Here is a 121,886-nt window from a genome sequence, read left to right on the forward strand (position 1 = left end):
TCTCTAAAAGTTAACTTTTTGGCCCCAAAAGACATTTCTTCAGGAATCTTTAGAATGCAACTTTTAATCTTTAAACCATTTCGAGGGCAGCAAAAAAATGTTTTGATCAGCAATCTCAAGTTTTTTTTGATCCGCCAAAACAAAAGAGTGACCATATTTAATGTTTGACAAATTGTTTGCCATAGAATTGGATTCAAGTAAAAATAAAAGTAAAAACTTTGGGTCTCAAAACATCCATTTTAGAAGAAAAATCTGTTTTTTTTTTCCAGGCTGATATATCCTAAATTGGAGAAAGAAACTTACAAATTGATAGTGTTTTCAAGCCAATATTTAAAAGCGAAGTAGATGAACATTTTTTTTGACCACGTGACATTTGAACAACCGAATTGCCTTCATATGATTTCGACCAACACAAAGAATTTTGATTAATTGCCTTACATGATAAGACCTAACCGCACTCAGTAAAAAGAGACAAAATATCGTACTTTTAGCAAAATTATAACTAATTATAAGAGCCAATTTTTGATGTTTGAGCGATTTATAATCCATTATAATGATATTATTTTTGTTGACATTTCAATAAATTATAATCAATAGTAATTGATTACAATTTTTCCGAAAATCTCTTATCATCTATTATAATAGATTATAATCCTATTTACTATCAAAATATTATCTCATACAAAAAATCAATTCAATTGGACTATAGTTTAGCTATTCTGCATGAAAACACAGTAAAAATCAAATTTAATGTAAGTTTAAGCTATAAACAGGGGCGGATCTAGGACTTTCTCGGGGGTTTTCAAAAAAATTTCGATAATTTTGTCGACCTTTTTTTTAAGTTGACCAAATTGATTTTATGAGCACTTCTAACTCCCTATAGAGACCCCATTTTGATCAAACTTTCTGCGCCGCAGGCAAAATTATGAAAAAACAGGCCAAAAAAGGCGTTTTTAGACAATTATGAAAAAACAGGCCAAAAAAGGCGTTTTTAGATAAAAAAGGCGTTTTTAGCACCGTCACCAAAAATATATATATCTCAAGATAATTCAAAGGGGGAAACCCCAGCCCCCGCCTCTATGACCACCCCTGGCTTTAAGCGCAAGTATATAGTATCATTTAGTTCGGTAACCAACTGAAAAGCACACAAAACAAAACAAAAATAAAACGAAATGAAGCGATGACACAATTAATGAATAATAAATGGATTATAATTCAATAAAATTTGAAAAAATCTTGTTCAAAAAAAATCGATTATAATCGATTATAAACGATTATAATGATTTATATTCTTTCGAAAAATGGTAACTTTATAATTCATTTTTAATCATCTATAGTCAATTCTTTTTGAAATTTCCGGAGACTGACGATAAAAACCCATTATAATCTTTTATTTTCTTTTTTTACTGAGTGCGGGTACCCGTGTAGTCAGTCAGAGCTCATTCGAAAAAATGAAATGAAATAAATTCTCAAAAAAAGAAATTTTCGATGAACTGAATACATCTGGGAGGGGGCTGGGTTGGTTTATGATTGCTTAAGTAATAAAACTTTAGAAAGTTTTTTAAATAATTTACACAGGTCAAAACAGATTTAGAAGAGCAAGTTGTCTGGCTGATCGAACTTGATCTATCTTAAACTGTTGTCCAGGCAAGAAATGTCAATTTTATTTGACTTTAAATTGTTTTCAGCAATTTTGCTGAAATTTTCAAAAAACAAGAGGGGTAGAAAAATTTTGGAATTCATTTAAAAGTTTCAGAACAAACGTTTTGAGATAAAAAGGTGATTTAAGAAGTGCAGCAAAAGACAAAAGTAAAGTAGCAAATTTTACTTGAGAATTCGTCCCATGGAAACCATCTCTCCCCCATAAATAGACTAATTCCACAACATCCTCCCTTAAAATAAATGACAAATTCCAGCAGTCAAGCCTGCATGATCTATGCTCAAATGTGATTGGCTGCAATTTATGGCTGTTCACCAAGTAGAATTTCTCCCTTTTTTATTTAGGGCGAGATATTATTTTGGGTCCAAGAGTTCGAGTTTAGAAATTCTTTTATTATTCTGTTTTTCAATAGAGTCTAAATACAGGTTTAAAAACTGTAACCAGGATAACACCAATCGAATTCAATATTTTCTGTTTGTCATCCATATAATTTTCATCTCAATCATGCTTTACGTTATACATGGTTCTACAGTAGCCATGTTTTTTTTTCGTTTTGTATATTAAGAGATTTCTGTGCTTATAAGTAGACTGATTCATGAGACGGTAACAAAGCACATGCTCGATTACATGTTATCTCAAATATTTGTTGCGGAATTCGTGATCAAATTTCGGCCATGGCGGCATGCCGTTTCAAAAATACGACAAACCGGAATCCAAAACATCCTAATTTGCGACAAAGTCTCCGAAACCCATGATTTTTAGAAAAAAAAATTGTGAAACGTTTGTGCATCGAATCCGCAATGGCGTTTCACAGAATCCGTGGATTATAACAACGATTGTAAAATAAATGCAAATGTAAAATAAATCAACTTTTGTGGTGCACTGTTTTTTTTATAATCACTGAATGTCACCAAAAATTACCCCAAATCTTCTAGTGCAAAATGCAGTTATTGGTTAGAATGAAGCCAATAACTGTACGTCAGTTCATTTTTGATTAAAATTAACCAAAGCATTTGTCGTCACTTGCTTTGGCTAATTTTACTGAATCAATCATGATTTAACGCATTGTTATGCCTATTTTACTTTTTTCAATTGTTAAGCAAAAACGGGAAGTTCAGTAAGCACTTCAATCATATAATACTTACACTGATTATGTCTGTTTTTACTTCAATTTTTTTTCCAAAAGTACATGAGAATTTGTTTTTTCAGAAACTAATGTTCAGGTAAAATCAGACGTTATCAATTTTTGCTGAAATTAGATTTTGATGGCGAATTGACAAAAAATATTACATGCCAAGTTGCTGATTTTACTGTTGATTTTCAAATGTTTTGTCCAATGAAAAGAAAGAACTATAAACTTCAGATATTTTTTAATTCTATCATATTTTTAAGTTGTGCAAAATATTTTAGTTTGGTTTGCATAAACATTTTCATTATAAAGTTTGATCTAAATTCCAGGCGTTATCTGAATTGATTGAAAATTAGTTGAAATTTTTTATGTAATTGTTCCGACTTTCGATGCGAAAGTAACGGAATATTTGTGTTCTGGGTGGGTTTTTTTTTCTTCAGACAAATTTCGACTTGTTAACTAGCCATTTTTGACGGATTTTTTTTATATCATTCAAAAGTTATTGTTGTCCTGAGCTCAAATTTGAAAAGATATTTCACCTGTGATCGTTTTTCGTAAAGTTTTGGGGGTTTAAAGATTGCCATTTTGGCCAATTTGAGACAATTAACGCGCAATATACTTCGCGCTATTAACGCGTAAGCGGAGAGTTAATCTGTCTTAAAATTGTTCCAAATTGGTAGAAAGAAGCTTAGCTTATTTGTCATAATTGATTTGTTAAAAGGAGCTCAATCTATCTTTTTGTACTTTATAGGGAAGATTTTGATAAAAATTACTCAAATTTATTGATATCCATTTCTTTGTATTGATATCATTTTCATATCTCAAAGAAAAATAATCGCAGTTGTCAGGCAGACTTTAGTTTGTACAAAGCAAGGATTGCTTAAACATGTTTTGGTTTGATATTTTGGGCTTTTTTCAATCAAAAAAGATTTTCATCTTCACTTTAACTATTGTTCAAAAATTTGTTTGAAAGATTGTTTGACTAGAAAAATGTTTACAAAATTTGAACTTCAGGAAATGTTTTTTTTTAAAATCATTTTGTCGATTTTCATGTCAGTAAGAACTTTGAGTTTGAATAGATCCAGTAGGGGACGGGGTTGGCTTATGATTGCCTGAGTTTTCAGAGTAGAAACTTTCTAAAATAATTAACAGAAGTCAAAACAGATTTAGTAGAGCAAGTTTTCCGGCTGACCAAAGTAATCACTTAATGTCACCAAAAATTACCCCAAATTTTCTAGTGCAAAATGCAGTAATTGGTTAGAATAAAACCAATAACTTTACGTCAGTTCATTTTTGATTAAAATGAGTCAAAGCATTTGTCATCACTTGCTTTGGCTAATTTTACTGAATCAATCATGATTTAACCCATGGTTATGCCTATTTCACTTTTTCTATTGTTGAGCAAAAACGGGAAGTTCATAATACTTACACTGAGTATGCCTGTTTTTACTTCAATTTTTTTTCCAAAAGTACATGAGAATTTGTTTTTTCAGAAACTAATGTTCAGGTAAAATCAGACGTTATCAATTTTTGCTGAAATTAGATTTTGATGGCGAATTGACAAAAAATATTACATGCCAAATTGCTGATTTTACTGTTGATTTTCAAATGTTTTGTCCAATGAAAAGAAAGAACTATAAACTTCAGATATTTTTTAATTCTATCATATTTTTAAGTTGTGCAAAATATTTTAGTTTGGTTTGCATAAACATTTTCATTATAAAGTTTGATCTAAATTCCAGGCGTTATCTGAATTGATTGAAAATTAGTTGAAATTTTTTATGTAATTGTTCCGACTTTCGATGCGAAAGTAACGGAATATTTGTGTTCTGGGTGGGTTTTTTTTTCTTCAGATAAATTTCGACTTGTTAACTAGCCATTTTTGACGGATTTTTTTTATATCATTCAAAAGTTATTGTTGTCCTGAGCTCAAATTTGAAAAGATATTTCACCTGTGATTGTTTTTCGTAAAGTTTTGGGGGTTTAAAGATTGCCATTTTGGCCAATTTGAGACAATTAACGCGCAATATACTTCGCGCTATTAACGCGTAAGCGGAGAGTTAATCTGTCTTAAAATTGTTCCAAATTGGTAGAAAGAAGCTTAGCTTATTTGTCATAATTGATTTGTTAAAAGGAGCTCAATCTATCTTTTTGTACTTTATAGGGAAGATTTTGATAAAAATTACTCAAATTTATTGATATCCATTTCTTTGTATTGATATCATTTTCATAGCTCAAAGAAAAATAATCGCAGTGGTCAGGCAGACTTTAGTTTGTACAAAGCAAGGATTGCTTAAACATGTTTTGGTTTGATATTTTGGGCTTTTTTCAATCAAAAAAGATCTTCATCTTCATTTTAACTATTGTTCAAAAATTTGTTTGAAAGGTTGTTTGACTAGAAAAATGTTTACAAAATTTGAACTTCAGGAAATGTTTTTTTTTTAAATCGTTTTGTCGATTTTCATGTCAGTAAGAACTTTGAGTTTGAATAGATCCAGTAGGGGACGGGGTTGGCTTATGATTGCCTGAGTTTTTAGAGTAGAAACTTTCTAAAATAATTAACAGAAGTCAAAACAGATTTAGTAGAGCAAGTTTTCCGGCTGACCAAAGTAATCACTGAATGTCACCAAAAATTACCCCAAATTTTCTAGTGCAAAATGCAGTAATTGGTTAGAATAAAACCAATAACTTTACGTCAGTTCATTTTTGATTAAAATGAGTCAAAGCATTTGTCGTCACTTGCTTTGGCTAATTTTACTGAATCAATCATGATTTAACCCATGGTTATGCCTATTTCACTTTTTCTATTGTTGAGCAAAAACGGGAAGTTCACTAAGCGCTTCAATCGAATAATACTTACACTGATTATGCCTGTTTTTACTTCAATTTTTTTTCCTAATGTGCAAGAGAATTTGTTTTTTCAGAAACTAATGTTCAGGTAATCAGAAGTTATCAACTTTTGCCGAAATTAGGTTTTGGTGCCGAATTGACAAAAAATATTACATGCCAAATTGCTGGTTTTACTGCTGATTTACAAATCTTTTGTCCAATGAAATGAAAGAACTATAAACTGCAGATTTTTTAAAATTCTATCATTTTTTGAGCTGTGCAAAAAGTTTTAGTTTGGTTTGCGCAAACATTTTCATTAAAAAGTTTGATCTGAATTCCAGGCGTTATCTGAATTGATTGAAAATTAGTTGAAATATTTGATATAATTGTTCCGACTTTCGATACGAAAGTAACGGAATATTTGTGATCGGGTGGGTTTTTTTTCCTTCAGACAATTTTCGACTTTTTAACTAGCCATTTTTGACGGAATTTTTAAATATCATTCAAAAAGTATTGTTGTCCTGAGCTTAAATTTGAAAAGATATTTCACCTGTGATCATTTTTTGTAAAGTTATGGGGGTTTGAAGATTGTCATTTTGGCTAAATTGGGTCTATTAACGCGCGATATATTTCGCGCTATTAACGCGTAAGCGGAGATTTAATTGGTCTTTAAAATCGTTTTTATATTTTAAATAATTAAATAAGTTATTATATTTTATTATATCATTCCAATTTTAAAAGAGGAAAACTGACTCATGCAAATAAAATTTGTGCTCGGGTTGGGTTTTTTTTCTTCAGACAAATTTTGACTTTTTAACTAGGCATTTTTGACGGAAGTTTTATATATTTGTAAAGATATTTTATCTGTGATCATTTTTCGTAAAGTTATGGGGGTTTGAAGATTGCCATTTTGGCCAATTTGAGACAATTAACGCGCGATATATTTCGCGCTATTAACGCGTAAGCGGAGAGTTAATCCGTCTTAAAATCAATCCAAATTGGTTGAAAGAAGCTTAATTGCCATAATTGATGTGTTAGAAGGAGCTAAATCTATCTCTTTGTACTTTATATGACGTGTGAGGGGATAATTTTGATAAAAATATTCAAATTTAAAAAGAAATTATTTTATTTTTTTATTTTTAATTTTTTAATGTCATTACTGCTTCATAAAATTTTAAAAGGCAGTCAAAACATTCAGGTTTTTGCCCTGATGCGACCAGTCTTGTTTCTTTATCGGTTTTATAGATTGCTTTTTTGTAAGAATAAACGTTGAAGTATGTAAGAAGATTCGTCCTTTTTAACTCTAAACAACTTAAAACCCTACAATTTCACTCCCTACTTTTTGTTGCCTTAGCAATTTAACATCACTACGTTTTAAAACAATTTCTATGACTTAACACCGTTTTAATCCAATATGAAAAGAAAACTTACTTCAAAGGGGTTTTCGGTAACCATCAAAGAATTAAACGAGAGAATTTTTTGCCATTTAAAGCCAGACAAATGCGCGCTACCTAGTTCGCGTAAGTTTTGAACAGAAATGACCTTGCAAATGATTTTAATGAAATGTTTCAAACAAAAATGAAATGACCTTGTCAATATTTTCAATGTATCATTCCAAAATGAACCAAAAACAAGCAATAATTCAATGACCTTCAAACGCACGCAAATATTTAGACGTCCTTTGACTAATATGGCCTAATTTTTTAGACATTTTCAGACGGTATAGAAATTTTAAAAAGGTTTGACCAATGCCAAAAGCCTAAAAATTATTATTTTTTTAGAATCATTCTCGAACTTAAACTTATGACCTGATCGCTTTGTCAGCTTTTTTTGAACTGTTGGCACATAAACGCAAAGCTAAAGGACTTGTCAGCCCGTAGTCCCAACCTAGCATCCCGAAAATAAAGGCGATTGGCCTGGGATTAAATTGCTAAGGCACGAGTCATGTTTTTGCGTTTAGTTACGTTTCTGGGAGTCAGCAAGGTAATTTCTCAATTGAACGTTTATAAAACGCGCGCAGCCGTTTTAAAAAGCCAGTAGAGCAAAAGTACAGACACAACTCGTCATTTTTCTCAATTATCTTGGGTTCTAAAAAATTTCTGTCGCATACATTCTGAATTTCCTGAACGATCATGTTGGAAATAACTTTCACTGTTTGGCACCAAACTTTTTAAATAAGTAGAGCCAAAGTACAGACACAACTCGTCAATTTTCTCAAATTTCTTAATTTTCTCGGGTTCTGAAGAATTTCTGTCGCATACATTCTGAATTTCCTGAATGATCATGTCATAGGAATCGCCGATCTTTTCTTTTGTTTCGAATGCAAGGGATGGCAGCATTTTTAAAGCCAGTGTTAAATCGTGATTCGTTTCCTAGGTCATTTTCATACCAAATTCATTAATTTTTTTCATGTAACTTTGGGATAGATGGAAAAAACAACTCAAAAAATGTGCTTCGGGGAATGATTTTTGGAAGGACTGAAGAGAAGCTTGCTCAAAATCTAAAACAATGTTTTCAGGCCGGCAGTTGGGTGCTTAATCATTTAAGGCCTGCATGAAGCGATTGTAGGTATTTTCGGTTTTGTTAGGAAGGAAGGCGTAAATGCAAGCTGGCGTAATGCCAGGTTGCTGAAACAAAATTTTTAATGATTTAACACAAACTAGCTAACACTCTAAAAAACTACAAATCAGTTTTGTCTTCGTAAACGGACATTATGTTTTGTACTCTTTCATTTAATACTCGATACTTTTTTTTTCTTTTTTGTGAATGAACTTATGGCCACTCGAGGCATCAAAAAGTTGAGTTTTTTATGGAAGCGTCTTTTTGCATGGCTGCTCACTACTTTCCACATATTTGGGTGAGATCCGCTGAAATTTGATTGAATCCCGTAATGCCATCCCTCGACAGCATTTGTTGTTCGAGCAATCCCCATCACGGCCGCATCTCGCTGGATCCAAAGGGAGGGTGGGAATGAAACTTCACGGTTTGGCACCAAGCTTTTTATATAAGTAGAGCCAAATTACAGACACAACTTGTAAATTTTCTCAATTTTCTCGGAATCTAAAGAAAGTCTGTCGCATGCATTCTGAATTTCCTGAACGACCATGTCATAGGAATCGCCGATCTTTTCTCTTTTTTTCGAATGCAAGGGATGGCAGCATTTTTAAAGCCAGCGCTAAATCGTGATTCACTTCGTAGGTCAATTGCAGACCCGATTCATTAACTTTTCTCATGTAACTCTGGGAGAGATGGAAAAAACAACTCGATAAAAGTGCTTCGGGGAATGTTTTTGGAAGGACTGAAGAGCAGCTTGCTCAAAATCAAACAAAATTTTTTCAGGCCGGCAGTTGGGTGCTAAATTATTTAACGCCTGCAAGAAGCGATTGTAGGTATTTTCGGTTTTGTTAGGAAGGAAGGCGTAAATGCAAGCTGGCGCAATGCCAGATAGACTCACATGAAGTGAATATAGCTGATAGAACATTTTTTGAGTAATTTTAAAAGTTCCATCAGCTTACCAGAAAGTTGACTTCTCCAGAACTCTCAGCATTTTGGGATCGCAAAATGATTCGCTCATGATCATTTGATCAACTGTCATACCGGATAAAATTTTCAAAAATTTCAGGGATCTCGGAATTTCGCGCAACGGCGATGGGCGGCATATTTACATCCAGCTGCTTACGAGCGCGCGCAGCCGTTCTGATCAGTTTCTTTTTACTTGGTAGGACAAACTGAGTGGCCAAATCGTTTGTAATTGGCAAAACCGCACTGGCATTGCAACAGTCTGGGTAAATCTCTCGCTGAGATCTTTTATATGCACTATGACATTTCGGGCCTCCAATTTTCCAGCTGAAATGTCGTTGTTATGCTCTCCACGCGTCTCGATTAATTCGTTATTTTCAGTAATGGCAGTTGCTCGACATTTATGTGTTTGATATTTTGAGCAAATCCAATTTTCTGTGAACTTATTTTTTCGCTTGAAAAAAAATTCATGGCCGGACGCTATAAGAGTTGGCTTGTTTTTAGATGAAACTATGAACTTGAAAGAAGACTCAATCATAATTTGTTTATTGTGTTTATCACTTGAGTAAAGTATAAAGTGGCTGCCATAATTTAATTTTTGTCAGAACTTTTACGTCAAATTGTTATGAATTAGCACAAGCAGTTTTTTTTAGTAATCATAATGGTTTAGCGAAAAGTCTAAATTGAAAATAAATTACAAACTTGTAGATAAGAGTCTTAAGTAAATTAGAAAGCCTCCTTTTAGTATGTATAACTAAGATAAACCGAATTTCTTATTGTGGTGCGCGTGTTAATTGCAGGATTAACTTTGGTGTGATAAGAGTTAAGATTTTCATAAGGAATTCATAAGTTAAGGAATTCGTAAGCATTAATTTTAATAGTGAAATGACTAGGTAATAAAATCCACTGTGTTAAACTGGAAAATAGGAGTTATATTGTTGTCGATTTAAATTGTTTAGTAGTGAAATGACTAATTGTTAAAATGTACGGTGTTAAATTGTATGTCATTAAATTGTAGGACACCATTTAGGAAATAATTGACCAAAAAAATGAACCAGGTTTCCCTTTGCTCTCTTAAGTTTTGTAATTGTTTCGCAAAGAATTATGAATTTGATCAAAACTAAAACTAAATGATCAAAGTGCAATAGCCTAATTGATTAGTTGCTAGGAATACTTGACAGAAAAAAATGAACCAGGTTTACTTTTGCTTTCCTAAGTTTTGTAATTGTTTGGAAAAAAATTATCAAATTGGTCAAACTTAAAACTAAATAATCAAAGTGCAAAAGTCTAATTGATTAGTTGCTAGGTGATTTTATCAGATAATTTACCTCCTTCATAAAATTAATATGCAAAAAAAAATGTGGAACTCCAGTAACGTATCGGTCGCTGGTCGGAGCATTTTTTTCTTTGATCAGAGAAGAGAGTAAGTAATTTTCTATTGCAGAATAAGGATAATGCCGAATCATTGCTGAGCCATCAACAGTTCAACGCTTTATCAGATATAAGTATTACAAAATAAAATGAAAAATTCCAACTGCCCACTGGGTCACAAAACCAGAAATGTTTCTCTCAGATCTCAGTTTCTAGTTTCGCCCAACAACCTACAATTATTGTTTGCGACTAGTACATGCTGACATCTCAGCGAGGCTTGAAAGAAGAGAGAATAAAAATTTTCGACAAGTTTTTATGGCTTTAATTTTGATCAATGAAATGTTTCTACATGCATTTATAAATTTTTATCTGACGTTGGCCTATATTTCGTAACATTTGGTAATGTAATTAATTATATTACTCAGCAAAATCTATGTACGTTTCTGTAAAAACTCGTCGTGAGTAAAACTGCTTTAAATGCTGGAGCAATGCTCCTATTAACAAATCAATCATGGCATATAAGCTTCTTCCTTAAACCAATTTGGAACGATTTTAAGACGGATTAAGTCTCCGCTTACGCGTTAAAAGCGCGAAATATATCGCGCGTTAATTGTCCCTAATTGGCCAAAATGACAATCTTTAAACCCTCATAACTTTACAAAAAATGATCACAGGTGAAATATCTTTTCAAATTAAAGATCAGGACAACAATACCTTTCAAATGATAGGAGAAAGAATACTCCGTCAAAAATGACTGGTTAAAAAGTCGAAATTTGTCTGAAAAAAACGCACCCTGAGAACAAATATTCTGTTACTTCGTTACGAGAGTCGGAACAATAAACTACGCTTTTTGTGTGAAATAAATTTTTCATAACATTTTTCAGTATTTTAAAAGGCCTATAATTTTTTTGATTTTACTTACTACGACTAGTTTTCCATGTAAAATTATAATATAACCTTTCTTTTTGCATAAGTAACCCATTATCTGAAACAAAAGTTTAAAAGACAATTTCTCACAAAGATCCAGCGGTAATTGAAAAAGAATTCATTATCAAACTGAATCACGTTGCTTACATTTTGATGGGCAAATTACTAAACCTGTGCTTCATAATTAATTTAAAATAGATGTCAATAAGCAGTATATTTTAATACTTTTGAAAATTTCTAAACCGGTTTGCCACGCTTTCGAATTGGTTCAAATATTTTTGAAAACAAAGAATTAATAATCATTTATCATTGATTAAATTTTAATGGCTTTGCAAAATTTTTCATAAAAAGGGAGATTAAATTTGTTTTATAAAAAATGAAAGATTTTTTCCCCTCTATTTTAGAAATAATGGCTTCGAAATGATAACATAATTGATTTTCAACGCTTAAAATGGTATATGAAATAGCAGTTGCTTAGAAATATTTTGATTCCTGGAGGCACTTTTTAAAAAGTCAGTTGCCACAATTTCGAGTTTCTTTGGAAAGAGTGATTTGAAGGTACTATATCAGCAAAAGATATCAGACAATTAATTTATCAGACCCATTTCCATAAACAATGATTTTTTTGTAAAGGTGAAAGGTTTGAACAAAATTGAAGACTGAACGAACACGTTAATCTCCATGGATTACGTCTCAAATGGCCTAAGCCCCATTTGGCATAAAAATGAAAAATTTCCCAAATGGCATACATTTCATGCAACAGTTGCATTCAAAAATCGAGAAACACTTTTTCGTGAACCATGTGAAAAAAAATTAGTCAAAGGGGGAAGTTACCATCTCCGTGTACATCACTCAACTTTCATCATCTGCCCCCACTCCACAACCCCTCTTACCACTCCACAACCTCCCACCCCTCTCAACCCACAGCCCCATCTCCTACGCCACGTTCTCCCCCTGTTCAACCCCTATTGAACCCACCCCTAGCTGATCCCATTTTTAGAGTGGGTAAAAGAGTGGCCGGGGTAATGTGTCGGGGTGGGGGCGGGTTGGGCGGGGGGTTTTAATAAAAGCGAGGAAGGGGTCATAGGCTGGAGAGAGGAAAAAAGGGACGCAAATTAGATTAAGGAGGGTGAAGAGAGGTCAGCAAAAAAAGGAGGGCAAATAAGAAGGTCAGCAAAATATGCATACAAAGAATTGCGAAGAGAAAAATTGAAAAACAAAATTAACAGTTTATTCAGCTAAATAAAACCATTTTATCTAATGCAACGTGTGTAAAGCAAAAAGCAACTGTCAATTTCTAAAAAAAATTAAGCTGATTTTGGAAAAGGTGATCAAAATCCATTATAATTGTTTATAAACTATTAAAACGGACTTTATTGATTTGACAAAAAAAATTCTAATCCTATTCTAATCAATTCCATATCACTGTTTTTGAATTAACAAGAGACTGGTGATGAAAAACAATTATAATAGTTTAAAATCTAAAAAACTCCTGTGCGGGTAAAATACATTTTTTATCACGTGCTAAGCGACACGTTTAGTATCAAATTTTTTGAGTCAGCAAAATCACAAATTATATCTCGTCATCAAAAACAAGTGGAGTTGAAAATTTGAATTGAAAGGATAAAATTAGAGCCGCAAGGTGATTGCGCAAGAAAACTTGCATGTCATGATAGTAAAACGCAATAAAAATTCGCTGAAAGAGTGTTGCACACTAATTGTCAAATAGAAGACCATATTAGCTTAGATATTCAAAAACTGCCAAAACTGAACTAAAAACATAGGCAATGCTGAGAACCAGGGGCGGATCTACGATTTTCTCGAGGAAGTGGCGGATTTTCAAAAAATTTCGAAAATTTTGTTGATCTTAATTTTAGGTCGATGATATTGATTTTCTGAGTTCTCATAAATCTCTATAAATACTCTTAAGTCACTATAATCACTATGAATACTTCGCCGCAGGCAAAATTTTGAAAAAAAAACAGGCCAAAAAAGGCGTTTTTAGAATTTTTTTTTAAGGAAAATTTTGACCAAAAAGTCGAAAATCGCGTTTTTTTTTGGCGCGCACTCCCCTCTTCTCAAAATTAGTATATTTTGGCGCCTATGGCGCCTTTAGGAAAATTTTAGGGCCCGTCACCAAAATTTGATATCTCAAAGTAGTACAAAGGGAGAAATATACTTCGCGCTATTAACGCGTAAGCGGAGAGTTAATCTGTCTTAAAATTGTTCCAAATTGGTAGAAAGAAGCTTAGCTTATTTGTCATAATTGATTTGTTAAAAGGAGCTCAATCTATCTTTTTGTACTTTATAGGGAAGATTTTGATAAAAATTACTCAAATTTATTGATATCCATTTCTTTGTATTGATATCATTTTCATAGCTCAAAGAAAAATAATCGCAGTGGTCAGGCAGACTTTAGTTTGTACAAAGCAAGGATTGCTTAAACATGTTTTGGTTTGATATTTTGGGCTTTTTTCAATCAAAAAAGATCTTCATCTTCACTATAACTATTGTTCAAAAATTTGTTTGAAAGGTTGTTTGACTAGAAAAATGTTTACAAAATTTGAACTTCAGGAAAAGTTTTTTTTTAAATCGTTTTGTCGATTTTCATGTCAGTAAGAACTTTGAGTTTGAATAGATCCAGTAGGGGACGGGGTTGGCTTATGATTGCCTGAGTTTTTAGAGTAGAAACTTTCTAAAATAATTAACAGAAGTCAAAACAGATTTAGTAGAGCAAGTTTTCCGGCTGACCAAAGTAATCACTGAATGTCACCAAAAATTACCCCAAATTTTCTAGTGCAAAATGCAGTAATTGGTTAGAATAAAACCAATAACTTTACGTCAGTTCATTTTTGATTAAAATGAGTCAAAGCATTTGTCGTCACTTGCTTTGGCTAATTTTACTGAAACAATCATGATTTAACCCATGGTTATGCCTATTTCACTTTTTCTATTGTTGAGCAAAAACGGGAAGTTCACTAAGCGCTTCAATCGAATAATACTTACACTGATTATGCCTGTTTTTACTTCAATTTTTTTTCCTAATGTGCAAGAGAATTTGTTTTTTCAGAAACTAATGTTCAGGTAATCAGAAGTTATCAACTTTTGCCGAAATTAGGTTTTGGTGCCGAATTGACAAAAAATATTACATGCCAAATTGCTGATTTTACTGCTGATTTACAAATCTTTTGTCCAATGAAATGAAAGAACTATAAACTGCAGATTTTTTAAAATTCTATCATTTTTTGAGCTGTGCAAAAAGTTTTAGTTTGGTTTGCGCAAACATTTTCATTAAAAAGTTTGATCTGAATTCCAGGCGTTATCTGAATTGATTGAAAATTAGTTGAAATATTTGATATAATTGTTCCGACTTTCGATACGAAAGTAACGGAATATTTGTGATCGGGTGGGTTTTTTTTTCCTTCAGACAATTTTCGACTTTTTAACTAGCCATTTTTGACGGAATTTTTAAATATCATTCAAAAAGTATTGTTGTCCTGAGCTTAAATTTGAAAAGATATTTCACCTGTGATCATTTTTTGTAAAGTTATGGGGGTTTGAAGATTGTCATTTTGGCTAAATTGGGTCTATTAACGCGCGATATATTTCGCGCTATTAACGCGTAAGCGGAGATTTAATTCGTCTTTAAAATCGTTTTTATATTTTAAATAATTAAATAAGTTATTATATTTTATTATATCATTCCAATTTTAAAAGAGGAAAACTGACTCATGCAAATAAAATTTGTGCTCGGGTTGGGTTTTTTTTCTTCAGACAAATTTTGACTTTTTAACTAGGCATTTTTGACGGAAGTTTTATATATTTGTAAAGATATTTTATCTGTGATCATTTTTCGTAAAGTTATGGGGGTTTGAAGATTGCCATTTTGGCCAATTTGAGACAATTAACGCGCGATATATTTCGCGCTATTAACGCGTAAGCGGAGAGTTAATCCGTCTTAAAATCAATCCAAATTGGTTGAAAGAAGCTTAATTGCCATAATTGATGTGTTAGAAGGAGCTAAATCTATCTCTTTGTACTTTATATGACGTGTGAGGGGATAATTTTGATAAAAATATTCAAATTTAAAAAGAAATTATTTTATTTTTTTATTTTTAATTTTTTAATGTCATTACTGCTTCATAAAATTTTAAAAGGCAGTCAAAACATTCAGGTTTTTGCCCTGATGCGACCAGTCTTGTTTCTTTATCGGTTTTATAGATTGCTTTTTTGTAAGAATAAACGTTGAAGTATGTAAGAAGATTCGTCCTTTTTAACTCTAAACAACTTAAAACTTACTACAATTTCACTCCCTACTTTTTGTTGCCTTAGCAATTTAACATCACTACGTTTTAAAACAATTTCTATGACTTAACACCGTTTTAATCCAATATGAAAAGAAAACTTACTTCAAAGGGGTTTTCGGTAACCATCAAAGAATTAAACGAGAGAATTTTTTGCCATTTAAAGCCAGACAAATGCGCGCTACCTAGTTCGCGTAAGTTTTGAACAGAAATGACCTTGCAAATGATTTTAATGAAACGTTTCAAACAAAAATGAAATGACCTTGTCAATATTTTCAATGTATCATTCCAAAATGAACCAAAAACAAGCAATAATTCAATGACCTTCAAACGCACGCAAATATTTAGACGTCCTTTGACTAATATGGCCTAATTTTTTAGACATTTTCAGACGGTATAGAAATTTTAAAAAGGTTTAACCAATGCCAAAAGCCTAAAAATTATTATTTTTTTAGAATCATTCTCGAACTTAAACTTATGACCTGATCGCTTTGTCAGCTTTTTTTGAACTGTTGGCACATAAACGCAAAGCTAAAGGACTTGTCAGCCCGTAGTCCCAACCTAGCATCCCGAAAATAAAGGCGATTGGCCTGGGATTAAATTGCTAAGGCACGAGTCATGTTTTTGCGTTTAGTTACGTTTCTGGGAGTCAGCAAGGTAATTTCTCAATTGAACGTTTATAAAACGCGCGCAGCCGTTTTAAAAAGCCAGTAGAGCAAAAGTACAGACACAACTCGTCGTTTTTCTCAATTATCTTGGGTTCTAAAAAATTTCTGTCGCATACATTTGTGAATTTCCTGAACGATCATGTTGGAAATAACTTTCACTGTTTGGCACCAAACTTTTTAAATAAGTAGAGCCAAAGTACAGACACAACTCGTTAATTTTCTCAAATTTCTTAATTTTCTCGGGTTCTGAAGAATTTCTGTCGCATACATTTTGAATTTCCTGAATGATCATGTCATAGGAATCGCCGATCTTTTCTTTTGTTTCGAATGCAAGGGATGGCAGCATTTTTAAAGCCAGTGTTAAATCGTGATTCGTTTCCTAGGTCATTTTCATACCAAATTCATTAATTTTTTTCATGTAACTCTGGGATAGATGGAAAAAAACAACTCAAAAAATGTGCTTCGGGGAATGATTTTTGGAAGGACTGAAGAGAAGCTTGCTCAAAATCTAAAACAATGTTTTCAGGCCGGCAGTTGGGTGCTTAATCATTTAAGGCCTGCATGAAGCGATTGTAGGTATTTTCGGTTTTGTTAGGAAGGAAGGCGTAAATGCAAGCTGGCGTAATGCCAGGTTGCTGAAACAAAATTTTTAATGATTTAACACAAACTAGCTAACGCTCTAAAAAACTACAAATCAGTTTTGTCTTCGTAAACGGACATTATGTTTTGTACTCTTTCATTTAATACTCGATACTTTTTTTTTCTTTTTTGTGAACTTAAGGCCACTCGAGGCATCAAAAAGTTGAGTTTTTTATGGAAGCGTCTTTTTGCATGGCTGCTCACTACTTTCCACATATTTGGGTGAGATCCGCTGAAATTTGATTGAATCCCGTAATGCCATCCCTCGACAGCATTTGTTGTTCGAGCAATCCCCATCACGGCCGCATCTCGCTGGATCCAAAGGGAGGGTGGGAATGAAACTTCACGGTTTGGCACCAAGCTTTTTATATAAGTAGAGCCAAATTACAGACACAACTTGTAAATTTTCTCAATTTTCTCGGAATCTAAAGAAATTCTGTCGCATGCATTCTGAATTTCCTGAACGACCATGTCATAGGAATCGCCGATCTTTTCTCTTTTTTTCGAATGCAAGGGATGGCAGCATTTTTAAAGCCAGCGCTAAATCGTGATTCACTTCGTAGGTCAATTGCAGACCCGATTCATTAACTTTTCTCATGTAACTCTGGGAGAGATGGAAAAAACAACTCGATAAAAGTGCTTCGGGGAATGTTTTTGGAAGGACTGAAGAGCAGCTTGCTCAAAATCAAACAAAATTTTTTCAGGCCGGCAGTTGGGTGCTAAATTATTTAACGCCTGCAAGAAGCGATTGTAGGTATTTTCGGTTTTGTTAGGAAGGAAGGCGTAAATGCAAGCTGGCGCAATGCCAGATAGACTCACATGAAGTGAATATAGCTGATAGAACATTTTTTGAGTAATTTTAAATGTTCCATCAGCTTACCAGAAAGTTGACTTCTCCAGAACTCTCAGCATTTTGGGATCGCAAAATGATTCGCTCATGATCATTTGATCAACTGTCATACCGGATAAAATTTTCAAAAATTTCAGGGATCTCGGAATTTCGCGCAACGGCGATGGGCGGCATATTTACATCCAGCTGCTTACGAGCGCGCGCAGCCGTTCTGATCAGTTTCTTTTTACTTGGTAGGACAAACTGAGTGGCCAAATCGTTTGTAATTGGCAAAACCGCACTGGCATTGCAACAGTCTGGGTAAATCTCTCGCTGAGATCTTTTATATGCACTATGACATTTCGGGCCTCCAATTTTCCAGCTGAAATGTCGTTGTTATGCTCTCCACGCGTCTCGATTAATTCGTTATTTTCAGTAATGGCAGTTGCTCGACATTTATGTGTTTGATATTTTGAGCAAATCCAATTTTCTGTGAACTTATTTTTTCGCTTGAAAAAAAATTCATGGCCGGACGCTATAAGAGTTGGCTTGTTTTTAGATGAAACTATGAACTTGAAAGAAGACTCAATCATAATTTGTTTATTGTGTTTATCACTTGAGTAAAGTATAAAGTGGCTGCCATAATTTAATTTTTGTCAGAACTTTTACGTCAAATTGTTATGAATTAGCACAAGCAGTTTTTTTTAGTAATCATAATGGTTTAGCGAAAAGTCTAAATTGAAAATAAATTACAAACTTGTAGATAAGAGTCTTAAGTAAATTAGAAAGCCTCCTTTTAGTATGTATAACTAAGATAAACCGAATTTCTTATTGTGGTGCGCGTGTTAATTGCAGGATTAACTTTGGTGTGATAAGAGTTAAGATTTTCATAAGGAATTCATAAGTTAAGGAATTCGTAAGCATTAATTTTAATAGTGAAATGACTAGGTAATAAAATCCACTGTGTTAAACTGGAAAATAGGAGTTATATTGTTGTCGATTTAAATTGTTTAGTAGTGAAATGACTAATTGTTAAAATGTACGGTGTTAAATTGTATGTCATTAAATTGTAGGACACCATTTAGGAAATAATTGACCAAAAAAATGAACCAGGTTTCCCTTTGCTCTCTTAAGTTTTGTAATTGTTTCGCAAAGAATTATGAATTTGATCAAAACTAAAACTAAATGATCAAAGTGCAATAGCCTAATTGATTAGTTGCTAGGAATACTTGACCGAAAAAAATGAACCAGGTTTACTTTTGCTTTCCTAAGTTTTGTAATTGTTTGGAAAAAAATTATCAAATTGGTCAAACTTAAAACTAAATAATCAAAGTGCAAAAGTCTAATTGATTAGTTGCTAGGTGATTTTATCAGATAATTTACCTCCTTCATAAAATTAATATGCAAAAAAAAATGTGGAACTCCAGTAACGTATCGGTCGCTGGTCGGAGCATTTTTTTCTTTGATCAGAGAAGAGAGTAAGTAATTTTCTATTGCAGAATAAGGATAATGCCGAATCATTGCTGAGCCATCAACAGTTCAACGCTTTATCAGATATAAGTATTACAAAATAAAATGAAAAATTCCAACTGCCCACTGGGTCACAAAACCAGAAATGTTTCTCTCAGATCTCAGTTTCTAGTTTCGCCCAACAACCTACAATTATTGTTTGCGACTAGTACATGCTGACATCTCAGCGAGGCTTGAAAGAAGAGAGAATAAAAAATTTCGACAAGTTTTTATGGCTTTAATTTTGATCAATGAAATGTTTCTACATGCATTTATAAATTTTTATCTGACGTTGGCCTATATTTCGTAACATTTGGTAATGTAATTAATTATATTACTCAGCAAAATCTATGTACGTTTCTGTAAAAACTCGTCGTGAGTAAAACTGCTTTAAATGCTGGAGCAATGCTCCTATTAACAAATCAATCATGGCATATAAGCTTCTTCCTTAAACCAATTTGGAACGATTTTAAGACGGATTAAGTCTCCGCTTACGCGTTAAAAGCGCGAAATATATCGCGCGTTAATTGTCCCTAATTGGCCAAAATGACAATCTTTAAACCCTCATAACTTTACAAAAAATGATCACAGGTGAAATATCTTTTCAAATTAAAGATCAGGACAACAATACCTTTCAAATGATAGGAGAAAGAATACTCCGTCAAAAATGACTGGTTAAAAAGTCGAAATTTGTCTGAAAAAAACGCACCCTGAGAACAAATATTCTGTTACTTCGTTACGAGAGTCGGAACAATAAACTACGCTTTTTGTGTGAAATAAATTTTTCATAACATTTTTCAGTATTTTAAAAGGCCTATAATTTTTTTGATTTTATTTACTACGACTAGTTTTCCATGTAAAATTATAATATAACCTTTCTTTTTGCATAAGTAACCCATTATCTGAAACAAAAGTTTAAAAGACAATTTCTCACAAAGATCCAGCGGTAATTGAAAAAGAATTCATTATCAAACTGAATCACGTTGCTTACATTTTGATGGGCAAATTACTAAACCTGTGCTTCATAATTAATTTAAAATAGATGTCAATAAGCAGTATATTTTAATACTTTTGAAAATTTCTAAACCGGTTTGCCACGCTTTCGAATTGGTTCAAATATTTTTGAAAACAAAGAAGTAATAATCATTTATCATTGATTAAATTTTAATGGCTTTGCAAAATTTTTCATAAAAAGGGAGATTAAATTTGTTTTATAAAAAATGAAAGATTTTTTCCCCTCTATTTTAGAAATAATGGCTTCGAAATGATAACATAATTGATTTTCAACGCTTAAAATGGTATATGAAATAGCAGTTGCTTAGAAATATTTTGATTCTAGGAGGCACTTTTTAAAAAGTCAGTTGCCACAATTTCGAGTTTCTTTGGAAAGAGTGATTTGAAGGTACTATATCAGCAAAAGATATCAGACAATTAATTTATCAGACCCATTTCCATAAACAATGATTTTTTTGTAAAGGTGAAAGGTTTGAACAAAAATGAAGACTGAACGAACACGTTAATCTCCATGGATTACGTCTCAAATGGCCTAAGCCCCAATTGGCATAAAAATAAAAAATTTCCCAAATGGCATACATTTCATGCAACAGTTGCACTCAAAAATCGAGAAACACTTTTTCGTGAGCCATGTGAAAAAAATTAGTCAAAGGGGGAAGTTACCATCTCCGTGTACATCACTCAACTTTCACCATCTGCCCCCACTCCACAAGTCCTCTTACCACACCACAACCTCCCACCCCTCTCAACCCACAGCCCCATCCCCTACCCCACGTTCTCCCCCTGTTCAACCCCTATTGAACCCACCCCTAGCTGATCCCATTTTTAGAGTGGGTAAAAGAGTGGCCGGGGTAATGTGTCGGGGTGGGGGCGGGTTGAGCGGGGGGTTTTAATAAAAGCGAGGAAGGGGTCATAGGCTGGAGAGAGGAAGGGACGCAAATTAGATTAAGGAGGGTGAAGAGAGGTCAGCAAAAAAAGGAGGGCAAATAAGAAGGTCAGCAAAATATGCATACAAAGAATTGCGAAGAGAAAAATTGAAAAACAAAGGTAACAGTTTATTCAGCTAAATAAAACCATTTTATCTAATGCAACGTGTGTAAAGCAAAAACCAACTGTCAATTTCTAAAAAAAAAATTAAGCTGATTTTGGAAAAGGTGATCAAAATCCATTATAATTGTTTATAAACTATTAAAACGGACTTTATTGATTTGACAAAAAAAATTCTAATCCTATTCTAATCAATTCCATATCACTGTTTTTGAATTAACAAGAGACTGGTGATGAAAAACAATTATAATAGTTTAAAATCTAAAAAACTCCTGTGCGGGTAAAATACATTTTTTATCACGTGCTAAGCGACACGTTTAGTATCAAATTTTTTGAGTCAGCAAAATCACAAATTATACCTCGTCATCAAAAACAAGTGGAGTTGAAAATTTGAATTGAAAGGATAAAATTAGAGCCGCAAGGTGATTGCGCAAGAAAACTTGCATGTCATGATAGTAAAACGCAATAAAAATTCGCTGAAAGAGTGTTGCACACTAATTGTCAAATAGAAGACCATATTAGCTTAGATATTCAAAAACTGCCAAAACTGAACTAAAAACATAGGCAATGCTGAGAACCAGAGTCGGATCTAGGATTTTCTCGAGGAAGTGGCGGATTTTCAAAAAATTTCGAAAATTTTGTTGATCTTAATTTTAGGTCGATTATATTGATTTTCTGAGTTCTCTTAAATCTCTATAAATACTCTTAAGTCACTATAATCACTATAAATACTTCGCCGCAGGCAAAATTTTGAAAAAAAACAGGCCAAAAAAAGGCGTTTTTAGAAATTTTTTTAAGGAAAATTTTGACCAAAAAGTCGAAAATCGCGTTTTTTTTTGGCGCGCACTCCCCTCTTCTCAAAATTAGTATATGTTGGCGCCCATGGCGCCTTTAGGAAAATTTTAGGGCCCGTCACCAAAATTTGATATCTCAAAGTAGTACAAAGGGAAACCCTTTGGGTCGGCAGGGGGTCGAAATCCTGAGAAAAAGAAGCGTCCGCCCACTCCCCCCTTAATCCGCTGGTGCTGAGAACTCTTTTTTTTTTTTTTTGGCCGATGTGTTCGACTTATGTTTTGACTTTAAAAGTCTAGCAGGGGGCGTTTTGCGAATTAAATTCAGCGGTCGAGAGGCAATTTTAAAGCCAGCACAAATTAAAAACATACCCAATTTCGGTCAAAAAAATCAAAAACCTGGCCCGGGTTTCTAATTTTTCTATGTTAAAATTCATGGATCCAATAAATATCTGATCTCGGAGGGATAGGTAAAAAACGCAAATAGCTACACATGTTGAAATAAGAAAAAATAAGGCAGATGAAACTTTTTGAATAACTTTAAATATAGCGCTTCTTTCGCCAAGATGTTTATGTGATTTCCAGGAACATGGCTTTTGAGAGAGGCCAAATATTTGCGTGGCAATAACTACAATGGCACTTTTTTAAAAAAAATAGCTGCTTGTAGCGCAAACCAAAGCCAATTAATGATGCAATCACAGAAAACCAAAAGGCCGCGTGAACTAATAAGCTCAATGTTATCGCTCCAGCTGTTTCCGGGTTATCTTGGCCGCGGGCAGTTTGTCCGGTTCATATTTTCCTTTCAAGCGAAGGGCGAATCCGTTGCGGAACTTACACAGTAAGCTGTATCGAAATGGTCAGAATCTGAAAACAAAAAGCAATGATTTTCCCATTTTCCCATTTTCCAAGTTTTCCCATTTTTCCCAACGAAATACTCGTTCCTCCCCATTTTCAATGGTCGGAACGATAATCCGATCACCATAAATACCACACTGAACCGAGCCTTTCCAGGACTCTGTTTGTTATAAGTTTCAACCAGGTCAAAATTCTTAACCTAACTGTGTCAAAAGGAAAAAAAGATAAAATCTGAGATTAGAAGAGCTTTAAGAAATGGTGGCAAAGTCTGTTTATCATAACTTACAGAAATTGTTTCCAATTGAGTCTGCGACGGTATAGAGATTGTAGGAAGAGTCGTCTGCATTGATTACTGCCACTGTGTCTAAAATTATGTCTTTTGAAACAAATAAAGAAAAAGAAAAACTTTTGACTGCATTAGTGGTCAAATAAAACTCCTGGATTTTGGATGAAAATTTTTGCAATGCGACAACTCGAATTGAAAGACAACTCACAACATACTCACCGCCTCAGTCGCGCCAACGCGACATTTAGGTGCTATATTGTAAAATTCACGGCGGAGTAGGATTTTTTCTTCAGTTGGGGTCTTTTTAGTATTTCGGGTTGTTTTGAATACCATTTTGATCAACCGAAAGAAAAACTGCAAATAATCTAAAGTCTTTCAGAAAATATCCGCCACTATCCCTCGCCCCTCCCCTTTTTCCTTCCACCATTAAGGCATATCCTAGATCCACCGTTTAGATGAATACCTCAAGTTAACAAGTTAACTAGAACTACAAACCATCTCCAGGACCAGATATCTTAACCAGCGACCAGTCACAAGTCGGGCTGTTCTCGCGAGAAAATTTAGTTGTCAGCCATTGGTTGAGGTCGCCTTCCGAGACGAGAAAACCCGAGTGAAACGAGCAGTATGACTCAGCGTCCGAGAGGCGAACCAGCTGGTCACTGGTGAAAATTGATGTGCTGCAGAGGTGAAACAGGTCGAATCCAGACTCGCGTAGCTTATTACAATCCTCATTTGATCCAGTGTATGGCTAAATATTATTGTATGGCTAAATATTATGGCTACGTAAGCTGCGATTGATGAGTAATTCATAAATCGTCAAATGTTTGCTATGAAAAAATATCGAAAATGAGCTGCATCAAAATTTCAAATCATGAGAATTCTTTTCTCTCTAAAACTACCAAAATAAAAAAAAATTTTAAAGCCCTATTTTTTAAAACCTTCTTTACTAGACAAACTGCTTGTGATTCTCAAAGTAATTGGGACGCTGTAACATACACTTAAATAAAAATAATGCCTAAGTTTGAGATGTTTTTGCAATTGCTTATAATATATTTTGCGTTCAGTTATGCCAGATTTCTCGATGGTGACTTCATTCCTTGTGATTTGACACAATTGTCTAAAGCAAGTAGAAAACAGATGAATTCAAGTGAAAAACAGACTCTCTCTTTCAATGACCTTCTAGAAAAATTCTGTCTGCAAATAAAGGCCAAAAATTGAAACATTTTCTTGCCGTTTATCGTGTGATTGTCAGTTAAGTTACAAACATTGCTTATTGTGAGTATGAGCGTGGATATCGTGGATATAATGGATTGTTTGGACACCTTCAAGGATCAAGCATGATGGTAGGCCCAATGAAAAACTTGCAAAGTGAGATCGATTCTTTACACTCCAAATTAATTGAAAACGAAAAAAGACTTGCGTATCTTGAAAATTATGTTTCGCAAATGGATAAAATTCATAATCAAAACTTGGTCTATTTTTGTAAAGAAATTGAGTCTTTGAAAAACTTTTTGTGTTAAAAACAGAAATGTGCAATAGCAAAGAAACAACCGTTGTAAAAAATCCTCCAGAAATGAAAGGCGAAAACCTTTAGTCGGATCTCAACCCTACCGATATTAAAGCCTGTCATTATCTGGGTAAAGCGAACTATTCCTCGATAGTCGTTAACTTTGTTTCCTCCCATCAAAAATTTCACGTGGAGATCCAAGAGATAGTTATTCAACCTGAAAAACAACGAAGAAATATTTTCACTGAACGTCTCCATCCCCACAACCGTGATTTACTCAATCTAGCTAGAAAAATGGGTATCAAACTGTGACTAAGAATTGCGAAGCGCAGCTTATAGTGCCGAATGAAAATGGTGGGGTTACATTTTGGTCTGTTTATTCATAAAAAAAATATTGAGCAGCTTCAAAAGGTTGCTGTTAAAATGCAGAATCGGCAATCAAGCGTACCTGGTGTCAATTCAGCAATTAATGGAGCATGTGTATCCAGCACTAATGATGAAATTTCTCAACGCTTTAACACTGATAGAAAACGTGGTCATTGTAATTCGTCTACGTGCTACACTCCTGAAGGAAAATCAGTAAACTGTAAAGAATATCTAACATGGACAATAATAAACTTTTTCAAGGTAACATCGCGGCTTTTTGCAGACGGTTTATTTTTCTAATAAAAAGTGAGAAAAAATCATTGAACGTTAAAAATAAGTTTGAAATTTTCTCTCTTAACATCAGATTTCTTTCCAAAAATGTTGACGCTCTTTCTTTTTTTTGCAATCAAATAATCTTAACCCGACAGTAATTGTTTTGATTGAAATTTGACAAACAAATTAAGCTGAATATTTTGAAGTTGTTAGCTATCATTAATTCTTTGCATCACCATTCAAAAACACAGTATGCGGTGTAGCAATTGTTGTCAAAATTTACGTAGATGTAATTGAAATCAACTTAGACTTTGATGTGTGTTTTGAAATTATCTTCCCGAACATTAGACAAAAAGACATAAATGCCTCGGTTGCTGCAATTTATAAGTCTCCGATCAAAGCACTAATCTTATGCATGATTATGATAACGTTCCTAAAAAAGTATCCTACAAAAGAAGACGCCATTATATTGTGGGAGATTTCAATATCGACACAAAAATTGAAAACAAATCAACGGGCAGTTTCATCCAACTTATTTGAGCCAACCACATGGGTTTTCTTAACTAAGACAAATGTTTCGACAGGAATGAAGGAAACTGGAGAGAATTGCATTGACCATGTTAAAACTAATCGTATTTTGACCATTGAAAACAATCATATATTACTTTGTGATATAACTGATCAGCAACTGCTTTCACATGTCACCAGTTTAGTTCCAGTGCCTTCAAAAACATACCTTCTTTTTCTGGCGTAGGGATCTTCAGAAAATTTCGGATCATGATACAGTCTGCAAATTTTTCTACAAAATGAAGGATCGTTTGCATAAAACTGATTGGAATCGTAACAATACAGATTATCTAAATAATTCAACAACAGCAGAATTGCAAGCCATCATCAATAAGTTTTTCCTTTACGGAAAATATATAGCAAAACCTAAGTTTTCCCAAAATCCCTGGTTTAATAACCGGAGAAAAAACCTTGTTCGTTCGCAAAAGTCATGAAACGCGTAAAATTTTCATGCGTTCCAAGCTTGGGGCTGGCAATGAACGCTACAAGAGCGTTCAAAATCAGACAACAAATTAATAGCGGATACTCAAAAAGCATATCAGTGTGTTAAAATTGATAGATTAGTTAATGACAAAAACAAAAAGAGTTCTTCAAATATGTTAGGAGACTGAGAGACTGAAAAACAAAGATTGTTAGTTAAATGTAGAACAAACTAACGAATACTTTTTAAGCATAGGAAAAAATATGAACATAAAGAAAGAAAATATTTCGTTTTCAACCAATTTGCCAGAAATAACGAATGCCATGTTCTTTTCCCTGTAGAAAACTCAGCCAGAATTTTTTAAAACAAATAAATCATTGAATTACTCAACCGCTGAACGTGATGACGGAATCAACAACGTATTTTTGAAACTTTCATCTCCCGTACTATCGGAATATTTATCGTTTCTTTTCAATAAATGCTCTAGCGAAGGTTGTTTCCTAGCTTTTTTTCGAAATTGCAAAAATTGTTCCAATTCATTAGACTGGTGATAAGTTAAAGACATCTAAAAACCGTCCAGTATCTCTTCTGACTGCCCTTAGTAAAGTACTAGAGAAATCAAAATGCCTCAGAATAACATGTTTTGTTGATAAGAACAAAATCTGATGCAATTCCATGTTTGGGTTTAAATAAAACTATTCATCAGTATAAGTATTTCTAAAATTGACAGAGTCCATAAAGAAAAAAATTGATGAAGGTTATAAAGTTTGCAGCATTTTTTAAGACTTGAGCAAAGCTTTTGTAAAGCAAAATACTGGTATATAAGCTTAACTGTATGGCATCAGGGGAGTTGTTTGCGACCTAATTAATTCTTATCTCAGTAAACGTAAACAATTCGTTGCTATCGGGAAGAAAACTTCTAAGACTTCACATATATCGGCAGGGGTTCCGCAGGGTTCAATTTTGGGTCCTCTACTTTTTTTACTAAAAATTAATGATCTGACGAGTTGTTTTTCGAAACCAAATGCATTTGTGGGTCTGTGTGCAGATGATAGCTGGGTAACAGTTTAATCGAAGCAGTAACCAAAGTTTCAGAGAACGAAGTGCTTTCAAAAGTTTCCCCTTTGTTAAAAGTCAATATCAAAGTCAGTCTAATAATTTCGAAAACTTATTTTGTGAAATTCAATGCAAATCGCACAAAAAACAAAGTCGTAAGTGATAGATACACAATAACGGAGGTGGATTGGGTAAAATATTTAGATTTACATACAGATTATTGATTGAAATTTCAATACCACGTGTCAACTGTATACAACAGAACTTCGAAATTGGTAGGATTTCTAAGATTTTCCAAACATTATTTAAATCAATCTCGGATATAGGAACTGCTGTAGAACTGTAGAACCTTCTTTCTAATATAGAACTGAAATAGCAAAAAAATGAAATACGTATAGAGCTCGTAAACTTTTTTAATAGTTTCCACGGATTAGAAACTTCGCTAACGGCTAACCCATCCCAAAATAACAAAAAACAGACAGCTTAAAAAATTTCACATAACTATACACAAGGTGCAAATGACTTGTTCGAAGTTTTCTTCTAAAATCAATCTAAGTTGACGATTTTTTTCTTACTCCTGCAACTAAGATGATTATTTCTCGTAGTTTCGAGGGAGCACTGATGTTTTTTTTTTAATGGTTTTATTTTTAACTTTACTCTGAGCAAGTTGCAGAACAATGCTATAACATTTAGCAATGGTCTCATTTTGAATTTTACATTGTGCAAGTAGTATACCAGTAAACATAGAATATGTTGCCCATGAAGTATGTATATTAACTTGTTTGTAAATTCAAACATTTATTTCCGGCCTGGCTACTTGATTTATTCAGTTAACTTCCTTTTTTTCTAGCTTTTTGAAATTTTATCGTTCTTACTCACCACCGCATAGCAGACGCTATTGCCGCTGCCATCGACAGTTGAGTAAAAGAAAGGAGACGACGGATTTCTTTCTGGTTTAGCGATCCCAGCAACTCTCTTTAACTCCTCAGTCTGTGAAGGACTAAAGTACCCCGATTGAGAAGCATCATCAAGATTCACAGTTTCCGAACTCCGTAGGTTGCAAGCTCGTTCAGATAAAAACTTTTCAGCGGTTGCTGAACTGCCTTCCTGTATCAGCTCCTCATACGTCGGAAAATTTGCTTTGTTGTCGCAAAAATCTGTGTAGTATTTCGGAACGCATATTGCTTTCTTTAACTCGCCGCAGGTTCCGACTGCGAGTTTATTCCCCGTGTTATCATAAAACAAGCAGTCTTGTCCTGCGCCAGCGACCGACAAACTATCGCCTGAAAACATCTCATCGGTGCTGAAAATCACGTGATCATTGGAAGCAAACATATGTTTGGGAGCAATAGAGTTTTTATACTTGAACGCAGTCCAAAAGTCCTCATCGATTCCTGCGTATTCTTTCATACCGTCGATTTCGTCCAAACTAATTGGAGAATATAGAACATAACCAGCTTTATTACAGAAAATCTCGGCATCTGGTCGCGAAAGATGTTCAGATGATGCAAGAAATGAAAAGACAAGAGGCTCTGTCGATGTTCCGAGTCCATAAAGATTCGCTTTCGTCAACGTCACCGAAACCGGGAATTCGTGCCGTGAAGACACAAAGTGTTTGACGTACCAGAAGTCGTGATCACTTGTGACGTAACACTCACGAACCAGGTTGATTTTGAAAAGTTTGCAATTGCTATTTATACGAGACCATGTGAACGACTCGCAGCTCTCGGTTTCCGAGCACCAATTGTCGCATTCTCGTGGCCACGAGGTAACTTGCGTTCCGAGAAGTTCCTCAACACTTGTTAGAAAACATGGGTAGCCTTGAATTATGGTCAAGTTGTTCCAATCAACTGCATAATTTGGCCATGTTTTGAAAATTAACAGCAAACTAAGTAATAAAAACCGCAGCCTCATTTTTTGAAGCAAGGAACAGAAACACAATTTATTGCTTTTCACCACAAAAATATATTTTTAAAGAATGTTTGAAAAATTTATAATTAAAATTCACTAAACTATTTATATTCAAAGGCAGCTGACACCATATTTCTTCATTCTAATTTTGCTGAAACTTAAATTTTAAAAAGCAGCTGAGCGAGTTCTTAGTGTTGTCTCAGTTTTTATCTGAAAAAAGCCAGTGTTTAAAAGCTGAATGGTCTTATTTTCAATTCCTCTGATTTTGAAAGCAGTTTTTGTGTTTGTGTAGAAAAAGTAAATTTTTCCAAAATTTCGGTAGAGTTGCAGTTAATTTCAAATAATAGACGCATTAGTTTTGTTATAGAGATAACTTAGATAACTTGGTTTCAGTTCAATTTTACTATAAAAAGCGAACGGAGAAATGCAATTCAAGAATGGCTGCGCAAAAAATTTAAATAACTAAAACAACTTCGCTCAAAAAAGGCTAGCCTGAAAAATAAATTTTGCCGGGCGATAAAAAACCACTCACAGTACAAATATTCCGTCATTTTCTTCGAAGCTTGGAACAAAAAACATGATTCAAAAAGACACAGTCTTTATAGTTTGGTAGTTGACAATTGATATTCTACAAACATCCAGAAGCTAATAGTTAGCTGTTTGGAAATCCAATCAAATGTTCAAACCATTGAGATAGATAGAATACTAACGCATCAGTTTTATAAGATGGTTAGCAGTGAGTAATATCTTTTTTTTTGTGACTTAGGAGCTAAATTTCATCTCACTTGCCTACAAAAAACCAAAAAAAAAGTTTTTTTTTTAAACAAAGTTTTGAAAAATCACGTAACTAGGGCCTGTTGAAAGAGCTATTACTTATTTTTAATAATCTCTTAGTAAGAGTTTTACCACCACAAGATAAGAAATACCAAATTTTAAAGGTTCTTCTGTCAGCTACAAATCAAATGCACAATTGTTGTTCCCTGTTTCGAAGAAGTGACAAAAATATTTGTGCTCCGGGTATTTCTCCAGGTATGTTTCAAGTTTTTAACTACTATTTTTTGGCGGAGTTATTTTATATCATTTCCAGCTCAAAACCAACAATTTATTAAGTTTGTGATCATTTTTTGTGGAAAAATGTGGGTTTGAAGTTTGCCAGTTTGGCCAATTTGGGATTACTCAAGGATCGTTTTAAGTAATTGCTCCCATTTTGAAATAAGGTGGCCAATTTTCTACAAGGTTGATCAAATTTACTGAGATAAGACCAGGCAATAGGAATGCGAGAAAATGCAATTTCTGAGAAGAACAAAATCAGTCAAACTAAGCAGAATATTGACTTTGAAAAGGAAATGATCCAATTCATTATACAATACTATAGGGTAGCAAATAGTTAACAGGACTGCTCGTATCATGGCGAAACCCTGAATGTTCCGAATGCCTTTTAAGATTTATGCATTTCAAGGTAACATAAAAAAATTAAATGTTATAAAATAATATGAAAAAAAAATCTAAAATTTGAAATTTTTTATGAAATCATCCCCCCACACGCCAGATAAAGTACAAAAGAAAAGATTTCGCGCATTCTTACAAATCAATTATGGCAAATAAGCTTCTTTCAACTAATTTGGAACGATTTTTAATACGGATTAAATCTCCGCTTACGCCTTAATAGCGCGAAATATATCGCGCGTTGATTGTCCCAAATTAGCCAAAATAGCAACCTTTAAACCCCCATAATATTACAAAAAATGATCACAGTTAGAATATCTTTTCAAATTTAAGCTCAGGACAACAAAACCTTTGGAATGATATAAAAAAAATTCAGTCAAAACCTTTTGAATGATGTAAAAAAAATTTAGTCAGAAATGGCTAGTTAAAAAGTCGAAATTTGTCTGAAGAAAAAAAACCCACCCCGAGCACAAATATTCCGTTACTTTCGTTTCGAAAGTCGGAACAATAATATCTGTAATAACGCGCGGTATGTTTCGTGCTATTAACGCGTCGTGTTTTTTTATCATTTAAAAAGTATTGTTGTTTTCAGCTCAATTTTAAGAAGATATTTCATTTCACATGTGATTTTTTTTGTAAAGTTATGTGGGTTTAAATTTTGCTAATATGTCCAATGTGGGACAATTAACGCGCAACATATTTTACTCTATCAATGCGTTAGCGGAAATCGTTTCAAAATGAACTGAATTATTTGGTACATTCGGTATGCCTGTGTTTGGAAATGGTTTTCGAAAAAATCTCAATTTTTTTCAAAAAAATTTTTGTTAAAAAAAAATTGATGATTTCTGAATGGAAACACGGACCAAAATAATTTTATCCCCCAAAGCCGTTTGGAGGAAGGAGTTTGGTTCTCAATTTGAAATTTCAGCCAATCAGAAAAGAGCATTTTACACGCAGCGCCTAGCAAAGTTAAATTGAAATGAACGCTGGGGTGGAGGATCTCAACTTGGTCTACTCGAGGAGGGGAGGGGGGGAGGGTTTTAATTTTTTATTTTGTTAAGTCCATGGACCTTAAAGGGCAGTGGGAACGTTCAAGGCTTTTCCATGATATGTGCAGTTTTGTTACCTTCATAACTGGTTAATATTTTTATTTCACGCTACAGATTCCAATTCTAGTTATTTTTTAAGTTTCTCCTCTAAATTTTAATCTCAAAACTATAGAATAGTTTTTTATGAAAATTTGAAGGTGATTCGTTTGATAATTCCCATACATAAATTGTAAATTTTTTCCTCAGGCTTGTCTTCTGAATGGTTAACATTCGTTTTCAATTAAAAGAACTTTGCAAAGCTAGTGATTTACTGCAGATCTATTGGCACTACTCTGGCACATCTCTCAGAAACACAAATCGACATCTTCAGATAGCCCAACCACCTTCGAATACTTACCCCTCCAAATTGTAGTGTTGTGAATGGACTCCACCGGAATTCGTATGGTATAAAAATTATACCCAAACTTTTTTTTAGAATATATCAATTATGAGAGCACCAAATCAAAAAAAACTGTGTTTTAAACGGCAAAAACGTTTTGGTTTGGATAAAATTTTTAAATATTATTAAAAATCTGTGCCATAATCAAGTACTTTTGTGTCATATGGTGTTTTTCCCCGGTTCTTTTTTCCAATTCAATTCTACCGATTACAATTAAGTTCAGCACTTACCTCTAAACGCGGTATGCTCTAAATAGTTGAGGTATCCAGCAAATAAGTATAAAAAAATTTTTGTTTAAATAAAATTTACTAAATTTTGAACTTTGAAGAAAAGCTTGTCTATCAAATGAAAAATTATCAAAATGTGAACAGTGTTGTGATTTAGTATTTTAGTAACTCTTAACCTTGACCTCTATAGATTAATCAAGTACCAGTATTGTCTACTCTACGAAGTCCAGTGGACTTCGCGTCACGAGTTGCTCTTTGGAAGACATCGGTCAATTTTAATTCACATCTTATTTTACTCCTTTTAAAACTTAGTTAGTTAGCATAGTTACCAGTGGTATTTTCACACTTTCATTATGGCGCAATCAACAACTGATCCGAATCTGCCGGGAATACCCGGCTTTCGGCCAAACCACACCGTAGAACCCCCCACCCAATGGAACAACTGGATAGACCAATTTCATCTGGCTATCATTGCTAAGGAAAATCTAGATATAGACAATCTAAAGGAACCATTAGAAGTGGAGACAACAATACCAGTCCTAGAAGGCGCCCAGGAGTCAGAAACTGACCCACAGAGGAAAGCTAGGGAGGCCAGAAGTAAAGAGATCATGCGAGTCTACGAGCACGCGAAAGACAAAAGACTAGCAGATGAGAAATGAAAATTCGGAGGAATGAGGAGATATGAGGCCGACAAAAAAGGAAGATCAACCTTATATTTGGCCTTAGGAGCGGAAGGAAAGAGAGTGTTTGCTCAAAAACACCCAAGAGTCAAAGTCCTAGGAATCTCGTTCAAAGAATTTTTCGAATTACTAGAAGCTGCATTTATCAAACCGACAATTATAACATTTGAACGATATAAACTCATAAACAGGAAGCAAAAGGATAGGGAATCCTATGAACAAGTTTGGGGCAAGATCATGCAAAATCGGAATCAACGCTGAACAGGAGTGGATCAGAGATGTATTTATTTTTAACATGAAAAACTGTGACTTACAACGTAGATTACTTTCGGAAACTCTTAATCTATTGGATGCACTCAACCAAGCCATCATCGACGAAAAAGACTAATACAACCATCTGAAACTAACAAATGTGACTCGGTTATTCAACACGACAGGAACTAGCGTCAGAGTGTACAAAAATTTTAATAATGTGAAAAAGGAACCAAGCTTGAACATAAAAATATCTCATACGTGTATAAAATTCGGGAATGCGTTTACCAAGGGTCATCTGAATGTGTGTCCGACGAAGGAAATAATCTGTAATATTTGTAAATATAAAGGACCTTTCGGAAGACTGTGTAAACAGAAAGGAAGAAAACCCGCTGTAAATACTGTAGAAGAATCTGTAAATAGTCAGAATTGTACATATTTCCCAGAAGACCTTCAAGCAAGAAGTGAAGAAGATTTTTGTGGCGTGATTAACGCGTGGACTGAAGAGGGGATCAGCGACAACGACGACTATTCCGTTCTTATCATCAGAACCATCTATGACATCAATGGTATGGAAACCAAGAAATTAGTTAATTTTGGACTGGGAGACGATGCGATAGTTAATCTGATTATTTCAGTGGATTCTGCGAGCCCAGTGAGCTTCCTAAAGCAATAAAGCAAAACGTCCTGCACGAATTGAAGTTGAGAAACCCACAATTGAAAATACACCCAGAAGACAAGAAGACTCGGGAATTGTACTGCGGGTTTACCAATAATACAATTGACATCATCGGGAAAGCTGTAGTCAGAATACAATCCAATGGATGGATCGCAGACGAAGCTCAATTTTTTATCACTTCTGGACATGAGAGGAATATCTTGGGAAACGATAATTTACCACGAATCGGAAACGAAATAGCCTAACGACAGCCTTTACTACCCGTCAACAACGTAACACTCCCGGATTTGTGTAAGTTAAACAATCATTCAGACACAATTCTTAATCTGTATCATAAGTACAAATGATTATTTATCAGAGTAGGGAAAATACCATTGGACAGAAAAATCACTGATTTCCACTCTCCATTCAAACCTATTCAAACCAAAGGTAGAAGAGTTCCTCTGCATTTACTAGATAGTGTAAAGGGGGAATTAAATAGAATGGAAAAAGAGGAGCATATTGTGAAATTAAGTAAATGCGATAAAGACGGTTTTATTAGTCCAATAGTGATAACAAGGAAAAAAGACGGTAGTATCAAGTTGGCATTAGATTCGAAATTCTTCAATAACCAGATTTTCAAGAACAAATACCAAATGCCAAACAAACACGAGCTAATCGACAACGTAGCTCTCCAACTTTCCAGCAAAGGTTCAGGGGAAGTTTGGTTCAGTAATTTAGATCTAAAAATGCGTACAATCAACTACAATTATGTACAGACACTAGCAAACAGTGCATGCAGTTTTAGTATTGTAGGTGGTGAAACCACCGGGACATATAGATTTTTAACGGGATTTTACGGACTAGGCAATATGCCAAACGAATTCCAGAGGGTGATGGATTCTTTATTGAAAGACATTCCATTTACCAATTGTTATATCGACGACATTTTAATAGCTTCGAAAGGATCATTAAATGAACAAAAAGCGATATTACAAAACTTTTAAACATCTTCGACATCAAAAACATGGCGGTAAAATGGGAGAAATTCAAAAAGAAATAGAGTGGCTGGTTTCAAGATATCAAACTCGGGCGTGAAACCGTTGGTGGGAAAATCAGATTCTATAGAAAGTCTCCTAAACCCCAAAAACATATCCGAATTAAGGTCGTTCTTCGGCTCAATCAACCAATATATGAAGTTTGTCCCGAACCTGTCAACTCTAAGTTCTCCCTTACGACCCCTTTTTAGTATAAAAAAAACCAATTTACCAATAGAACGACGATCATACGAAGGCGTTCGAAGAATTAAAGAAACAGATCATTAAATGAACAAAAAGCGATATTACAAAACTTTTAAACATCTTCGACATCAAAAACATGGCGGTAAAATGGGAGAAATGTGTATTTTTCCAAAAAGAAATAGAGTGGCTGGGTTTCAAGATATCAAACTCGGGCGTGAAACCATTGGTGGGAAAATCAGATTCTATAGAAAGTCTCCTAAACCCCAAAAACATATCCGAATTAAGGTCGTTCTTCGGCTCAATCAACCAATATATGAAGTTTGTCCCGAACCTGTCAACTCTAAGTTCTCCCTTACAACCCCTTTTTAGTAAAAAAAAAAACCAATTTACCAATGGAACGACGATCATACGAAGGCGTTCGAAGAATTAAAGAAACAGATCGTCAACATTACAGAGAACAATCACTTTGACATAAAAATGATGTCAAGATTAAAAACAGACGCTTCACATAGCGGCCTGGGAGCAACTTTAGAACAATGGGACGGGGAAATTGGATAACAATAGCATTCCCTTCCCGATTTTTAAATTGCCACGACACGAAATATTCTACAAACGAACTAGAATTGTTGGGAGTAGTCTGGACATCCATAAGAAACTACTCACCAAATATAAGGGAAACCTAAATTTACCAGACACTCTAATATGCCTCACTGATCATTGCTCGAACAAACTAATTAGACTCATGACGGACGAGGACAAAATTCTCAAGGATGTGAAGAAGGCAGTAGAAGAAGGCAGACCATTAGATAGATTCGGAGCTTACCTAAGGAATTTTCAAAGAGACATCCATGTTAAACAAGGACTGTTATTTTACGATGACAAACTGATAGTACCAGCAGCTTAACCTTGACCTCGACCTCTATAGATTAATCAAGTACCAGTATTGTCTACTCTACGAAGTCCAGTGAACTTCGCGTCACGAGTTGCTCTTTGGAAGACATCGGTCAGTTTTAATTCACAAATTTTTCTATTCCTTTTTAAACTTAGTTAGTTAGCATAGTTACCAGTGGGATTTTCACATTTTTATTAAACAGAAGAATCAAGTAGAACGGTTCACAAAAAAAAACAAAAAAACGAGATCAGGCTGAGCCTTCGTAAAAATAACTAGAAGAAATGCGAGTTTTATTCTTTCAGACTTTGGGGATTAGTCAGAAATCAGTGAGTGCTGAGCTTAAATATGAAAAGATATTTTACCTGTGATCGTTTTTTGTAAGGTTATGGGGGTTTAAAGATTGCCATTTTGGCTAATTTGGGACAATCAACGCGCGATGTATTTCGTGCTATTAAGGCGTAAGAGAAGACTTAATCCGCCTTAGAAATCGTTCCAAGTAGGTTGAAAGAAGCTTATTTTCCATAATTGATTTGTTAAAATGAGCGAAATCTATCTTTTCGTACTTTATATGGCGTGTGGGGGATGTTTTTTATAAAAAATTTCAAATTTTAGAAGAAAAAAAATTTTCATTTTATTTTATTAGATTTATTTTTTTTGTTATAACTGCTCCACCATAAACCATAAAAGACAGTCGGAACATTCAAGGTTTTGCCCTGATACGAGCAGTCTTGTTAAAATTGTTTGTAGTTAAATATTTTTTAGATATTGATTTAAGTTTTCCAGTTTAAGGATATACTTTTTCAATTTCCTTCAAAATATTTCTTAAGTTTATGTTTGTTAAAAAATTTTTCGAGTCGACTTTTTCTGAATTGATTAAATTCAGAAGACAGCAACGAACTGACAGTTTGCTTTGTTATAGTTTGTTTTGACTGTTGACAACCTCAATCCTGTTAAATTTAGTCCTAATTCCTTGTTTAAAATGACAAAGCGCAAATTACTCAAAATTCTTGACATTATTGCTGACTTAACTAAATTAATTATATATAATGGAGGTGGAGCAATAAGAAGAATGGTCCAAGTGCCGAATGGGTCCAGGAGCAGAAAAACAGAAAAACATTGACTTTTTTTTAGTTTATATGGGCTAATTGATAAAATTTTTCTTAGATTTGTCAAAAACAACAAGAAATTGCATAATTTATGCATGAATTGAATAGTTTCATTAAATTTTTTGATTGAAATTTTTTTGAAAAATTTTTGTTTAAAGTGATCAAATTATGCATAAAATATTTGTTTGTTTGCTCAAATTGACAATTTGGATCATTTGAACTATCCCCCCCCCTTATGGTACCTTGTAAAGAATCTCCCCCCCCCCCATAAAAACCCATTTCATTTATGCTCAACTGGATTGGTTTTGTATTTCTCAGAAATGTGTTCTGTCGCATTCATATTGGTTGACGTTATTTCAATTCGCATTCCTATTGGTTGACGTTATTTCAATAAATTTCATCCAAACCTTTTAACTATCCCCCCCCCCCCCTATTGCAATGGGGGGAGGGGGGGGGATAGTTAACATGATCCGACAATTCTTATGATTAATAAACCGATTAGCTTGTAAAAACTAATATTTTTCTGTTTTTCTGTTCTTGGCCTTTTCTGCTCTTAGACCATTCTGCTTATTGACTGACCACCATATATAATAAATAGCAAAAGTTGACTGCAACCCAACTGACCTACTTTATTCCTACTTTGTTCGTATGCTTTCCACTTCACCGATTTTTTTGTTTCACAATATAATACTTTGGTTAAACTCTGGGCTCTAACAACAAACAAATTGCTTTCAAAACAGTTCAAGTAAAATATGATCATTTTTTAGCAATTATTTAGTCTCCAAGATTAATTTTAATTCATCACATTGTGTATCAGATTTTAAAGTACAAAATGTCGCTCTGGAAAGCTTTAAGGGCGCTTTAAATTATTACTATAACGAAATTTTTAGGGTCGGTAGGCAAAATAGAAAAAAAATGGGAAAAAAATGATATTACAAAATAGCAGCAAAAGGGATATTTTCTGGGTGGTTAGGGGTCCGAAATCCTGAAAGACGAAAGCTTCCCCTCCCCTTTTTCCAATATTGGGGTAGGGGAATTGAGTGGGGGTACGAGAGCGAACGCGTGACCGAGATGATAAGAAAACAATATGAAATCATAAGCGCAAGTAGAAATCATGGCATACAGTCTTTCCGGATACAAAATGAAGTTTTCTAGAAATTTATGGACAACAGACTTGAAGTTGCCAGAATCATGAATACTACATGAGAGCAAAAAAACGATACCGTAACTGTTAAACGGCAGTCCAGCTCTAGTAGTTCTGTTGAAAGTTGGTTAACTGTGATTTTATTTTTTCCCAATTTAAAAAAAGTCGTTAAAAATTTAAAATCAGAATTCAGTATAGGTAAGTCATTGCTGTTAAATGAAATTTACTTCTTTGATATGTACTTGTTCAAAAGCCTGCAAAAATTACAATGTGATAAAAACTTTAACTTTAAGATGATGTATGATTTTACCATAATAAAGGTTTCTCAGCTGCCAGTTTTCAAATCATGAAATAGTATCAAACTGGCTTCACTTTTGCTTCGACCGTTTCGATCAAACTTGAATACCCTTCGAATATCTCGACTGTATCAGGATTTTTTGTCTCGGTCAAAACTTACCTTTTGTTAGAAAAAGAGTTTTGCTTTACAATCGTTTTAAAAGACGTTTATATAATATGTGATCTTCTTTCTGGACCCGCACTGACAGAAATGGTTTCCGTTCGATTTCAATTGATTTTAAATCGATTTTAAATCGATCCAAATCGATTAACCATGTACATTTTACGAACTTAAATGGATTTTAAATCGATTTAAATCGATCTTTTTGAAAATTTCAAATCGAATTAAGTGTCTAAAAAATCGATTTAAATCGATTTCGATGGATTTTTCGACTCACTAAAATCCATCCGAATCTCACTTAAATCCATCAGAGTCTCACTTAAATCATTTTAAATCAATTTAAATCGTTCTTTTTGAAATTTTTAAATTGAGTTAAGTGCCTAAAAAATCGATTTAAATCAATTTCGATGGATTTTCCGACACACTAAAATGGACTTTTTTCGCTAAAACGGTGAAAAAAAAACATACCCTTTAAAAAAACGGTTGGAATTTTTTATTCTCGATTTTTTTTACATAAACACTCCTGCCAGATGTTATAGAAATCGTTAAAATGATCCACATAAATCAGGTTTTAAACTCAAAAATTTGCAATAAAATCATAGAAAACCATTTTAAATCAGATTATGGGCAAAATCTTGTGTAACAAACTAGAAAAGGGTCAGGTAAAATTAAATTGTGGTCTCAATAATATGCAATAAAATTATAGAAAAACATGAAAGTAAATCAAATTTTAAGCAACAACTTATGAAACGAATCAAGAAAAGGGTAAATATAGATCAGTTTTTGAACTCAAAACATACAAGAAAATCATATAATTTTATCAATATTTTGGTCTTTTTATTGGTCTTTTTTATGCTACAAAACGCTATGGATGAAAATTGAAAAATGATTGGCAAGAAGTAAATGCAATAAAAATTTGAAACTGATAAAACTCGAATAAAAGAAATCGATTTAAATTGATTTAAATCCATTTTATTCCCCTTAAAAATGAAAACAAATTCAGACTTGAAAAAATGCATTTAAATTGATTTAAAATTGATTTGGATCAATTTTTTTTAGCTGGTATTTAAGATCAATTTAAATCGATTTTAAATCGATCCAAATCAATCTCCATCTTTTTTATTTAATCTTAGTACTTTTTTTATACTAAAATCGATCTTAAATTAATCAACGTACTTTTTTCATACTAAAATCGATCCTAATCCATTTTTGTCAGTGCGGGGAGTATTTAGATCCAAAATCAGTTTGACTTTCAATACATAATGTATCAAATTTGAAAGTCCTCAAATAACTTTGGTTCTGTTTTTTTGGTGTTATATGCTTAGCGTTTTTTTTCCATCAAAAATTAATTGGGCAATTAAAAATAAACAAAATTTTTTTAAAATGATATAGCCTCAGGGGCGGATCTAGGATTTTCTCGATGTGGGACCAGGCGGGTTTTCAAAAAAATTTCGAAAATTTTGTCGACCTTTTTTTTAGGTTGACCGAAATGATTTTTGTAGCTCTCGTCAGGCCGGTTTAGTCCCTGTTTTGACCAAGTCTTCTGAGCCGCAGGCAAAAATTTGAAAAAAAAAACAGTCCAAAAAAGGCATTTTTAAGCACTTTTGGAAAATGTTTACCAAAAAATCGCGTTTTTGTCGGCGCGCGCTCCCCCTCAAAATTAGCATTTATTGGCGCTGAAGTATTTATTGGTAGGCCAAAACTGGGTTTTTTAAGAAGTACCAAAGGGGGGACCCTTTGAATCGGCAGGGGGTCGAATCCCTGAGGGGGGGGGGGGGGGGGGGGGGTTGGAGGATGTCGTCCGCCCCGCCCCCCCCCCCCCCCCTAAATCCGCCCCTGTATAACCGATGATTATGACGCAGTGAAGAACTTGGTTAATTAATGTTCCGACTTTCGATACGAACGTAACGGATTATTTGTGTTCGGGGTGGTTTTTTTTTCTTCAGACAAATTCCGACTTTTTAACCAGCCATTTTTGACGGAATTTTTTATATCATTCAAAAGGTATTGTTATCTTGAGCTCAAATTTGAAAAGATATTTCACCTGTGATCATTTTTCATAAAGTTATGGGGGTTTAAAGATTGCCATTTTTGCCAATTTGGGACAATAAACGCGCGATGTATTTCGCGCTATTAACATGTAAGCGGAGAGTTAATCCGTCTTAAAATCGTTCCAAATTGGTTGGAAGAAGCTTATTTGCCATAACTGATTTATTACAAGGAGCAAAATCTATCCTTTTGTACTTTACATGGCGTGTGGGGGATGATTTTTATAAAGAGAATTTCTGTTTTTAGAAAAAAAAAATTTTTCACTTTACTTTTTTTACATTTAATTTTTTAATGTTTTTACTGCTCCATAAAACTTTAAAAGGCAGTAGGAACATTCAGGGCTTCGCCCTGATACGAGCAGTCTTATTGCTCTATGTTTTCAATTTATGAAATTGAATCGAAAAGTCTGCTGATAGTTTTTTCTCGAAATATCGATGAACACTTAAAGAGAAATCGTTCCTTTTATTTTCAAATGTTCGCTCTGATTAAATAAAACTGAGGTGATATATTGTTTTTCCTGGTTCTTTTTTCCAACTCAGCTCTACCGATTACAATTCGATTCAGCACTTACTGCTAAACGCGGTATGCTCTAATTAGTTGAGGTATTCAGCAAATAAGTATACTAATTTTCATGTTTAGATAAAATTTACTAAATTTTGAAGTTTGAATAAAAATTTATCGGCTCTTTTCCAGTTCCCCCCACTTTCAAAATACCGAGTTTTATTTTTGTTTTACGTGTTATTACGGCTAAATGCGTGATGTTACGCTGTAAAGTATGAAGAACAAATCTGTTCACAGTTGTTGATTTGTTCACCACGCCAAATTTCATTGCATTATGACAACGTTAATTAAGCAATTCAAAATTGAATTTGAAAGGGGGGAACTCGAAAAGAGCCAAATTATCAAAGTGTGAAAAGATGAGTTAAGTAGATTGGTTCACAAAAGGAGATCAGGCTGAACCTTCTTTAAAATAAATAGAAGACGTGTCAGTTTTATGCTTTTAGATTTTGGGGATTAGTCAGATTTCAGTGAGTGCTAGAGGAGTTAGTTTCAAAGTTATTCAAATTGTATGTAGTTAAATATTTCTTAGAGAAAAAACAAGACATTGATTTGAATTTTCCAAGTTAAGGATATGGTTTTTAATTTTCCTTCAAAATATTTTTGTTCTGACTTTCGATATGAAAGTAACGGAATTTTTTTTCTTCAGACAAGTTCCGATTTCTTAACCAGCCATTTTTGACGGATGTTTTTTTTCATATCATTCAAAAGGTATTGTTATCCTGAGCTCAAATTTATTTAAAATGTATTTCGCGCTATTAACATGTAAGCGGAGAGTTAATCCGTCTTAAAATTGTTTCAAATTGGTTGGAAGAAGCTTATTTGCTATAATTGGTTTGTTACAAGGAGCGAATTTATCTTTTTGTACTTTATATGGTGTGTGGGGGATGATTTTTATAAAGAGAATTTCTGTTTTTAGAAAAAAAAATTCACTTTACTTTTTTTACATTTAATTTTTTAATGTTATTACTGCTCCATAAAATCTTAAAAAGCAGTCGGAACATTCAGGGCTTTGCCCTGATACGAGCCGTCTTATTTCTCTATGTTTTTAATTTATGAAATTGAATCGAAAGGTCTGCTGATAGTTTTTTCTCGAAATATTGATGAACACATAAAGTGAAATCGTTCCTTTTATTTTCAAATTTCGCTCTGATTAAAGAAAACTGAGGTGATATATTGTTTTTCCCGGTTCTTTTTTCCAATTCGGCTCTACCAATTACAATTCAGTTCAGCACTTACTGCTAAGCGCGGTATGCTCTAATTAGTTGAGGTATTTAGCAAATAAGTTAAAAAATTTTCATGTTTAGACAAAATTTACTAAATTTTGAAGTTTGAAGAAAAACATGTCTATTAAATGAAAAATTGTCAAAATGGGAAAAAATGAGTTAAGTAGATTGGTTTAAAAAAGGAGATCAGGCTGAGCCTTCTTAAAAATAACTAGAAAACGTGTCAGTTTTATGTTTTTAGATTTTGGGGATTAGTCAGAAATCAGTGAGTGCTAGAGGAGTTAGTTTCAAAGTTATTCAAATTGTATGTAATTAAATATTTCTTAGAGAAAAAACTAGACAATGATCTGAATTTTCCAAGTTAAAGATATGCTTTTTCAATTTCGTTCAAAATATTTTTGTTCTGACTTTCGATACGAAAGTAACGGAATATTTGTGCTCGGAGTGGGTTTTTTTCTTCAGACAAATTTCGACTTTTTAACTAGCCATTTTTGACGGAAGTTTTTAAATCATTCAAAAAGTATTGTTGTTCTGAGGTTAAATTTGAAAAAATATTTCATCTGTGATCATTTTTCGTAAAGTTATGGGGGTTTAAAAATTGCCATTTTGACCAATTTGGGACAACTAAAGCGCGATATATTTTGCGCTATTAACGTGTAAGCGCAGATTTAATCCGTCTTATAAATCGTTCCAAATTGGTTGAAATAAACTTATTTGCCATAATTGATTTGTTACAAAGAGCGAATTCTATTCTTTTGTATTTATATGGCGTGTGGGGGGATGATTTCATTTTAAAAAATTCAAATTTTAGAATTCTTTTTTTTTTCATTTTATTTTAATACATTTAATTTTTTTTTATGTTACTACTGCTCCGTAAGACTTAAAAGGCAGTCGGAACATTCAGGGCTTCGCCCTTATACGAGCAGTCTGGTTTAAGTTTATGTTTGTTGAATAATTTCTTGAATTGTATTTTTCTGAATTGACTTAATTCAGAGGACAGCAAAGAACTGACAGTTTGTTTCGTTACAGTTTAATTTGACTGCTGAAAATTTTAATTCATATAAATGTTTTTCGGCTCTTTTCCAGTCCCCCCCCCCCTCTCGTAAAATTACAAAAAAAAACTGTTCATAAATTGTACACACAGCAATTTGCATGTTAGAAATGTTGCAGAAATTTATTCACTTGTTCACGCTGAAACGTTTTAATGGAGTTTATGACATCAAAAGTCATTTTAAATCGACTTTTATTTAACGGATTTCAGAAAAAATCAAAGGAAGGGGGGGAACTGGAAAAGAGCCTGTATTTCTATATATAAGAGGTATTCAAAAATTTTTTTTGAACTTTGTGCTTTTTGAATATATAGGAGGTTTTTTTCTGCTTGGAATTGGATAATTTTTAGAGAAAAAAGGCACCCTTATGTTTTAATTTTGTCGTCGATAGTAATAAATTGTATTTTTTCTGCTTGCAACCTGATTATTTGTTACGATAATGCCCTAGAGCTGGAAAAAGCACCGAGGAGCAAATTATAGGGGTAAACCCCCGCGACGACGATTGGGACAATTTGATCAAGTTCAATTGGGTCATAATCTGAGCTGCAGTTCTGTGATCACTGTTTTCTGCATGTGGTCAAGTTAATTAGTAACGTTTCTCAGCTGCCATTCAAATCGTATCAAGTTTTTTCGACCCGATTAAAGAAAGATCACATGGAGAGCGAAAAAAGAGGCGCAAAAACACATGCTTTTTTGCGGTGATCGATTGGCGATACTAAATCTGGTTCCAATCAATTCTGGCTCAAAACAAATGGGCCAAACAGCTTCAGTGTTGTTCAATTAATACGTGAATGATCTAAAAAATTGACCATTTGATGGATATAATTTCGTACATCAAGCAACCGGCTGTTTCGTATGCGTTTCATCTTTAACAAAAACGGCCACTTTGAGCCACAATCACAGGCGCCTACAATTTTGTTTGTCAGGAGCCAGTAAAAATTGGATGCGCTTTAAATGAAATTTATTAGCTTTTGTCAGAAAAATGATTAACAGAATAAATGAGACAATTTTTTAAACTTATATAAGACTATATATACAAGTCGATAATTGTTGTAGAGAAAACAAACGAAATACGATTTTAAGGCATAAATTTTGATTTTCATCTTTCCTACTAAGCTCAAGTACGAAAATTAGCAAAAAAGGACTAAATTAAAAAGGAATAGATATAACAGCCATCATTTTCCCACAATATTCTAAGTTGTTTTGCTTCAGTTTATTTTAAAAAAATCAAAATTAGACTACGCAAGACTTTGTTACAGCAAAAGAACCGAAACCTGATGTTTTTTCTAGAGAAGCAGTTGAAACGGGTTTTGAAACGCACGTTTTCCAAATCAACTCAAACTTCCTACGTTGCTCTCCGGAAAACCAACCCATTGTCATAATATATATCAGATTTGATCAAAAGCTGCGGATTCCCCCTGAGAATTTTTATCGTTCTGCAATAAAAAACGCCTTTTTGTTCAAAATTTGTCGGACCCTCGGTAATATTCAACCCCCCCCCCCCCCCCCCCCCCCCCCGCGAGTTACGCACTGCAGAGTAAGAAAACAGGGCTCTTTTCCAGTCCCCCCCCCCCCACCTTTCAAAATACCGAGTTTTATGTTTGTTTTACGTGTTATTACGGCTAAATGCGTGATGTTACGCTGTAAAGTATGAAGAACAAATCTGTTCACAGTTGTTGATTTGTTCACCACGCCAAATTTCATTGCATTATGACAACGTTAAACAAGCTTTTCAAAATTGAATTTGAAAGTGGGGGAAACTGGAAAAGAGCCGAAAACAGAGAGTGTTTTATGATTGAATATTGGACAGTGACTAGCACAAACTAGATGGTATTATTTAAAGTTTAAGAGTTTAAAAATTTAAGAGACAAAAAACTTCAGCAATCCTTTTTTGAATGGTGTGTTGGTCTCGAAATGAAAAATTGACATAATCAAATATTTATACCGATCTCTCCCAGCATTCTATGAACCCATTTTGATATAAAAATTGCATAGATGATTCATAAATATAGCTATAAGACATTTTCAAAAGTGTCATAGAACTCAAGGAAACAAAACAATGAATGATTTAGTATTTGAAATTGTCCGAGTTCTGAGTTTCAAATATAAGGCTTCTAGAAAACATATATAAGGTTTCTAGATATTAGACACAATTGATGTTTGTCACTGTTTTAGTAAAACTACGCCTAATTGAAACAAATGTAACAAAAGTGGTTTTGATAGTTTAAAATCCACTTTCAAAACTTGTCATTCAGGTTTTTGCGTCATTTGCTTCTCTGAATTAGAGAAATATTTGGCTTCAAAATTTGTTAATGAGTTGAAATGATTTGAAAAAAGAATCAAACAATTCATGGCAAAAAATATAATTTAGCGTAAGCAATGAAAAAACTTTTCATTACCAAATGATTTGGGAAATAGTAATGAATGAATGAAAACAAACAGATGTTATTGAAAAAAACCTCAGCTTTCAATTTTCAATATATATATATACTCCTTTAAAGCTCTTTGAAGAACAAGTTTTGATTCTAAATTTATGATTACTACTTTTATGATAAAGTTAACCCAATATGCGGAAACTGCATCAATATGTTAATTTTTAATTCCATTGGAAAAACTGATAATTAAAATCCATTTTCGCAACTAGAAGGCGATCACAGTTTTTGTGGCTGTTACACTTTTGTTGTTTGATAGTGGAGTTTTTCTTTCTTTTGAGCTCTTTAGCTGATCTGAAAAAACAAAATCAGATCAGCTCAGTCAAATATGTCATATGTGAAATTGAAAAATGAGCGCGAAAAATTTTCCAGACATTCTCCTAAACTAAATACAAAAAATTACCAAGAGCATAAAATTGTCTTCACTTTGTACATTACAGAACTTTTTTGTGTATTTGAGGAAAAGTATTACACCAAAAAAGTAATGGGGATTTTGAATTTTTGGAAGATTTTCGGGAATATAAGAGCAAAATCATTATTGAAGGAGTTTTGGAGAATATGAGTTTAAAATGATAAGAGGAGGTGATTTGGTGCGAGCATAGTGATTTATGTTTTTGTTGCTAGGGCGTTGAAAAGTGCTATCTTATCCCAATTGATTTTATTGCTATATTCAACAAAAAATCATAATAGAATATTGACGAAGTCAGCAAGCCTGCTAGTATGTTAGGGTGAAGTCCTGAATGTTCTGAGTGCTGTTTGAGGCCATTAAAAAAACTTTGCTGAAAAATTGACGAAAATGTTTTTAAAAAATGTTGGTGTGAAGATTTTTGTCGAAAACGCTTAAATAAAGGCCGATCTCTGACAGAATAGGAATTAACATCCTGGCAATATTCATCTTGCGTTTTCTTCAAATTTTGGAACAGAAAACTTTCAAATGTGTTTACTTCAAATAGTTTTGTATAACTATAGCCACAATTTAATCTATATTTAATCTTGTTAACTTTGGGTATAATCAGTTGGTGAATAAATTTCTTTTTTATTTTTTTTTCTTATAAAATAAGTGAGGACTATATATGCTCGGGGTGGTTATTTTTAATTAAGAGAAATTTTCGGAATGTTTTTCTCTCCGGAAATCGATCTATGGATTTTCTTGGGTCCCACAAAGTTCGCATACCACAATATTAATATTCCACTCTACAAATTGTTCCAAATTGAATTGAGGCGAGCCTATTGGTTGAATAATTTCAGTACACGACTCAAACTTTAAAACTTAGAATTTGATAATATCAGCTGAAAATTCATAGTTCGTCAAAATTTTGCTGGCCAAAAGCTATTCGAGATCAGTTATTGGGTAGTCAGAACATTACATTCAGAGTTTTGCCTTGATACGAGCAGTCTTGTTCGAATACTTAAGCTTGGTGTTGGATACAGGTCAGCAATTGCTTATAACTATAGTTGTTCAACGTTCGTTGACTATGGACTGGTTGTTAAATTTTCTACACAATATTTTCTACGCAGGCTGAAAAATATCAAAGATTTGAGTCTGAAATCGAAAAGAGATTTTAGTTGATACCAGTTGTTAATTTGATATCATTGTTAAGTTATAGGCTGATATTAAAGTTGCCAGTTCGGCTAAACTGGAGTAAAAACTAAAAGTTGATCTAAATTTAATTCAGCCAAGCAATTAATCCCAATGAATGACGACAGTCAGTAAACAGTGTTTTTCTTGGTTAAATTTGAGAATCTATTTGAGAATCGCTCACTGAAAGACTAACGTGACTAAAAGAGCGCTGTGATACTTTGATGCTAAAGTTTGACGCGCGTTATGTATGCGTAGCAACTTATCCCGCACCACAACAACGTTCCAAATTCAATTAACACAGTCTAATTGGTCTTTTAATTCTACTCACAATTCTTCATATTCAGCTTAAAATTAAGAGTTTTCTAAGTTTCATTAACCAAAAACTATTCGAGAAAAATTTTTGGACAGTCGGAACATTCGGGGATTTTTTGTGAAAAGCTTAAATAAACGATAGTTGGATCATTTAGGTTTATGACAGGAAAAAAAACTGGTAGTTTTTTACTGCTCTAACTTTTTTGTTGTCTCAAGGATTTTGCAAAGTGAGAAAAGTTCTGTCTTAATATGGATTATTCCACCTGCTTTCAAGTTTTTCAAAAAAACTTCCTGGCAGGATCAGAATGGTGAATCAAATAAAACCCATCATACCCTTCTTTGTCAAGCTTTGAGGTGCTAAATTCAATATTGAACCGACAAGCCAATCAGATTTGCGAGAGTTGTTTCCATTTTAGGGAGCTAATACAGAACTTGAACAGAAACTTAAACAGAAACCAAAAATCAAATCGCGAAAAACCAAATCAAATTGTGATCAAATTCAATTTGAAAAAAAAAACACGAATCATTTGAGAAAAAAGATCACGCGACATAAATAAATCTTTTCACGCCGTTCGTCGATTCTCAAATATTTGTGTAAAAAAACTCTTCATTCAAAGTATAAATATGAACTTTTCTTTTGAACTCGCAAACGAAAGCAAAACTCTTGGAAAAAGGAAAAAGCGCTTGGAAAACTCCGGGAAAGAATTAAGCTGCAACCGACGTTAGCAAATCTTTTCAAATCTCAGACAAAAGATGAGTTGGCAATAATATTGAGAGACGCTCGGTCGTGCAAATCGTGCTTAAATTTATTTTAGTTGTGCCGGCCATGTACCCTTTTTGTTTTGGTCGCGCCAGTTTTTGTTATTTTTTGGTCGCGACGGTCGCAGATTAAATTTTTTTCGGTCGCACGGGTCGCATGAATTTTTATCGTGCCGGTCGCAGACGCATCTCGCAGACGGTCTGCAAAGTCTGGAAGTACCAAATTTCAGTCGCAATCGTCTGATCATAAAATCAAAACATTGGCCTGGTTTTATAATTATTATCATGCTTGGCAAAACTGATTGATTTTAAGCACAATTTGACAAGTTTGAGTAAACGGACGCTTCTCAAGAACAGGACTGCAAACCGAGCCATATCGCACATAGAAACACAATTAAAAAAAAACATTTTTTTGTCATTTTAAATCTCATTTTTATTGAATCTATTTAATAACTATAACAAAAAAACTTTACAAATTTTATAATCAATATTTGCTTATATACGCTGAATCTACTTGAAGTAGTTGCTCCGATTTGTAATGTTTCTGGTTTGCATGTTTGTGTGCAAGGTTAATGTTTTTAAAATTTGTTCTACCACGTTAAATTTCTTCAACGACTCAAAATTGTTTCGAAAAAAAACCCAGAATTTGTTTTGTCAGAGGCACTAGAATGAGTGGAAATAAATGAAGGTTATTCAACAGCATAACACGCAGAGGTGAACTAACGGCGGAGGGGGGACGGGGGCTGCAGTTTTCTTTCAGCACTGATCTGCATTAATTTTTCTGAAAGGGATGAGCGCACCAAAAAGATCATCATTAGGATTATTAGGAAAAGCTGGAACCCTTTAACCACCCTCCCTCGTTTTGCAAAAGGGGAGATTCCTGACTAGGTAGAAAAATTACATATGCTTAGCCATGTAGGGGTGGCAATTTGATACTAGGTATCCTAGAGGGGGAGGGTGAAGGAATAGTTAAAGAGTCCCGAAAATTCCGCTGGGAAATCTTAAAATTAAATTCCATTTTCGAAACTAAAAATCAATCATGATTTTTCGCCCCATTTGAGTTTTCATGTTTTGAGAGTAAGTTTAGCCTACCTTTCTAGCAAATGGACTTGAATTGAACTCAAAATGTGTATTATAACCTAAAGACTTTTATGTGAGCATTAATAGGTATGAACGAACTTCTTTTAACATTTGAGCATTTTAAGACTTCGTGAAAAAAGCGAAATCAAAAACATCACGGTCTCTAGACGAGTCTGAACTACGATCATTGACTCTTAAAAAAAATATTTAAAACTTTCGAAGATAAAAGGAACAACTTGGATAGAAAACAGTTGAGAACAAAAATCAATTTTGAGGATAAATAAGAAAGATGCATTTGCTTCATTGCTGCCTAATCCCCTCGAAATCCGCTACCCCCCCCCCCCCCCCAAACAAAACCAGCCCTCATACACACAAATCCACCCAGCGTATAAGTAACAGCAACATATACAGATTTGTTACAAAGGCACTCCTGTCGGTTGTAATGTTTCGCCTAAGTGGTACACATTCACTACAGTTTTGAGTACGTGGCGGGGCTGAATGTCTTGCGCAGTATCTTCATGAGGTAGATTGGAAGGCATGACACTGCTGTTATGACCACCACTTTCCATACAAACTCCCACGACAGCACAAAGTCACGCGCTAGATAAACCAAAATAAAGTTTATGCTGATTTCAATCCAACGAAAAAACTATGTGCAAATGTGTTTCACAAACGAATAGTTTCAAAAATATTTTAAACTGAAAATGATTTGCGTGTTTTTCTACTGAAGTATTTTTTATTAGTACAGTCGTTGATTTGATAATGTTTTAAAAAGTATTAAACTGAAAAAGCATTAAACTGTATTAAACTGTTTAAGTTTATTAAACTTTAATGAACATAGCCAACTGACAGTTGGAAATGAGTAACGCAAAGAAACAGAAAATTTGAAAAAACTTCAAACTGCTAATTTTGAAGAAAAATTATATGCTCTTAAATCTCTTTGAATTTCTCGAAAAGTTTTCTTATAACCTTTTTAGATAAAATTTGAGAAAAATGGATTGATAGGTAAAATTTCTCTGTGATATCTGATAATTAACTTTTAATTTCGAAATTAGAAGTCGATCACGTTTTTCGTGACCTGTACACTTTTGATGTTCGATAGTGAAATTCGCCTTCCTTTTAACAAAAGAAATGAAGTGAACTTAAACGAAATCAAAAGTCAAACAACAAAAATCAAAGTTGAACGTGAACAAATTTAAAAAAACACAAAAAAAATCACAAGACCTATATAAAAATACTCACAACATTCATTACTCCTAATTGAGAAAATCTTTTTTACTTGAGGCCTTTCATCCTTTTTGGAAAGAAGAACTTCCGAGTTTTTACAGAAACCTCTGTAGTGTTTCTGTTATTATCTCATCAATGTCAATTATTTGCGTCAAAATTGGTCTTTTCACTGGTCAAACCCCTCATAGGCGTAGGACCAGTTGAACGAAAACAAAAATCAGGCAGTCAAATTTCAGTTTTTCGTTTTTTGGAAAGAAAACATGAAAATCTGAAAGAAAGTAAACATCTACGGGACTTAAAATTAATAATACCCGAATAAAAAAAAGCAGAAATATGAAACATTTTCAAATTGTCACTGACCGCCGGCGATTTGGAACCAGTTTTTTATTTCAAAGTTTTCCTTATAACAGAAGCAATTCTTTGCTTTACATATTTCCTTTTTATTGAACGGCAATTGATTCATTTTAACAATTGGCTTTAATAAACTGTTCTAATTCTGCATACCTATGTACAATTACTGTACATAAACTTAAAAGACTAAAACTATTAAAAGGAAGTATGTGAATTAAGAACGTTAAAAGGACAACTGAGATTTGTCTCATATCGACCAATGGTCGTAACTAAATTGGTTAACAGGTATTAATTAAATACCGAAGGTCATTTAAGACACTAAAACAAAATCACAACATTTCTCACCGAGAAAAAAAATAAAACTGCATACTAACTACATAACTCTATATACACCCTTTTTCCCCCTTCGAGAATGGACAAGATTTTACAAACTGCACCATGAAGATAAATATACAGAAGCAAAATAGAATCCACAATTGAGAGAGAATGTACAATGTACAGGGTGAATATACAGAATTACAAATTTACAAAGTACAGCAACTAACTAAATTAAAACTAATCCACAACATGTACATTAACATGTACAATTGTATCTACAGGTAAAAATTAAAATCAGAAGGTAAGGTATGGGTCAAGCTGGTATTTTGCTTATTTTATTTAATACGTGAGTTAATTAAATTGGTTGTCAAAATCATCCAGTTTAGCCCTCATTTCCGAATCGATAGTCGAGGAAATCTCGCTACAGCTGTCTACCTCGTGCGGGGAGTCCTTCGTGAATTGGTAAGCTGGGTGTGAGCCCGAGGACTTTCGTAGAAAAGGGTCTTCGTAGGTGAAATAACTGGTCTGACCGGCGGGAGAGAATTCTTTGATGACCAGGTTAACGTCGTTTCCGCAACAAGAGTTTGTCGGGGAGGGGCCTCCGATAGTGGTGTCAAAAAATCAGACGGTGATGAGACCGTGAAAGTTGCCCTGGGAATGCCGGGTGGAGAGGTGAATACTGAAGGTGACGCCCCTGTGTCATCTTTTTTTAAGACCACGTCGATAAAGCGGCGATTTCCGTAAAACTGCGGGGGACTCACATTTCTGCGTGATCTGGAATGTCGAAGATTTATCGTCGCGCTGACCGTAGGCTCCGGAGTACTGTCTAACAGTATGGGGTTGTCTTGCGACCCTTCTGCTTCGGTTGAGTCGGGAATGTTAACGATCTCCCGGAGGTCGGTGTTCGCTGGCCTTTCTGAGCTCGGGTGTGGGGAATCGACGGTACCTGTAACACTTAAGCCCTGGTTAGATTCGGAATGATGGCTCTGAGGTATATTATTATTGGTCAAATCGTCGAAGTAATTATCGATTATCCCGTCCCACGAGTCTAGGTTTAAGGAAGATGAGGAACCTGAAGAGATTCGAGAAGAGTATTGAGTGGCCACGCTCACGGTCGGTGCACTAGTTCCTGCTCTGATGTTGAACGCTCTTGAGGTGCCTTGTCCCGAATGCCCAGAGGGTGTCGATACTGCTTTCTTCGGTGGTGAGAGTTTCCTTTTTCCAGCTAAACTCGATTGAGTATGAAGTTTATGCCCGGTGGGTGTCTGATTCACTATTATTTTTTTTGAGCCCCGGGAGTATTTTTCCTTTGATAGCCAGATCCGATTTGCGTAAAACGTGACGGTTGCCAAGGGTTATGGTGTGTTCTGAAGAGTCAATGATATCCTTCTTAACTAGATTAAAATATGGATCCCTATTTTACCTGTTGGACACCTTTCTATATAAGTTACCTCTCATGACTGCTTTTCTTTTTGCAAGAGGTTCTGAAGCTTGTTTATTGTCGTCCGGGTTTGTATTTGGAGTGACTGTCCTAGATAGTGGCAGGTTGTCTTCAGGGTCTGACATGCTGTCCTTTTCCTCGTCCAGATGACCATCTTCTGCCCCGTCGTGGAGTTCCCAGTTAGTGGCCCGATCTTTGGACATGATAGCTTTCCCTTTATCTAAATGATCAATATCGGACATAAGGTTTTTCCACCTAGTGTTTGCTACTCTATTAAAATGTTTTTCAAAAGGGGTACAGCCGATCGTGGATTGCTTCGAGATTCTCAAATTCCAAATAATTTTTTCGATCGACTCGATTAGTGACGGTTTGGGTAATTCGAAAGACATTGCCATTAGTTTCGATTTAATTGTGTACACTAATCTTTCCACTAGCCCATTGGATCTGTGGTCGCCGACTGTGCAGTAAATAATTTTCATGTTAAATTTTTCACAGAAGTTTTTGAAATCATGGGATAAGAAGCACGACCCATGGTCGACTCTGATTTTCTTGGGAACCCGTGAAGATGACAGTAATCGTTTAAAAAGGAAATTACATTTCTCGTAGAAGTGTTGTTAACAATCTTGGCCGAAGGGAACTTTGTATAACGGTCAATGCAGAGAAGGATGTATTTATTGTTACCCCAGAACGCGTCCAACGGTCCCGCTCTTTGACTGTTTTTGGTTTCGGTCTTTCGCGCATGAGTCTTTCGCCCATTCGGTCATGAGCCCATGAGAATAGCTCCCTTTATCAACTCTAAAACTCTAATCTATTCCCAGGTAATTTCTAAGTTTCTCAATAAAATTGGATTTCCGATCTCCTCTGGAACAATTGAGACCGGCACCAGCATTCCATTGCTAAAAAATAATTCTAGTTGCTATTCGACGGCTCATGAGTAACACCGTACAATATCGTTACAGATGCAGGGGGCTATTCTTATGGGCGAAAGACCAAATGGGCGTAGGACCGAAAGCAAAAACAGTCGAAAGTCAATTATTAAATTGAATCAATTGCCGTTCTATTAAAAGGAGTTGAATGAAGCAATATGGCAATATGTTGCTGTTTTTTTTAACAAAACCCTTCAAATCTAAAATTTGTTTCAATTTGCCGGCAAATTGAGGTTTTAAACACAGCGTTGGCGCGGGTCTTAATTATGCGGTTCCAGAAGAAATCGGAATACCATTTGATTAAATTCTGGGAAACTATCGGAATAGATCGGATAATTTGTTGCTGAGATATTTGCAGAGACGTTTGAAAACGGAGCATTTGGTTCAATGACGTTCGATCACGCTTATAAGACTGGGTTATAATTTGTACAAAAACCTTAAATTTGTCTGATCCTAAGCCTGAAAACAGTTCATAATACGATAATTGTGAGTAATGCTCATGTGAAAACAGGTGAACAAATTTTAGAGTGTATGATTGTTATACTAACTGAAAGTGCCAGTGTCGACGAACACAGTGGCAGTGTAGCAGCCGACACTGATGAGGAGGGCGATTGCATGCACCCACACCCATGTCTCTATGGTCAGACAGACCATGATCCACTCTGTGAGCACGAGGCCGGTGAAGGAGATGGGAACAACGTGGAGGAACTTGTCATTGAACAGAAGAAGGGCGCCAAACATCAGCACAGAGGCTAAAAATAAATTTCATCAAAAATGTCAATCATTACCAAAGTTTTCATAAAGTTAAGTACGTAAACCACTATCTAGTGTTTAGTTTGAGTTTTCTGGTATGATTTTTAAAATTGTGATTATAGGAAGTCTTTTCCCGAAGGCATACAAGAAGTTTTAATGTAATCCGAGTTAAAATTTCCCAAATTTTGTTGATCAAAAAATGTCCCAAAAAATGCTATAATTAATAAAGTCAACCATTCATTTCCACACTCTCTCGCATCATTACGCTACTGAAAATATATAACTAATAATTGTTATAAAACCGCATTTATAACCATTAAACTTCAGCCTGATAGATAGTCATGAGAACTTCTGGTCCATTCCGAACTTCTCTAAGTGGAAAAACTGATTTGTTTTCTTAATTTCCAAGCTCCAATTTTCATCGGTGTTGACCAAAACTCAAAAAAAACTCAAAAAAGTACAAGTTTTTTTTTGAAAAAAAAAAAACAAAAAATAGGAAATTGAGATGTTGACCTTGGTAGATGGAGACCATGACCCAGATGAGGAATGTCTTGAGGGTCAGATATCTGCCCTTCAGGAGGTCCTTGTAGAGCTCGGGGTACATCAGGGCCACTTCCGGCCTCACGTCCTTGTCGAACACGAGGGAGAACACCGGCAACACAGTGAACAAGGTCGCGTAGCTGGAAATTTCAAAATTGATCTTCGAAAAGTCAAAAAATGATAGGCGACAAGAGCAGCCGGTTGAAGAGCAGCGCTGTCTTTTTTCCAAGGTTGCGTAGCTGAAAATTGGAATCGAACCAAAGATTTTATTACAACCAGTTGCAAAATTTCGATAAATGATAAAAAAGTAGAAAAATGAACATTTTCCATTAAAAGTATCATATTTCTTTTGACTAAGTATACAAAAACTTTAGTATTTTGTTGGTGGAAGATTGAGAAGAGAAAATTGTGTATCCGGAGAATTAGAAAAAAAAATTGCAGACAGTAGGAAAAAGTTTTTGGAAACATTTTAACTTGGCTATTTTTTTTTGGTCAGCTGAGCTGTAAAAAAAAGATACAAGAAAAAATGAAAGCGAGCACTCCTGTCAAAAAAAATTGAAAGTATGCCATGTTTTGGAACCGTATGGCTTTTAATGAAGTATTCTTCAACTAATCACTGAAACTTGTGTGCTTACCCGACCACGAGGAATCCATGGTACAAGGAGACAGCAGAGAAGAAGAAACAGGCAGAGAAGATTGCCTGCATGAAGGATATTATGAGACCCCTGTGCATCACGAACTGCGCCAGAGCAGCACTCCTCTTGTAGCAGTTCCTCCCGTGCACCAGAAATAACCGACCCACGTGACGAAACTAAAGAGAGAATTGGAGTTTAATTTACAGTTGAATTCTCAAACCAAAACCGCCAGACGTGAGAAACTGAATTCTCGCGGAGAACCCTGGATTATGTATATTTACAGCAATATCTCAAAAAAAAACATTAAACGAGTCGTAAAATAGTCAACACAGTAATGTGACGAGCCCCCCCCCCATCTTCAATTATGGTTGCTAATTTTTCCCAAAGGTTCCCCCTTTGCTATAATTTTACAACCATTTTTGGCAGGCCATCCTCAAAATTTTTCTAAAGGCGTCTTTGGCGCCAATAGAACTGAGTTTGAGGTGGGAGCACGCACCAAAAAAACGCAATTTTTGTGCGATTTTAAAAACAAGTGCTCAAAATGTCATTCTCAGCCTGATTTTTTGCATACAACCAAGGTCGAGTTGCTCATTTTATGTTTCGACCGTGCTCGACCAAACCAAATGTTCTTGGCCGTGCTCGATTCAAGAAATATATATTTTGACCGTGCTCGACCAAATTTGGGTATTTTTCGACTTTTAAACAATAAAAGTTATCCAAATTTAAACGTTATAACTATTCTTTTCGGGTAACATTTCATGATGCCTTTTTTATCCGAATGAAGTTATTTGAGTTATTTGCAATTTAAGTGCTTTGTAGAGATTAACTGTTTTTGAGCTATTTTTATACATCTTTTGGAATATTCGTTTGCAATTGGTTTTTTTTGACCGTGCTCGAGGTATGTTTTGACCGTGCTTGATGTATGTTTCGACCGTGTTCGATGATTGTTTCGACCGCGCTCGAAGTATAATTCGACCGTGCTTGAGAAATGTTTCGACCGTGCTCGAGGTACGTTTCAAACTTGTGCTCGGCCTTACCCCCTGTCTCGACTATTCTAGTTTGGTCGAGCACTGACATATGCGCTATTTTGAAATTCGAAACATAAAAAGAGCACCTCGACCCAGGAAAAAGGGTCCGTTTAGTATTTTTGGAGAGGTCGGAAAATCAAATTGGTCGACCTAAAAAAGTTCGACAAAATTTTTCATTTTTTTTAAACCGCAAGCCTAGAAAAATTTCTGTTTGTTTCTGTCAGTTCTTACAGTAGATATGTTCCAGGGTTCTGCAACCGAATCAAATTTTGATTCTGCATCCTGACGGGAGTTATTCAGTATAGGTCATACAGATCTGAGACTGAAAAGTATAACTTTCAAACCCCTTGATTGAATAACAGTTAATATAAGCTCATAACTTCTGCTCTTACAATTGGTATGTTTTCGTATTATCGAGTCTTTTTTGCTATACGGCCCAAAACTGATCTTTTGCAAAGTTTCATCATTTAACCATAATGCTGGAATCTAATTGGCTGAAATTAGTTTCAGTGAAAGTAAGTCTGTATATTCAATAAAAATAGAAGCTCCCCGGGTCGAGGTGCTCAGTTTATGTTTCAACCGTCTCGACCAAATTTCGGTATGTGTCGACTTTCTCGACTAAAATTTGGTATGCTTCGTTTTTCTCGACCAAATTTTGGTATATATCGACTTTCTCGAGTAAATGTTGGTATGTTTCTACTTTCTCGACCAAATTTTGGTAAGTTTCGAAGTTCTCGACCAAATTTTAGTATGCTTCGATTTTATCGGCCAAAGTTGGGTTTGTTTTGGCTTTCTAGGCCCAACAAGAAGTGTTAGACTTTGTACGACCCGGTTCAGATTTGTTTCGACTTTTTCGACGAAAATTCGTAATGTTTTGACTCTCAACTAAAATCGGGTTTGTTTGTGTTCGACTTAAAATTGCTTCTCGACCACGGAGTTTCAGTCACAAAACTGCACTCGCTCGATTTTCAAAGTCGAAACTTAAGTCGAGCACTTCGACCCGGGTCTTTTAACAACTTGATAAATTTGGGCCGTATAACAGAAGAGACACGTGTTATCTTGCCTGATGAATTGAAAAGTCGGCCGCGAGGGATGCCTGTTTTCCCTCTTTGCCGACGATGCCGATGCCGGCGTTCGCCGCCTGGATCATACTCACGTCATTCCCACCGTCCCCTGTCACATAAAATAACACTTTTTCTCGATCTTTCTTTAAATTCTATTTTTTAACGTTAAAGGATCTCAAAGCATCGAAGCGTTCAGTTCAAGCAATTTCGTTTTTTCCTAGAACTATATATATGCTATTCTTATATTTACCTAAACTGCTTTTCTGCTGAATGACAGCTTTCGTTTTAGTTGAAGTTTAATAAAAAAATAAAATCACCAAGACCTATATAGGAGTCTTCACTACGTTCATAACTCTTAAAAAAAGAGAAATTTTTTTTTCAGGGGCGGATCTAGGATTTTCTCGAGGGGGGGGGGGGGGATTTCAAAATTTTTTCGAAATTTTGTCGACCTTTTTTTTCACAGTTTAGTCCCTGTTTTAGCCAAAATTTCTGTGCCGCAGGCAAAATTTTGACAAAAAAACAGTCCGAAAAAGGCGTTTTTGGCACTTTTTGGAAAATTTTGACCAAAAAATTGCATTTTTTTGGCGCGCGCGCCCCCCTCAAAATTAGTATATAAAGGCGCCTTTAGAAAAATTTTAGGGTCGATCGGCCAAAAATGGATTTCTTAAAAAATACCAAAGGGGAGACCCTTTGGGTCGGCAAGGGGTCAATTCCCTGAAGAAAAAGAAGGCGTCCGCACCCCCCCCCCCCCCCCCCCCCGCCAACCCCCCCAAAATCCGCCCCTGGTTTTTTTTAGTAACTTATTACCTATAGCGGCACACCTCTTCCTCGTGTGTTTCTGTATCAAGATGACCACTCGTTCTTTCTGTGTGGGGTTGCATCTGCATACAACCACTGCTGGGCACTGAATCACCAAGGACATGAACTCGTGCTCGTAGTTTTTTAGAATCATCTAGAAGAAAGTGAAGTTGACTAATGAACATTAGGTGTTATATAAACCAACCGAAGTATAAATCAGCCGGAAATACGCAATTGTTATAAAAAAAATTATGTAAGAATTATGTAACAGTTAAGAAAATTATGCAAGTTTCATTTATATGACGTAAACTTTCGGCTGGCTTATATACTCTGCACATTTTTGGTGTGCGTATACTTCGGCTGGTGTATTTACTCTCAAAAATTATTTCACTCATGGCGTTTTGCGACATCTGACCAGAAAAAAAAATACTTAAAAAAACAACTAGCTGAAAAAGTGGCACCAGAGTTCCTTGAAGTTTCTTGGCAAGAAGTTTTTTGACGTAGTTTGAAACTTCTGAGTCTGCATAAATCCATCAGAAGAGTGATTTTTTCCAAACCGGAAGTATTTAATCGTTCGTAATATTTTTTCTGTAGAACGATGTTCCAGCTTTTTGATCATGGACATCGCTACTATGCAAGTAACAAAATATTTAAGCAAAAGAGAACTCACCGATATGCTGTCACCTGACACCACCAAAGCAGCATCGTTCTTTTTCCTCAAAAGGTTCATTTGCTGCAAGGCCTGAATTCGGTCTCCTACCTTGTGAAGGAAAAAGAAACAGATCAAAACTCTAGATTCACATTTTTTCCACCCGTCGTGAATCATGTGAGCGATAATCGGAAAAGATAAAAACCGAAAAGAATGAAGTCCTATGAAATCAAAATTTGAAAGTATAAGGAACCAAAAGGGCCGAACCCTTAAAAAATTGTGCAGAAAGCCTTTAATAATATAAAACTACAAATTTTGCCGTCTTTGTGTAACTTTCGCGACCACGCTCACAATTTGGGCATCTCCATTGAGGAGAGGGGAGATATATGCTTAGTCGAGTTTCTTTTGAGCAACTTGGTTTTTCGTCGTCATTTTTTTTTATTCAAACTATACGGAAAAAACTATAAAAAAACTTGAAATTAAAAAGCGTTTTTCTCAAATTCTGTTGAGCTTAGGTGGAAAATGATGAGTCAAAACTTGCTTAGATTTTCAGCAGAAAAAAATGATGCAATTTGTTTTGCAAAATTCCAGCCCAAAATTTTTTTTTGAAAAAAAAAAATTTCCAAAGCGTCTCAAAAAAAAACAAAAAAAACGCGATCCCAATAAGTTTTTTATCAAACAGAAACTTTGTTTAGATTCATTGGCCGAAAAAGATATTGCCGATAATTTGGCCTTAACTTTAAATCAGCACTCTATCATACCTCGCCAATGACGAACGTCTTCTGGTTCGGGGATATGAGTCGGCTGCTCTTCGCAATGCAGAGCGCTGTCTCCAACTTGTCTCCTGTCAACATCCACACTTTCACGCCAGCGTAGCGGATCGATTCCAGTGTCGGGCGAACGTCGAGTTGTAGTTTGTCTTCGACGCCTGGGAAACGTGTGGCTCAAAGATAACAGATATCAAATCACAGATCAGCTGGAAAAAAGTGTTTCTGCTAAGTAAGCGAGCTCAGTGCCTGCTAATTCGCCTCGCCTAGATTTTTATATTGCAAGACAGGAGCAGCGTCAGAACTTCGAACGTCTTCACTATTCAATCGAAAGGTCAGTGGTTCGAGACCCAACAGGATCCCTGCTCGTTGTGTGCGAGTAATGCAGCATGTTTTAGCCCAGAAATTTGGTCATAGTTAAAAAAAACATGTTTAAAGAATCTAACTAGGGGCCCAGCTGAAAGCTGGAGAGACCTGATTGATTATTTTAATATTGATTATTTTAAAATTGTTTTAATATTTCAGGTTTCTCAAGTCGATAGCGCCCTTCCTACGCAAAAAAAGTGAAAGAGAAGCTTATGCATTCATTGGTAACGCTTTGGTAAAAAGTTTTCATGAGGGAAAAAGACAAAGCCAATAGAAAAAAACTCAACACAAAGCCAATAGCACCAAGCAAAAGCGAGAAAACGTAAGCATAGCGGATTCCATTGTCTAAAAAATCCACACAATAAGTATATTGAATCTTTGTTCCAATGCCAAAAAACTTTTAAAAAAACTTTTCCTAAGTGTACAGCTCTTCCCCGAGACAAATTAAGGACCAGCCGCTTGGGCAGGGGAGTTTCCTACAACCTGGTCTATCGATTAAATCCTTAATCCCAAATCTGGATGGGTAGTTTTTGAAGAAATCGAAAAAGTTTGAAAAAATGGCCTAAAAACCGAAAAATTGACTATTCCTAAGTGTATAGCCCTTCCCCTAGACAAATTACAAATTAGGGACGAGCCGTTTGTGTAGGGGGGGTTCCTACAACCTGGTCTATCGATTAAACCCTTAATCCCAAATCTGGACGGGTAGTTTTTGAGGAAATCGGAAAGATTTGAAAAAAGGCCAAAAAAGTCAAAAAAGTGACTTTTCCTAAGTCTATAGCTCTTCCCCTATTCAAGGTAAGGACCAGCCGCTTGTGCGGGGGAGTTTCCTACAACCTGGTCTATCGATTAAACCCTTAATTCTAAATCTGGTTGGGTAGTTTTTGAGGAAATCGATAATTTCCGAAAAAATAGGCAAAAAAATCAAAAAAGTGACTTTTCCTAAGTCTTTAGCTCTTCCCCTAAGCAAATTAGGAACCAGCCGCTTGTGCATGGGGGGTTCCTACAACCTGGTCTATCGATTAAACCCTTAATCCCAAATCTGGACGGGTAGTTTTTGAGGAAATCGGAAAGATTTAAAAAAAGGCCAAAAAAGTCAAAAAAGTGACTTTTCCTAAGTCTATAGCACTTCCCCTAGGCAAGTTAAGGACCAGCCGCTTGTGCGGGGGAGTTTCCTACAACCTGGTTTATCGATAAAACCCTTAATTCCAAATCTGGATGGGTAGTTTTTGAGGAAATCGATAATTTCCGAAAAAATAGGCAAAAAAATCAAAAAAGTGACTTTTCCTAAGTCTATAGCTCTTCCCCTAAGCAAATTAGGGACCAGCCGCTTGTGCATGGGAGTTTCCTACAACCTGGTCTATCGATTAAACCCTTAATCCCAAATCTGGACGGGTACTTTTTGAGGAAATCGAAAATTTCCGAAAAAAATGGGCAAAAAGTGAAAAAAGTACCGAGTTGTGAAGCTTTTCTAAGACCGTAGGGGGTGGGGTAGGGTAAAAATTGCCCTAAATTTCATGCAGGCAGGTAGGTGAAACGCTACTGAATCCATTGGTACCACTTTTATGAGAATCTGACGGGTAGTTTTTTGGGAAAGCGAATTTTTCGAAAAAGCGTCTCAAAAAAAAAAAATAAAAAAAAAAAAAAAAAAACAGATCTCATCTGGAAAAAAAAAACGTTTTCATAATACCTGTTTAGTAAATCAAACAGGAATTTTAAAAAGTCAACATATTTTGAACGTTTAGGGTGTTCTTTTTCTAATAAAAACTCTAAAATGTCAATCCTGATGCAACACGCACAGATTATTGCGGGTCTCGAACCACTGACACTTCGACCTAGATGCGGATATGTTAGCCATTTAAAAAACTACCGGTGAGTGCGATGACCTTGAGGCCTTCCTCCAGGTCCTCGACTACCATCCGGACTCTGGTCTGTCTGTCCTGGATGCTCAGTCCCGCCTGTGTCAGTCGCGAATCAAACGCCGCAAACTCAGAGTCACTCAGACGCCTACAAACAATAACTTCATTTTTTCATATAAACTTTACACCTGTGATAACAAAATTATTATTTTGCACGTTATCTGTGCTATTGTTTGAAATGCAAAAATGTATTTTTAAATTTCGTTTGATAACAGAAATTGACAACGATAGCAGGAATATATTTTTTGGAGTGGTAGGAGAGTAACTTATCAGTTAGTCAGAGCTAAAATTAGCTGAAAAATATATATATGATATCCCAACTAGGTATCGCAATTTGAACTTTAGTCGTACAAGTAGCAAACGTAAAATTTCGCATTTGTCAAAAATCGAATCAACAAGGCAGTCTGCTTGTATATCAATGACAATCGAATAGTTTTCCTCAAGGAATCAACTGAAAACAAATTTAAACATTTTCAAATATCAAGTGTCGAACGCAGAAGAATCGTATCTTTAATGAGGTATATAAATTAGTTGCTATGAAGTTTTAATTCGATCCCCGAAACTTGACTGAATAAAAAACCACCCTAAGCAAAAAAAATGCGCTTTTTTCAAAAGTCGGAACACTTACTTTCGTACTACGCATCAATAGAAATACCGCACAGCATTTAAATTTTTTCAATCATTTTCTGTACAATTAGAAAAAAAAGTTGCAATAATTTCAGCTAAATCGTAAAAAACTATGTTTAAATTATGGTGAGAAAATTAAAGAGAAAAAAGAGCCGATTTTTGCTTTGTAAAAAACCAGCCTAAACTTGAATAAAATGTCTGGGGTGTCAGCTTCTCATCAATTTTTGTCTAATTTAGCCCAAAAACGTTTCATACCGACGGAGGCTACGTTTTGATTTTTTTGAAAACCAATATCAACCAACAGTGCTTTAAAAAATAACAATACACTTGACCACCTGCGAGCTTTTTTGAAGCCATTTATTTAGAGACCACAGCTTGCCTAGTAAGAGTTATCTCGGTAACGCCTTTTTCCCCCAAACAGACAAAACTGCGATTTCTTTGGCGCGATCCAAGATTTTTTGGATTAATTTCGCTTTAAGTTTAAATTTAGAAACCATTTGGTTTAAATTTGGTTTCATGTGGAATTCAAGTTTAAAACGCTGGATTTTAACTGGCTACAAATCCAGCTTTCAATAAAGGACAAAAGTTTTAATTCGATCCAAAATTTTTTTTGCAAAAATCCTAGCTGACCTCGATTACATAGCAGTTTTTAGACAACCGCTTCATTGTAATCGTCAGTACATTACCCGGCCAAACAGAGCATTTTGTGATTTTTAGAGATTATCCTTAACAGGCCAAATCCGCGACATTTTAGTTTTTCTTTGATACTCTTTGTTGTCTTATATGCCACAAACAAATAGCTAAAAAAACTGTACTGCTTAAAATTGCTCCAAAATATGCCAATTTGCGGAATTCGAGCAGTAATTGCGGGATCCGCAACAGTGTAAACGGAATCTGGAACAGTTTGTGGAATCCCAAACAATTAGTTATTGATAGCTATAGTAAAACTGAGTTGTTGCGGAATTCGCCACTGTAAGCAGCACCCGCAAACTGTAAGCGGAATCCAGTAGCACATATAGTTAGGTCTGGAAAAAACAATTTTGAATTAAGCAATTTTTGTGGATCATCAGCAAGACCTTAAACAGTTCAATAATCTCATTTACTGCCAACAGTTTGAACTCACTAGCCAAGTTTCAAATACTGAATCAATAATTACCATTCCGATCTCGAATACTGAAAGATTTAACATCTTTCCAATCTCAAATAATGAAAAAACTGAGAAAACTTTTGATCTCAAATACTGAAAGTGAGAACACTTTTTCGAACTCAGATGCTGGCAAAATTCTGATCTCAAATATTGAAAGAATGAAAACAAACTGAAGTATACTACTTCATGGGTTATAATGCTCAAATAATAATACCTTTTACCTATTCCATTACTAAAATTGAACCACAATTTTATTTGAACCATGCTTTAGGGATTGTTTTTGGATTACACTAACTAACACTAAAACTAAATTTTTGATTTTAAATCCCACATTTACTTTATGATAATTCTAGCTATAGCTCTAAATTGTTCACTCAAGGACTAGTTCAGTGCCGTATAACAAACAAAATTACAATCCAATTATGTTTGTGGAATCCGCTTGCGTTTTCCGAATCCAGAACTTCTAGCTATATTCGCTCATTGCGGGCTCCGCAACAAAACTAATGTGCCGACAAGATTTACGTTACAGGTACTTGTACGCGAAATCCACCGAAGTTTTGTAACTACAGTTAAAATTACAGTTTGGAACAAGTTTAAAAACTATCCATTGAACAGTTTGGCCTCGTAGTGTACACTATAATAACCGATCAAAATCAAGACAAGGAAAAAATTTTTTAAATAAAATAATTATTTATTTCCTAAGTTTTGTTTCTCATCTCGATTCTGATTGGTTAATATTGTATTTGTCTGCTTACTGTCGCTGTTTTCTAAATACATTCTGCACTCCGCTGACCTCTTAGCGTAGACTAGTGTACGAAGTCCTTCTCGGGCCATGTTGCCACACTCCTCGTCCAGCCAATCAGTGAAGTCACACATGGGAGCCACCACTGAGTCAGCACCCTTCACGAAAAACAACACCTCACCTGTCAATCAAAGCAAATGAACAGAAAATAACACTTCACCTGTCAATCAAACAAAGTATTAGAGATTAACAGCTCGCCTGTCAATCACAGGGAACAACAGATCGTCTATGTCAAAGTTAACATCCCCAGAGATGTTTTTTTTTGGGGGGGGGGGGGCGTAAGATTGGTTACAAGTTGGGAATTTTCAGCCAATCAGAATTGAGCATTTCACATGCAGCGCTTAGAAGTTTTAATGAGAATTAAATGATGGGACGGAAGATTTTAACTTGGTCTATCTTGTTGGGGGGGGGGATGTTACTTTGTTCCTGTCAATCAAAGGGTCAATGGTCTTTTTCTGTTATGTGGCCCAAAAATATTAGAACTTTGCATGAGCTGATACACTGCAGATTTAAATTATCCGGACAAAACGAATGACGCTTGAAACAAAAAACGTTTTTTTTTTAAATTGATTTGACCTTAGACAAAAACGATGACCAAACTTGCTCAGAAAATCAAAAAAATTATGATGGTACAATTTGTTTTGCGAAATTCGGACCCGAAATTTTACACTAAAACGGATCTTTTTTTAAATTTTATCAGTAAATGAGAATTACCAGCCAGAGCTACCAGTTCAGTGTCTTCCAAAACAATATCAAAAAGAGCCTCTTAGGTAGCCAAACAAAGTTTAGCAGAGTATAATCTCTTAAAAAGTGAGCCATAACTTTTCATTTTGTTTTCAAATTAAAACGTTGCCATTTTATATAAAGCCAAGATTGCTCGTAGATCAAAGCAAAACCTTGAATGTTATGGCTGCCCCTAATTCATATTTAATACGTTTTAGAAAAAGACGATATTGAAAAGCTAGAAATTTTGGACAAGTTTTAAAAAAAAGTGAAAATACTAGCCGTACGAAACTAACACGACCATTTTGCTAGCCTCAATGGAACTTGGAGCAAATTTGTTGCGTGAGATAATTGATCACACATAAATAATTCGCGTTACGCTCTCAGCATTATGATAAAAATATTCAAAGCGAGCATAATTTAGTCCAGAACATGGCCAAACTGGCAACTTTCAACCTACCAGAACTTAACAAAAAAACAACCGGAAGTAGAATACCATTTTACAATTGAACTCAGAAAGTTGATATCTTCAACGGGGTGTAAAATGTTTTTGTTAAATACTATTATTTCGATCGGCGAAAACTGACTGAATAAAAAAACCACACTAAGCATTAATATTCAGTTTTCTTCGTAAGTCGGAACAAAAAAAGACACTTTTTGGCTACCAAGCAAAAATAACTTTCTTTAAACTAAAGTTTTTGAGACTAGACGTTTTTTCGGACTTTTGTAACAAAAGTACCGGAATATTTGTTTTCGGGATGGTTTTTTTTTTCTTCAGATAAACTTCCAATTTTTAACTAGCAATCTTTGACGGAATTTTTTTTGTATCAATCAAAAAGTATTGTTGTCCTGAGCGTAAGCTTGAGAAGACATTTTTTTGAAATAATTTTGTAAAGTTAAGGGGGTTTAAAGAAGTTTTGCCTAAAAACCGAACTTTTAGGATTTTATCGCTGAATAAGAGCTATCAGTCAGAGCTTCCAGTTCAGTTGCTTTCAAAACAAAATTAAAAATGAGCCTCTTATGAAGCCAAAAATTTTTTAAGAGAAGTATAATCACTCATAATTTGAGCCATAACTTTTCATATTGTTTGTATATTTAAAAAATAGCAGTTTATATAATAACAAGAGTGCTTGTATATCTTGTTTATATAATAACGGCAGTCAGAAGGTTCTGACTGCCGTTAAGTCATATTGAAAACTATTCAGGAAGAGAAGATAATGAAAAGTTATAAGTTCTGGACAATATCAAAGTTCAAGAGTACAAATATAAGTCGTACGAAATCAATACGACCGATTTGAAAGTCTCAGCTCAATTTGGAACAATTTTATTGAGTGGGAATATTGGTCACGCATAAATAAATTGCTTTTATAAACATACATTATAAATCCAATTCTTGAATACGCGCATAATTTAGTCCAGAATATGACCAAATTTGCAACTTTCTACCTTTCAGAACTTTACAAAAAACAATTGAAGGTAAAATTAATTTTTTCTACAATTGAATTCAGATAGTTGATATATTCAAAAGGGGTGTAAAGTGTTTTTGTTAAAAATGATTTTTTCGATCAGCAAAAATTGACTGAATAAAAAACAACACAAAGCAAAAATTTTTAGTTTGCTTCGAAAGTCGGACAAAAAAGGCACTTTTTGGCTACCAAACAAAAAACACTTCCTTTTAACTACTTTTTAGAGACTATAAGTTATTGTTCCGACTTTGGTAACGAAAGTAACGGAATATTTGAGCTGAGGTGGTTTTTTTTTTCTTCAGATAAATTTCAACTTTTTGACTGGCCATTTTTGACGGAATGTTTTTGTATCAATCAAAAAGTATTGTTTTCTGAGCTTAAAAGTGAGAAGATATTTACTTGTGATCACTTTTCGTACAGATATGGGGGTTTAAAGATTGCTATTTTGCCGAATTTGGGACACTCATAACGCGTGATATTTTACGCGCTATTAACGTTAAGTGGAGATTTAACCGTCTTAGAAATTGTTCCAAATTGGTTGAAGGAATCTTATTTGCCATAATTGATTTGTTACCAGGAGCAAAATTTATCACTTTTTTTTTATATGGCGTGTAGGGGAATGGTTTTCAAAAAAAATCTTTGGTTTTGAAAAAAAAAATCTTTTTCATTTTATTTTGTTACATTTAGTTTTTTCATTTAATTAATGCTCCATAGACCTTAAAAGGAAGTTGAAACACTCTAAAGGAAGTCGTGAGTCAACATAAGAGGATGGCTCACTTTGATATTGTTTTGACAGCAATTGAATTGGTAGTTCGGGCTGGTAGTTCTCATTCACCAATAAAAGCCAAAAATGATCGGTTTTGGGGTAAAATTTTGGGCCCGGTTTTCACAAAACAAATTGCACCCTAAAAGTTCTAATAAAATCATCAGCAATAATTTTTAATGTCATCATTTTTTCGTCTTAATTCAACTCGGTTTGGAAAAAAAAGCGTTTTTAATTACCTTTTGTATTTGTTTTGTCCTGTTCATTTAAATCAGCATTGTATGTTTAAAAAAACTGACGCTTCAGATTTATTTTGCATTTTAATTTCATATAATCAGAATTAAGCATTATCATCTTATGTTCAATTTGCAAAAAAAAGAGATGAATTTGACCCGAAGAAGAAAAACCCCAATCAAAAGAATGATTTGAATGATTCAAAGTTAGTGAGCAAGGAGGACGTGGCTAAGTGTTCGCCTCTTAGTTGAAACGCCGTAATTATTACTAGCCCCCTTTTTTTATTATAATCTTCTTGTCGATGCTTGCCATGGTGAGACAAAATTTCGCAGCCTACAAAAGTAACTTAAAATGCATGTGAATTGAACAATTGGTACGCGGGTTGTTTTATACATGGATGAATGTTCTTCGATGAAATTCTTAACTTCAAGACTTTTTTTTAAAGTTCTAGAATTAACTCACTCTTTTTCGATAAACTCTTTTCAAGATTTCCTAAGCTTTTACTAAAATCTTGAAAATTTTTATTATTATTTTATTTTATTCACTTTATTTTTCATTAGCGTAAATTAGAGTACTCGCCTGTCTGTTCGCTCCTCACAATTATGCCCATTCGTTTCCTCTCAGATGAGAAGGGGAACAAGTGGAGTACTTTAAACTTGAGCAACCGACCATCCGCCGTCTCCAGGTGCATCTCATACTGGTCTCGGAACACCAACTTCAGACCCGCATCTTCAGTCCACTTCACAAGGGCAACCTAAACACTGATGTTTCGAAAAATCGGAAGCTCTAGGCATAATCTGTTCATGACTGAATAATCTGACAAAGAAATCCTCTTGAACTTTTATGTATATATCATGATAATGATTACTCCCGCAATTGATGAAGCGAGTCATTATAACTCCCGACTTTGTTTTAACGACAGCAAGATCAATAAGAAAAAACTGTCCAATTTTTTTTTCAGTCACGCTTTGAATACAACAGCGAGACTTTATCTGGCACGACGTCATCAATCACTCCCTAAAAAAGTTCGCATCAATAACTTCAATACAAAATAGTGAAGAATTTTTGGAAATGCATAAAATCAAATCAAATCAAAGATCAAGGTTTTTTCTTTTTTTTTCGGATCCTGAATGACATGCAAAACTTCTAACTTAATAGGTTTTTGGCTGTCTTTAAACTGAAAAATATCAGTTTCTCCATTTCTGATGCAGTACACCACACTGTAACAGAAAAGGAGAAACTGATATTTTTCAGTTTAAAGACAGCCAAAAGCCTATTAAGTTAGAAGTTTTGCATGTCATTCAGGATCCGAAAAAAAAGAAAAAAACCTTGACCTTGTCAAGCGGTATCGTGCTCTTCATCAACAATCAGCGCGAGCACAGATTAATTTGAGCACTCTTCATTAGCCTTGATGATTTCAGCAGACCAGGCTCTAAGAAAAACCAAAAAAAAACTCCAATAAACTTTGAAACAAACAGAAAAAGGGTGAACGATTTGGAATTTTCATATGCACTTAAAGTTTTCCCAAGTTTCAGAGTTAATTTTTTAGTGGCCTGGTTGAAATACTAAGGCGCCGAAGATTCGAACCTGTCCTTTGCAATATTGAACAATTTTAACTCTTTGTCAATTTTCCATTACTTTTTTTGTTTTCCTAAACCTTTCATCATCCTTCAACACCTCTCAACGCTTCATTACAACTCCAGACCTACTTTTTAAAAGCCAACTGAACATTCCATTCAGTCCTTTCTGTAATTCAGTTTGCATAGCTAAATTGAAGAAAATGGGTGGTACAAAGCAGCCAATTATTACGAAAATGAAGTCATCATCAGTTCAAAAATTTAATTTAAGTTACAGGCAACAAAAGTGAGCAATTATTTCAAAATTCCGAATTTGAACTGCTAGCTCTAAATTCAGTTCACCAAACTTTTCAACAAGTGAAATAATTCATCAAGTTTATGACTCAATTGAATAGATCACTTGTTAGTAAAACAGTTGATGAAGCAGAAGCTCTTTTGCAATGAAATTAGACATCAAGGAAAGCATTGGACGATATGAGTGAGTTAGAACCGTGTTGGTTAACTCATAGAGTAATTTCGGATAGGGTACACCGTCTGCTCGTCACGCTATCTTATTTTCGGCCGGATAGATTCGTGCAACTTCTTAGTCTAATACCGATCCTAATCTTACTCTTATACTATCTAGTCTCAGGTTGTTTAACTAGTCTCTGGTAGGCTCAATAGATCTAGGGTATACTGGTTTATTGCGGCTGCTGAAGTGCTCGGGAGAGTCTAACTAATTTCTAAGTTAAATTCAAATCTCTCTGGTGCTGAAATTACAAGTAACTTCAGCACTTACAAATAAGTGGGTTGTTAGTTAGATGGATCATGATTGGTTAATATTAAATACTTTACATTGGTAAAATATCTAAATTATCCAATCATAAAATGTAGTCTAGATCAGGTTCCACCCATCCGGGTTTTACAGAGTTTTTTAGAATAGTTCTTCTGCAATTCGAAGGATGGATGATGGACGTTGGTGTTTGGCGAACATCTTATTTCTTCTGTTTCCTCTTTGTTAAAGAAGTTCCAGGAAGCTGGAGTTAGAGACATAAGACGTTGTGTCTTCTAGTGACAACGACTAAGTCTTTGCAACAAACTCAAATCTGATTTCAGAATGGTTTGCTATGTCAGGTTTTTCTGTTCTGCGTGGAGAACTTCTTTTGTGTCTGATCTAATTTGGGAATGGCGTGGAGATTGTGCGTGGAGGGGATGCCTGGTTACTCGGATCTGTACGTATACTTGAACATCGAGGTGGTCATTGGTCTAGTTCAATGAAGTCCTTTTCTGCGAAGTCAAGTCGTACTCTAAATCCTTTGAGTTGTGATTGTGAGTGGCATATCGATTGTGGTTGGCCATTCTCTCTCGAGTGTAGTGGGGTCGTTTTGTCTTTAGATGTTCGTCCTTGGTGTTGTATTCTGATCTATGTATTGCATAATGTAATTTACATTTTATAAAACATTTATTAGTTTAATATTTTTTAATTATGATTTTAGTTAGTTGTTTTCACAAAAGCTTTTTGTTTTAGTTCGGTTATTTTGAAGAGTTACTCACCCTTGAGTAGCTCTTATTAAAAATAGAGGTGTGGTCACAAAGCGTGGATGTAGCGCGGTGGGTTAGGCCGGCTATAGAGCATGCTCAGGACGTCCTTCCTGGTGGGTTAGGCCAGGAGTGGGAGTATGATTTCATGCGGTTTTTGTGAGGGGTCCTGTTATGTGACAACGTTTTATGTTGGGTTTGTTGTGGTTTTTCTTATGTCTTGTTGGTTATGTCCTTTTTCCAAAAAGCAAATTGTTCGTGATATGGGTTTGTCTTTCGACTTTTTTGTGTTTTATTATTTCTTTCTTAGACTTTATAATAGTCTTCAAAAGAATAAATTATCCAGTTTTAAACTGGGTTAATCCGGTTTGGGTACCGTTGGTTTCCTTTTCTTAGTCATGATGTTTTTCTATGATTTGTGGTATTTAGTAAGCTGCGTTGGTTAGTTTTGTTTAGTATATGATTCCTTTCCAACCGGGTTAAAGGAAAGTTTGAAACATGTTATTATATGTTAGAGTTGTTGAGTGTGAAAACTTGAAACTGAAATTCATTATTTTAAACAACTCTTCGTGGGCGAGCTGTGCGAGTGTGGATAGAATTTCTGTGCGAATAAATGAGAATATCAAAAGGTTAGTACTGCATTTGCATTTTATTAATTTACTGCATAGAATTTGTAAATTTACTGCTAGTTATGGGGGAATTTTAAGTTACAAATTTTCATCATAATTAGATTTACTGCTTGTGGGGAAAATTTTAGAAATGAATTTATTGCATTGGTATTAAATTTATAAATTTATAAGTGTAAGAGATTAATAGAATTGTTGAAATCTGTTTGATGAAATTTGCGATCTTTATTTGTTTTTTGTGGTTTTTGTAGGTGATCGTCGGATGAAGGCTAAAAATCTAAGGAAAACATGGATAAAGTATGGTGAGTTTTTTAATATTTTAATTAGTTAGTAATATTCATTTAATTCATACTTACCTGTTAGTCGTCGGGGAAAAAACCGTGGGGGAAGATGTCGTGAATTAGTTCTGAAGTTGTTAGTAGTTTAGCTAAGATGCGGATGATATTTTTAGTCTGAAGCAGTGGCCAAAGCAATTGAAGTGCCTTAATAGTGGTTAGTTCTTCAGTGCCAACTGCAAACTCATAAGGTGTGTTTTGGATTAGATTATATAATTTGTGATTGAATTTAGTGTTGTGGATGAATTCTAAAATTGGGATTTCTATAGGTTGTACAAACTCGTGCGGGATAAGGAAGGGTCGGGATTCTTCGGCGTTGAAGGTCTTGGTGATGGGACAGAAGATGTACATTTGGGTTATGGGATCATAATTGCGAAGAATACCATGAAGGTTAGTATCTTAAATGCAATATGTGAAATTTAGGAAAAATGGTGAAGTGTATTTGGAATTAATGAATTGAAAGCGATGGTGTGGTTGTCTAGAGGGTGTGTGTAGGTCAAAGTGATTTTGGATGAAGCGATAATAACTATATGTGTGGGTTTGTTTAGTGCGCAACATAATATCGTGTGAGCAGTGTAAATCTCTTTCGTGTGGTGCAAGGAAATGAAAGGTTAGTGAAAATATTTGGAAGCGTTCTTTAAAACTTTCGTATGCTTGTGTGTCTGTTAGTGCTTCTGAAATAATGTGATCAAACTTTCGGTCGAAGATGTTTAGTGTAAATATATATGGTGTCTTGATGAAAAATTTCTCGGTAATTTGTGGATTAGCGAAGCGATCGTCGTCTAAGAATTGATCTTGGTTAGCTCTGATGATGTTGTGATCATAGTATTCGAGTGTATATTCGTTAGCTCTAGGTGCAGTGTGTGTTTTTAGTGATTTTTTATATCCAACGTAAGTAAATTGTCTAGCGGTTAGTGGTGTAGTGAGTCGATATAGCATGTCCGTATTTCGCTCTATATCGATGTGAGTGTTAGATAAAGGTAAGCAAAGAGGGTTAGTAAAATGATAATATGAGGTCCAAGAGAGAGTGGGCATTAAAACGTATTCATCTACAAAGTTGCGTGTTTCGTTAGTGTCATGGGGGGTGTTTAAGGTGTATTGTGGGAATGAGGGTAAGGTGATGGCTAAAAATTCTTTTGTGTTAGTATGCTTGGGGTGGTTGATGTATTCACGGGCTGTTCCTGGTTTTGCTGGGAAAGGATGGTTGGGGAACTTTCTTTTAAAAGTGCGGTAAGCTCTATTAGTATTGTGTGAAGATTCAGTTGATGTGGGTGATGGTGCTAATGATTCAGTATAATTTGAAGAGGGTGTAGGGGTAGTGGGGTTGGATGAATTGATTGTGGAGGAGATTTGGTTTATTGTTGGGGTATGGAGGTGGTAGGGTTGTTGTTGAAGGGTAATAAAATTATCTAGCTCTGGGGAGATTCGGGGGGTGTCTGGAGAATGAGATGATTGGTCAGAATGAAGTGAGGAGTAGGTTGGGGTAACTTGGGAAGCATAAGAGGGTGTGGAAGTGATTGGGTCAGGGTTATTGGATAATATGGGTTGAAAAGGGGGTTGAGAAAAATTAGAAGAATTATGAAAATGATTTGATGGGGATGGTTCTGAGTCGGCAAATTCATCGGGGGTTTCAATATTCGGGTTATTGAGTTGTGAGATGGAATATAAAACTGAGATGTGTGAATTAGTGTCGGAATTCATGCCTGATGTTACAATACTAGATGGAAAATCGGGTGGCGGAAAAGCAAAAAGTGGTATTATTGGGATTGGAGAGGTAAGATTGGTTGGGTGGGAATTTGATCGGTGTAGTGATCCAAGTTGGCGGCTCATCGTGGGCTAAAAAAATGATTATTTTGAGACTGAAAAGCGGTGGTATGGGGTTGTTCAATAATTTGTTCATAAGTATTTTGATCTTGTGACTGGTGTGTCATTATATGTTGGATGGGACTTTGTGATGTGGTGAGTCGAAAATTTGGATTATGTGTGATGGCTAAATTTCGAAAATTTCGTGGGTTTAGGGATAGTGGATGGTTATTTGGTAGGGGTGGTAATTGTGGTGCCGTTGGCGTTATGTCTACATTGTTATGTTCTTCGTCGTATGTATTTTGTCGTGTTGCTATTTTTGTGTTATATTCTTTTATTTGTGCGTCTAAAAGAATTTTGTTTATAGATGTAGAAAAGATTCCAAAAAATCCTGCAAAGAGTATGCGTGCTACGCTTGCTTGTCTGTTTACTTGTGTGTGTATAGCACATGTGTTGTAGATTCCTTTTAAAAGTGAGAAAAGAAATCCAATAAAGTTAAACATTGCGTATAAAATAGTCAATTTTTCTAAGATGTAGTAGGGCCATCCTAGAAAATCGAGGATCTCATTTTTGAGTGTAACAAAGCTAAAAATGTTAATTGGTGATATATCTTGGGGACGGTATTTTTCACCGTTTAGATATATATAATCTTTAATGTCTTTAAAATATCCGCTATAGTCTTGCGTGTAGATATCGGCAAATCCTGCGGTTTCTGCAAGTTTGCGTAAATTTTGGTCTATTGATTGTCTTTGTATAGTGTCCATTTGTGTTAATAATTCTTGGAATTGTTGTGTTCTAATGTGATGTTGAATATCTGATTTTGAATAGATTCCTATTGATTGTAAGTCTATATTTGGGTTTCGAGCAATAGCGCGAATGCTTTCTGGTGAAAATTTTTTGAGTGATTGCATTAATGTGGGATATGGAGTGAGAAGATAATATTTATTTTCATCAGGGTTTAGTTGTACTACATTGTGGCTGTTTTCTGATCCACATGGGACTGCGGTATCCCAGAAATAGGTTCTTCGTGAAAGTGTATCCACGAAATGTACTTTATTCTTATGAAAGATAGGGATTCTTTTATAACATCGTTTATCTTCAAAAACGTATAGTGGTGATACTTTTTTAGTACAAGTATAAAACCATAAGATGTTTCCTTCATAGTCTAAAAAATTTGATCTATTTCCAGATAATAAGTATCCTGCATAGGGTATTTTTAATACTGCTAGTGCAAGTGATTGTAATATTTGTGTTCGTTCTAATTCGCATAGTTGGTGTAGTGTTTCTAATTCGGAGAGTGACATTTCTTGAAAAATTCGGCTAATTGTATAATCTAGTTTCATATCTAAATGAATATCATAGTGGATATTACCGAAATATGTAGTATTCATTAGTGATAATTCTTGTAAGCGTGTGCTTCTGGTGTCATGGGGTTTTAGATGTCCACCAGGTTGTCCGTTGCTTTTTTCAAAATTAACTGGTATATAGGATGTTCCTTCGTTTGGAGGATGACCTGTGGCATATGGGTCAATTTTTATTTTTCCAGTGGTCATGTCGAATCCTTTTTCGTATTCAACTAATATTTCAGAGTATTGTGTTCTGTGAAGTGGATTCCTGTATTTACATGCAAGTTCTGTTTCTTGATATATTTGAAAACGTGTCAATTTATTTTCTATATTGTCTATGTTTCTAAAATTAGAACTTAGTTTTCGTGATGGATGGACTTGTTCATATGGAATTGATTGTATAAAATATTTTTCGTGAAATTTTATCATACGAGCGTGTATTTTTGCTACTTGAAATGTTGTACATGTATCTTCGGGGAACCAAACAATTGTTGCTTGTGTTCTCGTTGTAGGGTCGCAATAACCTTGATCATTTTTACAAAGTAATCGGATTCCTTGATAGATCATTGTATTATCTGATAAATCTCGTGTTAGTTGTATTTTTTCGAGTTGTATTTTCCAATCGAAAAACATTATTTCTTGGTATCCTTTATTTTTTGTGTCTGCTTTGCAGTTTGATGGGTCATTTATACCAATGTGTGGTATCCAATGTTTATCGTGTAGGTCATAGGTTAATCGTCCGTGTGCGCCGTTATACGGGTATTTTTCGTCTAGTTTTATATGTCCTTGGTGTCTTTCAAGTTGTGATTGATGTACAGAGTCTGAAAAAACTTGAAAATTAACTAACTTTCTTGCGGAGTTTTTATTTTGTGTGATGTTTAGTCTAAGTAATTCACTTTTACAATCGTCGGGATTGAGATGTAAAAGACGTTCTATATTACTCTGATAGAATGATTCATGGTCAAGTCGGTTTTTGTTTCCGTTCGAGACTTGTGAACAATGTACTTTCTTTTCGGAAAATGTTGCTGTGAATTTATAACCTGTAACTGTTGTTGCTCGGGCTTTTGAATAGAGTGTTGCTATTACATCTGTGGTTTCTATAGCTTGTGGTTCTGTTTCACATTGTGATACTTGATTTATTGCATATTTATGTAGTGTTTTTTGTTCATTTACTTCACAATCGTAATGTGTTACTAATAAATCTTGTGGTCCTGTACGAGGGGAAGGGTTTATGTTTTGATTTGAGATTACTAGAAAAAGGAGTTGGAGAAATATTAATAATTTTAGAATATACATGTGTATGATAATCCTGAGTATGGATTATAAAATGTAATGTAGCCAATTGTGTTTTTGGTATATCTGTCGTATTTGTATATTACTTCAGTAGTTATAAACGGTGGTGGTAGTGATTGAGCTGTTATGTTAGGTGGATTTAATGGGTAGGGATGTTGGGTAATATTATTTAACTTAACTGTGATTTCAAACTTTAATTGTAAACTGTTTTGTTGGAGTATTTGAATATTGTGATCACGGATATCGTTGTGATTATCTTGGCGATATTGTAATCTATTAAGTGCCCAGTTATGAAGGCGGTTACTTTCTTGATGTTGTCCAAATAATGGTGGAGGTGCTGTAAATGTATTCCAATCTAGTCTTAAAGGAATATTTATTGATGATTGTTCTCGATATCTGGCGTCGAGATTATTTGGAAAATTTAAGTTAAAAGGTGGTGGTGAAATCTGGCTTATTGATGGTGTTGATGGTAGTGATAATGTTTCTGGTAGTGATGAGGATGTTGTTGTATCCGTAGAAATATCTATTGGATTATTGACTAAATTTAATTCACCTTGTGTAAATGAATGTGTTGTCCAATATGGTAGTCGTGATGCCTGGTTTGGGGGGTTAAAGGGATTTTCACGTATTTGTTCAGATGTTGGTGTTGAACCTAAGTAATCTGATGGTAGGCTTGAGGTGCTACGTTGTGAAAGAAGCGTAGGGGTTTCTGGTAATATACCAATGGGGTTTTCTGGAGTGTTTTGTGATGGGGATTGAGGTATATCAAAATGAACTCGTGGAGTTTGAAAATTTCTGTTTCGTCGAGGATGTATAATTTGTCTATTTATTTCGACTGTATTTTGGTTTTGACTAGGATTTCTTATTCTACTTAGTTCTTGTGGTAGTGTTGGGTATAGGTTATATGTTGGTTCGCTTAGAGGTGCTTGTCGTTGAACTGGTTCTAGTGGTTCTGATAAACGAGCATGTCGTTCTTCAAAAGTGTATGGATTGTCTTGAAAAAAAATTCGTGTAGATGTTTGAGGATTTTGAGTAATTGAAGGTGGTGTTTGGTTATCTTGGGATAATGTCGGTGAAGACTGACTTTGTGACTGTTGGGTAGCAATTTTTGATGGATTTTTGAATTGTTACTTTAGTGGGAAGGTTTATGTTTATTATAATATTCTTCCAAAAAAAGAATTAGAAGGATTGTTGCTAGGGCAAATGTGAAGATTGCTTTCTTTATACATTTACATATTGTCAAAATGAGGGATGATAAGAATGCTATGAAAATTACAAACAATAAAAAAATATCAGTTCTACTGAAAATTTTTCGTATCATTTAGACAAGTTATATGAATCGTACCTGTGGATGTAATCAAGGGTTTTGGAAAGTTGGAGGAATAGTTCGAGTATAGTGTAGAAAATTAAAAAAATGTTACAAAAAATGATTAGGATTATTAGAAAAGATTCAAGTATATCAAAAAGAAATATTATAAAGGTTTCAAGTATTGTAAAAAAATGTTTAAAATTTATGAGTATTTGAGTAACTGATTGAGAGAAGAGCATTTAAGAAATGATCTCTTGGTCGAATATTTTTTGCTGTTCGAGGCGATTTTCTAGTGTGGTCGGATTATTTATTAGTTTTTTGACAAGTGGGTTGAGTTTTGTAAAAAATTGTTGGGGGCAATTTTCATGGTGATTGGGAGGTCGTCTTTTTCTTTATTTTTGTTTGTCAAATGATCCGGGGTATGGTGAGATTTTTATACTTTAGGCTAATTAAAATGTTCATTTTGTTACTTTAGGCTAAGTTAACAAATTTGTTTTGGGGGTATTCGTGGTCTGAGTTGGGGAAATATTGTTGATCTTTGGGTTATCAGATAAGGAAGGGGTACGGTATTATGGTGATATTTATTTTAGTTGTCAAGTTGGAGTGGTTTGCTTATTTTTGACCTGGAGGTCGTAAAGTTATAGTTATAGATGTGCCTGGAGTTCTATATGATTCGTCTAATTGGTCTTAGTTTGAGTTAGAGAAAGTGACGGATTGGATGAATCCTATTGGTCTATTTTGAACTAGAATTATTGCGTACTTGTCAGCATGTTATTTTGAAAAATGTAAATGAAAAATGTTTCGAAGGTTTCAAGATAGTGAAGTATAATGTTAAAATTACTTTTGAAATTCCACTTTCTTTAAAATTTTAGATTGGGGGATGAATATTTTATAGTTTTTACGTGGTTGATTTCGGAGTCTTGTTGTTTTTCTATTTTCTGATTTGTCGATTTGTTCTTGGGGTATTATTTGTTCGGTCATTTTTCTATTTTTTCTTTGTTTTGGGGATTCTTTATGGTTTTGTGTTTTGTTTTTGGTGGCGATTGGTTTTGTGTTTTGATTTTCGGTGGGGTTATCATTTTGTTCTGTGTTTTTCAGATGTGGTTCATTTTGAATGATTTTTAATCCTGTGAAAGAATATAATTGAGTTAATTCGCGGAGTGCGTATTCTTTTGGGTAATAAGGTAATAGGTTGTTTCGATGTTTAACGATTTCTTTTTTGTTTGAGTCGGTAATTTTATATGTGACATCAGTGGGTTTTGCAATTATTTGGTATGGTCCTTTTCGAAGGGGTTGTAATTTTTTAGAAATTCCTTTTTGAGTATTAAAATTAGGTATTAAAACAAATGTTCCAATTTTTAATTCGGAGGCTGGTGTAAAACGTGAATTGATTTGTTCATTAATGTTTTGTCTTTATAATAACTTTTTTGTTATTTTTTGATAAATTTCATTGTGTTTTTTATCTCTATTTAGAATCCATTCGGTGTGTGTACCGGAGGCTAGTTTAAGAATTTGTGGGTGATGAAAATGATCTTCATCGTGTGTATGTAAAGGTAGGTTATAACAAATTGAGTCTTTATTTGGTTGACAATAACCTTGTGCGTTTTTATGAGAATTTGCTGTAAACATTATTGGTTTGCGTGGCTTTTGGTTAAAAACCATTTCGTATGGTGACATTCCTAAAGTTGTCGTAATTTGTGAATTATACGCTAAGGGAAATAATTTTACATCTGCTGACCATTCGGTATATTTTGTATCATTTCCGTTGATGATACATCTAAGATATTCTTGTAATGAACGGTTCATACCTTCGACTAAGCCGTTTGTCCAAGGTGCATGAGATGTACGTGGTTTGTGTTTAATGTTATATAAATGACATAGTGTGATAATTTCATTATTTATGAATTCTGTACCGTTGTCTGTAACTAAAATTTCTGGTAGTCCGAATTTTGCTATCCAGTGTTCATAGAGTGTTGTGTAAGCGTAATAAGCGTTACAATGTGGTACTGGGTTAAGTGCTACATAATGTGTAAATGCGTCAACAATTACCATAATGTAGGAGTTTCCTTCGGATGAGGGTGAAATTGGTCCTTTGGTATCAAATGAGATACGATGGTCAAAGTACAAGCTTTGTCCTTTAAAATCTTGTTTTTGTGCTATTTGTTTTTGATTTGGGTAAGGTTTATTTAGTTGACATACTATACAGTCATTGCATAGTACTTTTATCCAAATTGGTGCATTTGGGAAGTAAAAATTTTGTATAAAATTTGAATATGTTTTTTCTGATCCAGAGTGTCCTTTAATATTTTGTGTATGTGAAATATTAAAAGCTATAAGAATCATACTTAAAGGGGGACAGGGAACTGTAGATTCATTCAGGTTATACTCTAAAAGGTCTGTATTTTCGTTAATTGTTGTGTTGTTAAATTTGCGAAAGTATCGGAGGAGTGTTTTGTTTCCTAGAATGGTTGAATCTGCCTTGACAGGTTTAGTTTTATATTTGTGCCATGATTTTAGTTGTCTAATTATCGGGTCAAGATTTTGATATTGTTTCAGTGTTGAAATTGTAATCGTTTCTGTTGGAGGGAGAAAAATGTTTTCAATTTCGAATTTAGATAAGGGTATTGTATCAAGTGGGTCGTGAAGGTCAAAAACTTGATTTATTGTGTATTTTGAATCATTTGTTTGTGGTCCTGATAAATTTATTTTATCAGTTAAATTTTCTTTTTCAATTAGTGGAAAATGGTCTTTTTTAGGCGGGTGTTGTTTTGTTCGTTTTTGTTGGGTGTTATTTTTTATCCATTGAGAATATGGGATTGGTTTGAAAGTTGATGTTCCAAGTAGATCAACTTCATAATGATTATTTTGACAATCTAAATAAAGTGGGAAATGTTGTAAATTATTTATTTGTGATTGTTCAATATCAGTTTTTACTGCATATTTGCATTCCAATCGGGGTGATGTTTCGTTTTCTGCAAGGTAGAATTTTATGTTTTTGGGTATTTCAACTGTTGTTTTTCGTGTAAGTAATTCAGGTGGTGTATTTCGACTTAAGGTGTCTGGTAATGCAAGATTTTTTCCTGCAGTCCAAACTATATGTAAGTTTGGAAATTTTATTAGAATTAGTTGAAATCTGTAAACTCGGTGGTTTGGGTTAGATTTTTGTGTAAAGAGAAAGATGATTGGTTTATGGTCTGTGAATAGAACTGTTGGATGTTTTGATCCAAGTATCAGAAATTCATATTCTGTCAGTGTATATATTATGGCTGTACATTCTCTCATTAGAGTTGAGAGTCGTAGCTCTGCTTGAGTGAATAATCGAGAATTTGCTGATATGAGGTTCATTTTATTTGTACCATTATGTGATTGTAATAGTGCTGCACCGATGCCAAAGTTCGAAGCATCGCACATTGCATAAAATGGTTGATTTGAATCTGGAATTGTGTTTGAAATTTGTTCAGTTAAAAGTTTCTTTATTTCTTCAAATCGTGTTTGATGTTCTGTGTTCCATTCAAAATTATTTTGTTGTCTAAGGATGTTATAAAATGGTCGTAGATATAATTGCATTTTATAAACATATTTACTTAAAAAGTTTAACATTCCAAGAAATTCTTGGATTTTCTTTTTATTTGTTGGTGGTTGAAGTTTTTTAATAGCGTCAATGCGTGATTTCAATGGAGTGATTGTTTTTCTTTCTATATTATGTCCTAAGAATTTAACTCTTGTCAAAAAGAAGTGTGATTTATCGGGGGCGGCCTTCAGATTTTCGTTCTGAAGTATTTGGTGATATTTTTCTAAAACATTGAACATCTCGTCTTTTGTTTGTGATTGCATAAAAACATCGTCTAAATAGGTGATTGCGTTTTTCTTGAGTATTAGTGGTCTAAAAATTTTGCTCATAAAAGCTGAAAATGCTGCTGGTCCTATGGATATTCCATAGAATAAGCGGTTGAATTCATATTGTTGGTTTCCGATAACAAATTGTGTTAAACGTCGTGATTGTTCATCTAGTGGCATTTGATTGTATGCACTATTCATATCGGCGGTTGTAAAGTATTTGCCGTTTATTTTTGTTAAAATAACTTGTATTGGTTCAATGGGCCAATTACATTTTGATTCATCTATAAGTGAATTGAGGTATCTAGCATCGAGAACGATTTTTAATGATTCTCCTTTAGCTAGAATGATAACAGGGTTGATAAATGTGTTGCCTTTTGGTTGTTCTTCTTTGTTTACTGGTGATATAATGTTGTATTGTTCTAAAATGTCGAGTAATCTGTTCACTTTATCATGTAAGTGAATTGGTACTTTACTTGCTCTCTGTTTTTTGAAAACTGCGTCTGGTTTTAACGGGAGATGTAGTGATGAACTGATTTTTCCAACATCGAATTTTGATGTTGCATAGACTGATGAATATTTAATTAGCTGTTTGGCTAATTTTTCGAATTCGTCTTGTGTTATTTGTGAATGTTGGAAATTAAACATTGTTAAAAATTTTTGTTGGTCCTCTGTGTAGTTACTTATGTTGAATGTAGGTTTGAAATATGGAGTTTTTGTGAAATAATCCGTATTTCTGTTTTCGTTACTTATTATATTATTTATAGATAATTCTTCATTAAGAATTGTAGATTGGCAAATATCTAGTAATTGGAGTATATTATTTACGCGATAGGCTTTTTCGTGTATTGGTGATATTGTAGCGTTGGTTTCACAATATCCTAAAAGTCCTAAAGGTAATGTTACTTGGTAAGGTGTGTTGTTATAGACATGTAAGGAAATGATATCGGAATTCGAATCTTTCAAATATTTTATGGATGAGATTGTGATTTTGAAAAATTTGTGAATAGGTTTGAATTCAAATTCTGATATATAAAATTTTTGTTTGTTTTGTTCTTTATCATATTGGTGAACTTGTTTGATTGAAAAATTATAGATGTTTCCTGATAGTGGTTTTAGGTGTTTTCTTTGTTGGTTAAATATCGGGTAGAATTTTGAAAAGAATGGTGGTTGTTTATTTAATCTTTGAAAAAATGTTAAGGATGTTTCTTTTGTTTTTGTATATTTATCTTTGATTAATATTTTACTATTTAGTATGTTAATTGTTGGTATATACTTCGAAATAAATGGTATTCCAATGATATTATATTTAATGTCAGTGATATGGAATATTTGTTTGAATGGCTTATTTAAAATTTTGCTTTGCTCCATTGTTCTGGTGGGGAGGAGAAATAATTGGATTTTTCCGTAGTTTATCAATGTTGATCCTTGTGCTGTTGCTAACTTACTGGAGGTTTCAAGAGGTGTTAGCTTTGGGTGTAAAGTTTTTATTTCATTCCATGTGGGGATGTTTATTATGTTTGATTCTGCTCCTGAATCAATTAAAAAATCTATTTCAAGGTCTGGTGGTTGAAATTCTTTATTTCTTGGGCTTTCTAAGAGAAATGGTATTGTCCAAATTTTTTCTTTGGGTTGTTCTTTTTGTATATTTTGATAAATGTGGTTTGTATTCAAGCATTTTGTTTTGGTATTTTTATTGGTTTGATTTGTAGTGTTAATCTCATTTGTTTCTTGCGTCGTTGGTGTGGAATTTATGGGTGTAGTGTAATAATTTTGAAGAAATTCTGATTGATTTTCATATATGTGTGATGAAAAAGGTTGTTCATATATGACAGATTCATAGTCATTTTCGACTTTTATCATATTGATAGAAAGAGTGTTTTCAGTATCACTTTCTGAATCTGATGATGTACAGTTTATTTGATTGAGTTGTAACGTATCAGTTACTGTGTCACCAATACCTGGAGGGTCTGATGTTGTTTCTGGATTAGATTGTACTTGATTGATTTGTCTTTGATGTTTAGGTGTACTACTTCTGTGGCGATTATTAGAATTATTATAGTTATTATTATTTCGGTGTGGTGATTGGGAATAATTTCTATAACCATTATTATAACTTGAGTGTCGATTTTGTGAATTATTTCGCGATCTGTTTTGGTAATTATTGTTTGGTCTATTATAGTTCGATCTATTATATGAGTTATTCCTTGATTGATTGTTCGGGTAATTCTGGTTTCGGTTGTTTGAATAACTTCTATTTCGATTATAGGAGTAGTTTCTATTCCTATTGTATGATGAATTTCGTGATTGGTTGTTTGGATAGTAGTTATTTCTTGATTGGGAATTAGATCTAGAAACAAATCGTTGTGTATTTGAATTTGATCTGGAGTAGTTATTTCGACTATTTGGTCTATTGTAGTGATTTTGTGATGAATTATTCGTGTTTCTTCGTTCTGGTGATCTTCCTCTATAACTTGAGTTATATGGTGATTGATTTCTTGTATAATTTGTATTGTTCGGGAGTGGTTTTCCTGAACTGTTGTTGCTGTAGACTGTTTTGTTCGGTAGATTTTGATCTTTTTTCATGTATTGATAGAATGATTTATTTGGTTCTTTATATTTTTGAGGTTTATTTTGATTGTCTTGCTGTTTTTGTCTACATTCGGAAATACTATGTCCGTATCGTCGGCAATAATTACACCATTTTTTGAAAGATGGTTTGCCTTTAAAGTTTGGGTTCTTTTCGTAAATATTTAGTATTTCAGTGATTTTTTCAACGAGGTCTGTCTCTGATTCCTGTATATTATTAATATTAGTGGGAGTCGTTTCAATTCTGTTAACGTATTGTAATTTCAGATTTTCCGTTTCTTCTAGTTTCATCGTGATTTCTGCTTGTTCTAATTTGTCTACTAGTTTTCGAAAATCTAAATCGGGTTCTCGAATTGAAGAAGGATGGGATGCTCTCTTTTTTATTGCTATTTTCCTTAATTGTGGTGTTAAGGTCATCATTAAGATTTCTGTCATCTTTGTGTTTTTATAGTCGTGTGTATTTAGTGAATATGCTTTTCGAACTAGTGTTTCGATTCGTACTGCTATTTGCTTGATGGTTTCGTTTGGTAATCTGCGAATTTCATTACATAAAACTCTTTGTTGTTGTTTGTTTCTTTCGGAGTCAAACATTTTTGAAAATTCCTGTGTAAACCTTTTCCAGTTTGATTTTATTTCTAGAGGTAGTACTGAAAACCATTTTTGGGCTGCGCCATCTAAGGTTGTTTGTATTAACGCTGTGCGTCGATGTATCCAATTTTGATGTAGTGGCGTATTAATTGGTTCAGGTCCAATATTTAAAATCAGGTTTGCTGTTACTGCATTTAAATAATCTTCTACAGAGTATTCAGGGTCTGTTCCTGTGAAAACCATTAAAGGTTTGTTTGATGTTATTGATGATCCACCCATAAGGTATGGATTCATTGTCATTTGTAATGATTCTGCTGCATTTGGCATTTGAGAAAAATTTGAAAGTTGGTTTCTTGTTATTTCATGTTGTTGGAGATAATATGGGAGTGGTATTTCATTTTGCATTTGTGATGCTTGATACGAGTGTGCAGTCATTGGATTTTGTTGTTGAATTGGTTGAAAAGATTGTGTATTAATTAGATTTTGTTGTTGAATTGGTTTTCGATGTTGTGCATCTATTGGTTGTGGAGAAAAATTTCTATGATTTGTACGTGTTCTCTGTATTCCTTGTCTACGATATTCTTGAGTATTTGGTGCAAATATATCTGGTTGTAAGAAATCATCATCTGAGGATAAATAATCCATTTGATAAGATGTCTGTTTTTTATTTTTATTTTGTTGAAAAAATGGGTAATTTTCACTGTGATCCTGTGGAGGATTTGTTTGGAAATTTATTGAATTAGGTTGGGTCATTGGGTTATCCCAATTTCGAGATCTTGTATATTGGTTAAAATTTCTTTGTGGTTGGTTATATGTTTTTGATGGATGTGTATAATTATAATTATGGTCTGCAAAGTTGTTTCTAGTGAATGTTTTGTTTGTTTTTGATGGTATTGTCATGGGTCTGTATGTTTGGTAATCCATATGTGAATATTTAGGAGCAACCGAAGGTTTAACGGTTGATTGTAAGGTTACCTGTGTTTGTGAAGGATTTGTATTTCTTGGTGTTGTTAAATTTGGGCGTATTGGTGAAATACTTTGTTGTGTAGTTGTTGTGTATACAATTTCTTCATTTATGAAGTGTGATGGTGTCTGGATATCTTGTTGAGTAAGATTCCTAGTTCCATTGAGGTTTTCATTGTGTATAACTGTAGTGTTTAAACTATTATTTTGTGTATCGGGCAAAAATGTATTATAGTTTAATGGTGTTGCATCAATGGTTAATGGTATTACTTTTACATAATCTCTTATGTAAGATATCGTACTTATTGCTTGACTTGAGATTGATTGTGGGAAGCTTATAAATGCGGGATGAGACCATTCGGGGTCCCAAACATAATCTGATTGTTCTGTGATAGCGGTATCATCGTTCGAGTTTTGGGGTCTAAAATTTTTTCTTGCTTGTGCAATTAAATCAATATTGTGTGTGAAATAATCTATTATGAACCATGCCAAAATTTTTTGTAGATCGTGTTTTGTATGTTGTGAAACGTCGTCTTTCGTGAAATTTTCTTTAATGATGTTTAAATAACTAGAGAGTAGTGTGATTTCATGTCGTACTTTCAAATGTTTAGATGTTTCTGTCGGTGAGACATTTGTTATTGGGATTTCGTTTTCTAATATCGAAATATAACTATATATTATTGCGAAAACTTCATTGGTGAATATGGAGTTTGCTCTTTGTGAGTTATGATATTGGATGCTTTTTATATATTCTGAAAAAACTTTTGAAAATTCTAAATCAAGATCGTCTGTTTGAATTGTATATTTTCTATTATTATGGTTTGGTGAGGTGAATTCTATGGAGTAGATTCCATACTGTTGTGTTATGTTGCATATATCTTTTAAGTAGTGGTCTATGATTTGTCTTTTGATTTTTACATCTGGGAACTCTGTTTTACATGGACTGATTCCGGGTTCAAATAAATTTAATAGTAAATTTTTGCAAAATATATGCTGTCCTCTATCAGTGGTTGCATCTACTATAAAGGGGAAAATTTCATCATCATCTGGACTTTCTTCACCTGGGGTGTGCGTTGAGCTCATTTTTTCGTTCGATGACTGTTAATATGTAATTATTAATGTGTCGAATTGGTTGATTCCAATTGTATAAATGTACTGGTTTGTGTTTATACTGCTTTTTTATTCTTCTTTTTCCTCTTTTTGATGAATTTGAAGTTGTTTCTGAGTCAGAGAAATATAATTGATCGTGAAGTGGGCAATTTTTATCTATTGATTCTTTTAGTTTGTAAAGTTCGTCTAAACTGTTGGTTTCTGATTCTGAAAATGCGTTTCGATTTTTTGAAAATCTTTTTCGTGTTATTTGTCTTTGTTTCGTTATTATTTTTCTTTTTAGTGTTTGTCGTTTTGTTCGAATGTATCCAACTGTTTGTGTATGAGGTGTGATTACAAGGTCGTATTTTTTGTTATCTATTTCACAATTGTGTAAAACGATTGTTTGTTTATTTCCTAGGTTTTTAAATGACATAAGGTTTAGGATGACGGATGCAAAAGGTTGTTAAATGGTTTCTATTTTCTTAAACTGTTAGTTCTTACGATTTTTTGGTTAGCTTAACCTGGGTCTGTTTGTTCAGGGTTGGAGAGAAAAGTATATCGATTCCGAAGAATGATTTTTTACTTTCTCGTGGCTAGTATAAGTTAAGGTGTTAACTTACTTAATCTTACTTAGGGGTAGTGATTGTGTTCAAGGGTTGGAGAATAGTAAATCGATCCACAAGGTTCAGGTATAATTAGAACGCGAGTAGTTCGTTAGATACTATTTTAAACTTACTAAGTCTAAGATTTATCCTGGGTCTGGTAAGAGGGGGGGGGTCAAGTGAAGGATGAATAACCGAAGTTCTTCACTGTTTATCCTAATTTGAATGATTAGTTTTGTTTAAAAATTTCTATTAGTCTTAGGTCTTTAGAAAGGGTTGGGTAGTGAATCGACGTTTGAGGTCGTTAGACACTAATTAAGTGGATGGGGGAGAACAAAGTTGTTCTGTTTGATCCAAGGATAAGCCTTGATGATCAAATTTGAAATTTAATTAAGTAGAAAATGATTTAAGATCCAAGGATAAGCCTTGATGATCTGGTTTTAAAATTAAGTGAATTTAAGTTTTAATAAAATTTTAAATGTGTGTAAAGGAAAGATTTAGTGTTTTGATGATATTAGTGGGTTTATGATTGCTGTTATGTTTTAGATGATGGAGCTGGAACAACAGGATGATTTATGATTACTAACCATTTATTGTCATGCTACTAATTTTTATTTTTTATTTTTCAATAAATATTTTTCAAACATGTTTTGTATATTACTGCAGAGTTTTAGGAAAACGATCTTAGATCTTTTTATCAATCGTTATTGTATATTAATAATTTTGTTTAGCGCCTGAAATGATTTTGAAGATTAACTTCAAGGTTTTATGTTTGCAAATGAAAATCTAAATTCATTGCTAATAGTATTCTAAATATAAAAGTTTGTTCTGGTTTTTGCCTAACTATCATATAGCTATATGGCAAGTTTCTATTTTGTCGTATGTCGTCTCTGGTTCGAGGTCTTCTTCCAATTCCGGGTAGTTCTGTTATGGTTCGGAATATTGGCTCTGATCTATTGAGTCGTAGAGACATTTCGATTAAATTATTGTCGTATAACATTTTGTAAATGTTTTTGTCTAATTTCTAATCTATTTTGGTTAATTCTAAGCTATTAAGGTCTTGTTCGAGACTTATGGTCGCACCAGATGAGTTAGGACCGAGTTGGTTAACTCATAGAGTAATTTCGGATAGGGTACACCGTCTGCTCGTCACGCTATCTTATTTTCGGCCGGATAGATTCGTGCAACTTCTTAGTCTAATACCGATCCTAATCTTACTCTTATACTATCTAGTCTCAGGTTGTTTAACTAGTCTCTGCTAGGCTCAATAGATCTAGAGTATACTGGTTTATTGCGGCTGCTGAAGTGCTCGGGAGAGTCCAACTAATTTCTAAGTTAAATTCAAATCTCTCTGGTGCTGAAATTACAAGTAACTTCAGCACTTACAAATAAGTGGGTTGTTAGTTAGATGGATCATGATTGGTTAATATTAAATACTTTACATTGGTAAAATATCTAAATTATCCAATCATAAAATGTAGTCTAGATCAGGTTCCATGAGGCTCTCATCGGCATGAAAAATATAGATCAAATAGTAGAAGCTCAGCCACTAGCAATGGATCAGTAGCTTCAATAGTTGCACCCCAAACTGCTTTGAACACTCAGCCATCATCCAGTTAATCTTCGGTTCCGATGTTCATCAGACAAGTCAGGATCTCAGATCCGTCAATGCACATTTACTTGTCTCCGCGTTTTTTTTTGCCAAATACGAAAACTTCAGGGATTCTGCAGTCGCGGGCTGAAAATGATCAAACAAATGACCCGACCCCACTTTGCTCTAGACCGAGAAGATCTCCTTTATTTTAAACTTCAATTTTGATAGAACGTAGATATGGTAATCTTCTTTCCAGGCCAATCACAACAAACAATGTTTGGCGTTCATTACAGTTCTCAGGAGCCATCCGATATTTTTAATGGAATATTGCAAGCTTATTCAAATCAGTTGTTCATCAACTTCAGAATCAGATGAACCCAGTGTCAAAAGCGCTCTTTAATGCAATCTTTTTAGTTTTTGTGTCGACGGCAAGTAGCTCAGCAGTGTTTCAGCCGATCAGTTTCATCCTGCATCCTTCTTACTCGCCAGCTTTAAATGCATTCAACTTTGTTTATACAACCAATCACCAAAATGCATCACTAGCAAAGACCGTTTCAAGCCTGAACTCAATAGTGATACTGAAGGATGGCGATGGATTGCAACAAGCAGGCCATATACTCTCAATTACAACCTTGCACCGTTTTTTGCTCAGTAGCACTTTGACTTATCACACAATTACCGTGCAAAATAAAACGAATTCTTCTAGTGTCTCTGGGAAAAATAATTACAATACCCACTCTGCAGAAAGGAAATGAAAAAACTTACTGACATCATCGTTCTGCTTAATTGCCGGACACCCCAATCCAGAAGCTTGAACAAAAACCCCTCAATTGAATTGGTTGGACGTCATCACAAACAACGAATGAATAAGCTACCTACAAACACCGGTAGTAAGATCAACTAGAGAAATCATATCAGGATTTCTTTGCAACCCTATTTCTTACGACTCAGATTTACAGGAAACCAACCGAAAAATTTGCCGCTTCAACTAAAGAGTAGGAATTATGCTGAGCATCTCAATTAGAAGGCAATTTATTCTGATTAGGTCCGCCAATTTTCTCAGAGACCTGGTTCAAATCTTTTTTGCTATTGGGCTTAACACTGTCCTAATTCAATTTATTTGATGACAAAAGTCAGGGATAAATTACATTTTCCGCTAAAAAGCGAAGTCACAATCTGATGGTCAAAATCATAGTAGATCAGGTAGTGCAAGATTTGTCATGGTGGATGGACAGACAAGAACAAGCCTGTGAACACTTCAAAGACATCATAACACAATCAAACCCCATCCCTTCGGTAAACAACAGCAGTTTCTATAGGGCCAGAAAAAAGGATAGAAGACATCCAAATTATGGGAAACTAAACTCTAAAAATCAATTTCAAACTCCAAAAAACACTACTAAGTTGAACTTTCAAACTCTAGACAAGAAAGCTAAAGTAGCTGTAAATATTTCGTTTCAAATCAAGCCTAATCATCCTTAACTTCCCGGAGTAAGCCATGTCTTCTAGATCAGCAAGATCTTTTTATTAGACAGCGTTCAAAATTCAAAAGACTGTCAGTGAACCGACGAATAGAATAATGAAAGAAGTTAAATAAATTTTGCTATAAATATCTCAGTGGAAAGCATTCAAAAGGAAAAGCTTCTCCAACATTTTTTGCTTTCCTAATCGCAAACCTCGTTTTCTGCTTCACGATCAAAGCTTCAAACTAGCGCAAGCATTACATGCCATGAACAGCAAAACTAACCTCTGGGAGTCCATGTAAATGGATGCCAATGAAAAACAAGCCCCATACAATTTTGCAGCGGTTTTCGCCTCAAAAATTGAAAATCAACAGCCTTTGATGCTAATGAAACTGTTCGATGTCAAGTGTTCCCAATCATGTTATGCGTTATTAGACAACTGCAGCATCAAACAATATGCACTATAGAAAGTAGCAGAAAAAGTAAAAAACGCCTGACTTTCAAGCCACCTGACTTTTTATCTCATCGTTTCAAATTAAATTTTAGTTGAAAAAGAATAGCTACTAAGCACGTGGATTGAGGGTCTGCAGATGGTTTGAGGACCTGCAGATTCTATGACATTTATGTCTTGATCAGGTGAAGTTATAATTTGGAAAACCAGCGCTGCTGGTGAAGCCAAAAATTAATTTATCGATTGAATTTACCTCTGAGTTTTTTCAGATTGGATTGCTTTTCTTCGAGTAAACAACTAATGCAAATCGAGAAAGTTTATTGCAAAGTGTCATCATCATTATGACGTCTCAACCAAATCTGAATTATAATCTTCCAGTGAAGCATAATTTTTTAATTTTTAAAAGTTTCTGAAGCTTTTGTTTTGGTTTCTTATATCTTAGCGTTACAAGATTTGATAATGATAAAGTAACAATTTTGTAACAGTTGTTAGTTTTAAGAGTGTTTCAAATTGTTATAAATAGAGATGGCATGGTTCTGGTTTTTGTACATTTGATAATAGTACAGTACAGTATGTTGCCAACACGAGGTCAACATTACCGAAGATGAAGTTACGCAAGAGAGAATGTCGGTTGGGAAGCCGTACCCGCGTCGTGGACCAGTTTTTGAACTGGAGTAAAGAACTAGCAACCAAAAATTTTATGCATAAGGTTGCACCATTTATAACAAGATTTTTACTGCTTTATTTTCTGATACCCGCATCCAGTTTCAAGTTTTAATAATCGATTAAATATGATTTTAGTACCAGTCTTACAAAAATTGATAAGATATAGATTTTATTCAATCATTAATCGATTATAATCTCTCTTTTTGAACTCAAATGTTATCAATTTTATTACATCATAGTTGATTATAATCGATTATACTATCCGAATTTCTATCTCATTTGTTTTGCAGAAAAAATCCTCACAACCGATCATAATTATTTATAACCCTTTTGTTTGCCCCTTTTCGACCTTGCACATGAATTGTTTATATTTGATGCTTTTAGTAGACGTTGGTTCATCTGAAAAATGGGAAATTTGTATTAACAGTTTTCAAATCAATTCAAATTTATAACGTTTTTATTTTTTATTTTTTTCTTGTCTATAGTTGTTTTATGATGTATTTTTTTGAAATTTTTTAGACCAATAAAATGTCAGCACTCTGCCTTACTTTCATGATTTATAAAGAAGATTTTTATTTCACCTACCGCGGGATTCTTTCAGCTAATATGAAGGGATCTCTATGAAACTTTTGTTTCGCGGTAAATTTTGTGTTCAGATGGACCAAAGAGTGTTAAAACATCTCAATTTGAGAGTTATTTGACAGAAAAAAAGTATAATATTCTATTATAACAGATTATAAGAGATTATAAAAGATTATAAGAGATAAAAAGAATTTTTTGGCAAATTTAGATTTGATTATAATTGTTATATAACGTCACGAAAATTGTTATCATATTAATGGAATATAAATTGTTTAAACATCTACATTTGGCGCTCATTTTTAATTAAATATAATTTTGATAAAAGTTCAATTATAATTGTAATATAATCGATTATTTTCTCTTTTTACTGAGTGCGGGTTTTATTATTTTTTTCCTAAGATTTTGACTGAATTTTCTCTGATTCATGGATGGCTTATGCCTGATTCAGACCTGAAAGTTTAAAACTAATTCAGCGATGATTTATTCCTGATCTTGGATAAAGTGACACTGATCATAGACTGAACCCTAAATGGTTATCGCTGCGATATCTCTGAATTAGCGATATAAAATTTCTTGCCAACTCAATCCGGGGTTGCATTTTTTTCTGGTTACGAAAGACTAGAATTGGCAAATTGGGGCCGCAAAATTTAGCAAATAGAAATATTAGTCGCGCCGGCTAAAAATCTGCGGGCTTAATAGCGCAAGTGGTCTTATGTCCAATTGGGTGGTGGAAATTTCTCCTCTTCTCCTCTTCTCCATCTTCTCTTGGTCACAAAAGTCTGAAAGCGCTTTTTTTCGGCCACGAAAATCTTGAAAATCCAATTTCTGGTCACTAAAACCTGGCAGTACCGCAATTTGGTCGCAATTTTCTGGACATAAGCCAGCACAGCAGACACCAAATCTTGAAGAGGTAATTATTATGCATATTAAATATAAGGCTGTATATCAATTAATGACGTCACACCTCGTCTGGACTAGACGCCTGGTACTTTTCATTGAACTGGCCACTTAATCCGCCATCTTCAGTTCCATCCGGGGGTGCTAGGAAGACATTGTGGCACAGTGCCACCGCCAGTACTGCATCCAGGACTTTCTGGGACCGGGCCGGAGCTGTCGATGGGGAATTTGCCGCCTCGGAGATGTCTTTTTTAATCTAGAAGATCCAGAAATGATTTTTTTAACTTCCATTTTTGCATTTTTTATCTGTTACCTGGTCCAGAAGGGGTAAAATTTCAAATCGAAACGCGGAATTTAAAAAGAAATTCCAGCTTCGAGCTATCAATTTCATATGCTTAGAATGAATTTCAGCTCTTTCTAAGTATGGTAATAAAAAATTGCTCCAGTTTAATTACTTCCTTTGATGCAATACTAGGCAAAAAAAAAATAAGAATATTCTAGAAAACAAATGTCCAAAAAATATTTCACTGACCTCCTCGTTTCCGTCTGAATTTAGAACTAGATTTCCCAGGTGCAATTTTTTGAACACCATCTCTTGCACATGAATTGTTTATATTTGATGCTTTTAGTAGACGTTGGTTCATCTGAAAAATGGGAAATTTGTATTAACAGTTTTCAAATCAATTCAAATTTATAACGTTTTTATTTTTTATTTTTTTCTTGTCTATAGTTGTTTTATGATGTATTTTTTTGAAATTTTTTAGACCAATAAAATGTCAGCACTCTGCCTTACTTTCATGATTTATAAAGAAGATTTTTATTTCACCTACCGCGGGATTCTTTCAGCTAATATGAAGGGATCTCTATGAAACTTTTGTTTCGCGGTAAATTTTGTGTTCAGATGGACCAAAGAGTGTTAAAACATCTCAATTTGAGAGTTATTTGACAGAAAAAAAGTATAATATTCTATTATAACAGATTATAAGAGATTATAAAAGATTATAAGAGATAAAAAGAATTTTTTGGCAAATTTAGATTTGATTATAATTGTTATATAACGTCACGAAAATTGTTATCATATTAATGGAATATAAATTGTTTAAACATCTACATTTGGCGCTCATTTTTAATTAAATATAATTTTGATAAAAGTTCAATTATAATTGTAATATAATCGATTATTTTCTCTTTTTACTGAGTGCGGGTTTTATTATTTTTTTCCTAAGATTTTGACTGAATTTTCTCTGATTCATGGATGGCTTATGCCTGATTCAGACCTGAAAGTTTAAAACTAATTCAGCGATGATTTATTCCTGATCTTGGATAAAGTGACACTGATCATAGACTGAACCCTAAATGGTTATCGCTGCGATATCTCTGAATTAGCGATATAAAATTTCTTGCCAACTCAATCCGGGGTTGCATTTTTTTCTGGTTACGAAAGACTAGAATTGGCAAATTGGGGCCGCAAAATTTAGCAAATAGAAATATTAGTCGCGCCAGCTAAAAATCTGCGGGCTTAATAGCGCAAGTGGTCTTATGTCCAATTGGGTGGTGGAAATTTCTCCTCTTCTCCTCTTCTCCATCTTCTCTTGGTCACAAAAGTCTGAAAGCGCTTTTTTTCGGCCACGAAAATCTTGAAAATCCAATTTCTGGTCACTAAAACCTGGCAGTACCGCAATTTGGTCGCAATTTTCTGGACATAAGCCAGCACAGCAGACACCAAATCTTGAAGAGGTAATTATTATGCATATTAAATATAAGGCTGTATATCAATTAATGACGTCACACCTCGTCTGGACTAGACGCCTGGTACTTTTCATTGAACTGGCCACTTAATCCGCCATCTTCAGTTCCATCCGGGGGTGCTAGGAAGACATTGTGGCACAGTGCCACCGCCAGTACTGCATCCAGGACTTTCTGGGACCGGGCCGGAGCTGTCGATGGGGAATTTGCCGCCTCGGAGATGTCTTTTTTAATCTAGAAGATCCAGAAATGATTTTTTTAACTTCCATTTTTGCATTTTTTATCTGTTACCTGGTCCAGAAGGGGTAAAATTTCAAATCGAAACGCGGAATTTAAAAAGAAATTCCAGCTTCGAGCTATCAATTTCATATGCTTAGAATGAATTTCAGCTCTTTCTAAGTATGGTAATAAAAAATTGCTCCAGTTTAATTACTTCCTTTGATGCAATACTAGGCAAAAAAAAATAAGAATATTCTAGAAAACAAATGTCCAAAAAATATTTCACTGACCTCCTCGTTTCCGTCTGAATTTAGAACTAGATTTCCCAGGTGCAATTTTTTGAACACCATCTCGTTCTGAGTCAGAGTGCCTGTTGAAAAAAAAACCAAGATTAATATTTTTAAACCAACCAGCCCAGAGGTTAATTATAGGGTCGAATTATTTAATTATGAGTCCATTAAGCTATGGCTATCTTGCAAGCGCCATTAGAAATCCAAAGAAAAACGAGCATGCTCAGATTTTCATTGAATAGAGTTAAATTTTTGCCAGTTTTGTCGGCCAGTAGGTAGCTGATGCGACCCAGCTCTTCGGATATCTGGGTGGTTCTCACCACCGCCCCGTCTATGTACTTGTCCCTCTGGATGAACAGACAGTAGATCAATTTTGCCAGGTCCAGATTCACCCGCAAACTGAAAACATGATGATCAACAGACATCTGGAAAAGTGTACGCTCTAAAAAAATTTGAGGTAAAGTTACCTCAAGTCACTTAAGGTAAGTGGTTGTTAAGATAAAATTTACCTCAAGTCTACCTTAAAATTACCTAAGGTAAATCTTTACCTTAACAAATAAAGGTAACTTAAAGTAAGTTCAGGTAAGTTTTGCAAATTTTTTGGAAAAACTATTTCGGAGGTGTTTGATGAGATCAAGGAAATAAAAAGACGTGTTTCAACACCAACCAGCCCTGTTTGACATCAATTCAAGGAAAATGTGAGTCATACATATTCACAAACGACGCTATGAATCTTGTATGACTCGCATTTTTTCAAAATTACTGTTTTCTTTGACAACAAAAAAAGTTTAGAAACTAAAGCTGAGGATGTTCAAAGATGGTACCCTGAATGTTTTGCGTAGAAAAATTTTTGAGGACGGAAAGAACAAGAAAAATGATGTCACATTTTTTGGTAAAACTTGTTAGTCTTACTCATACAATTTCTTACTATAAAAGTTGCGTTAAAAGTATACAATGAAAATTTTGTGACAAATTTGGGGAAACAAATTTTTAAGTTTTGTTTTTAGTCGCTAAAACAGTTATAGGCGCAAACAAACAAAAATCGAAAAAAAAATGCAGGCAAAATTGGATTTTTTTCTCTATAACGTAATCCAGATCGTTCAATTCTTTCCGTACAAAAAAATAAAACGCAGAATGGATTTGTTTTGCGTGAAACCAGATTTCTTTTTTTGTTTTCACATCGTAACAAAAACCTAAAGTCTGTCAGTTTTTCGAAAAAGAAGTTTTTTAGCCCTACTCAAAAAGTTACAGTATTTTTTTGTGTGAAATTACAATATGAATTTACATTATATATTAATTTGGGAGTTGAGTTTTGACACTCAATATATTGATTTTCTCATATAAGAGAAGCTTTGAATACTGAACACAACGCTAAACACAAAAGTTTAAGGCAAAACTGAAAAAAAATTTTGAAGTTTCACATAAGGACAAAATGCAAGTCACACAATTTCAAGCAACAGAACAATGCCAGTCATGCAATTTCAGACAATTTTTCATGTGTGAAATGCTAGCTTCACAACTGTGAAATTGTGTAGCTAGCGTTGCTTATCAACCCAATCCAGGTAGTTTTTTTGATAATGGTTCGGATGCCAGAGACAAGCTGAAAGCTATAACCAAATACTTAGCCAAGCTAGTCTTGAAGGCTACGGTCGTTTTCTTTCAGCTGTACAAATTATCAGAAATTTTAGTAATGGATCATGCTTGGTTAGATCTTACTTTTTTATAGTGATAAATATCAAAGTAAACAACAATTACTTGTTAGAACTGATTCCAGTACGCTTCGGTTGACTCTGGACTCAATAGAGTTAGTGAGCGAGCTAATTTTTTTCTCTGGTATGAATTCGAGTATAGCTTGACCTTTAAATACGATTTTTGGATCTTGTTAACTATTTCCCCACCCATATCGAATTTCAGAAATCAATTTTGGCGGCCACATTTTTAATAGCTTAAAACAATTTTCAGAAATATTTTTTATTTAAAATTTTTTACGTGGGTATTATATAAGTAGTGAGCAATACAAATAAGAACGCGCGACATTGAAAAACCCACTTATTTGTTGACATTTTTGAAATGCACATTTTATGCAGAAACGGTTGTCAAAAATATTACATGCACAGGGGGGGGGGGGGATAGTTAACAAGGTCCAAGAAGTGGGAAGATAGTTAACAAGACCCCGATTTTTTTCCGAACAATTTTCAATTTTTGAGTTTCATTTGTACAACAAGTACAACAATTTTTTTTTAAAATCAATTTTAAAAACATACTGACACGACACTTTGGAAAAACAACCTGTGGAAAATTAACTTTGGAACAACAACCATACAAAAAAAAATAGAATTCAATCATGCTTTTCAAAACTTTTGCTACAAGAGAGCATAATTAATTGTGTCCTCTCAGCAGAAAAAAAGATTTAATGTCCAAGTTGAAAAATCAAAAATCAATCAGCCAAAGTTAAGAAGTGGAGTTTTGTTCAAAAGCACTAAGTTTTAAGACTGCAATTCAATTTGGATTGCAAATCTTGCAAAATTTTTTCATGATTTTGCATTCATTCAACCATTCAGAATCTTTCTGATAATCTGTTTTTTACTCCAAAAAACGTCATCAAGAATGTGTAATTACTATACAATTTAATAATGGGTAAGAAATTTACAGTTACTCACACGAACAAAATTTTTTAAATTCTGACTTTAATCTCTCTTTTTTGATAAACTTCCAAAAACCTGAAAATTACCTTGAAAAATCTTTCAAGCTTCTTGTTAACCTTTTTTTTGCGTGATTTTTTTTCCGACAATCTTTGGTGTTGGAATTTGCTATTCATTTGCTAGAGATTTGCAAAAAAGTAAAGAAAGCATTTTTAACTCATTTATTTCAAAAAGAATATAAATTATGTTTTTAGTAGAGTGCTAGGCCCTGTATTTATTTCTTTAAATGTGTAGCAAATCTTATAAGATTTTAGCAAGAAAGTTACAAATCATAATAAAATCTTGCAAGAAATCGGAAGGATGAAGCGTTCCTCCGTGAAGTTTCTTGCAAGAGTTTTGCAACATTTGCTTTTCAAGAACATTAAAGATGACCTCTTTGCTGAGGCAGCTCAAGTGCTTTCAACCCATAACAAAGCAGATTGTTTTCAATTCCTAAAGAATCGATAGGAAATGTTTTGTCGATACAAAGCTTTTGCTTTCTATGAAACTTGAAAGAAAAAGTGTTGGTTTTCAGAGGAAAATAGTTAGATCCTATACCTGATGGGGATGATTGCTGAGAGTAGAATCATGAAGCGCACAAACATCACCATCCACTGTCCCTTGAAACCCTGCAATCAACCATCCAACTTATAAACTCATCCTTTTCGATTTCTTAGAACGAACTAGGATAAATTTAATTGTTCAAATTGTTTCAGTGTCATTCAATATAATTTCGCCACATAGTGTTTGTTGATAGATCGTTGTATGTCATTCTATCCATTCAAAAGGAATCGCTTGCGCTCAAAATTTCATGGCGCTTGAAAATTTATGGGTTGCCAATTAACTCAAAAACTGACCCACCTTTTGATGGTGTTTCAATTTGGTTATTTTAAACCATTCAAAACTATTTGTATATTAAGTTTATATTGGATGAAACCAAGTTTTGTACTGAGTAACTTAAATTTAAGTATGTTTTTTAACGTCTAAAACAGGTCAAACGCTTTTTTCAGTCTAGAAAACATTTTTTTTGTTTTAAGAACTCAAAAGAGACTAAGTTTTTGTTTTTCTCACATGATTTCTGTTTTTTACCCAGTTTTTTTTTACCCTGACCTGCAGTATCATGAGTACAAATGCAAGTGACACCAGAATAAGCCCCAGTATCTTCGTGTTTCTACCCTTACCTGCAGTATCATGAGTACAAATGCGAGTGACACCAGAAGAAGCCCCAGTATCTTCGTGTTTCTACCCTTACCTGCAGTATCATGAGTACAAATGCGAGTGACACCAGAATAAGCCCCAGTATCTTCGTGTTTCTACCTTACCTACAGTATCATGAGTACAAATGCAAGTGACACCAGAAGAAGCCCCAGTATCTTCGTGTTTCTACCCTTACCTGCAGTATCATGAGTACAAATGCGAGTGACACCAGAATAAGCCCCAGTATCTTCGTGTTTCTACCCTTACCTGCAGTATCATGAGTACAAATGCGAGTGACACCTGAAGAAGTCCCAGTATCTTCGTGTTTCTACCCTTAACTGCAGTATCATGAGTACAAATGCGAGTGACACCAGAATAAGCCCCAGTATCTTCGTGTTTCTAACCTTACCTGCAGTATCATGAGTACAAATGCGAGTGACACCAGAATAAGCCCCAGTATCTTCGTGTTTCTACCCTTACCTGCAGTATCATGAGTACAAATGCGAGTGACACCAGAAGAAGCCCCAGTATCTTCGTGTTTCTACCCTTACCTGCAGTATCATGAGTACAAATGCGAGTGACACCAGAAGAAGCCCCAGTATCTTCGTGTTTCTACCCTTACCTGCAGTATCATGAGTACAAATGCGAGTGACACCAGAATAAGCCCCAGTATCTTCGTGTTTCTACCCTTACCTGCAGTATCATGAGTACAAATGCGAGTGACACCAGAAGAAGCCCCAGTATCTTCGTGTTTCTACCCTTACCTGCAGTATCATGAGTACAAATGCGAGTGACACCAGAAGAAGCCCCATTATCTTCGTGTTTCTACCCTTACCTGCAGTATCATGAGTACAAATGCGAGTGACACCAGAAGAAGCCCCAGTATCTTCGTGTTTCTATCCTTATCTGCAGTATCATGAGTACAAATGCGAGTGACACCAGAATAAGCCCCAGTATCTTCGTGTTTCTACCCTTACCTGCAGTATCATGAGTACAAATGCGAGTGACACCAGAAGAAGCCCGAGTATCTTCGTGAGGAAGTTGACTTCGCTGTCCAGTAGGCCAAACTTGTTCTTGGGCTTAGTTGTGTTCATCACACTTCTCGTGTCTGTCCCAGTGTAGATCACAACACCAACTAAAACAATTTTAAAAATAATTGAACCTGTTGCTGTGAAAACTATTATTAAGTTTGGTCGGTGTGAAAAAATAATTAGGTGTGCCCCTGCCATATCTAGTTGCAAATGAAAAAAAATAAAGGCATGGAAGTTTCTCCTTTTCAATAGATAGTTTGATTAATCAATTAAGCATTAGTCGTAGAAAAACGTTAAAAATGTTCACTAATTTTTTAGGAGGAAAATAAAAAACTAAGACCTAGGAAAAAAGTATGAATAGCTTTGGCAATTTTAAAAAAAGAACATAAAATCAGGCTGCATTTATCTGCGACAAGAGCTGATTTCTCATCTCTGCTGTAAACTCGTCTTAAACTCGAAAAGAGTGAACGGAATAAAGGCCGCAAGAACTGTTAAAATATGTCCAACTTGGTTTCTTTAGCTTTTGCTAAGGGGTTTTCAGCAAAGCTCAAAAACTCACTCTAAGCCATAGTTTTGCATAGCAAAAAAACTCAATGGTTTTTATGTTTTCTTTCCTATAAGCCAAAGCTTCATTTTGATAACAAATTTGAATTTTTTTTTGTTTTTGTCATTAAAACCGCCTGTTAAAGAAAACAGTTTGAGTTGTCGCGTCACTTTCTTAGCGCAAAACACATCATCTCCGCTGCCAAAATAGCTAAAACCGCGGCAAATTTTTGATCATTTTGTTTAATTGATGCTAGTTGGGCTTGAGTTGTCTCACGCTAGAAAGAAAGACTATATTAACGAGCCGAATTATATTGATTGCATGGCCTTAGTGTGTCCAGAGACACAATTTGTTCGGCAGTGTTTTACAAAACATCTTGCTTTCTAACCGGGTTGAGTTCCCAGTATTAATCATCGATGAAAAATTGTTAGTCCATTTTTTATAACTTTTTCATGGACGTTTCCGTATTATGCCATAGATCAATGTATTAGCCAAGATTTATTGAAGAACTTAGATGAAAAGCAATAATTTATCGATGATTTAGCTCTACGCTACCGCAAATTCAACGCTGCGAAGTTAACGCTACCGCAAATTTAGCAATAAAAAATTGCTAATTAATCATTAAAAATCATCGCTAATTATTAAAACGGAGGGGGGGGGGGGTTCAACTGCTGTGGTAAGCGGCGAGGGGGAAATTTTCAGTTTTTCTAACTCGGTAATTAACTGCTGAAAAATCATCGCTAATTCAGCGCTAATTCATTGCTATTTCATCACTAAAGTTTTCGGATTATCAAGCTCTGAATATGTGCTAATTTAGTACAGAAATTTGCTAATTGGGTAAGTTTTTATCGCTCTTTCTTTGATGACGATTACTGATTTACTAATTTCGATGGTTAAACTGCAATGGTTATTGCAGACCAAAACTTTGAAAATTTAAGACCAAACTCTCAAAGAAGTGCAAAAGCACGCAACAAATTTTTTTAACCCCATTGAACATAACTGCAATTCATGAAACTATCCCAATAATTACAACTTTATCATCTTGTTTCAGAACTTCTTCTGTTTGAAACACTTGGCAATTATTTTATCTTGCATTTCAATAAAAATGACTTGCGATAACGAGCAACTCAATTTTTTTACGCATTGTGCAGATAACTTGAAACGTTTTAATTTATTTCGAGTTGAAGCAGAGTTGAAGAGTTGCCAAATGTAAAACCTTATCTTTAGACAGGTGGAAAAATGTCAATGAACGCCCCGAAAGTTGAAAAAAAAACATTACCTGTTTTGTTTAAAAAAAAACGGCAGAAGTTTAATTTAGAGAACCATCAATGGCTTTCAAAAGTTTGAGCCATTTTGATAAAGTCAACCAAATTTCAGAAAACAGGAACAAAAAATGGGAAATTTAAAAATGAAAACTACGAAACTAGAACTAGTTCATGTTTTTTGCGCCATTTCTGCTTTCGTAAATGGAAAGGGCAACTTTTCTATGTTTTAGCGCATGAGTTTGAAGTGAACTCAAAAAAGTTTATAAATTTCTTACAAAAATTGATACGAACGAACTTACTTCTGTATTTGTAGAGTGCTAAAAATATCACCACGACCTAATTAGGTGTCTTCACTACATTCATTTGACGCTTACATTACGATGTCAAATTGTGCACTGAGAAGGCGAACAATTTTTTGTTTGTATATTCCTGTATTCCGGAGACAAAATTGTACACTTGTTCCGAATTGTAAAGGGTTTCCAATTACAACATTTCCGTGGACCCTTGTGCAAACACCTTTAATGTAAATTTTGTGAGCCCATTTGATTTATTAATTCAGCAATATTTACCTTGAAATAGTTAACCTCAGTTTGTTTTCATTCTTTCAGTATTTGAAATTGGAAAAAAGTTCTTTTTTCAGTATTTGAGATCAGAAAAGTGTTTTTTTTTCTGTATTTGAGATAGGAAAGTTAGTCATTCTTTCAGTATCTGGGATCGAAAGTGTTTTTCTTCAGTATTTGAGATCGGAAAGGTGTTTTTTCCCCAGTAATTCAGATTAGACTGAAGACCCTTCAAAAAAATTTTAAATTAAAATTGTAATTTGAAGACGTAACAATTTGCGTTACTTGAATCCCCAAACACAGTGCGGATTCTACTTACAAGTTGCGGATTGCGCATACAATTTGCGGATTCCACTTACAGTTGCAGATTCGGCAACAGCTCAATTTCACTATACCTATATTTTATCAGCTGTTTGCGGATTCCACAAGCTGTTCCAAATTTCACAAATACGGTTGCGGATTCCGCATATTTGCTTAATTTTGGAGCAATTTTGAGCGTTACAGTGTTTTAGCGATTAATTGTGGAACCCCCCAAAACAGTAACGAAGATCAGAGAAACGTGGCAACGTGGCGGATTCTGCGACAGATCGGATTTTGGCTTGTTGCAGAATCCGTTTACAATTCACAAAAATCACAGTTTGGCCTCGTAATGTAGTGATTTTTGTGTGCCTATAGTCCGAGTTAAATACAGCTTATGTCAATTTTACCGTGCTTGTTATCAAACTTCGTTTGAACGAGATGGAACATTCGTTCAATGAGCGAGTGACAGAGTCAAAAGTGTTGCTTGCATTTAGATTTTTTAGCAGCCTTGCTGGTTCAAAAAAATTCCGAGAGCAAAAAAAAATTTGCGGTTGCTCAAACAAAAAGAAATTGAACTATTCCGCAATCGTAATTACAACTGAGAGGACTTCAAAATTGTAGCAACTAAAATCTGATGCGAGATTTTTTTTATGGATGTAATTATCAGGCAAAAAAATATCTTGCTTGGGTCAAGAACGGTCGAGCACATTGTTTTCGATCGAGACACTCGAAACATATCTCGCCTGGGTTGAGCACGTGCCCGGGTTATATTGTCCCCGGGGTATGGCATCGACCTTGGTTATACGGTCTCTTTCATTTTCAAAATAAACCTAATGAATGAATTAGGTTAGGCTTAATCAATTAATTACGTACCTGCAGTACCACTAGCGACCACGGTGTCTTTCCAGAGAGTGTTCTCGACGTTGAGCGATATTTCCTGTTTGCCTCCGGATCCATTCACCACCAAGTTGCCAATGAAGGTGTTGATGTCCAAGTGTGGTTTGTCGCAATACACATATGCATGGGTTGTAAGAAGTTCCTGAACTCAAAACCATTTGCAGTACAGCGAAGCTTTTTCACAAATTTTCATGCTTACAACTGATTGATTTATGAATAAAATCACTTTCAACTCAAATTCTTCAATCGAGAGTTTCAAAAAAAATTTCAAGTTGTTTAGATTATGTTCCTCGTAATGTATTTATGCCCATCACAGCCTTTTGATGTATCATCGTTTACAAAAGCTGCTTTCGAAATCAAAATTTTCAGAAATCAAAAGGATCGAAATTGATTTTTTTATTCGAAGAAAAACAAAATAGTCTCATGAGAGGAAAAGATATGAAATCTTAGTGTTTGCCCGCCATTTAACTGTTCCATGTGGAGGGCTGTTAGCTACGGTAAGCTCTCTGATACGGGCAATAAATCACTAAATCCTTAGCGAGTAAACTTTCAAATTACATCTAGCTTAAAAACAAAAAACTGATTATTAATCAACCTTAAACGGAATTTCAGCTATTTTTTTCACTCTGAAGCCCTTATAGTCGTGAATCGAATTATGAAAATTGAGAAAAAATTTTTAAAAAATACAGACATAAGAAAAATACCTTCTGCTCTACTTGTACAGCATAGCTCTTGGGCATTTGGATCTCTTTAACTTCCTTCCACCCTATGCTACCTAGTAACGACTCTCCACCCCTCCCCCACCCCCCTATAAAAAAAATCAACTGTTAAGCATATATGAAATTCTCAACTTAGTAACGAATTTCCCTCCTTTTGCAAAAGGGGGAAAATAGTTAAAGAGATCCGGCCATTTTTGTTTCTTTTTGCTCTATCTTTCACGCATACCTGGCGTGAGGCCATGTTCTGGGTGGGGGAGGGGGCCATTCTGAGCTTCCAGTCTGTCTCCCCGTCCAACTGGTCTGTGCGGACAAAGAGGGACCCGTTCGTCTCGCTGGATCTCAGCAGAACCATGTCAGCCGGCACTCTTTCGTTCTTCTCAACTTGGATCACATCCGATACCTGAAGACCGGTCGCTACTTTCCGTTATTTATGCAGAAGAAAAGTCAAGAAATCCTAGTGGAACCAGATCTAAACTAGTATTTATCATTGGTTACTATTGTTACTTTGTCTTGAAGTATACTTTTTGTAGAGGTCCATTACTTGCTTTTTGAACTTTAACATGAGTTATTTGATTCGTAAGTTTGGGCAAAGTGGTTCGCTTATTTTTCGAAAAGTATTCGTATAATGGGACTGCAATGTATGACATAAATATATTTATTACCTTTGAAAACATAAGTAACAGAAAGTTGGAAAAACAAATTAATGAGCTTAAAAAACGAAAAAAAAGTGTTACAATTTTTGACTGACATAAAAATAAATATCACTGTAAAGCTCATTCAATTTTAAGTTGTTTATTGCTCACCTTTTTCCAAAGATGACCGAAATTACAAAAAATGAATTAATGTATACATTTTTATTCCGCGGACAAATGAAAAAATGAAAGCTTTAATCAAACTTTTAACACTTCCGGTAATTATATATTAGTCGTATTTTTTTGAATGTTTCTTTGCTCGGACTTTACGTGCGATAAAAAAGGAGAATTCTTCCTTTCGCACTTACTTTGATGTCTTTGCACTTGACCTGGCTGTATCCCGTGTGACTTTGTGTGACCTTGAGATAGAGTGCATTGTTGATATCCTTGTCTCGCACCCACCTTCGGATATCGTCTGCAGCCTCCCGCAGAAGAGTCACGAACAGCACGAAGCCCTGCCAAAGATGACGTGAGTAAAGAAAAAGAGTTCCATTGCTTTTTGACACGAAAATGGGTTACTCTCAATTTTGATGAAGGAATGGCATTTTTTGTTTTTGTAAAATTTCAACGAAATTTCTTACAATTTTCTAAATGTTAGTTTTTGTTACTTTTACGATTGTCCAAGTCTTTCGGCATCAGATTTTTCTCAGAATTTGTTTATTTAACAAGGCGTTTCATAGGTTTCTGCCGAGATGAAACTCGAAATTGAATCACAAAATATTTGTTGATACTGTAACAAATCATTCTCATCAAGGAAATCTATTACTAAACATCAACGAACCCCATTCCTTTCGATAACTTGTTTTTTTTCGCATTTGAGTTTTGTTTGGTATTCAGTTACCAACAATTTGTTAATCGATTCCCCTTCGAGTGTTAAACACAAACTTAACTTTATCTTATCTATGCATTACTTATTCACTCGAGAGAAACATCAAAAGGAATGACGATACCTTTGATTGTAAACATACCGATTTGAAAAATAAACTATTATGATTATATTATTGTAGTTATTATGATTATTATTTCAATTATGATTTTAAACAGAGAGAAGAACGTCCGTGAGATGATTATTACAGGATTTGAAAGTGAATTATTTATGCCGATTATGTTATTGTAGTTTATAATGATAATTAATTCAATTATGATTATAAGTTGTTTTTGATGGTACTATAACAATGTGTTGCTCACCAGGGGGGCCCAGTAGGTGAAGATGTAGTTGACCTGAAGGATGGGGATGAATTGGGTGATTGCGATGATGAGGAAATAGAGGTTGAGGAAGTACTTGAACTGGTGGAACAAAGTCTACACAAAACAACAAACAAACAAACAAACAAACAAACAAACAATTATTTCAATTTAAAAAAAAGTGACAGTTTTTGTATATTCTACAGCTGAAATCTTTTTACAAAAGTTTGGAAAAAAATCAATTTTTTTTATTTTACTGTAGATTTTATCAATTTTGGCTTGTTTAGCGCCTTGAGTAGCTACCTCAAATAGATTTCAAGGATTTAAGAGCAAATTGCTGGTTTGTGAAAATTTAAGACTGGCATTTAATTTATTTTCCTAACAATATCAATAAGGTCCACTCTTACGCATGGAATGAATGAGATGATGGAGTACTTCTGGTTTCTGATTTTGTTTTTTGGGTAATTTGGGCCGGACTGGTCCGGCTTGCCCAAAATGACAACCCTCGTCTTCTTGGGTTTGGGTGGACACAAACGTCGGCACTGATTGCGGAAACCTCTAAAGTTTTCAGATATTTCATCAATCAATTTAAAACTTAGCTTAAAAAGACAGCTCGTATCAATCCAAAACTCGGAAGGTTTCGAGAGCATTTAATTAGTTTCAGATGGTTTTGAATAAAAAAATTGTGTTTTTCTTTCCTTTTAAGTGGGACGATAATCTGCCTCGACAATAATTATTAGTGTTTGACCACAAAATGTACGTAGAAAAAGAAGCCAATGGGACCAATCATGAAGAACTAGGGCTATTATTGTTTTGTTTATAGCCAAACATAGCTGTAACGAAAACCAAAAAGCCAAGTAGTAATACAAAAAAAGCATAGAATGAAATCTCTCGGGCTCAAAAGAAATCGTTCCAACCCTGACAGAGTAAAAGAGTTGCACGAAATCGGATACCCCTCCCACCAAATAGAAACTGAGAGTGCTAACTTCGTGAAACTCACGGAACGGATAACAGAGCTGATTCAACACGGGTTTGCAAAAACCCAGACCCCTGCGACCTAATTCCTCTGTCTCGTCTGCTTAAGTGATAACGCTTGCCAGTAGTTCATTTTGCCAAATTAGAACTTAGGAATCAAACCTCAGTATGTATTAAACCCAGTTGAGGGAGTTTTAAGTTTAGAACTCCAGAACCCTGGGCCCTATTTTTGGTTCTATGACCTACATCGATGAACCCTATTCCTGAGACCTCTTCTCGGGGCTCACTTGAATGGATGGAGCCAAAAATTTGGATGAAAAAGGGGCTCTTTTCCAGTTTCCCCCCTCCTTTGATATTTTCTGAAATTCAATATATGAAAGTCTATTTAAAATGACTTTTCATATTATGAACTGCAGTTAAACGTGTCAGCGTGAACAGGTGAACAAATTTTAGCATTTATAACATGCACAAGGCTGTGTGAACAATTTTTGAACAGTTTTATCTTGTAACTTTTCGAGGGAGGTGGGAAACTGGAAAAGAGCCGGAAAAGGTAGTGGCAAAATATACGTTATGCGTTTGAAGTTCAACTAAAATCAACAGTTGAACGGAAAACTGTTGGCAATTGAGAAAAAGTACTCCATTAGATTAAAATTTAAAAAAAAAAAATGCAATTTACGCATATTTAAGAACAAGGGCATTTTGATCTTGTAGCGGCAATCAATTGTAAATCAGACACCAACTCCAAAAAAAACCAGAGAAAAAGCCCAGCAGTGACTCCTTTTGGTCCAAATCACCATTCCCGAAAACGCGTTGATAAACTTTAAACATGGGTTAAGTTGAAAACTATTGATTAGACGTGTGTGATACTTGGTAAGTTCGAGATATCTCGAAAAATTAAATGTCGTTCTTCTGGCTGTCAATGTATTTTTTGTGAAGTTGGTCTGATTTATAAAACATACTTAGTTAACATTTTCCTCCTTTTCTTGAAAAACGGAGTTAAAACGTACTAGGATTTATTTGATGTTGATGGAAATTTTTATTTCAAAAAAATTTCATATAGGACTCGATTTCATCGTGTTCTTATTTTTACCGGTTTGGAAAATGAATACAAGATTTTTTATAAGACAGTCTAGCTATGCGTGATTTTTTTTCTAATTCCCTAATTTAAACATTTTTAACGAGTCCCTTAATCAATTTTGATATACTTCCTTTAATTGTACCACGCCGGCAATATGACATGTTGTTGCGGTTTTTCTCAAAATGTCTACATGCAGCAGTTCTTGAAAGCACCTCAGAAATTAGTCTAGCTGGGGGCAAGTCTTTGGTGACTTTTAAGTTGTGCAGTGTTTACGGCAAAACGCCATCAGACAACCCAAAAACATATCTCATCTTTCGTATATCAATGTTTCAGGTAAGTTATAAAATCCCCATTTCAATTTAGATGGGATACAATTCCTTCACGGATTTTACCAAAAGTTTTGCCCAAAAACCCAAGCTTAAACTAGCTCAAACAAACTTGCTCCGAAAAAATTTCAGCTAACGTTAAAATTCAAAAAACAAGTCAGTTGTTTTTCCATTTCCACGCTTTGAAGAATTGTTCCCAAAGGTCTGTTGGCAGACTTGTTTTTTGAAATTTTTTTTTTTGAATTTCAAAAAAAAGTATATATGACCGTAAAGCTCGTTGAATTTCAAGATCACTTTAACATGGCAATTTTTTCGGTGACAGTTTTACATAACCCAATTCGGGTGAACTGGAGAATAGGTCAGTTTTTTATTCCGCTGAGAAATCTGAAACAATAAGTCCACTTTCGAAACTAGAAGTCGATAACGTTTTTCGTGACCTTTGTACTTTTGCTGTTCTTAGAGGAGTTTGCATTGCTTTCAACAAAAAAATGAAATAAATTTTGAGAAAAATCAAAAATCAAGCCGCAAAAAACTCAAATTTGAACCTCAACAACTAAAAAACTTGTCCTTGAAAAAAAACTCACAAAAAATTACCAAGACTTTAAAAGAGTTTTAACTACGTTCAAGAGTCTCAAAAAACTTGTCAGTGTATATATATATATATACCTGGCAATAATGTAGCAGCAATCGCAGTTGAGGAGGTATAGAGACCCCCACTTATCAGTTGAAAAATCAAAATTAAACCAGAAAATTTTTGGTGCGAATTGTCTAAAGTTATGAAAAAAACGCGTGCAGTACTATGAGAAGTACAAAATTGTTAAAGTTCAAGAGTGACTTAGCACAATAACTGCTTCAGAACGGTTTATTCAGCTTAGTTTTAGAAGATTTATTATCGAATTTGCTCGAGTCTTTGAACAAAAAATTGTATAAATTTCGTTAACTGCTGAAGAATTGCTTACGCTCAAACATTTAGAAAACAGATTTGAAGAAAAGCGTGTTTGTATTTAATGATGCTACTTGGAATTTGCTTGCAATTGCGACTGGAATTTATTTTTTATGATTTTAACATGGTTTCAGAACTTTTTTATTAAGAAAACAGATGGCATAAATAATTGTTTTCAACTGCTGGCATGATTTTTTGTAGCATGTTTGAAAACATTCCGATAAAAAAATTGCAGCTAAAAAATCATCAAAAAAAATATTCAGATCAAAATACTCAATGAACAAAAATCAGCTAGACTGTGTGGATCATGAAAAACCTTGAATGTTTGACTGCCCGGTAATATATATAGAGTAGTTTCAAAGGTCAATAAAATTTTCAAAAAGTTTAAAGCGTTCTTAAAATGCCATCATTTTTTTGTTGAAAAACATCTTTACCCAGACAAGTAAAAAAAAATTTTGGCTCTTTTCCAGTCCCCCCTTTCAAACTCAATTATGAAAAGCTTATTTAACGTTGACGTAATGCAATGAAATTTTTCGTGGTGAACAAATCGACAACTGTGAATTTTAAATAAGTTTTCATAATTTAAATTTCCGAAAAAAGAGAAGGGGAAACTTGAAAAAAAGAGCCCAAGACTCTATTGCTCTTTTGAAATCAAACTATTACAATTTTAAAACTTTAACAAACCCCCTCCTCACTTTTCAGTTTTGGAAAACTGCTTTAACTTTGTCATAATGCAATCACACTTGGCAAAGTGAAGAAGCTAACAATTGTTAACAGATTTGTTCTTTTTACCATAAATCGTATCCTTACGCATTCAGCCATAATAACAGGTAAAACAGCTGAACAGCTTTTTGAATGTCCTTGGTGTTATTGAGATGTAAATGAAAATATGGTTTTTTTCCAGTCCCCCCCTTGATATTTTCTGAAATTCAAAATATGAAAGACTGTTAATAATGACTATTCATGTTATAAACTGCGTTAAAACATGTCAGCGTGAACAGGTGAACAAATTTGTACAGCATTTTATTATGCAAAACGTCGTCTGAACCATTTTTGAACAGGTCTTTTCTGTAATTTTACGAGGGGATGGGAAACTGGAAAAGAGCCGAAAACATATATCTTTTCACATATTTTCTTATATCACCGAAATGAATACAAGTACTATTAAAATAGTAAAATTGAGAGGTGGGGGGGGGGGGAAGAGTCGTGTAGTGTATATACACCTGGCGATAATGTTGCAGCATTCGCAATTGAGGAGGTATAGAGACCCCCTCTTGCAGCAGTTGTCTCTGATCTCCCCCTCTCTGTCCACCAAACTCGCCCTCTCTCCGTAATAGTCCCCCATACCCTGATAGGCGATTCACACGAACCACGTTTTTGTCTCGGACAAACTGAATAATTGATAATAATTGACGATGAAGACAGTTTATAATTGTCGTTACTGGATAAGCGATTAAAATTTGGCTCTTTTCCTGTATGGTAAACAAACTAACTATTGTGAACAATTTTGTTCTGCATACGCATTCAGCCATAATAACACGTAAGACAACTGAAAAAAAAAATGAATATTTGAAATGGGGGGGGGGGGGTGAAAAAGAGCCGAATTCAAAATCAACAAAATGATTGACAAAGTATAAAGACAACTTCAGGGATTCTGCGCTTCCAAAATAAAATATTGAAGTTTGAGTAATTTTCTAGTACAGTAACTTAAGTTCTAACTTCTGCTTTAAAACCACAGCCACACCTTGTTTTTCTGTGAAGTTGAGAAGCACCTGTAATTGAATGAGTCAGAATAGGAGTTTGACTTAGAGCATGGCTTTGGTTGAGATCTTGACAGAAGTCAAGTTGTCCAAATTAGCACGCTCTATTTATTGATATTTCGTTTTTTATATAATGAAAACAAGCATCAAAAGAGTTTACCTTTAAAAATCTGCTCAAAAAGGAAGAGAATCTATCAAAATCAGAAAATTTAACTACACTAAATTTGACTCTTACAGCAATTTCTCTACCACAAATTTGACTTTGCGCCCCGGGTCAAGGTCCGCGACTAATTTTTCGACTTTATCGGCCGAAAATCTATATGCTGAACAGGCTTTCTAACATTCTTTTCAATTTAAAACAATCGAGTAATTAAAATGAGGTTCACTCGGAAAAAAGCAGGGCTCTTTTTCCCTTTCCCCCCACCTCAGACGAGCTTCAATTTTTTAGTGTAACGAGTGGTTTTACGAGGTTGATTATGAAGACCAAATATGTTTGTCATGGCCTAATTATTCTATATGTCAATTTTTATAACAATCAGACAATGTGGTCAACAAACTTACTTGTAAAAATTTGCAGGTGGGGGGGAAAGGAAAAAGAGCCAAAAGCAGGACTAAAATAGAGCCAAAAAATTGATGTTTTTGCATCACTGTGGAAAGCTTACATTTCTGGCTTTTTCCACTCCCAAATTCTCACTGTTTATTTTTTTTCTAGTTGTTTTGCTTGTTATTATAGCTATCTGCGTGATGTTAAGATGCCAGGTAATAACAGCAAATCTGTTCAAAATTGTTAATTTGCTCACAATGCCAAGTTTCTTGGAATTATAATCGTGACAAAATGGTGTAAACTGGGCTTGCACATACTTTTTCTCTGTTAAGAGTATACCAAGAAAAACGTGTTTCTATTCTGAGCTGATCGGACACTCGGTAAAAAATTTATTTCAAAACTATCGCTTTTTTGATAATAGAAATTGGTAGCATTAACAATTATCATCTCTCGATAACAAAATCAACAAACTGTTAATCGACTTTTTTATGCAACTAAGACAAAAAACGTAACCGTCCGCATAATCAATTGACTTTTCTCAACAACCGCCAGGTTATTCTTGACAGTAAAGATCGAGAACAGGCGAGAGCTTATCGATCGGTCGCGTAAGTTCTCGTTCGTGTAATTCGTTACGGTTATGGAGCGTGAAATTCTTTGACTTTACTCTTGATAAAGCGTAGTGGCCTCTAGGGCTTCCCTCGTCTACTATCCAGACTAGAAGTAGCTTGCCTTGGGTGCGTCCCTCATGCTTGAAGGACCGAATGCTTGAAATTAATTTTAGCTTCCTTTGAGCCAATCAGAATTGAGTATTCAAAATCTCAAAGTAAATCGCGAAAATCACAAAGTAAGAAAATAAATCCAGGCAATTAAGGTTAATACTGACCGATTAGATAATAAGCAGATGAGTTGGAAATAAATTGAATTTGTTCTAATCAAAACATGTGTTTTAGTTGGTTTACAACATCGAGAAATTAGAATCTATAGTCAACTCTTGATTAAGACGATAGAGGAGACATTTTTGCCGAATTTTTCCCACAACATCTGAGTTCGGTTTAAAAGACCAGTTGGTAGTCCTTAAGACATAGGAAAAAATCCACTTACAGACTCCGAGGACATCGGCGGATTTTCCTTGAGTGCCTGTGTCAGCAGTTCTGTCTCCGCTGCGAACGTGATACCACTGAACAAACTTCTGCAACTCTATTGGCAACAAATTTTACTTGAAAATCTGTTGAGTCAAGTCATTTGTGCTGTCTGTGTACGTGAAGTCTCCAATACGGGAAATGTCACTGCCTTACAGATATCAACTCTGAGACGGGCCGCGAGTAGTGCATGGGAACACTCGAGCTCTTTTAGAGATACAAATAAAACTTCTGTTTCTGGAGAATCCTTGATTCTTCCACGCAGAAAAACCACAGCTCGGAAGACCAGCTTTGAGCTGTCTCCGAACAAGTACAACTCAGCGCGATCAACTGGACTAATAAAACAAGTACAAAGGATTGTCATCTGCTCCAATTTAGGCAAATAAGAAAGCCATACAAAAGTTTTTTCCTCGATGTCATCAGGGAGGACTCGCCATTTAGCCTCTAGAAAACGCACATGCTTGGGTGCAAACAAACCCATCGGATCGGAAACCGATAAAACGAAACTATGAACGGTGTACTGAGTTACCAAACTGCTTCGTTCGCGATTGACAAACCGACTAAAAACTATAGTGTTTTTCTTGGTCGTCCCACTTTGGAACCAACACGTGTCGACTGATCGGGCCATTCAAACTTTTTCAAACTACCTGCGACGATTGAATTTTCGGCGTTGTTAATTCCGCTACTATCTTCTTTAGGCTGCTTACAAATTTCGTTAACTTAAAACCTCCTAAAATTAATAAGCTAATCAGAAACACACTTAACTTAGACTTATCGCCAGGGTATTCCAAAAACTTCAGACAGACTTCCATAATAAGTTTATGAAAGACAGCAGAAGCTAGATCAGAAACTTCGCCTGATTTTCACTGGCAGTTCGGTGAAATGCAGAGTTTGCGCAATTAGCTAAGTCTCTCGCGCCAAATATGTTTCGTGTGTTTTGACATATAATGAGGTGTTCTTCATAGAGCAGGCTCCGCTGATAGAGCATGCTAATGCTGTCTGAAACATAGCAGAACATAAACGAGTTGTTGAATTAGGTCGAGAACCACTAGCAGCGAGTTATTAAGTGAAGTTCCATGAAATTTTGATGCTTTATTCAGAGTGCAATTCTCCTCGATTGTTTGGCTTGAGAACCGGGTGATGCTGCAAAATAACTTGCAAAGGGTATGATTATGCAGGTCAAGAGGCGGAATGGTGATGATGTAACCTTTGTCGAGGTCATTTTTTATGGTGCTAGAGTACTACTGTTGCGTTGCTGATTATCTTTATGCTTAAATTTAACTAAATGCCGGCTCGACATCAGCGGCGAACGTTTTCTTCTGTGACCTGAGATTGGGCTGAAGCGCTATCGCACAGTGTGAATGCGTTAAAACTATTCGATTCTGACGACGTTTGTAGACTTAGTATCAGTAGTAAGCCTGTGTGTTTTTCAATTGAGAGTTCTTAAATTAAAAACAGCATTGTTAGTGACATTTTTTGTTCATTGTAGCTTGCTTCACTACTAGTAAAAAAAAGTGAGGGGTTTGGCCAGACTGATGAGGTTGGATCCCAGACGTCTTTGCATTGAAGCCACTTGATGTGCAGTTTTCTTCAGAAACATTAAGCCGATATACTCAATTTGCTTCATGGAGCAAAACATTGTGAGTAGCCATAGAGCCGTAATATGGAAATTTATTGCCTTTTTTTGATTTTAACTTGCTGAGATGGCGTCTTTAGCTGGCTACCCTGCAATTTTAACTCGCTGAGTTGCCTTTTTTCCTGAAAGCGATGCATTTCCACAAAGCGTGGTTGCCTTTGCACATAATGGACGCAAGAAATTGAGACGTTTTGCTTTTTTCAGTGCTAGAAGCGAAATTTTTGGTCACCGTTTTTTTTTGCTTGGCCCATCTACTTCAGGCTAACAGTTAATAGTTCATAACTGCGAGTGTATTTCGGTTTTTTCTTTGAACCACTCATTAAAATTGATAAAATACGGACTAATCCAACTTCATTTTACCGCATTCATTGACCTTGATTCCTTCAATTTGGGTGGGAGCTAAGCATAGGTCTGGCTGAGCAAATAATTACCTTTTGACTCTTCTTCATAGGAAAAAGTCTCGGTTATCGATGCAACCCAATATACTGACTATAAAATACTTTGTCTTTCAATTTTCCTTTGAAAATTGTATCTTTCGAAATATTCAAATTTTTTTCATCGATTTTTAAATTTGCATGATATTGTCTATTTTTGCGCTTACAGTAAGAATTAGCTTTTCTTCGTCCTTAAGTCAAATAAAAACATCTCGAAGATCAGAGTCATATTATGATTTGAAACTATTGGAGCGATGCTTTGTTCACTGCATCGAATCGTTCACTGTATCGAACCAAACAGCTATGTCTCTACTTGATTCAAGCATAAGGTTAACATGATATTAAACGTTGTTTCTAGAGTTAAAGGAGTTGGAGTTTAAGCTGAGACCGTGGATTACGATAAGCGGTTGCAAAACACGCGACCCGGATTTCCAAATCAGCGAGGAATGAACCTGCTTGTTAAGAAAAAAAAATAGACAACTTGCTTGATTTGAGGCCATTGGGTTTTTTAAAGTATTTTTCAACAATGTTTAAATTTTTCCTGCCAATCAATGCGTGTTTTAGCGTTTTTCTACAAGTTGTGTAGTTTCTTGCAAAATCATTAGATTGCCTTAATTTAAAAAAAAAACAGTTGGGTTTCAGAACAAAAATATCCATCGATTTCAATTTGTGATGTGCGTTTTTTTTAGTATTTTTTTTGTAATTGGTTGCAACATTTATTTTAACCTTTACTTTAGTTATATTTGGTTCCCTTATTTTTTTCACAAAGAGGTTTCCTCCCACAACTTTATAAACGCGTCTGAAAGTCTGATTGTTGGAACTCTTTTCAATCGGATATCCTCCTTGATCTTAGAACACCCCATCCTTGACAATCCAGCATTTCAGTTGCCTTGACTAACTTTTTAAGTTGTCCGCTCGAACGAGAATCGGTTTTCCTGTTGCGAGGAACAAGTCTGCACTCCTCGTGAATATCTGATCGTTTTGTTCTTTCAAAGAGTCTACAAAAAAACGAAGAAATAATCCATTTAACATAAATCACTTGATAACTTTTAACTCTGCTGCGGAAGCTTTGGAAACAACTAAAACTAAGGAAATAATCGCAACGGGTGCAATTTTATATTTTTGTCTCTTCAATCAAAAGTGGTGCGTATAATTTTTCAAAAAATGACCCATAGACAGGGGAGAATCTAAGATTTTCTCGAAGGAGGCGGATTTTCAAAAATTTTTTAGTTCGACCGAATTGATTTTCCGAGCGCTGCTAGAACACTATAAAAACTCTTTTTCTGCAAAAACCTTTACACAGCAGCCAAATTTTTGAAAAAATAGGTCAACAATGCCATTTTTGGGCAGTTTTTGGAAATTTTTGGCCAAAAATTGCGTTTTCCGGCGCGCACTCCCTTCAAAATTAGTATCTATTGGCGCCAAAGGCGCCTTTAGAAAAAATTTAGGGTTGGTCGGCCAAAAATGGATTTCATAGAACAATACCAAAGGGGGAACCTTTTGGTTGGTGAAAAAAACGCCCCCCCCCCCCCCCCCCCCCTAAAACCGCCCCTGCCCATAGCCAATGTTTCCCGATACGACAGATTTCTCCTGATAAAAAAATAGTCGTGGTGTCTAATTTCTTAAGGGTATCTAAGCAGGTACGTTAATAAAAGGTTATTTTGACCTCACCTCTGAAGAGCCATTCGGTCTGCCTAATTTCAGTTCGGCTGATTGAGTTTGAGAAAGATGTCTTGAATATGCGAAGTGAGGGCTGCCATCGGACAAACACCATCAGTGGGAAATTTCCATTCATTGCGTTTATATCCAGTTTCAGAACACGTAAGGCGAACTGACTCGTTGGTAATGCGATTGGTTGATTTTCGTTAATAGGGTGAATTTATACAAATTGGTCTGAAACTATCAAACCTTTCAAATAATTACAGCAGATATTGCGATTACACATCTCATGGGGAAAAAACCACGGATAGCAAAATATAGAAATAAAAATTTTCAAAGCTTTTCTTTGGCTCAGCTTCTATGATTCAATTTTTTCCATGCGCTCATATTTTGTTGAAGCCGCAAGGTCAGGTTAGAGTTTTATCAACATTTTATTATCATTTTATAACTTCTTTATCTAACCCAATTAGTATTAATTCACCAGAGATTGGTCCATTAATCATTATCCGTAACTGTTTGATATATTTACAGTTTGCAATAGAATTAAGAAACCGCCAATCGATGTAACGGTCGAACACGTTGAAGGCAAAATAAACGCATTAAAATTGTGAAATGACTGTTCTGCTTCCAATGAATTTAGTTCGACGGGAAATAAAAGAAGCATCGTCAAATTTAACTACGTTTTAAACTTTTATATGGAAAACCATCCCATTGTGGGAAAAGCACAGTATTCTTCACCTGCATATCTAGGATTTTCTCGAAGGGAGAGGGGGGAGTTGACTTAAGAAAAAATTTGAAATTTTGTCGACTTTTTGTAATTCGACCAAATTGATTTTCCGAGCTCACCCAAAGCATATAACCATTTTTTGTTTAGTTTTTATAAACAAACTGAAAACTATTTTTATTTGTTAAAACAAACTTGAACGCGCTTCTTTTTATGATGCTGTCTTTTTATGATGCTATCTTTTTAAGATGCCAACTTTCACAAGTGTTCATCTTGAGTTTTTCACTCTGATACTCAATTATTCTCACTCCGGAAAGATAAAACCCAAAGACCTGATATAGTAATCATACTCGAGATCATTTTGTGTTTCATCCAAACTGTCACTGACAACGACGGATAATTTCGAAACAAATGGAAAAACTGGCATCAACTGCAGCTGATTCTTTTTTCTGGGAGTGCTCAATTTAAGACCATGAATTTCGTTTAAGCAGAACTTGAATCCAAAAGTTTGGCAGTATTTTTCCGCATCTGGTTTTGAAACATCAAATGGCAGCGAGTCTTGGTATGTTATTTGAAAATCTTCATAACCGTCACCCTTTTTCACAGTCATATAGTTCGATTCATTTTAAATCAAGAGAGATATTTTCAGTTGTTATGCATACATTTAAATCGGAATCGTCTACAATGAGGGCTAGGATTGCTCGCAACTTTAAGTTCGTTAGGTGATCTTGTAACAAATTGCTCGTTAGCAAAACCAACACTCTTGTTACACGAAAAACATCTCGAAGTGTCTTCAGCAAATCATGAACAAGTCTGAAGTCCTTTGAGGCACTCAATTTCAATCTATCGTCAGGAGACTTATGATTATGAATTGAGTATTCCGAGAGCATAATATCGAATGGAAAATTCTCCAACTTTTTGAGAGCGAGAAAAAACCGATTCACATCATCAGCACAAGCTGCAATGTTCAGAACCTTCTTCTTTGCCGCAAAATTGATTGCGAAATAAAATTTATTTTTTTTCGACAAATATGCCAAATATGTTTTTATACCGAGTCAGGCGCGGATCTAGGAATTTTTTAGAGCGTTGGAAAATTTTGACCGAAAAATCGCGTTTTTTTGGCGCGCGCTCCCCCCTCAAAATTAGGCGCCTTTAGAAATTTTTTAGGGACAGTCACCAAAAATGGATATTTCAAAATATTACAAAGGGAGGACCCTTTGGGTCGTCAGGGGGTCGAATCCCCGAGGGAAGGGAACGTACCCCCTTCCCCAAATCCGCTACTGTACAGAGTAGTGGGTTTATGGAAGGGGCGGAAAAAATGGCCAAAAATATGTAAACTTATGAACAAAAAACCTGTTGTTTTTGGCTCTCGCTCCCTTCAATTTTGGCGTATGTTGACGCTGAAGAGTTTCTTGACCAAAAATGGATGTGATAAAGTGGTACCAAGCGGGGGAACCCTTGGATGATCAGGGGCTCAAATTAGGGGCTTCCGAAAATCAGTTTGTCGAACTCAAAACAAAAAAACGTTGACACACTTATTAATTTTTTTTGAAAATCAACCGCCTCGAGAAAATCCTGGATCCGCAATAAAATCAAATAAGACCTTAAAAAGAGGTTTTGGCTCTTTCATTTAATATTCCCTAGCCAGCCTAATAACGAAAAAACTCAAACCATTTTATTTTTGGTTAGGGGGGGAGGGGCTAATTCACTCTATAGTTTATTGGGTCCGTTGAATAATTTTGTTTTTGCTCGGCAAAATCGAACCTTAATTCTGTAAGGAAGAAGATAACTACTTTTATTTTTGATTACATCATTTCTTTCTTGTTTCCAAATGATAATGGGAATTTCCAACTCGTAGCTCCCAATTAATTTTCGCAGAAACTTGCAAGTTGCCGAAAAATGAAACAATCTACGCGATATTTCTCTGCATGGTTTGCCGCGGTTCTTGATATCGTTTCCTGATTGAATAAGAAGTCTGCAAATATATTCTATAATTTCATTAGGTAGAATTTGAAAGAAACCGCTGTTTTGTTGGTCATTCTCCTGTTCTTGAACCCATTCCGTTTGGGCCATTCAAATCACAGTAACTGATATCCTCTCCCCGACCCTTTAAAACAACAAACGTGTTTTGCCTCTTTCTGTATTTTCCTCAGTTGTAAGAATTTCTCTTGAAATATTTTATTTCAAAATTTTGATTGTAAAAAAAACTTTAATTTTGCGCATCTTTTATCTCCAAATTAGTCCTCGCAAAATCACAGACTGTTTGAACGATTTAAGCTTGAAGTTTGAAAGTTGTATTGGTTTGGACTCAAAGTGATGAAAAAAATCTTGCTTGGATTTTACCAAATAAAATGCCGTGCAATTTTTTCTGGGAAATTTGGGTCCAAATTTTCGCCCATAAATTATTTTTTAGCTTTTTTAGTCCAATAAAAACTACGCCGAAAATTTTTTTCCAATTGAGCGACAATAGTACAAGGAGCTTCTTATGTAGCCCAAAACAACTTAGGGGTGTAATCTTCTCAGCTTTGCGTGAACAACTTAATTATTGTTCGATAGCCAAAAATTGTTATTTTTACTGTATAAAATAGCAACTTCTATATTAAAACTATTTTAAGCCTTTTTGCGTCACTTTTGGAAGTTATAGACTTCCTTAAGTTTATTGGGCTACATTAGACGCTCCTTTTGAACAAAATTTTTTTGGTGTATTTTTCGGTTTACTAAAAAAGCTGAAAAAGATAGTTTTTGGGGTAGAATTTTAGGCCTGAATTTTTCGAAATAAATTGACCACAAAGTTTCTGATAAAATCTGGCAAATTTTATCTTCATCTTTTTTTAATCTAAAATCAATCTAACTTTAGAAACATAAGTTTTTGTTTTCAAACATTGTTCGTTTTGTCTGTATAATCTAAATCAGCACAGTACATCATAAAAAAACTTCAGATGATGCGAGGGATAGACTGGGGATGGGGAAGTTCATTTTACCAAATAATAATTTTGTCAGTATCAGACTTCAGCTGTCTCGTAAGTTTACCAAACAAACAATTTTTTTTAAAGAAAGTTCATTGGGATATATGTACATGTTGGTTTAGTTTATCATTTGGCTACTTAAAAATTTTCAAGGTTATGTTCACTTCAATTTATTGATAAGTTTTTTACACAAGTTTTATTGGACTGAGAAAAGTTTTTAATTTTTTTTATATAGGAGTTAAAAAAAGATGCTATGACAGGAAACTTCAGGTTGATTAAATTCGCTTGCCAAGATTCAAGTTCAAGCTTTAATAATTTACCAGCTACCAAATGCAAACTGTGAGGTAAAAAGATACAAAATACTTGGAGAGGTCATCAAACAGAGTTTCTGTTCATTGAGTGCTCCTCCCTTCTCCTAAAAAATGTTGGAGAAGGGAGGAGAAAACATATCTAGGCAAACAATTTTCGAGCACAATATAAAGAACGCCTTATCTATGATATAGTTGTCTTTAAAATTTCGAAACCATTCAAGAAACTCTTCTCCGTCAATTGTTGACTTTATGCCCGTTGCAAATCGAAATTCGAAAT

At 34.6% G+C, this 121,886-nt stretch overlaps 1 protein-coding gene and 1 long non-coding RNA gene across 2 annotated transcripts; both read right to left on the bottom strand.

Moving 5' to 3' along the window:
* Window positions 1-22,718: 22,718 nt before the first annotated feature.
* LOC134848459 (uncharacterized) lies at window positions 22,719-24,014 on the bottom strand. The gene is made up of 3 exons (XR_010162940.1): window positions 23,873-24,014; window positions 23,378-23,455; window positions 22,719-23,100 (listed from the first exon to the last, which is right to left on the bottom strand). It is a non-coding gene; the product is annotated as an uncharacterized LOC134848459 (long non-coding RNA).
* A 26,571-nt stretch (window positions 24,015-50,585) lies between these two features.
* On the bottom strand, window positions 50,586-111,781 carry LOC134848134 (probable phospholipid-transporting ATPase IIA). The gene is made up of 23 exons (XM_063865490.1): window positions 111,660-111,781; window positions 107,522-107,672; window positions 107,118-107,231; window positions 106,238-106,384; window positions 105,464-105,637; window positions 104,495-104,660; window positions 100,899-101,056; window positions 99,283-99,353; window positions 96,300-96,442; window positions 96,044-96,123; window positions 95,580-95,768; window positions 93,856-94,044; window positions 69,237-69,411; window positions 65,463-65,592; window positions 62,847-62,983; window positions 60,608-60,774; window positions 59,868-59,957; window positions 59,207-59,351; window positions 58,399-58,508; window positions 56,308-56,483; window positions 55,646-55,812; window positions 54,928-55,131; window positions 50,586-50,716 (listed from the first exon to the last, which is right to left on the bottom strand). Exons 1-23 carry the CDS (start codon window positions 111,779-111,781, stop codon window positions 50,586-50,588), a joined length of 3,336 nt encoding a protein of 1,111 aa, XP_063721560.1.
* Window positions 111,782-121,886: the final 10,105 nt, after the last annotated feature.

Source organism: Symsagittifera roscoffensis, chromosome 6 (genome assembly GCF_963678635.1).
Source record: "Symsagittifera roscoffensis chromosome 6, txSymRosc1.1, whole genome shotgun sequence".
NCBI classification, from domain to species: Eukaryota; Metazoa; Xenacoelomorpha; order Acoela; family Convolutidae; genus Symsagittifera; species Symsagittifera roscoffensis.

Excerpts from the sequence above, each read along its gene's own strand:
- LOC134848134 (XM_063865490.1), bottom strand. The coding sequence starts at position 111,781 with ATGGGGGACTATTACGGAGAGAGGGCGAGTTTGGTGGACAGAGAGGGG. Across the intron at positions 94,045-95,579 it reads AGGCGTCTAGTCCAGACGAG|ATTAAAAAAGACATCTCCGA; the intron begins GTGTGACGTCAT and ends TGGATCTTCTAG. Across the intron at positions 58,509-59,206 it reads GAAGAGGTGTGCCGCTATAG|GGGACGGTGGGAATGACGTG; the intron begins GTAATAAGTTAC and ends TTTATGTGACAG.